General features: G+C 38.0%; 17 protein-coding genes and 1 long non-coding RNA gene across 21 annotated transcripts; 10 read left to right on the top strand and 8 right to left on the bottom strand.

Annotated features, from left to right (window-relative positions):
• The first annotated feature begins 4902 nt into the window (after positions 1–4902).
• LOC135647015 (uncharacterized) lies at positions 4903–8589 on the top strand. The gene is made up of 3 exons (XM_065165675.1): positions 4903–5436; positions 6248–6675; positions 7971–8589. The coding sequence occupies exons 1-3, from the start codon at positions 5272–5274 to the stop codon at positions 8407–8409; spliced, it is 1032 nt and encodes a 343-aa protein (XP_065021747.1). The 5' UTR covers positions 4903–5271; the 3' UTR covers positions 8410–8589.
• Positions 8590–9571: 982 nt separating this feature from the next.
• Positions 9572–14263, top strand: LOC135646999 (choline-phosphate cytidylyltransferase 2-like). Its single transcript, XM_065165674.1, has 9 exons — positions 9572–9938; positions 10822–10935; positions 11648–11743; positions 12323–12365; positions 12462–12617; positions 12764–12832; positions 13571–13681; positions 13866–13956; positions 14035–14263. The coding sequence occupies exons 1-8, from the start codon at positions 9709–9711 to the stop codon at positions 13953–13955; spliced, it is 909 nt and encodes a 302-aa protein (XP_065021746.1). The 5' UTR covers positions 9572–9708; the 3' UTR covers position 13956; positions 14035–14263.
• An 800-nt stretch (positions 14264–15063) lies between these two features.
• On the bottom strand, positions 15064–17660 carry LOC103981680 (uncharacterized). 2 transcript variants are annotated; one of them, XR_010512969.1, is made up of 3 exons: positions 17466–17660; positions 15432–15547; positions 15064–15370 (listed from the first exon to the last, which is right to left on the bottom strand). It is a non-coding gene; the product is annotated as an uncharacterized LOC103981680 (long non-coding RNA). The 2 variants fall into 2 exon arrangements; XR_010512968.1 differs by having other exon boundaries at positions 15064–15547.
• A 353-nt stretch (positions 17661–18013) lies between these two features.
• LOC135646983 (uncharacterized) lies at positions 18014–21691 on the top strand. The gene is made up of 3 exons (XM_065165673.1): positions 18014–18172; positions 19068–19238; positions 21147–21691. The coding sequence occupies exons 1-3, from the start codon at positions 18110–18112 to the stop codon at positions 21369–21371; spliced, it is 459 nt and encodes a 152-aa protein (XP_065021745.1). The 5' UTR covers positions 18014–18109; the 3' UTR covers positions 21372–21691.
• Positions 21692–22407: 716 nt separating this feature from the next.
• Positions 22408–27871, top strand: LOC135646967 (uncharacterized protein At1g32220, chloroplastic-like). The gene is made up of 7 exons (XM_065165672.1): positions 22408–22596; positions 23727–23820; positions 23883–23971; positions 24130–24185; positions 25689–25835; positions 27252–27377; positions 27449–27871. The coding sequence occupies exons 1-7, from the start codon at positions 22466–22468 to the stop codon at positions 27730–27732; spliced, it is 927 nt and encodes a 308-aa protein (XP_065021744.1). The 5' UTR covers positions 22408–22465; the 3' UTR covers positions 27733–27871.
• A 1009-nt stretch (positions 27872–28880) lies between these two features.
• Positions 28881–32520, top strand: LOC103981263 (uncharacterized membrane protein At4g09580). Its single transcript, XM_009397923.3, has 4 exons — positions 28881–29164; positions 30860–31130; positions 31853–32023; positions 32099–32520. The coding sequence occupies exons 1-4, from the start codon at positions 28998–29000 to the stop codon at positions 32222–32224; spliced, it is 735 nt and encodes a 244-aa protein (XP_009396198.2). The 5' UTR covers positions 28881–28997; the 3' UTR covers positions 32225–32520.
• Positions 32521–37664: 5144 nt separating this feature from the next.
• Positions 37665–38186, top strand: LOC135672066 (E3 ubiquitin-protein ligase ATL9-like). Its single transcript, XM_065180520.1, has one exon. It carries the CDS (start codon positions 37665–37667, stop codon positions 38184–38186), a length of 522 nt encoding a protein of 173 aa, XP_065036592.1.
• A 3332-nt stretch (positions 38187–41518) lies between these two features.
• LOC135672065 (RING-H2 finger protein ATL80-like) lies at positions 41519–42034 on the bottom strand. The gene has a single exon (XM_065180519.1). It carries the CDS (start codon positions 42032–42034, stop codon positions 41519–41521), a length of 516 nt encoding a protein of 171 aa, XP_065036591.1.
• A 1231-nt stretch (positions 42035–43265) lies between these two features.
• On the top strand, positions 43266–43781 carry LOC135672064 (RING-H2 finger protein ATL80-like). The gene has a single exon (XM_065180518.1). It carries the CDS (start codon positions 43266–43268, stop codon positions 43779–43781), a length of 516 nt encoding a protein of 171 aa, XP_065036590.1.
• A 9603-nt stretch (positions 43782–53384) lies between these two features.
• Positions 53385–59157, bottom strand: LOC135646951 (pentatricopeptide repeat-containing protein At4g21190-like). Its single transcript, XM_065165671.1, has 5 exons — positions 58923–59157; positions 57162–57260; positions 55858–56001; positions 55491–55703; positions 53385–54308 (listed from the first exon to the last, which is right to left on the bottom strand). Exons 1-5 carry the CDS (start codon positions 59004–59006, stop codon positions 54075–54077), a joined length of 774 nt encoding a protein of 257 aa, XP_065021743.1. The 5' UTR covers positions 59007–59157; the 3' UTR covers positions 53385–54074.
• Positions 59158–59426: 269 nt separating this feature from the next.
• Positions 59427–67461, bottom strand: LOC135646935 (serine/threonine-protein kinase BSK2-like). The gene is made up of 10 exons (XM_065165670.1): positions 67238–67461; positions 66925–67145; positions 66690–66825; positions 64710–64843; positions 64238–64343; positions 62938–63023; positions 62094–62282; positions 61849–62007; positions 60999–61112; positions 59427–60012 (listed from the first exon to the last, which is right to left on the bottom strand). Exons 1-10 carry the CDS (start codon positions 67314–67316, stop codon positions 59761–59763), a joined length of 1476 nt encoding a protein of 491 aa, XP_065021742.1. The 5' UTR covers positions 67317–67461; the 3' UTR covers positions 59427–59760.
• A 1091-nt stretch (positions 67462–68552) lies between these two features.
• Positions 68553–74253, bottom strand: LOC135646909 (UMP-CMP kinase 4-like). 2 transcript variants are annotated; one of them, XM_065165668.1, is made up of 10 exons: positions 74114–74253; positions 73293–73349; positions 72988–73042; positions 72474–72591; positions 71225–71381; positions 71057–71137; positions 70873–70980; positions 70525–70596; positions 70057–70102; positions 68553–68767 (listed from the first exon to the last, which is right to left on the bottom strand). In XM_065165668.1, the coding sequence occupies exons 2-9, from the start codon at positions 73308–73310 to the stop codon at positions 70094–70096; spliced, it is 618 nt and encodes a 205-aa protein (XP_065021740.1). In that variant the 5' UTR covers positions 73311–73349; positions 74114–74253; the 3' UTR covers positions 68553–68767; positions 70057–70093. The 2 variants fall into 2 exon arrangements, with proteins under 2 accessions (XP_065021740.1, XP_065021739.1); XM_065165667.1 differs by lacking the exons at positions 68553–68767; positions 70057–70102 and having other exon boundaries at positions 70498–70596.
• A 2246-nt stretch (positions 74254–76499) lies between these two features.
• LOC135646893 (uncharacterized) lies at positions 76500–82921 on the top strand. The gene is made up of 6 exons (XM_065165666.1): positions 76500–77075; positions 79049–80251; positions 80380–80552; positions 81549–81740; positions 81848–82001; positions 82120–82921. The coding sequence occupies exons 1-6, from the start codon at positions 76592–76594 to the stop codon at positions 82779–82781; spliced, it is 2868 nt and encodes a 955-aa protein (XP_065021738.1). The 5' UTR covers positions 76500–76591; the 3' UTR covers positions 82782–82921.
• Positions 82922–87561: 4640 nt separating this feature from the next.
• LOC103981257 (B3 domain-containing protein Os03g0120900-like) lies at positions 87562–88341 on the bottom strand. Its single transcript, XM_009397918.3, has one exon. The coding sequence runs from the start codon at positions 88339–88341 to the stop codon at positions 87562–87564; it is 780 nt and encodes a 259-aa protein (XP_009396193.2).
• A 5605-nt stretch (positions 88342–93946) lies between these two features.
• Positions 93947–104745, bottom strand: LOC135646877 (uncharacterized). The gene is made up of 11 exons (XM_065165665.1): positions 104567–104745; positions 104359–104442; positions 101812–101907; positions 101536–101611; positions 101367–101462; positions 101141–101229; positions 100927–101031; positions 98587–98724; positions 97206–97311; positions 94951–95153; positions 93947–94273 (listed from the first exon to the last, which is right to left on the bottom strand). Exons 1-11 carry the CDS (start codon positions 104633–104635, stop codon positions 94205–94207), a joined length of 1131 nt encoding a protein of 376 aa, XP_065021737.1. The 5' UTR covers positions 104636–104745; the 3' UTR covers positions 93947–94204.
• Positions 104746–113850: 9105 nt separating this feature from the next.
• On the top strand, positions 113851–117141 carry LOC103981255 (homeobox protein BEL1 homolog). Its single transcript, XM_009397914.3, has 4 exons — positions 113851–114728; positions 115245–115624; positions 116094–116154; positions 116314–117141. The coding sequence occupies exons 1-4, from the start codon at positions 114105–114107 to the stop codon at positions 116902–116904; spliced, it is 1656 nt and encodes a 551-aa protein (XP_009396189.2). The 5' UTR covers positions 113851–114104; the 3' UTR covers positions 116905–117141.
• Positions 117142–117350: 209 nt separating this feature from the next.
• LOC135646820 (mitogen-activated protein kinase 2-like) lies at positions 117351–126719 on the bottom strand. 2 transcript variants are annotated; one of them, XM_065165661.1, is made up of 6 exons: positions 126296–126719; positions 123171–123336; positions 120627–120764; positions 118735–119067; positions 117974–118157; positions 117351–117884 (listed from the first exon to the last, which is right to left on the bottom strand). In XM_065165661.1, exons 1-6 carry the CDS (start codon positions 126463–126465, stop codon positions 117712–117714), a joined length of 1164 nt encoding a protein of 387 aa, XP_065021733.1. In that variant the 5' UTR covers positions 126466–126719; the 3' UTR covers positions 117351–117711. The 2 variants fall into 2 exon arrangements, with proteins under 2 accessions (XP_065021733.1, XP_065021735.1); XM_065165663.1 differs by having other exon boundaries at positions 123171–123300; positions 126296–126717.
• A 977-nt stretch (positions 126720–127696) lies between these two features.
• LOC135646846 (zinc finger protein ZAT1-like) lies at positions 127697–129423 on the top strand. Its single transcript, XM_065165664.1, has one exon. It carries the CDS (start codon positions 127881–127883, stop codon positions 128856–128858), a length of 978 nt encoding a protein of 325 aa, XP_065021736.1. The 5' UTR covers positions 127697–127880; the 3' UTR covers positions 128859–129423.
• Positions 129424–135588: the final 6165 nt, after the last annotated feature.

Raw genomic sequence — 135588 nt, 5'->3', positions numbered from 1 at the left:
GCATGGCTGGCGCCAGTGGGTACATTCACCTAACGATGTTCCCCATGGCAGGAGACCAATTATTTCTCCGTGGGACCCACGCTTTAGTGGACATCACGTGCGTCGGCACGGCCGGGCCCTTACGGGAGACACCGGAGACGTTCGAGGTCGCCCCGCCCGTCTACCGCCATCGCGATTGGGGGATAACGACGTGCGAGCCGTGGTGGGACCCGCGCCGGGCCAGAAGCCCACTCGGTGAGTCGACACGTACGCGACGATCCCGTGGGCGACGCGCTGTACCGCTTGCTTGATGGAACCATCGACAACCCGAAACAAAAAAAGGACGCGGTGGCTACTAACTCAGGCATAATGCGCCACATTCGACGGTTCCAGGCGCCCCACGTCGCCTTTCGCCCCCCCACCCGAAACGACCCCCCACTTTACCCACCTCGCATGCGTCGAGGCAGCACCGATGGCCCCCACGGCTCGTCCAATCGTATACAAGGTAAAGAGAAAGATGGAGACCCGCGAGTGCATGCAAAAAAAACAAAGGTGGTTCCTTTCAACACAAAAACAAAATGTGTTTTTGGATCGCCAGCCACGTTTTTCTAATTCATGAACGAGAGAGAGAGTCCGGTGACAGCGGTGGGCGTTCGGACATCACGACTTCCACTTATTTAATCAGATCAAGTATGCTTAACTATGGGGATGCAACGGTCAATTTCGGAAAGGGGCACGGGCTCCCAAAATGACGGCAATGCCCTCGATGTGGTTAATGTATTCCGAGAATGATCACGTGAGAACCGAGGACGGAATCGAAGTGTTGGCAGAGGCGATTAAATATCGGGATCGGACGAGAAATCCACGATAACGAGACGGAATTCGGCGCGGCGAACCGGTCTTCGGTCAAAATAGCGGGATAAGCCGACACGATACGATATCGTCGCGAGGAGCGACAACGCCGTGCTGTACGTGAGGTTTTGTTCGATCCGGAAGCGCGTACCCGACTCCGCTACCTGCTCTTCCGATGGACGAGGGCGTGGGGCCCGCGAGCGATGGGGCGGTAGGGGAGTGGGTGCCGCCCGGCCGCGGTGGTCGTGGAGGGTGCGGAATCAGGGAATTTTGGGCGGCGAGAAACCCATGATGGGGACAGCGCGGGGCCCGCCCGCGGCGCACGTCGATGTCATGGCGTCCACTGCATGCCTCCCATAAATAATATAATATATATATATTATCTTGTTGTTGGTGGATAAATAATTTAAGGATCGGAGGCTGCCAAAAGTCACCATATAATAAACAGTAAAACACATTTGATTCAACGAACAATGTGGATTGTCATCCACTTTATTGATTACACTTTAGATTTTTCTTTTTAATATTTTAAAAAATCTTCCGAAGAAATAATCTTAGCGATGCGTTGAATTGTTCTCCGTATTTATTAGGTTAAGTACAAAAGTCACTAATATTTCTGCCCTAAATACTCATGATTTATATAAAATATGGGTATGAGATAGAAACGTAATGCGTTAATAAACCTATTATTATTAATGGATCTTATTTACGTGGATAGAAACTCTTCGATGGATAATCCATGGTGGATGCCACAAACAAAAAAAAAGAAAGGTTGGAGAGAAGCTTGGCCTCTATGACGTTGATATCCAAGTGAGTCATTATTGTCGAGGTGTGGAGAGAAGCCAGAAACAGTGTGGATCACTTCCTTTCGATGGCCCTTTCAGGCCACACATGGAAAACCTAGTGACAACATATTGCATTGTGATCACACAACAACAACTATGGCATGAGCCACGAGATTCACTTGGAGCTATCACACATGAATCATGTTTGTTCTTTTTATCTCATGCAAAAGCTTCCTAAATTAAAATGTGTTTTTCTTTTTTACTTCCCAAAATAGGTTTCTTTGCATTGCATTGTTTATCATTAAGAGAGGCGAATGATCGGACTTCATTTATGAATTTGACTAAAAATAAAAATAATTTTATGATTTCGATTGATCCGATTCGATTGTAACACTAGAAAATACAGATGGAATTGAAATTTTGCTATGATCGATTTTTTTATAAACCAAATAATTGTGGAGTGTAGTCAAATTGGACCGAAAATATCAAAATTATTTGCTTGTCATAATCTTCCTCTATGATTTGTAACTCACTGAGACTTGATTGAGACTTGATAGAGACATGAGCATGGAAAGCATGCAAGAGAACAAGAACAATTATCTTATCATTCCTTTCTCGAGGAGAAGAGTTGCATGGTATGTTGGCGTTGAATATAATTCGCTCGCATTCTTATCGCTTCATGTCACGCACCAAATAGAAGCAAAACTCAAACGCATAATGTCATTGACTATATCTCTTAGACCAAATAGAGACCATAAGACGATGCGAGTAATTGACTACTTCCTTACATACATTCCAAAGTCTAAAGGGGCTGTGATGTGATTCCAAGAATTGTAGACATTTTATGATGTCGGCAAACGATGACTATTAAAATTTGATATGTATAGTATCCAAGAAAAACTCAGTCAACTCTAGCTATATTTGAGATTACATACACGAAGAATATACAATCTAAGACCAATCCCTTTGGATGAGTAGATAATTACATCTCTAGAGATAGAACTATATTTTCCAATAATGATGTTGGTCAAACTTTTTGATCCAACGACATGAATGTGTATAGTCTAAAATATCTTTATACTTGATCCAATTTACTTATATATAATCACTATATATAATTATGTATATCACCAGAGATTGAATCTGATAATTTCAAATCAGATGAAAGGTATCTAACCTTCGATTGGAATCATTATAAATTAGTATAGTATAGTCATCAAGTTTAAGATAGATGGATTAGTATAATTTTCTTGGGCTAATTACATATTACCCTCTACATAGACTATCATGATCATTGTATTTAAAAAATTTATATCGAAATCCTTATAGTTTTCAAAATAAAATAAATAATTTTATTTTTCTTAACGTCGTTAATTATATTGACGAAAAAGACAACACATGATATAATGTGTTGGATTGACGTGAAGATGATGAACAAAAAGAAGATTTTAACATCACATTTATTTCTAACACGTGAGATATTAAAATTATATTTTTATCGATAAAATCATTAAAAAAATATTAAAATTAATTTGTGTCTTTTACTCTCGTATCGATCCAATACATTGTGTTTTTCGTCAATACAATTGACGATGTTATGATAAATAAGATTATTTATTTTATTTTTAAAATTATAAAAATTTTAATGTAAAAATTTTAAATATAAAAATTATGATACTAATATGATCCAAGTATCAAAGATAATTTATAAGTAGCTCAGTTCCTTTACACTTACAACACCAAAATATCAAAGTTACATTCAACACTCTTTTGCCTACTTGCGTAAGGTAATAATTAATAATTATATTATTGGAAGATCAAAGTAGGAGAAAGATCTTTAGAAAGTATATGTCAATATCAACATTAAGTTTGTACGACTATTGCATCACATGAAGGTTGTGTCACATCGAAATGCCAACCCCCACTTATGAGTCAAAATCAAAACTTTAATGTCTCGCTAATTCTTATGACTGCAATGAATTTTTATTTATCATGCTTTTATAACATAAATAAGTCGCTATAGGTCGTCACAAAATCCGAATGATGCTCGGCCACCATCGTTTACTTGTTGCTCGCTCTTCATGACCAATCATGGAGGCAAAGGATGCATCTTTCTACCATTTGCATGCCACTTTGGCTGCTATTAGTCCTTTGATGCAACAGTGATTTATTCGCCAATGATTGTCTTTATACTTTGCTCATCTATAGACCATTAAAATGGTCCATCAAACACAGTTTATGTTTTCTATATATCTATACCTTCTTTACTGTTTATATTTCTATACATCTATACTTTCCTCTAGGATTTCTTTGTATCTATACCTTCTTTAAATTTTAATATTACGTATATATTTGAAAGTTGAAGGGTGCAATTCAAAGATGAAAGACTGTTTCGATACGATGAAAAACATAATATCTCAAATAAATAGAAGTATAAGCAATATTTTAGGAAAGAGTGTTTCGATACGGAGAAAAATATAATATCTCAAATAAATATAAATATAGACATCAAGAAAACTATGCAAGGAAAATATAATATCCAAACTTATGAACGTAAAATCCACTATTATTTTCTTTTATGCACTTGCCTATCAACTATTTGATCGTTAACTTAACTTATCGATCTAACTCATTTGTCTTAGTACTATAACTTAACGTATCTCTTGTTTTAAAAAAATAACTCAATTGCAACTCGATTATAAGTAAACTCAAAATGACCTTAATTTATTTTGACTATTTATTTGTAATTTGAATTATGTGGCCAAAGAAAAAAAATCATCAAGAGATGCAATTTTCAATAACATAATCATCAAGAGATGTAATGTTTCTTTTGGATGAGCGTCTTCATCACAGGGAGATGGGAGTGCAAGTCGATTAGATTCTACTCAACGCAAACTCTTCACATAATATATACAATGCATGTCGTCGGACACGACCGAATTGTTGGGTTCAAACGTCACCCAATCATACCAAAGTAAGATAACCCTGATTCAAGTAGGCCCCACTTCGCACGTGGGTGTCATCGTGGGTATCGTGTCCTCAGTCGACGCATCTTTACAACAACTGTTAGTTTCCGGCAAGAGCGATTCCGTTTCTACCCGCACGTTATTTACCCTTAATCCTACCATGCCTCGCGTGATGAGGATTACTACTGGATCTGGCGTCCGGGCCCACAGATTCTGACTGGGCTAAGCCGGGGTACCGGGAGGATGCGTAGAAAATAATATTTCAATTTTATATTTCTTTTAGTACATCGATCTCCAAAGGAAAACGGGCAATTTCGTGGCTGCGCCGACCGCTGCAAGCGACGCCAGCTGTCCCCCTCCCTCTTCTTTTGGCCCCTACATCTTCTTCCGTGTTCCGAAGTCAATCGCAAGATTTCGTGTTCCGGTCTAGGATCTGGCGAAAAATCTTTCGCTGAATCTGTCGGGGCGTTTGAAGAGATCTGCAAAGTTGGAGCTTTTTACACGGAGCCGACCGGATCGAGCCCGAAAGGAAGGATCTTGGAGTGACTCAAGCCGGAATCGGAGAGATTGGAGCCACGGTTTTGTTTCGGTACCGGTAACTCGAACACAGAAAGATTGGAGCCGGCGCGTCGTTTGTTTTTGGTCGCTGGTAACGCCTGTCTGCGAGTACGTTTGATGCTTGAATCGGAATGGGAGTGGACTACTACAACATATTGAAGGTGAATCGGAACGCCACCGATGAGGATCTCAAGAAGTCGTACCGGCGCCTGGCGATGCGGTGGCACCCGGACAAGAACCCCAGTAACAAGAAGGAGGCGGAGGCCAAGTTCAAGCAGATCTCCGAGGCCTACGAGGCGAGTCGCGTCTCGTCCTTTTCTTTCCCTTTTATTTTCTTCTGTTCTTTCTGTGACATAATTAAGATACATCTTAGTATTGGATACATGATTATTCTGGTAAGGAAGAATTCGATTGGTCTGTCGAATTCTTGAACTCATAATTAGGTATGGAGACCATCATGTATGATGAAGGTGTCATAGGGTTCACAATCAATTCCAAGTCTTTCTTATGTTTACTTTTGTGTTGTCCTACAATTCAACCACATAATGATTAGATCAGTATTAGCCACACCGGAGTTTACTGTTAACTTCAAAGCTGCAGACCAAAGAGTTTTCTGTCTTTCCATGGTATACATAGTAGCTATTTACCATGATAATATCTATAAATAATATGATTGATTATTTTTTCTTAATAAATGATTCTTTTGACACAATTATATATTATTGCTTAAGTTGCATTTGGATGTTTTTTCTTCAAGGGTTCTGACTTCATTGAATTTAGAGGAAAGAATTGAATATTTAATTAGGAAGCATAATGAGCACACTGAAATTAAGTGAAGCACAATTTGTAGTTAATTCTTCTCTTTGGTTCTTTCCACCTTGTTTCGGAACATGATTTTCTAATCTTGATTCTGCATTCTTTCTAGTGACGTGCATCTTTACGTAATATTTGGGTACTTGAGGTATCTGGGTCTATTACTTTCTGTTGGCTTGACGGAGTGAATCTTATACATTAATAAGCGATTAGATTGACAGATGTGTTTAACTTTGTCATATTATGACTAACTGTCATATTGGACTTGTTTGTATTTTAACCATGTTGCTCCAGGTACTAAGCGATGCACAAAAACGGGTGATATATGATCAGCTTGGAGAAGAGGGTTTGAAGGGCATGCCCCCTCCTGGTTCACAAAGTGCGACATCTAGTGCCTCAAGTGGACCTAGTAACTTCCGATTTAATCCTCGAGATGCTAAGGACATCTTTGCTGAAATTTTTGGGAACAGCAGCCCTTTCGGTTTTGAGTCCATGAATCGCACAAAGTCCACAAGATATCAAACAAATGGAAGTGGGACTTTTGGTGGGTTCGGTACGACAGAGAGCACCTCTAGGTCATATGCTGAGGGAGCTGGTCCTAGTGGCACCCAACCACGGAAAGCGCCAGCTGTGGAGAACTTCCTAGCATGCAGACTTGAAGAGCTCTACAGTGGATCAAAAAGGAAGTTGAAGATCTCTAGGAGTGTCTTGCAATCTAATGGGTAAACACTTTGTCCCATATCATTCAGTTGGATGATTTTTTGTCCCACTGGCCTGACAAAATACTGATTTCTTAAGCAAAACATAGCCGCTTTAAGTTTTGGTTTCTTCAATGCATGTAGAGATTATATTTCTTCGGAGATTTATGATTGAATTGAATACTTCATGATTTAAATTGAAGTTCTTATGTTTATTGAATCAATTACATTTTTCTTCCTTTTTTTTTTCCTTATTTGAGAATTGTACAGGCTACTAACCATTGGCTTCCAACTTGTCCTTGTTTTTTGCTTTGCTCTGTCAATGAAACTTCTGATTTTCCATTATGCTTTTTGAACTGGATTATCTAGATTTACTTTGTAGAACTCCCATTTGTTCACATCTGTGAATTATCCACATATGCTAAGAGTAAAATGAACTTTTTTTTTATTAAGCAGGTATCTTTGACAAATAGCTTGAGTTTTCATGTCCTTGACCTTTCAAAGCTGATCTTGTGTAACAATCCTTATACCATATAATTGTTTTTTTTTCATTTGAATCTGTTTATTTGATATCAAAAGTGGTGGTTGTAGATCCATAAAGAACATACAAGTCCAGCGGCATCTTATGTAAAGCCCCCTGCAGTTAAAATGAAGCACATGTCATTTTAAACACATTTTTTAATCCAATAAAACATTTTGCTCATGCAACCTTTTATGTCTGTATTATAGATCTTTAAATATTCTTGTCGTGTTTAAGATATCTAGTTGTGGTTTCATGTAATTTGTAATACTGTTGTGGACATCTCAGTTACCCTGAATTTTTTATTTGTAATTGTGGATATTTAGGATCAGTTATTGAATTGGTCATTTTGAGTGGACTTGTTGATGTTTTTCGATGTACGGTGTAGATCTGTTTGAGTTTTAGAATCCTGGATGCCGATGGATAATTTATTATGTGTGTTTTCTCGGTGTATATCAGTTCATGTTTAGTTGCCTTTCACTCGGGAATATCAAACCCTTGTTTGACCTCCGTTGTTGTATTCTAGTTCATTTTATTTTGCCGTCTAATATGTTTACTACGTATTTTGTATAGTAGATTGTAGCTTATAAACTCGAATATAAGCTACATCTGCGCGTAGTACCGATTCTTCATAGTTATTGTCATTGTGATAGATTCTAATGTTATCTCAAAACATCATTTTGTATGTCAGAGCACCAAATTTAATAAAAGCAGTTTATCGATGCAACAATCTTAGAGTTTATTGAAATAGAAAAAATGGCTAACTTTTCATCACTTTTCTTTGTTATGTGCATCCTAGACAATTGGTACCCGAAACAGAGATCTTAACAATTGATATCAAGCCTGGATGGAAAAAAGGTACCAAGATAACTTTTCCGGGCAAAGGTAATGAGCAAGTGAACCAACTCCCAGCCGACCTAGTCTTCATCATTGATGAAAAGCCACATGATGTGTACAAGAGGGAAGGCAATGATCTCATCGTCCACCAAAACATCTCACTTGTCGATGCACTCGCTGGGACTACAATAAATCTTAAGACCCTTGATGGACGTGATTTGTCAATCAATGTGAACGAAGTTGTGATCCCTGGCTATGAACTTGTCGTTGCTAAGGAAGGGATGCCACTAGCCAAGGAGCCAGGCAAGAAGGGCAACTTAATTGTCAAGTTTAATGTGAAATTCCCATCGAGGTTGACACCGGACCAACGAGCAGACATCAGACGCATCCTGGGAGGTTGACTGCAGAAAATGTGTTCTTCACTACAAGAGCAAAACCATCCTGCTAAATTCTTTGTTTAGGAAAGCTTGAACTTACATCCATGTGTCATAATTTTTTTTTGTGTATGTCTGTCTAACCCATTGGCAAAGACCGCAGCAAACTACAATGTTTATGCTAACCTTGGTTTTGGCTTGTTGACATTTCTTTTCCGCATAGGAACTGTATGGTTCTTTTCTTCCTGCATGATTGCATAATGAATCAAGGGGAACGTATTGTACAAATTATGGAAATTACAGGAATACTGTTTGATTGTAAATTTTCCATATTGCTTGGATCATGTTGTATGTATTGTATGCATGAACTACATGTCAAATTCTTTGAATCTCTGAAATGTTTCAGACTCGGAAGTTGATGTTTCTGCATCCAGCTGTGGATCCAAATATACATTTGTGACAGCATATAAAGAGAGATCATAGCAAGGCCAAGAACAGCACTTGCTCAAAATTACTGTCCCAGTAACTCTTGTTTTCTAAAACCTCATGTTCATACAGTACTTTTCTTTCGAGTTCCAAAGCAAAATGTTGCTCATGTAAATTTTCTAATTGAGGATTCAAATTTCCAAGTTGTGTCACATATTAGGCAAATCTAATAAATCCAGTAAGCTTCAGAACGGTCAGAAATTTAATATAGCATTTTCCATTTCTGCAAGAAGGATTGCAAAGCCACTTGGAAGTGGAGAGCAAATTATCCTGCACTCTTATTACTCATGTTTTGCAACTATTTTTTGATGCACTGCATAATTCTGATAAATTTAGAATTAGAACGAAGCAGCCGATTTGATTAGCAAAACCATGAATTATTAGATTGAAGACAGATCCGATTATATTAGAGAACGAGAAAATTAGAAGAGAAAGAAATATAATAATAATAATAGGAGAAATATTATGTAGGGTATGTATTAATAATTTTTAAGGTATCGATGATCATATAATCGATCCCAAATAGTTATGATATTGACTAAATAGTTATGTATTAAATCTATAAATTTAACCTTATAATTCTTCAAAATTAGTTTTAAGTTTTGTGTTTTTTTAAATTAATAAAATAATTGGTCTCTCTCTCTCTCTCTCTCGCTCGCTCGCTCACGTTTTAAACCGACCTTTTTTAGCTCTCCCTCTACGCATCATTAAAACGCAAAAAAAGAGGGCTTTTTTATTTGGTCCTCTTTCGTCCCTTCCCCTCTTCGCTTCCCTCCAAAGTCGCCGCACCGTCCGACAGCAGGCCGCACGTGAACCCAGGCGCCACCGGCGAGTCATCCCATGGCTCGGTTGCCCGGAGGGGATGTCGTCGCGCCGCCGGTGGCGGAGTCGGACCCGGAGCCCCCCGCCACGCCGACGACGTGGTACGAGAGCCTGTCCTGCTCCGCTCATCCGGCGTCCGGAAAGGAGTGCCTCTTCCTGCAGGAACGCCCCGTCCGCGTCTACGCGGATGGGATCTACGACTTGTTTCACTTCGGCCACGCTCGAGCGCTCGAGCAGGCGAAGAAGCTGTGAGATCCGATTGGGTTCTCCATATGTTATCGTTTGGTTCTGTTTCTTCTTTAGTTCTTGCTGCTAGTTGAATTTGATCTGTGAATTGCATGTTTCGTTTGGTCGGAGGTCATTCATCACAATGTTGCAATCTAGAATCTCATCAAGTTCCCCTTTTTGTTATCCTGAATTCGTGATCAGGGGATTACATGTGCTCGTGAACTCCATGAATTGGAAGAAGGGCATTACTTTAGATTTGTTTATGTCTTTTGGTAAAATCTTCTTTTTCTTGTTAAAGAACAAATGATGGATTACATTTGATCAAGGAGGTTTGCGTTTCAAGTAGTTGAGACCTCACGGCATGTTAATTTTGTGGTCGAGGGTTTCACTACCATGGACATAATGTGTTGTTCTAGTGGTATTTTATGTAACAATGGAAGCCTCAGACATGTCTTTATCATGTGTAATTCGGTATGCCAAAATTTGATGAGAATTTGGTACTTACAAAAATTATAGCACCCTAAATGGCCCCCTTCGGATGTATCAAAAAACAGATCCACCCTAATACCTTTGCCTACATTAGCAAATGTCAACATGAACCCACATGTGGATCATTGTTGTAGGTTGTTTTTTGTGGCTGACACTTCCACATTTCATTTAATGGATTACATCAGTAAATATGTAATGGATACTTCAAAATACTTTCTTATTGGCATCCTCTTATCAAAGATCTTTTGTTCTTTGATTTTGAAAATTTTGAGATGATGGTTTTCATAATTGTCATCTGCTCTCCTCTGGCTTCTTGTTCTGTTCTTTTTTCTTTCAGTTATGATTTCCTTCATCTTTCTTATGTAGTTTGATGGATGTTTGTATACTAAGTAACACAATGTGCTTTTTCCTCAGATTTCCAAACACCTACTTATTAGTTGGGTGCTGCAGTGACGAAATTACTCACAAATATAAGGGAAAAACTGTGATGACTGAAGCTGAGCGTTATGAATCTCTACGCCACTGCAAGTATGTAGTTTAATATATTTTATTTATTTTATAGTAACATGTTGAAGCTTTATATTTTACACTTTTATACTATCGTAGTGTGTTTTGCTTGGTTAACCTGTTTACATTATATTGCAGAGGTTAACTTTTTTTTTTTTTTTCTGTCTAGTGAACAAACTTGCTTTGTGACAGCTGATGCGATCTAATTAAGGCTTAAGATTGACATAGAGCTCAGTGTATTAGTTTTCATGTTTCTTTTTTTTTCTGGAGAATTTAACAATGTAGAGATAATGAAATTTGTTACTTCACAATTAGTTTTGAACAGAAAGAGGTAAATTCATCTAGAACACTTACTGTTTTGCTCATTTGGAAAATATGTCCATAACATGTGACAAGAAAGGATTTGAGCAGCATAAATTGCTGAAGCTGGATGTTGTTTGGTAGGATTATTGGAAGTAACATGCAACAGAACACAAGAATAACTTCTACAGATCACAAAATATAATTGCCATTTTGACAGACACGATTATGGTGTCAAATAAAATATTTTAAATTGCTACTTTTTTTGCATAGCATGGTACTTCCTGACCAACTTGTATGTCTATCTTACTAAATCTCCATGAAATTTAATATCGGAATATATTAAAACTTATATCCTATTTTTTGTTAATTCTGAGAAACTGCTACTTTCCTATTATTTCTTACAGCTAAGTTGTTTCACTTCATATTATAGGTGGGTTGATGAAGTCATACCAGATGCTCCATGGGTCCTCAACCAAGAGTTCATTGACAAGCACAACATAGACTTTGTGGCTCATGACTCACTTCCGTAAGTTTGATTAAACTACATATGTTAAAATGAACCCCCCTCTATTTTTCCATTCTTTAGAGCTTGTTCAGCTTTGAGCTCTTATATATTCATTTTTGTGTTTCGTAGGTAAGATAAATTTATCATTGTCAAGTAAGAAAAACCAGTTTCCAATTAACTGGGCATTAGCACATATCTGGCTTTTGCCAATTTACATATATCATCCATCTACTTTTTATGCATTAAACTTTTGGATGGTTAAGAGTTCATGGGTGATTCACAAAGTAAGATATATGAACCAGATACTTGGATCATGTCATGTCCGAAAAACATGCCACTATTCTGGTCATTATCTCGTAACAATCAATTGTAACCAAGTTGAGAAGCCACCACATTAACTAATAACAAAGGCATTGAACTATTGATTTGCTTTGGTTTAGCTGACCAACATAGAATGACAAAATTTAGAAAAGTTGTGAGTTAATTTACATGCACTGTTATGTACCGGTCTCCCTAGGTCATGCATTATGGTACAGTTGAATTTGCTTCTGTGATACTTCCTCAGTTACTCAAGCCATTTCTTTACATCTTTATTTCCAGATATGCAGATGCAAGTGGAGCTGGCAATGATGTCTATGAATTTGTTAGTTTCCTTTCCTTCATCGAGAATAGAATTAATTTTTCATTTGGTTCGGTATTGCAATCCTGCCACCAATTGACAAGACATGTTCAAGTGTAGGTCAAAGCTATTGGAAAATTTAAGGAAACAATTCGTACAGATGGCATTTCTACTTCAGATATTATAATGAGGATTCTGAAAGACTACAATGAGTATGTGAAGCGTAATTTAGCCCGTGGATATACAAGAAAGGACCTTGGAGTGAGCTATGTGAAGGTAAGGCTTTGGGTTTACATGTCACTAATATAAACAGGAGCTTAAAATTTAGCATGTTGATGGTAGCAAGTATCTTATTCTTTTTAAGATATTTGTCTTAAACAATGTCATGGAGGCATGAAGGATCTCATACCTGATTTCTTCAGGAGAAGCAACTGAGAGTGAACATGGGAATAACTAAATTGCGGGAAAAAGTGAAGGAGCATCAAGAAAAGGTGACCAAAAATGTTTTCTGCACAGCACTTTTTGTTATGGTCTCTTGTTGCAATGTCCAATAGCAACTTCACAATTGAATTTCAGTATATTGTGAAATCTTGCCCCTTTTCATGCCAAGGAGACTTGAAATATGTCCGGTCTTTGTAGACACGATCGAGAAACTGATTGCAATTATCAAATGCTATTCTATCATATTGTTCATATACCACTGATCATTAACCTTTCGGGTTTGGCTTACAATTTCTTGGCATTAAAGTCAAAAGTTGCTTTTATGTGGATAAGGGTCTTTGCCTTTTGAGATCTGGGCGTTTCTCTGAGCAGATCAAACATGAAAATGATTCACTGATCTTGACATTGGACCCCTTAAAACTGGCTAGTAGTCAACTGTTCTGTTTCCCTGCATTATAGTGTTGAATATTTGAATGAAATTTTGATCCGGACATGGTATTAGGCAGGTTATTCCTTGAACTTCCCCTGATGGGTCAATCTTGAATTCTGGGTTTTCTTCAAAGTCTTTATCAATGATTTATTGATCGTAAAGCCACATGGCAACATAGTGTGTTCAACTTTCTATGAGCACCACCCAAGAATTATTTGATCAATTATTTTCTGTCAGATTCACAAAAGTTTTCTTTTTCTTGTTTTTCCCTTCTTTTTTTCTTTTTAATTGGATATTAACTAGATGATTACTGAGTTCTTTACGGTGTTGAGTGAATAGTTTCTTACTCCTCGTGCAGTTGCACACAGTAGCAAAGTCGGCTGGAGTGAATCACAACGAATGGGTGGAAAATGCAGATCGCTGGATCGCAGGCTTCCTTGAGAAATTTGAGGAGGGCTGCCACATCATGGTAAGTTTGTGGTAGTGGCATACTTATCATTGATAGAACATGGAAAGGTTAAAATTAAATACGGAGGGCCGGTGTAGTCATCAAAGTTCAGAATTACTGTTGCATTGGTGCTTTCAGTTCTGATCATGTAAGTTTGCCCACTCTCTAAATATCATCAACACCTCTTCAAATGTTTGCTTTACAGGAAATTGCCATCAAAGATCGAATTCAGGAGGGTCTGAAGAGGCAGCAGAGCAAATCAAAGACTAACCTCGAAGAAACAGTTCCCTCATAAGGTTCACCTTGAATATTTCAACCTTTCTCCTCCCTTTTTCTTTCTTACCATGTGGATTAACCATTGTAACATTATCTAGTGTCCGCAAACCCTGAAGCAGTCGCTGCTGTCATCTCGTCCTTTCGGTTTAATTTTCTACTACTGCTTGTTATTCGGTGTCCTCATCAAATCCTGAAGCAGCTGCTACTGTATTTGAGTCTGCTACCAATGCAAAGCAGTGGGTTAGTTGCATACATATATGTCTTATTGAAATGTTTCTCCTTGAAAGAAATAATGTACTATTATTATAATTCAATTCCTTTTTTCCATGGCTTGCTACCATTGGTGTTATTTACTTTTTCTTCGTAGGAATTTAGTTTTTGTTACGAGATCAGTTCCTTGTTGAATGCGAGTTTTATAACTTTTTTAAGGATTGTAAGACCAATAAGAGCATAGTTATCAGAGTCGAATCGGGAAGTGATCCAATCAAGCCTTGGGTTTTTAGTTGGACCATATGTTTAATTTTAAAACTTTAATATATATATATATATATATATTAAATAATTTAAAATTATATATAATAAAAAATATTAAAAATAATTAAAAATAAAAATTATATAAAAAATAATAATACAAATCAATATTATAAACACAAATATTGATAGTAATTACACTAAATTACTATCAATACATCCAAGTGAATCAGACCACCGCCACTCGGTTCGGTCTAACTATGATCGAGAGAATTAAGCTACTGTTGTTCTTCAGGATTTCTCAATAATAGCAGGTAAAATAATGGGGATTTCAAACATATTACAGCAACTTAATACCAGGGCATACAATTTCCTTGTGACATCACAGGTCAAAAACATATATAACTTCTTGACAGACCTCATCATTGATCCCTCCAGATCATTATATTACGATCATTGACCATTATATTACAATTTGAATGATGACTATCCAAGTCAGAAAAAAATAATAATTTGAGAAGATAATTTAGCTGGTAAAAACTTCAACGATTTATCGCAAGATCCTAGTTTGAATATTGTCTTCGTCACTTATCCTTTACAAAAAAAATAAAAAAAGATAAAACTGAGTACATCAACTCTTCCGTTGCCAGATATCAGAAAGAAAATTCCCTTGACAAGAATCTATTATGGTGGAATATATTCATAATTATTATGCCTCCAGTGACAACAAAATACTTCAACAATACAAAGTCCAAATAAGCTAGTTACGCTTTGAAAAGCTGAGAACACGCATAAATTTTCTTATGATGCATCAAGCAAATCATCAGTTAAGATTCAGCCGCATTCTGTCATCTTAGTGATGATGATCTTGAACATAACGAAAGCCACAGTGTTTGCAGACCGCTGGTGCTTCCAGGTCAAGGCAAATAAACTCTATTGGATGGCCAAGGGCCGGATTACTATCTGCATTTGAAGCAGAGATTTAGTTAGCAACATGAAATGAGCAAACCATGAGGTGAATTACCTCCACAGTTGGAATTAGGTTGGGCAACTATCTCCTTCACAAGCAACAATCCGACCTTCAAATTTGACTGGAGGCACTTCGTTGATCAATTGCATCAGTGATTTCTTGCTGGTATCCTGCGCCGCTCATTTACACGTAGCATATGAAATTTTAATAAATATTTAGGAAATAAGTCAGACTTCAATTTATACACACAAGTTTTGTTTTAAGTGCATATGTTATCATTCATCATAGCTCCAGAGCTGCAGAAGTAAAGGGAATCCAAGCTCAAATTTGGATCTAAGCTGTGGATGAGAGAAAGCACTAATTGTCGTACTAGGATGGCCAAAAATTAGTTGATTGTTTATTGCCATTTTGTGATAACAGTTTCACAAGAAAAAAAAAAGGAAAAAAATTAAAACAAAAGTAGAAATGGGGGAGAGAACATCAAACAACATTTGGCATGAGATTCAGAATGGTAGACTATATTTCATGTCAGGATTTCTAGAACATAGGACATGATGTATCCGTCTCTGGAAGATACTTTGACGTCCTCTAAAACACTAATTTTCCATGAACTGAAAGTTCATGTCTGACATTGTGGGTTTGGCATTATAAATAACAACACTCTAACAGTGGCACAGCCAGATAAAAAAAATTACAGTCTATCTATTGATGCTGCAACTATTCAGGCATGGTTTTGATATTTATTTTGCAGAATATGTGACACTAGTAATAAAAACAATAATTATGATACTTGATACGATTCATGGTTATGGTTCTAGAGCATTTGGAGTTTATCAAATCATGCTTTATGGAGTGCATATGTATTGTAATTTTCACAAATATAATGCCACGGCATTATACGGTGGCTGTGATCACAAACATTGACATGATACAGATACAGCCGCATCAAACAGGCATTTTAGAACTTCACTTACCAAGTCAAATATTTTTAGCTTCTGCCAAACTCAGAAATTAGGCAGATAAGTGAGGACAGCAGACGGAGAGATTTGAAACAGAAATGGAGTAAGGGTCTGTTTCATGCAAGTCTTAGAAGCTTGGATTAGGAGCAAAAGGTAGCATCTTTTGTCTGGATACAAGCGAGCTGCATTAGACTTCCTCTAAGGTTATCAAGCTCAGTTTAAGACATGTACCGAGAAATCTAAATTGCTTAGAGAACTGGACAACAATGTTAGTCAAACAAGATTTGACAGGCCAGAAAGTTTCCTCTATAATGTAAAGGTAACATAAAAAATCAATGAGTTTCAATGAATTCCTAACTTAACAGCGAATAATGGAGAGGCATGGTCATTCTATCTTTCTTTGACTGAAATTATTTAAAGGCCCAGGTGCCAAGATGATGGTCAATGACCTGCTTCGGATATGAAGAAAAGGCTTTAAATGGAGAACAAGCACAAGAATGTTGGCATGATGAAAAACTACCATTCAACATAGTGTCAGGTGGATCCAAGTCTCGGTTGGGTCATTCATGAAATGAAATGGCCTTCAAGAATCAGCTTTGTAGGAAAGATCTCATGTGCTCAGTTGGTTAGAATCATTTACATGAATTTAAAAGTTGATATAGAGCATCATCATCTATGAAGAGAAGAACTGGGTTCCTATTCTAGTTGACTGTCTAAATAAGTTATTTTGTTTCCTTGTTCTCGTACTTGGTCCAAAACCATGAATTGGTCTCCGTCCACCAACATATTCCATTTCACAAAGATCAGCTCATATCACAGTAAAGCACCATACAAATTTGCTCAAAAAAGCATTTTTCCTCCGTGAGAAATAGAATTTTCAAGTAAAAGATCCTCACCGTTCCCCAATCTATACCGTTTTCTCGTTCATGATTCACAGCAGACCGTAAAAACTCCATCAATCGACAAAGAAGAAACTCATATGACAAAAGAAAAGCCTTTTCTAAAAGAAATTCGTGTAAAAGCATCGAAACCTTATCGCGCCGTCTTCGAACAGACCTCCCAACCGGACATCAACATCGAGTTCTCCGAAAGAATAGGGAAATTTCCAGGATCTGATTGAATCGATTACCTGCAGCCATTTGGCAGTGTGCTCGCTGACAAGAAAATCGAACGCCCTCGCCATCGGAGGGCCCCGGGGGGATTTTGGGTTTTCAGGAAGCGGGGAAGTCTTCGCGTCGCCGACGCCGACATCGCCATTGCCGAGAGAGCCGACGATTGACGGCAGAGGAGAGTTACACTGATCTCATCTAATAAACAAATAAAAATAAAAATAAAAATATGCTTTTACAAATCTGTTCTAACTCAGTCCTTTATATATATATATATATATACATATATACATATACATATACATATATATATATACACATATAAATATACATATATATACATATACATATACATATACATATACATATACATATACATATACATATACATATACATATACATATATGTAAAGAATTGCATCCACTCGTGAGAACTAAACTATGGAAAGAGGCAACGGTGGGGAATAATGCATACTCGTTGCTACATGGCGACGCCACCGGGGAGGGTAAGCTCATCCACTGGGCGGTAACCTGATCTTTTTTCAGGGTTTGAATCGGCTCCTGGTCTCGGATCGCGTCACCGCCATGTTCTATATCAAAACATCTTGCCCCTTCTATCGCACGCCAGCCGCTCCCGTCGGGCTCTCGAGGTGCTTTCGAGGCGATGGTGGGGATTTTCTCCCGGATTTCCGTCGGATGGGGGCATCGTCGAGCTCAAAGCGCGATCGTGAGCATACCAGACCTCTTAAAATCGAATCTTTTGTTGGATTTTTTTTTGGGGTGAAGAGATCAGTCTGTGTTGGATTGGATGGCTGGTCGTCCTTTTGCTCATTTTTCTGTTGCTTCTTGCGTTTTCTTGACGGTATTTCTTGATCTCCTTTGAGTTCTGATGTTTTGTTTTCTCTTCTCGAGGATTCCACGGTTTCTCGTAATCCTGTATGATTCATTTTTGAGCTTTCTTACCTTTAATCTTTTGGAGATCGAACAGTTCCCATGTTGATCTGTCGGATTGATTGACATTTTTTTTTTCTCTCTGTTTTTCTTGTCAGATTTAAGAACTTGCTATTTCTTAAATCATTTATTGTCATATTTTAGGAAGGCTGTATTATTACTGTAAACCATCATATTTTCTTCTCCAATTCAAGTCATATTGTGCAATTGTGTTTTCCCTTTTGGTTTTCTAATGTGGATATTTACTTAGTCCAATATATTCTGCCTATATAGGTTCAATAAGATAATTTTACTGGTTTATATTTCGAGTATGCCAATTCATTTTCCTGGGCATGTTTATGTAAAAAGAGCTGATAGTTTATTTAAGCTCTCCAAATCTCTATCAAGTTCTTTTTTTCTTCCTTTTATGTGCTTTGCCCAATTTGATGTTCTCTTGAATATAATTGTTGTTTTGCTTTGTTAAAATCCTCATATATAAAAAAATTAGAGAACATTGATTATTAAAAGCAGGCACTTGATTTATCTAAATCCATGTTGGATGGAAGTGTGTTAACTTAAAGAAAATGGCTGTTACTTGGAAGTCATTACACTGTCTACCTTCTCTTATATTAAGTTATCGACGAAATTGTCTTCCATTATCTTCCAATTTTAAGTGAATTCTTATGGACTAGGATGTGGCGACCCCATTGCCACCAAACATGGAGGAAAGTAGTTGTGTTCCTACTGCTGGAAGCCATGGATTTGAAGATGCAATTGAGTTTAAGCCAGTTGAGCACCCATCTGAGCCCCTAGTTCGTGATCAGCCAGTTACATGTCCACAACCAGAACGCTCAATACTAAATGTAGGTTTGCATCCTTTCGCTCCTGTAGTTTGTTTTATCTGTCAGTTGCTCATGTGGTAATTATAATTGCCTTTTGTCATGTCAACATTATGCCGTCTTCACAATCCATCCTCCTGCAGACTCTGGATACTTGCTACTGGTTTGTCCAACAAAACATGTTGAATTTGTAATGTAGATCTGTTTTTGGGTGCTATATTATAATAAGTCAAGCCTACGAAATTTTTGTGTCAACGTCTATATTTGCTTGGTATTCAATTATAAGGTCTAAGACACCAAGTCTTGAATATCATCCTAGGTTACATGATTATCGTATTGAAGATGTGATCAAATAGATAATATGATGGGTCGAACAAACATAAGAACATGGGAAAGATATGAATCTCCTAAGACTAGCAATAGAAAGTAGGAACACGTGGCATAGGCAAGAATCTAGAATTGCTGAATCAGATGTAAAATGATAATTGCGGCTGATATATATGCTACCATTAGAATAAATGCCCAAAAGTTCCTTGTTTTGGCTAACAACCTGAGATGTAATTTGTTGGAGTCAAGGAGACATGACAAAGTCTTTCCTTTGTGCAAATTACTAATTTACTCGACCATAAAATGGATGAACGGAAGCTTTTGGATCCACGTCTCCTGATGCTATATCTGTCATAAACAACAAAGCTCTTCAGGTCAAATTCAAATTCATGACCCTGAGATAAATGGGGCCCATGCCAAACAAGATATAAAAGGAAGGCAAAGGAAAAGAACATGGGTAAAAGCGGTAAGCATAGATGGTAACAACCAGAGAAAATTTTTGAAACTGATACAATATTGGTTTTGACAACCTATTAAAATGGTACATTAGCGAGATATCAAGTGGTATACCAACGTATATCTTCCTGGACTTGAGAGATCCTCATAGGTCCTATTGTATAGACTAGAGGCCGCTTGATCCTGTAACAGCCATCATGACATCAGGCTAAGCTGGATCATTTTATTGTGTCCTCAGAGATCCTTCGGAGAAAATGTAAAATATCTCTGCCGAGAATTGGGGCTACTGTCATGGAATAAGCCTTGATATTTCTTTGTGGCCTTGCATGTCCTATATGGCACCGAAAACCTGACTCCTTAGCCGGCCTGGGAGATATTCTCAAAAACTGCCTCAGTTCTGAAGTCCTATCCATTGCCCAAGAGCGATAGCTGCAAGTTCAATCCAAGTCTCGATTCACTTGGGATGATATGCTCATCCAGGTGGTCATATTCTTTCTAGATTCTATCAAAATCATTGTTACGAGCACATCCTTTCTATCAGAGTTGGCCAAGGGGCTGCCTTTATTATTGGACAGTCATCCTTTGTTCCTTTTAGTCTCTGCCTCAGCTGCATTAGGCATCTCATCTACTTGATCCATCTGATATGAGCATTGGAGGAGACCCTGATGATGCCATTTTGATGGTATTCATCTTATAGGGCCCCCTGCCTTGGAGATGCCACTTCCTTCCATCTAGGTTCCATATGGCACTTCAACTCATCAGCCTCTTCCTCCTGTCTCGCTTCAGCGATGAGGATTGTAGAAACTATTACATGATATGACAATCTAGGGAGTTTGCTCGTAACGCATGTGTGCCTCCTGAGTTGAAGTTCAATGTTTGGTGTTCCTGGAATGACCAACTTTGAAATGTCGTGATAATAGGAATGTCAGTGGACAAGTTTCTTTGAGACAGTTGGATATGTTCCTATAGTGCTACAATATTTTTCATTCATACTTAGTTTTACTAATGAATTGGCCTATGGATTTAGAGAGTCCGCTCAGCACGCAACGAAAGAACTATTGGCTGGCCACTTAGGATGGAAAGCTCAATCAGACATCAGAAAACATGCATTGTCCAATAGTAACTGCTATTTTCCTTTTGTTATTTCAGGATGGAAGAATATGGAAAGAAAGAATTACTTCGGCTACTACACGTGCAATGGCTGATTTGCCAGTTCTTGAGAATGGATCATGCCTTCAGTCCCAAGATGGTGGAGAAGAGTCTCTGCTGAATCCAGCCAAATGTCCCATATCATCGTCTCTTGGTGCGCCCAAACATAATATCGATGGTCTTCTAGGAGAATGCATTGCACCTGAAGATCAGGCTCTTAACTAGGTATATCTTATCATCCCCTCATGGCTTGTTTGGATTTCAAATAGAGGGCAACTTGATCTCTAGTTTCGTTGTGCATCGAGTAATCCATCGTCGAGCTATGAACTTATTTGTTAAGAGTAGTTGGTCAGCTGTACTTCCAAGTGTTAGATATTGAAGTTGACCCTCTTTCAAACTGTGAAGCACGCACAGAAGACACATTCAGCTGCTTGCTTACTGTGATTCTGTAACAGTAGCTGTTCAGCTAGACTGAGTGAGAAGGGTAATCTATATCCAGTGTAAAAACATTGTTCTTAGTCTGCTGAAATCTGCAAGTTATGACATATCTGAGTAGTATTCAAATAAGCTCAGCTATCTATTTGGCATTGCTGACAGTGGCTCTTTCAAAAATTTTGTAAAAAGGAATGAAGCATTTACTATTCATAAGAGCTCTCTGAGAGAACTATTTGATGATTGTACTCAGCTCGGATTCGAGCTCCAAAAAGTTCAGATAGATCTCAGAAATGAGACAGTAGTTGCTTGTTACCTGACACATTCTGCTATGAGTATATCCTCCAATTCAAAAATGATTTCTACTATGAGTAGAGCCTCGTATGAAACGAGATCTCTAATTCTTTCAATCTTCTTCCTTCAATCATTTCCATTTTCTTAATACTTAACTCTCGTATACACTAAAAATTAAAATTCCGAACCACCACTCAAGTCGGATTTGGTTTGGTGGATTATAAACTTAATCCGACAGGAATTTAAAGAACAGATCCGGTGGGATGGATCAAATTCACGATAAAATTTGTCCAAAAATAAATTATAAAGAAAATTGATGATTGCTTCACCGACGACAACAAACCCATACGAAAAGCAAGCAAAATATGTTTCCAGAATCAGGCCCCAGAAAACATTAACAGATGGAAACACCGCATCGCTCGTAGCAGTCCACAAAAATGTTGCGCTCCGTATCTTTTGCCACTTGGCAGCCCATCAAGCGTACATCTTAAATAAATCTAAAGGAATATTAAGAAAGGAGAAAAATATATAGCAAAAAGGAAAAGAACGGCGAAGAATCGCGAAGCGAGGAAGACGCTTCGTCTCCGGCGCTAATGGTGGCGATGTCGCTGTGGTCCTTCGCCTCTGCCCCTTCGCTCCCGTCGGGAAGGCCTCCCTCTCTCTCGAACCGCTCGATCCCTTCCCCTCGGTCCCTGTCTCGCTCTCCCTCGCGGCCCCCATCCAGGTCAGGGCACGTCTTCCGTCGTCGACTTGTAGTTTTGATGCACGCTCATGTCTTCTGATAGCCTCGCAGACTTGGTTCTTTGGGCTTTCGGTTTCAACCGTTCGTTGAATTCTTTTGGAATTTGTGCGATTCTTCTGTGGAAAGATCGGCCGACTTAGACACTTACTTGACCTGCTCTCTGTGTGAGTCATCAAGCGTCTTACGGATTGCGGGACGGCTTGATGGTAAGAACACATTGTGTACGGTTCTCGTCGAGTAAAAAATTGACTTCTTGGTGTGTTGCGTTATATTTGGGAAAAATAAGAGAAAAACAAGGACAGAGGAACAAGCGAATTAGATACGAAAAGGAGTTCTTGGTTGAATTTAAGAGGAGATACGGAGGGTCTGAATGTTTGAGGAATCAGTTGTTTGAGCCGCCCTCGAACAGTTGCACGAACATATCTAAGCTTGGTTTGGGTGGTTCAAGTTCAGGTTTGACTCTTAAGGTTCAAGAAAACTTGATTTCCTGGGTAACCGCAAACCCACGATCAACCCATTTAATTATCTTTAAGATGTCACCTGGGTAATCAAACTCAAGCAGGCCATTGTTGGCTCTGCTTGTTTCTTTTTTCTTGTAAAATCTTATGGCATTCGCGTAAGAGTAGTGTGTGTGGGGGTACAGTTTGTGTCTTTTACATAAGAACCATGTCTAGGATTGGAATTAGGTTCATGACTATGCACGTGGAACATTATCAAATTAAGAGAGGACTTGCATTTGGTGATCTGTTCTAATTCTAATGCATGCAGTAGGAGCATTTAGGAGCTTACAACCACCACAGAGGAACCAATGAGTAAATGCTAGCATCTATTCTAATTCTAACACATTAGCTGTTATTCCTTGCTTTCCGGAGATAAGTATGGAATTTTTAAATGGAATCTTGATGACACTGTAAATCAGTTATTGAATTTGCAAGTTTCAACCACCACATAGGACCCAATGGGTTAATGCTAGCATGTTATTTATATCTTTCCTGTAGCTAAAATTAATCAGAAATGCAAAATAATTTTAAAGGAAAGTTTCCTTAATTATATCAGTGCCGTATTACCGTGATATTCATGCCTTAACATGACTTCCTTGTTACTCCATATAGGGTCAATGTTAGATGCAGTTATGCCACATCAGATCTGGTAGAAGATTCCTCTTCCCTTCCGATTGATGTTGTCGCAGATGTGAAAACTGAAAAGGTAAATACCCTAGCAATGCTTGCTTTTGCGTGTAGTTTTTACACTTACCTGTTGTTTAACAGATTGTTGTCTTGGGGGGCAACGGGTTTGTTGGTTCTGCTATTTGCAAAGCTGCAGTGTTGAAGGGCATTGAAGTGGTCAGCGTAAGCAGGTGCATGCAGTCCTTCAATGTTTATCATATTACTGGAGGTGTTTTACTTTGTTTGTTAAGCTTTTCGTGTAATTCATATTAATTAACGTTAGCAGTATGAATCTAATTTTCTTCTTACTAGATACTACCACAACCTAAGATTTGGATTTCTTTTTTAGGTCTGGAAGGCCTTCTTACACAGACTCATGGGTTGACCAAGTTAGCTGGATGGCAGGCATACCTCTACTCCATGTTTTAGCTTGTTTTACATTGTCTGATTCTTCCAAAAGATGCCTGTTAAAAATTTGTTCATTTGTTGCTTATAGAGAATCTTCTAGAGTTGTTTCTGGGAGAATCAAGAGTGGACATATTATGGGCTCTAAAACTTCAAATGATTTTCATCTGTATGAATGCATTAATATATATATATATATATATATATGGTACCGGTGTATCGAGCGGTACATCCTGATGTACCGAATAATTTTATACATTTTCATACTGTAGCAGTGCTACAGTATAGTACTGTAACATTGTAGCGGTACCGGGCGGTCTACGTACCGGTAACCTATCGGACCGGTACGTACCGCCCGGTATGGGCGGTATGTTTCGGTATGCAAGACCTTATATATATATATATATATATATATATATATATATTGGAATACCTGTATATACAAGTTAAGAAGTCAGCCAAAAGTTTCTGAAGAGGCTTAGGTTGAGTGGTTAAAACAGACTGTACACTAAAGGATAGTAAAGAGTGAATGGATGAAATATAGTGGTATTAGACAGCATATTACTACCACGAGCATGTTGTTTCTTTGTAAAAGACTAGAGTGCTGAGAAATGAAGGTCAAGTTTATAGTTTGAGGTTTGAAACCGTCGGTTGGGCAAAGCAGGATCCTTGTGCCATTTTGTGTTACTTTTGCAGCACAAATCATCAAAATAGATGATCAGGGGTCGAATCTTGACCTAAAACCCATCATGTCAACCCAACCTGACCCTTTTAAGATGACCCGTTGGGTTCACTAGAGATCAAAAGATCTCGACCCTCGGTGAGCCATTTTGGGTCAGGTTGAATCATACAATTAAATGGGGAAATACGCTTGACCTAACCCACCGACCAACCAAATTTTTTAATGTAAAAGAACATTTTAAAGCACACCATGACTTTTTGACTTGAGTGGACCAGACCCGCAAGTTATATGGCTTGTTTCCTGGTCACAGCAAGTTAAACCACTGATGATTTGCCCTTACTATATCCCATTTAACCTGAAAACCTTACCTGACCTATTCTCATCCCTATAGGTAACCTAGAACACACCAAATTTGGGATTTAATTTAATAATGTCCTTTAATTTTGTAGATTTGGCCTATTTCGGGTAAGATAATGTCCATATTACACATTCTTCTTCAGAAAGCTTGAAAAGTTCATGACAGAATACCATACCTGCTCCTAATCTTCTTTATATACATGGGAATGGTGGGGTTCTACTTTTTTGCACAAGATCAGGATGAAAAGGCAGATTTTCCCACTAACTAACTAACCTTTTAGATCTTAACTAATTACTCTAGTGTGTAAATTTTCAATAAGTCATTTTCAGGTTGCTAAGCCTTCTCCATGTTGAGTTGTGTTTTGAATCCAAGCCCATGTTGATGGAAAAAGGCTCAAATGATGATAAGCTTTTAGTATATATTTAAGAAATTTCAGTAAAATGAATATCTCTGTTTAATGCAGGTGATGTTTTTTATTTAATGTGGGAGGAGGTGTTGGTTGGGGCAACAGCTGTTGTATCAACCCTTGGAGGGTTTGGAAATGAGGAACAGATGAAGAGGATAAATGGTGAAGCTAATATCTTAGCAGTAGGTGCTGCAAAGGATTTTGGTAAGCGTTGTTATTTAAAGCTGATAAATCATTGACTATGCTCTGCCGTTGAGCCTTTGAACTTATCGTTGCTTTATCATTGAGGTTTCTAGACGGATGCTTATTAAGTCTTTTCTCAGGTCAGATATTTATGCCAAATATGAAAATTATTTAATTATGCAAATCAGAATCATGGTACTAATTACCAAACAATGCCAACTCTCTCCTAATGGTGGAATGTATTATCATCTCTTAACAAGTTAGACAGAGATAATTACCATGTGGTGATTAGTAATGAATATTTGGCTTCCATCCTTGCATGTTTCATATAGTTAAAGCGAGTTTGCCTTTGTGAATCTGAGGTCTGTTATTTCATCATACTAGCCATTTTTCATTTAATAGAATACCTCGTAGAGTGGCTACTTTGGCCTTAAGACTGTCTCCAGTTGGCTGTTCTGCTTATTATGCACAGGATAACCACAGTAATATCTAGCTATTATGAACCTTAAATAGTAAGTAAGCCTTTTTGGTGTATCGTTCGTAGGATCTATATCTTATGACTATTGTTATTGAGGATATTTTACGATTTGTTCAGTAAGAGTTGGTTGTTGTAACACTAGTCACATTATGTTCTAGATTGCATCTTACAGATCGGATAAATCTTAGAATTTGTGTCAAAAATGTGTATGAGGTAATAAATCACTCAAGTTGATTACTTGTGATGTGTTTCTGTGATTATATTGGCAATTAATAAAAGACCATCTGAACATGCAAAAGCATAAGTATGGCCTTCTTACTTGCATTGTGCAATAGTACTATTTAAATTGAAATCCTTTTCGATGTTATTGACCATACACTTGCTATGTGGAATATTAAACACAAACTTCTCAAGAGGGAACAAGAGCAAAGTGGGAGTAAGTTTCTGAGCATACTTTTGTTTCTACTGAGCACCTTTTTGAATTGGCTGCTTGATACCTTCACTATGAAGGCACACCAGGCAGCTGTTTTGTATCAAGATTATAGAAGAAAAGAGGAGAGCTTAAGTAAAAATGTGAAGAGGAGGGTTAGATAGGAAACTAAACGAAGTACAAACTAATGAACAGGAGTATGGTAGACTTAATGAAGAATATCAAAAGTGAAAATAACTGACAACAGAAATTAAAGATTTAGTAATTTTGTCCATGAGTGAAATGTGAAAACCTATAGCATATTACCTATTATAGTAAAAATGCCTTGTGCATAAGAGCAAATAGTTGTTCCCTTTAAATGAAGTATCTTCGTTAGCTCATGTCATGAGTTCCCATGTGCGAATTGGATTATGTTGGCAAGTCTAAAATCATTCTTTATATAGTTCATTCAAATTTTTATTCATAACATGAAATTATGTTATATGCTGTGTTCGTCTCCCTGATAAGTTTCCTGTCCTATCAAATGTAGGTGTCCCTAAGTTCATCCTGATATCTGTCCATGACTACAATCTCCCCTCTTTCCTTCTTTCTTCGGGGTATTTCGTCGGGAAGAGAAAAGCAGAATCTGAGGTCCTCTCCAAGTACCCAAGATCAGGTTAATATTTTACCTCAGCATGTACTCGTACCATCCAATTTATCCTAATAAGTCAGCACATGCTTCAACAGGTGTTGTGTTGAGACCTGGATTCATCTATGGTAAGAGAAAGGTCGATGGTTATGAGATCCCACTTGATCTAATAGGTGAACCACTGGAAAGGCTACTGCTTGCCGCTGAGAATTTTACAAGGCCTTTGAAATCACTCCCGGCGTCCGATCTCCTTTTGGCACCCCCCGTGAGTGTCGACGATGTTGCATATGCAGTGATCAATGCACTTATGGATGATGATTTCTTCGGCGTTTTCACAATCGAGCAAATCAAGGAAGCTGCTGCTAAAGTGAGGTCACGATGAACCGATCCTCATACCTGTTTGAATGTTTCAAGCTCACCGATCCAATCTCCCTTATATGCCAGAATTAAGCTCCACCTTAGCCGAGGAACTCCAAATTCCCCACATTGCATTACCAAACCTTGCTTCATGTGGACATGGCTGCATGGTGTGTGATACCGTACTACAGAACCTTTGATCAAGTGTTAACATCATGATATTTACTGTAAATTTTGACAGCTAAAATGTAGAAATGTCTACTTAAGATGATACATACGAGTTTATCAACTTGTTTGTCTCTATTGAAGTATCTGCAGTTGGAATGTGGATTCTGTTCTCCTTGACTGTCTATTTGCTGTTGCAGAGAATAAGCATGCAAGCACTAATCAAGTAAATCTTGATTATTATTATTTTTTATTTTAAAGTCTTTAAAATAAGTATTTTTATTTACTTCAGCCTTTAAAAGCTTGAAATTATGTTATTTTTTAAAACTTATCCAATTTGAGGTGACTTCAGGTCAAAAATCACTTGAATATTATTAGAAATTTTTTTTTGTTGTTACGAGGAGTTCACTATTTTTGGTAACTATTATAATTCATCACTAACTTTTATAGATAAATTTTAAAATAAAAAATCACAAATGACTTAAGAATGTTTGAATGACCACTTTTATATTTTTTTATTTTTAAAATAATAATAATATTTTTATTTATCTCGATCCTTAAAAGCTAAATTTTATATTTTTTTATAACCTTAAGGTAAATTTACAATCATTTTGAGCCAAAAATCACTTGGAAATTATAAAAGAAGATTTGGTAAAGTTTTAAGGAAAAAAAATAATAGCCGGATTTTACAAAACAGTGTAATTTACCTTTCTTTTTTTTGAGAATTTCTAAATTTTCTTTTCTGCTTTTCCCAGAACACCAAACAGGGGAAATTCGATAGGTACCCCCAGCACCCGAACGAGACGGTTCCCTGATTGGTGTCTCGATCAAGACAGGTAGGCTGGAATTGGGCGTAAGCCGTAACGGTCACATGAGCAAATGATTCAGTCGTTTCTGTTTGTAGCCCGGCCACGTGATCGAGAATATTCCCCAACCGTTCCTCTGCTCCTGCAGAGCATCCTATTTATTGACCACCCACCTTCTCTCTCTCTCTCTCTCTCTCCTCTCTCTCTCTCGCGCCCTTCGAAGAACGAACGAAGGAAACGGAGAAGGAAAGAAGAAGAGTAAAAGGAGGAAGCTTCGGCCTGTAATCTGGGCCGCAGTGTTTGGGGGAAAGGCGAGGGGATGGAAGGCGGCCGGAGTTTGCCGTTGTCTCGGCGTGATCTGGCTGCGGCAACGGTGGTGTTCGCGATCTTCGGAGTGGGGCTCGCGGGGCTCTACCTCTCGATGCCGGCCTCCGACTACAGCTTCCTTAAGCTTCCTCGCACCCTCGAAGACATCCGGATCCTCAGGTTTGAACACCTATTCGCTTGTCCTCGCCGTCAAGATTCCGCCTTTGGTTTGAAGTTTGCAGCTTCTGGGATTGTGCTTTCGGAGGGTTTCTTTGGGCCGTTTTGCCGATTTAGGGTTTAGATTGATTTGGTTCTGTTTTGGAGTTATCTTTTGCTTCTGCAAATTAGATCTTGATGAAGGGAATGGAACAGTACCTATGAGATCTCGTAGATCTCATGTTTTTTCCGATTAGTTTCATAGAATATAATATTGTTGTACCATGTGCGAATCTGGAAACGGGTAATGGAATATTTGTTTTTTGTTTTATGTGCAATGGAACTTAATTGATGGTGTTTCTCAATGGGGATCTGCATCTATATGAAGAACCATTGATGTTGTTGCCATTTTGATTTCATGAATAAGCTTTCTCACGCATTATAAATTTGCCAAGAAAACAAGATAGGATGCATTGTGGAAAAAAAAATCCCTGAAAGAGCTTTGTAATATTTCTTATTCCGAGTAGTGAATTTACACAATATGGCTATTTTATTATGTGATGGAGCTTACTTCCTGGTTTATTTCATTCCTTTGATCTTTTTTACCATTGTAATCAGACACGTGCATTACCAAAAGGACCCTTTTTTACTCAAAAAAGGACCCCCTTTTTTTTTCTAAAAAAGAAGCATTAGATTATTTTCAGGAATTATTTTTTGAGGAAATGATTTTGGGTACTTCAAGAAATTGCTTGGCAATAAAACATCAATGAGATCTTAAACTTCCCTACAACTCTTAGACTGAAGAATTTTATGGTTGCACTCATTAGTTTGTCTTGGGAAACATTTGAAGATTTTATTGGTGAGCTTTAGAAAAGGGGGAGACCCAGAAGTTCATTTTCTTGTTTGCTTGGCATTTTGATTCCAAGAGCATTTCAAAGTTCTTGAAATAACTTGAATTAACACTTGTTCTATTCATGATTCTTGAGAAAATTGATGTAATATTAGTACATACGATTCACATGGCAGCCGAATGGTCACAGAGAAGTGCTAAAAGCAGATGATACTCATTTGTGGGTGTCTAAATTCCATGGTAGACCACTCATGAATCTTTGTTCTGCAAATGAATGTACATATGCCGAACTTGATGGTTCTTAAGCTTGAAATTTTCCATATATCGCCCTCAAAATATTTCCCATCTGCAGCATAAATGCTAGAAAACTGACCTCATCATTCAACAATGAATTTATCTGAAGTCAGATGCAATGGATTTTGCTTTGGTCACACCGACTTATGTCATGTTTACCATTAGTATATGCATGAGTGAGGATGGTGTGGGTGTGCCATCCATCATTTAACCATTTGATTACTTTTCTACAACATCAGCTTTCTAGTTTCTTTTACATGATGCGATTTGATCCTAACAGCTCGAAATTTGATAGTAGATCGTTGACTTTGATGTTGAAACACTTCATGTTAGCAGTCATCTGATGCTGTTTCACTTTAGTTCATTAGCTGTAGTTACCAACAGCTTAGAATCCTATAGTCATTATGCCTTTGTTAGATTATTTTCCATATTTTTTCTTTAAGTTTGATTAAATCTTAGGTTTAATACAATGAAATTATTCTTTACAGTGTAATTCATCTTACATATTTTCTGAAACAAATGTTGAAATTTTTCGTGAGCCAAGATGGACAATAAAAATTTAAAACTATGTGCAGGGATAATCTGGAAAGCTACACCAATGACTACACTGTGCAGGTCCTGATATGCTACTTCACGGTATACATTTTTATGCAGACTTTCATGATCCCAGGAACTGTGTTTATGTCAATACTAGCTGGAGCCCTCTTTGGAATTGCTGGTGGTATGGTTTTGGTGATTCTTGCTGCAACAGCTGGTGCATCTTCCTGTTATTTCCTGTCGAAAATAATAGGAAGGCCCCTGGTCTTTTCATTGTGGCCAGATAAGCTGAGTTTCTTCCAGGCTCAGGTAAAATACATTTCTCCACCAATAGTTTTATGACAACCCTGTATGTTAACTGGGATATCAAATTTAGATTTCATCAAGTTGAATGTTGCTTACGGTTACAGGATATAAATTTCGTAGTACTTAACTTCGACAAGGTTTTGCCTATTGACAATTCTGGTTAGCAGCTGTTCTATGTTGAATGTTGCTTATGGTTACAGGACATAAATTTCGTAGTACTTGTAACTTCAACAAGTGTTAACCTATTGACAATTCTGGGTAGTAGCTGTTCTACGTTGGCCAATCTGCTGCAAGGATTCAGCTAATACATTGTTGCTTGTGCCCTTCTAACAAGAGTTTGAGATACTTGGTCTATCTGCAGCAAAATAATCTAAGTGGTTCATATTGATATGTCCTCTGTTTCATCATGTGCTTACTTTAAGAAAACTGCTTTAAGAGGTTAAAAACATGACATGCCAAAAGCAAGAAAAGAGAGATACCCCAATTTGTCCTATGACAATTTCGTTAAAATTATAGCTTTGGCCTTATTAAACTATGATTTCCCATGGCAAGCACAACAAATTTGGACACATTTTTACTGTAATTTTAGATGTTGCTAAATTGAAAAATCAGGATCAAAATTTATCATCTATATGTTTTTTTCTTCCTTTTCCTGCACATTTTCCATCATTCTACTGCATCTTCTTTGCATCTTAACCCAGTTGACAAGGTATCTCTATTGACAGGTTGCTAAAAGAAGAGAGAAGTTGTTAAACTACATTCTATTTCTCAGAGTCACACCCACATTGCCAAACACATTCATCAACATGGCTTCTCCAATAGTTGATGTGCCCTACCCTATCTTCTTCTTGGCTACTCTTATCGGGCTCATCCCAGCTGCATATGTGACAGTCCGGGTAATGTTTTCTTCTGCTCTACTTCATTATGAAACTACCAAAGCAGGTATTCATCACCTTATTTGAATCCTGCAGGCAGGAACAGCTCTCGGTGAGTTGAAATCGGTGGCCGACCTGTATGATTTCCAATCAATAGCTACACTCTTCTTCATAGGAATTGTTACGGTGACACCTACACTTATCAGCAAGGGTCAGAAGTGAAGCACACAACCTTACCAATTGGAGATTTCTAATCCTCCATTTGCAAACATCAACTTCAGCAGAAGTGCATTCATTCTCTTCCTGCGCTAAATCGGCAAGACTCGATGCTCACTAGCAATGGCACCATGCGTTAGGTTGGATTCAAACTTTGTGTTGCTGTGCCATTTTTTTCACTCAGGTGACATTCTCTGATCAAGTTGATGTTCACTTCTGTTGTACCAGTAATCAGAGAAATCACTCGGCTCCTGGCGAACCTTTTTTGAACAATTAAGTATAATCTTTTCAGTGTTTGCTTATTTTTCTTATGTGTCATTTCGGGTATCGAAAAAGAAATGCATAGAATGAGAAGTCAGAGAACAGATGAGGCATGATTTCATCAACTCCACCACAGAGAGCACAGAAGGTGGGGATTTCATCTGAAAAGCCATTATTCACCATTAGCGAGCAGAAGATGTTTAACTTTTGACAGTAACTCACAAAAGGTAAACATACAAAGAAGACGAACCCAATTCACGAGACTTCAATAACAGAAGATTAGATCAATAGAAAAGTTGCATCCGTGATAAAATATTAACATCCGGCTCGAAAACAATTTGTGTATCTTTTCTCAAGTATTTTTCATGAACCATCATTCCAAATTAGGTTTGAGTTGTATCCCGAATTTGGATTCCTTTAGCCGATTCAGGATGAACAATCAATCAGGGTGGAGTTTCCAACATCTTAATTTGAACAAAGAATTAATTAGCAAGGATTAGGTCGGATTGAGGTCGGCTCTACGTGCTCGAGCTTAGGTTGGATTTGATTGCCGGACTCATGATTACGAACGTCCAAATCAGACCCAATCTTTGTTAGATTGGGCTTGGGTTGAGTTCCAGCCAACTACCCAAGTTGGACCGCCAAACATAATTTGACTGCACGAGATGCATACATGAATTTTGACTGCACGAGATTAATACATAGTAGTGTAGAGTGTCAATCAACATAATATTGTAGAGCTACGTAGTAGTGTAGAGTGTCAATCAACACAATATTATAGAGCTATCTGAGTTAAATAGGCCTTTAGGGCAATGTTTAGGGTTGATTTCCTATCTTGTTTCATAATAGTATCATGTGGACATTTGTGAGGAATCTTGATCACAGTGAATCATAAGGACTTAGCTATCTAAAACCAAGTATTAGTTATGATGAATGTAAACTCAAAGGAGTGTTAAAGTAATATAGAGGCATATTTATAAATTGCAAAGCAGGTGCGGGATAATAGATAGTTGAGCTATGGGCATGGTAGCATCATGGTACCATAGAGGCATGACTTTTATGGAGTCATCAGTCTATTACTCTTATGGAGGGAGAGCAGATGGTCATGAAAGGAAAATGATGAAGTAAAGAATGTAGAGGCAAATTTCAAGTATCGAGATAAGACCAAAGGGTAAGGGCTAAGGAACTTCGTAAGATAAGACCAAAGTGTTAACGAACTTCTCATCAAGGTAGTCAAAAGTGGGGGGACTTCAGGCCAATGCAGGAATGCTTGATTAAGGAATAGAGTAGACAATATGTGATGTTATATCATTTCTTCTTAGAGAAGTAGATAACATAAATGACGGAGAAGATGATAGAATCCTAGGGGTAATCAAATCTATTAGAGATTTGCTTAAAGTCGAGGTAAAATTTTGCTCATTTCAGGTAAAATTTCTTGTAGTTTAGAAGTTCGATAGCAATGAAGAGGTGAATTACATTAGTTAACTCAACACAAGGAATATAAAAATCATATATGCTTCAAAAGTGTGAGTAAAGAGCAAGTGAATATTAATAACCAGCTTGATGCATAAAATATAACTGTTGAGAAAACAAGCGAAGTCAAGTAACCTTTGCTTTTTCAAGAGAATGGTGAAACCGAGTATCTCAATTCTTTTATTTATTTAGTAAAGAAGCTCTATATATATTCAAAAACCCTTAGAAAAATTTAGTGGAAGACAACAGTTGTCAAATCCTTATTAATGGTGATCGATTTTATCGAGAATATATTTTTCACTTCATTTCCTAATAGAATATCAATCAAAAATAGAAGTGATGTGAACTTGCTTAGAAGTGACAAATAAGTAGAAGAGAAATCAATGGACAAATTTTATGAAGAAAATATCTTAAAAACTTCGAAGTTTGCGAAACGATACTCATTAAAGCTCAAACATGCATTAATCTAATTCAAGCGGTGTGAGATATTTAAGAGACTAGTGCATAATAAAAAAAGTTTTTTCCTTCATACGAGGGATCTACAAGAATCAATAAATATTAGTACAACTCAACCAACCCCATATTAAAGTTAGAATCACTAGCAAGTTAAAGTAGCTTTTGGGGATCAAAATTTGACTCCTCAATAATAATGACGGAAAGCAATCGAAAGCTGAAAGAGGTGCTTTGTAGCTAAAGCAAAAGATTGGAGATTCAACAAAAGCAAGGGGATGAAGTATTCTTAAAGGCTTCGAAGAGAACATCGAAGGAATAAATGAAAGAGAATGTCATAAACAAATTTGTACAAAGGATTTTTTATATAATGTTTATATATGTTCATGCATTTCAATTTTGTTCATGCTTTACATAGCATGTAAACAGTTTGCAGTACGCTTGACAATCCTATGTTGATTGACTTTTGTGATTGTCTTAGTTTTGTAAACACAAATTATATATATATATATACATATATGTATATATATATATACATACATATATATATACATATACATACATATATATATACATATACATACATATATATATACATATATATACATACATATATATATATACATATATATATATGTATATATATAAATACATATATACATATATATATATATATATATATATATATATGTATATACATATACATATATATATATATACATATACATATATATATATATGTATATGTATATGTATATATATATATATACATATATAGATAGATATATATATATATACATATATATATATATATGTATATATATATATATATGTATATATATATAATTAAATATATGTATATATTTAAATAAGCTTATAATATTTTAAAGAATATTATAAACATATTAAAAAATATTGTAACTAATATAAAAATCTTCAAACTTGATTGTTCTTATTTTTTTAATCAATAAGGATTCCTAAAAATCTATTTTTATATATGGGTTAGAATCTATTAGGATTTAAGTCCATTTGTTTTAGTTACAATGTTTCTCAATAGACTTATAATATTTTTTTTATGAAAATATCAAAAACATACGGTAAGCCAATCAAAAAAATTATTATAATTATCATTGTAAATCTTATTACATGTAAGATTGGATCAGTTCATAATACAATAACAATTGATTCACCCCTTAAATCGATTCATATAACGTGTAACGTAAAAATTATGATAAATAAATAACATCCTTTAAAAAAAATGAAAATGAGAGCACCTCGTGAGAAAAAGTAAAAGAAAAAAGAAAAAACCTTCTCGTTGTTCGCCCATAGAACAAAGAAAAATGTTGGTGAAATATAATTGTTGTGATCGAATCAATGCCACAACTTTCATGATCTCATAAAATAATGGAAAAAATCCATTGGAAATATTGCAAGATGCACACAAAAAATGAAGCTGTTCTGAGAACAAATCTTCCTCTTAGGAAAAAACAAGAAGCCATTCGCATCAAATAAATCAATTCACAGAGCAGAATGTATGAAGCAAACAAACACACGGTGTTGAATATGCCATCAGTAATTCCCCCTCTTTGACCATTCCGATCGAAGACCGAAAACTCAGCACCACCCAAACCCATCATATCGCGTTCTCTCGTCCCACCCTCACCTCCTTCCTCTACCTAAACCTTCCTACCCTCGTTGGCCTTCCGGTTGGGGAGATCCTCGAAGCTCCAGTCCCTCCGCATGCCTCCGCTGCGCTTCAGCTGCGGCCCCGCCGCAGCCTCTCCGGCAAGCAGATGGCTGCCACCCCCGCCTTCTGACATCCTCCGCCGCCCCTTCTTCTTGTCCGCCGGCTTCGCAGGAATGGACCTGCTCCTCAAATTCTCGTAGGGCGGCGGAGTGAGCTCCCCCGACCAATTCCTGTTTTCCCAGCAGCACCGTGCGGTCCACGGGCCACAGCCGGCTCCGCCTCCGCCTCCGCCGTAGGAGTCGTCCTGCTCGAGTTCCACATCGCTCGTCGGCTTCCCGTAGCCGCCGCACGTAAGGCAAGACAGGCTCATCGTGCCCGTCGCTCGCCCTGCGAACCAGAAGGAGGAGATAGGATGTATTTGATGGTGGAGAAGTCGGAGGGACGATGCTTTATATGGCGTCGAGGGGGAAGAAGGAGATAAAGATTCGGCAATGCAACGCTGCGTGCATGGAAGGGCACGTACGTGCGTGGGGCTCTCATGCATCCGGTCTCCTAACATTTTGCACACATGAGAGGCTTATATTACAATCGTGTCCTTCCCTCTTTTCTAGTCAGAGGGCATAGGAAATGTGACAGGTCATGTACGTAGTTTCTAGTCAGAGGGTGATGGAACAGGTAGTCATGGTTATATCTGCCATGCATGCCAACTTATCTTGCTAGATAAAATTAGACTGCCAAAAAATGATCCAGTGGAGAGGATTCCTGACTCAAGAACGAACAGCTAAGGTTGATTTAATTTGGGTGTGTAGATTAGTATCCAGACAAATGGCTCAAGATGTAGAAATTATCCAAAAAGGCTTTTTCTATTTCTTTTCCTTTTTCTGATTCAAATCGAAATCAAATGCGAGGATATCAAACAATAGATATTAATATGCTTTATCAATTTCTATACTAGTATGATTATTGTTAAGAGTATCATACGAAGGTTTTAATAGGTGAGATATCATGTATGTGATATTAAGGGTATTTTAAATATTTTAACTTTTAATTTACAATTATGATGAAGCTGCTAAGCGGGGAGGATTTCGATTTTATGTAAAAGTACATATTGGATATGTCATATTTATAGGAGCTAATATGATATCCCTAAACTTATCAACTATAGATATGTAAAACCAACGTTCTTCCACCGTCCGCTGTGATGGAGATTGGTTGCCTGCAACGGATCGTTCGTCGCCGTCAACTGACGGCATGGTGTTTGTTACACAGGTACTCGATCTCCTGCCGCAACGCTGCCCGCTCGCAGATCAGGTGAGCAGGGACGCGGGGACCCACAGTGGTACGCTCCCGTGTCCAACTAGTTGGGATGCGGGTAGGTGACAGCATATGCGAAACGGGGTTCCGGTTTCCGTTCCGGAGTGGCGGCCCCAACCAGAAAGGAGGACACGAAACCACAACCGACGCTTGCCATTTCATCCAGATGGTTAGGCCGGCGAGTCAGTTGAAGCAGCCCAGTAAGTGTACATTAGCTACGTTCGCAGGCGGCGATAGAGGACATCCTCTCACACCCCACCGATGGATTCTTCCTATTCGACCTGCTTCTCTCTTTCCAGCTCCGCCTCCCGCCGCCTTCTGCCTCCGGCAGCGGCGCCTGCACCACACAGCGTCACCCTTTCCTGCGATGAATATGCCGTCTCGAAGATCCTAGCCATGGTCCTCTGCTTCCTCGTCATCGCCACAATCTTCTACCTGGCCTTCGCCGGCCCGGACTCCGAGGAGGAGGACGAAGACGAGGAAGAGCAGCGGGAGGAGCTGCGTGGAGTGAAGAGGGCTAAGCCAAGGGGGCTCGACCCGGCGGTACTGGCGTCGCTCCCGGTGGCGCCGTACGCCGAGGTGGCCGGGGAGGGGACGGTGGGGCCGGAGTGCGCCGTGTGCCTGACGGAGTTCGGCGGCGGCGACGCCCTCAGGACGATGACGGGGTGCGGCCACGGGTTCCACGCGGACTGCATCGATCCCTGGCTCGCCGGTCACGCCACGTGCCCCGTCTGCCGGTCGGACCTGGCGGCGGCCTGCAACGTCATTGTGGTCGGCGGGTAGGGAGAACGGCGGGAAGGGCACGGCGGCGGCGGTGTGCTTTTGCCGGAAATTTTGAGCTCCTGCAAAGGGGGAATACATCAGCTTTTTTTTTTTTTAGTTTGTACATTTTGTATATGCTCAAGGCATTAAATAATGTTTATTTTGTATAATACATGCTTCTATTTATTTTTTTCCCTTGATACATATATATATATATATATATATATATATATATATATATATATATATATATATATATATATATATATATATATATATATATATATATATATATATATATGTTGATGACATCGATATTATTATTTATGAGACTTATAAATCCTATGCCACTTTCACCAACATCCTTGATTGTTACTCATCACTTAGTGATCTTCAAATCAATCAATTCAAGTATTTTTTTTCTCAAAAATTAGAATATTAAGGTAAAACATATTAGTTTATCCTTTATGATAAGGTATATTTTAGACCTCCGCCACGTCATCAGCGAACGTGGGCTCCCGAGACACGCACCGGACACCACGTCACAGCACCAAGTGTTCACTTGGCAAGTCCCATACCGGAAAGCTTAGGACGGCGTCGCATGGTACCGTTTCGCGTATACCGGACGACGATCGCACGAAAGTACGAACTCGCCAATCGAGGGAGGGGTCGACCGATATACCAAATCCACGTATGACTGATCCTTAGACAACAACATAAAAGTCCTCGGTCGGCATCTGGTTGGGGGGGGAAGAGAAAAAAGATCATTGACTCAATCTCCAAGGGGCCTAAGTAAGGAATCTCTCGACCAGGGCCTGTGTGCAGGAACGCAGATGTCCCTGAAGACATGCCCATCCCAACCCTTGATCCAGCTCGACCTTGGCATTTCTTCCAACTAACCGAGAGACCCGCCTCCGAACGTCAAGAACTTCAGACATCGACCCGTGGACCAAGCCGTACTGACTCCTCGGCCACTGCGCGTGGGTTCATTGACATTTTGGCGCTAGAAGGAGGGCCCCAATATCGCAAGAGCACCTCGCAGGAGCTCACCCCGAGGGAGAACCACCAACTGCACACCTCCCTTTCAGACTCAGAGAATAGCCCCTCCCCGTCCTCAAGGATGGGGGTATCCTGACGTTGACATCGGATCGCTACTAGCACCTATTCAATGATCTAAGACTCTCTCCCCTTGGAAATACTACAGGATCCTCGGTTGTTTCGCCTAGGGCATTCCTTGGCTTAGCCAAGCAAGTACAAACCTTGAAGGGAATAATGCAAATGATCGTCCCACTCATCCCGCAGATCGTGCAGTTAGCGGCTCCCCCGACTGACCCGACATCGCAAAGGACAAACCGAGAGCAGACCGCAACACCCAAAAACCTCCTCGAGTAGAGTGCACCTGCACCGAGCCGAGCCGCACCATCGCTCCTTGAGCCCGACACCTTGTTGTCAGATAACTCATTCAGGGTCCAACTATCTGTGGTCAACTGTCACCTAGACGAGTTCCAGCATGAATTCCTGAAGTCATGCAACGAAGTCGGAGAAAGCAGTTCAGGTGGATCCCCTTTTACCTAGGAAATCCAGGACAAGCCTGTGTCATGCAACTTCAGACTTCCGAGTTCAATTGCTTAGCCAATAGGTCCAGTCTTTGATCGAGTCGCGCAGCTCGATCCACCAACCAACGACTCGCCAGATCAATATGTGCCTGAGTTCAGTCGCTTGGCCAATAGGTCCAGTATTTGCCTGAGTCACATAGCTCAGTTCGTCGAGCAATGACTCGCAAAGTTAGTTCGGCCTGCGCATGAGTTCAATCGATCGGCCAACAAGTCTAGTCTTTTCTCGAGTCGCGCAGCTCGATCCACCGACCAACGACTCGCTAGACCAACCAGAGCCTGAGTTCAATCACTCAGCTAACAGGTCCAGTCTTTGCCCGAGTCACGTAGCTCGGACAGCCGAGCAGTGACTCGCAAAGTCAGTTCAGCTTACACCCGAGTTTAGTCTCTTGACCAACAAGTCCAGTCTTTGCCCGAGTTGCACAACTTAGTCCACCAACCAGTGACTTGCTAGATCAAACCTGCACTCGAGTTTAGTCGCTCGGACAACAAGCCCAGTCTTTGCCCGAGTCGCGCAGCTCGGTCCATCGACCAGCGACTCACCAGATCAACCTGCACTTGAGTTTAGTCGCTCAGCCAACGGGTCTAGTCTTTACCCGAGTCATGCAGCTCGGTCCATCAACTAGTAACTCGCCAGATCAACCTAGGCCTGAGTTCAGTCGCTTGGCCAACAGGTCCAGTCTTTGCCCTAGTTGCACAACTTGGTCTGCCGAGCAACGACTCACAAAGTCAGTTCGGTCTGCTCCCGAGTTTTGTCGCTTGGCCAACAAGTCTAGTCTTTGCCCGAGTCGCGTAGCTCTGTCCGTCGAGCAGGGACTCGCAAAGTCAATTTAGCCTTCGCCCGAGTTCAGTCGCTCGGCCAACAGGTCCAATCTTTGCTCGATTCGCACAGCTTGGTCCACTGACAAGCGACTCGTCAGACCAACCTGTGCCCAAGTTAAGTCGCTTGGCCAACAGGTCTAGTCTTTCCCCGAGTCACGTAGCTCGGACCACCGAGCAGCGACTCGCAAAGTCAGTTCAGCCTGCACCCGAGTTCAGTCGCTCGACCAATAGGTCCAGTCTCTCCCCGAGTCGCGCAGCTCGGTTTGCCGAGCAGCGACTCGCAAAGTCAGTTCTATCTGCGCCCGAGTTCAGTCGCTCAACTAGCATGTTCTGTATTTGCTCGAGTCGTGCAGCTCGGTCCACCGACCAATGACTCGCCAGACCAACCTACGCCCAAGTTTAGTCGCTCGGCCAACGGGTCCAGTCTTTCTCTAAGTCGCGCAGCTCGTACCGCTAAGCAGCAAGTCGCAAAGTCAGTTTAGCTTGCACCTGAGTTTAGTCGCTCGACCAAAAGGTCCAGTATTTGCCTGAGTCGCACAGCTCAGTCCACCAACCAATGACTCGCTAGATTAACTTGTGCCCGAGTTCAGTCGCTCGGCCAACAAGCCCAGTCTTTGCCAGAGTCACGTAGCTCGGTCCACCGACAACGACTTGCTAGATCAACCTGCGCCCGAGTTCAGTCGCTCGACCAACGACTCGCAAATCTATAATTATATGATTAAAAAATTATCTTCCTTAAAAATTATATAAATACATATTAACTCATCTATTTTGTAACAAATTTTTTAATCCTTCATATACCAAATGTACAAGACATAAAACTACGAAAAAGAAAAAATCTGATATATTCCTCCTTTGCAGGAGCTCAAAATTTCTGGCGAAGCACGCCGTCGCCGCCGGGCACTTCGGCCCTTCTCCTTATCCGTTGACCACAATGACGTTGCAGGGCGCCGCCAGGTCCGACCTGCACACGGGGCACGTGACGTGCCCGGCGAGCCACGGGTCGATGCAGCCCACGTGGAACCCGTGGCCGCACGTCGCCATCACCCTGACAGCGTCGCCGCCACCGAACTCCGCCAGGCACACGGCGCACTCCGACCCCACCATCCCTGACCCTGCCACCTCGGCATGCGGCGCCACCGGGAGCGACGCTAGCACGGCCGGGTCGAGTCCCTTCGGCGCAGACTTCTTCATTCCACGCGGATCCGAATCCCCCTCTTCATCATCCTCCTCCTCGTAGGCCTGGTCTCCGAAGGCCAAATAAAAGAGTGCGGCGATGACGAGGAAGCAGAGGACCATGGAGAGGAGCTTGGGGAAGGCGTATTCAGCGCAGGACGGGGTGTCGCTGTATGGTGAAGGCGGCGCCGCCGGAGACAGAAGGCGGCGGGAGGCAGAGCTGGAGAGGGAGATGCAGCTGGAATGGGAAGAATCCATTGGGCGGCTGTGAGAGGATATTCCCAGTCGCCACGTTCGAATGGATCTAAATAGTGCACCCGAGACTGGGCCCCTCCAACCGACACGTGGGCCTCAACCATCGCCCTCAAACGGGAAGCGTTGACCGTGGTTTGGTTTGCGTCCTGAGAATGGAAAACGGCAACTGTTTCGCATCAGCCGTATCCTACCGGTACCCCAACGTTTGACACATGAGCGAACCACCGTGGGTCCCTGCGTCCCTGCTCACCTGATCCTCAAGCGGGAATCGGTGGCGCAGGAGATGGAGTACTTCTGTAACCAATATTCCATGCTGGAGGCGGTCCACCCGTAACGGGTAACTAACTTCTCCATGACAAGAACATTATCCATATATTTATCCAATTCGGTACAGCCACTCGGTTAAGTTTGATTGTACGATATAATCTGACATCATAATAAAGATATTGAGTTGAATGACGCTTAGGCACAAAAGATCAATTTCTTTATATTTACGAAAAATCATGTCACCTATAAATACTTAAAAATATAATTAACTTCTGATTAGAAAAAGAAAAAGATGGTCTTGGAATTTAATTCACCATGCTAATATTTGGAAAGACATTAACGTATACCCTTTTATTACTTAATCGTGAATATTAATAACGATTTCTTTTTTTTAATTTAAATTAGTTAATTTATAAATCATGATTAACACCTGAGATTTTTTTTGGATGAATGTGAGCGGGAATAGTGTAGAGGGAGAAATTTTAATACGTAAGGAGGACATACATGTTATTATATTAAATTTATAGGGGCTATGTCGGTATTTTGAAACTGATAAGGGCAAATACGTAAAGGAAACCTTTCTTTAATTTTCTTGTGATGACCGTTGTGATGGAGATTGATTACCTGTAATGGGTTGACCGCCACCGTGGCATGCTAGTGGTCACAGAAGTAGTCCAATCTCCCGCCGCAACGTTAGCCGCTCACAGACTCGGTGAGAAGGGACGCAAGGGACCCACAGTGGTTCCGACTCGTTCGGATACGGGTAGGCGATGGCTGACGCAGAACAATTGCCGTTTTCAGTTAGGGAGACGAAAACCAAACCAGAAGAAGACCAAACCACGGTCAATGCTTCCCATTTGAGGGTGATGGTTGAGGCCCACGTGTCGGTTAGCGGGGCCCAGTCTCGGGTGCACTATTTAGATCCATTCGAACGTGGCGACGGGGGATATCCTCTCACAGCCGCCCAATGGATTCTTCCTATTCGAGCTGCATCTCCCTCTCCAGCTCTTCCTCCCGCCGCCTTCTGTCTCCCGCGGCGCCGCCTTCACCATACAGCGACACCCCGTCCTGCGTTGAATACGCCTTCCCCAAGCTCCTCTCCATGGTCTTCTGCTTCCTCGTCATCGCCGCACTCTTCTACTTGGCCTTCGGCGGCCAGGCCTTCGAGGAGGGGGATGATGAAGAGGAGGGTCCGGATCTGCATGGAACGAAGAAGTCTGCGCCGAAGGGGCTCGACCCGGCCGTGCTGGCGTCGCTCCCGGTGACGCCGTATGCCGATGTGGCCGAGTCAGCGATGGTGGGGTCGGAGTGCGCCGTGTGTCTGGCGGAGTTCGGTGGCGGCGAGGCCGTCAGATTGATGGTGGGGTGCGGCCACGGATTCCACGTGGGCTGCATCGATCCGTGGCTCGCCGGGCACGCCACATGCCCCGTGTGCAGGTCGGACCTAGCGGCGCCCAGCCACGTCATTGTGGCCGGCGTATAAGGAGAAGGGCCGAAGTGCCCGGCGGTGACGGTGTGCTTCGCCAGAAATTTTGAGCTATTCCGAAGGCGGAATATATCAGCTTTTTCTTTTTCTTAGTTTTATAGCTCGTACATTTGGTACATGAAGGATTAAAAAAATTGTTACAAAATAGATGAGTTAATATGTATTTATATAATTTTGAAGGAAGAGATTTTTTAATCATATAATTATATATTTGATTGATCATTAAATTTAGATTAATTAATGATTAAAATTTATAAGAAATATAAAATAATTATTTTATATTTATTTCTATTATAATCTTCTATTATGCTATCGTAAGATTAAGCTTCTATTAATGATGTCAAATTTGAACCGATACAACTAAAATATGTTATAAATTAGAGGCTTTGTGAAGAAATATGTTAGTTGGTTAAAAGTATGGATGTGAGAAATATATAATTAATATATGACAATTTGATCTCTAATAAAGTGAAAGTCGATAACAATATGTTTCATGCGTAGGTGGAATATTGAATTGACGCATAAGTAGGTGACACCAATATTATCATAATATATTATAAGACTGGATTAAGAGGTGATGCCAAGTTCATATAGTAGAATTGTGACCCAATTGAGTTATACAATAGTTGTGTCAATGACTTAATATTCAGTTTCAGTGGTAGATCTTACGATTGTGTTCTACTTTTTAGAAATCCAATATATCAAATATGCTTTAAGAAAGATAATATAGGCTGACATAGATATTCTATCATCAATATTATTTACTCAATTAATATCGACGAAGGCATGAAAATAAAATAATGAGTATTTACGAAGAAGAAGTCTAGAGTTCCTTTAAAATATTGTAAGACATATTTTAATATAAACTAATGCATAATGAATGACCGATGCATGAATTGTGATAATTTATTAATTACAAATGAAATGCTTAGAAGTGTGAGAGATAAATATTGTAAGAAAAGAATTACTTATCGATACTATGTGATATTCGTAATAAGTTTGTAATCATATAATTTAAGTTACTTAGTGGTGGAGAGTCGATAGACAACTTCTTTGGTATCTTACGTATTCGTCTTTGATAATAGATCTCGAATATAACTTTTTTGAGATAGAAAAAATATAAAAGATGTGAATTTGCTTTCACTCCCAGAAAATAGTTTAAGGTTTTTAGGTCTTTGATGGAGAATCGATCTGTTAAATACTTAAGAAATTTTTTGATTTCTATGAAATTATTGCCTATGATAATAATGTAATACACATACACTAGTAGATATATAGTACATCCCTTTGATTATTGTAGGAATAAAAAAGTATCGGACTTTGAGTTGACAAAGTTAGCTGATATAAAAAATGAGCCAACTTCTGTATACTAGGCTCTTGGATTTTGACAAAGTCCATAATAGCTTTTCGTAGTATACAAATATAGTTTAGATATTGAGGGTAGATGAAGTTAAGGGGTTGCTGCATAAAGACATCTTCAATTAAGGTCCTCTATAAGAAACATTGTTAACATCTTATTGGTGTGCATGCTAACCTTGAGTGATAGCCAAATTCAAGATAAGTTAAATTATAATCAATTTAACAACTAGATTGAAGATCTCTATGAAATCAATATATAGTCGTTGATTAAACCCTTTGGTCATTAGATGTGCTTTATATTTAGCAATGGATTCATTTGGATTCTATTTAATTCGAAAGATTTATTTACACTCGATGACATTTTATCTGAGATGAGATAGTATATGGGTCCATGTGGTATCGTGGAGTAGGGCATTATTTTCCTCATATATGACTTTATGTTAGTGTGAAGATTTTTAGACTTAGGTGATGGTTGTGAGTTCAATAGGCTCAAGTGGAGAGCTTATGGTAGCATGAAGATCAAGAATTTAACATGGTTTGAATATGTTATTTTTGGAGCATATTGTTATGTGATGTCTAAACTCGATGGTATTATTGGGTTATGTTAAAAATATGAGAATTAGTGAAGAGTCAGTGATACATATCTAATCAGGTTGATGCACTTCAATGTCACTTGGTCAAGGAGAAGACAAAGACATCATTTATAACACCTAAGGGCATCACTTCCTTAAGTATTGTAGAGCAAGTTGGCAAAAAAAATAGATGGAAAAGTCATAGGAGTGAGGTGCTATTGAATAGGAGTAATAAAGGAGTATAGGCCTAAAGAAAAACTATTGATTGATATGATAAAAAGTACACTTAAGGGAGTTTTAGAAGTACTCATGTGAACCCGATGGTTGTTGTTATGACTCACTTTCGAAGGAACAAGATTTTGAAAGAAATATGGACTCAACAAGAATAACATAATTTAATACAGAGATCTTTTGAGTTTGAAGATCATAGAATTAAAAAAATATTATATTTAAGGGAATATCCAATGAAGATGTAAGGTTTGGATCTCGGTATTAACTTATGTGAAGTATAGGAATGTAGCCAAGGATAATATAAACAATCAAATACTTTAAATTTTTGAAAGTTTAAGATTTTATGAAAAAGCTTTTCAATTGATAACTAGCATTATAGGATAAGATATAATTAATGAGTTAAATTACAGTTTGAAAGGTTGTTGATCAAAAGGTTAGTGGTATAGAGATTTGGTGTAGAACAATGAAACCAATTTCAACGATGTGTTAGTGCTTCGGTTTAACAAAGCCAACTAATTTAGGTGTGTGTAGTGTGATAACTTGAGATGTTATATACCACATGATGAGAGGCAAGTTATTAGAGTTTAGTATTCACCTCCTCCGTTAGAATAAATTATTTTAATGATAAACTAAAAAAAATCCTTGTTTATCTTTCTAAAATGAGTAAAGACTATGGTAATCTTAGATTTATATTTGAGAGGATATAGCCATGTATATTTAGTGAAATAATTTATGAAAATATCATAAATCTAAAATCAGAAATAATTGGGTAGAGCCCCAAACATCAACATAAACACTTTCAAGTGATTTAGAGTAAGACATAAAAGATATTCCAAACGATAGTCTATGATTTATTACTAAAGTAAGCATCACAATGAGTTATAGTTCTAACTTAATTTGGAGTTGGAAGGGAGTAATGAGAAATTATCTATTATTGAATTAAGAATGTCAGATAACCAAGGTAACGATGCTATATATAGATTGGAATAATAACTAAAGCAAGAATAATTGGTTAGATGATTTATGAACTTAACAATCACTCGTAGATATTATTTTTATTCTAATCTCGGACCGAGGATGCTCCCATGCTTAGATCTTTTACAATAAATGAGCTAGGAAAGAATTCAATAGAGATGTTATTTTTGTTGGGAAATCTTTGGGGGCGACATCACATGTGCAGCGGAAGAACAGAAAACAAAATCCCCTATTCCCAAAGAGATGTTCGTCGTCGTGCGAAGATTGGTGTGCAAAATCCGCGAAATAGAAAACTACGTATAAAACAGATTGTATTACCTAGGGAGATTGTATATCCCTGAATTCTTGCAGATCTTTAGGAGAGGGTGAAGGAGGTCAAGTGCCCTCCTCTTTAGCGGTGATCCACACGGTCGGGCTATAATGACGCTCCTCCAAATTTCAGGCCTGCTCTGAGGTGAAAAGAGGGAGGAGAATAGGAGAGGCAAGCAAAAGCTCTAGCCTATGAACCACTGAATTCCTCATATTTATAGATGTCTCATATCAACTTAACCCTGATGGATCCTCCCCTATTGGGTATTGGATCTTCATCCAACTACCCAAGTCTCTTAGATTAGTGGATCTCTATCTAATAATCTCTCATGAGCTTTTATTGGATCTCATCCATGGGATCCAATAATTCAGGGGCTTATTGGATATCCAATAAGATAGGGGCTCCGACGGATATCTCATAACCGAATCTCTACTTATCGCAATGCCTACCATATGTGTGTGACCCTTTAGACCCAATATCAAGCTGGTCGTAAGTCATACATGTCAGAACTCCTTCTGGCTCAATGAATTATTATCTCTATAATAATTCACTCGACTCATCGATTACGGATGTACTATGCCACTACGCTGCAGTCCCCAAATGATACAGGGGAATCCAATCCATTAGACCTATCTGTCCTCAGTGACCATGTACCTATAGTCCCTCATCTATCTAATATCCCAAAGACCATATACCGGGCATGGTGTTGTCAAACCCATACTGTTTCTTCTCGAGTCTTGCTCTAATAGGATTCTCCCAGAGAACTCTTTCTCTCTCAATCTGAATGACCCTGGCTAGGGATTTGTTTGAGTAAGAACATATAAGATATTCTTCTAATGACACCGAGAGTGGATGATCCTCTATCGACACTTAATAGCCCTCGTAAGGTTGACTACCACTCCCGATAGCCAATTGTACTAGATTTGGGACACCTAAACCTATAAGTCCAGTATCAAAGAATGGAGCACTCATACAGGACATCCTTGGTATCTCAAGTCTAAGTACCAGATATACCACTTGGACTACGGAATCACTGTTTGACAATAAGGTATCGTCAACCATCCACCATTCCATAAGCGGATCAATCAGTGAACTCATTCTCTAATGAGTACTTGTACTGTATCCCTAATGTCCCACACGAGCAGCTATGAGACTAGCTGCATCCATCATATGGATGGGTATATAGCACACTAATCTATCTGGTTATCTCGATGTCCCTCTCGAGTAACCTATGATCGAGATTATTTAGGATTTATGTTTAAAGGTGAATCAGTCTCATTATCATGATCTCATCACGATCTGATTCCCATTACACAGATCCAAGGACATTATAATATATACATGCATATATGCAATAGTCAATATCAAGTGATAAATGTAAAAATATAATAAGTAAAAAGACTGTGTGTTAAGTCACACGTGTCATTACTCATGATTGGCTTACCGGACACATATGACTAGCAATTTTTGTTAGGAACGAGTCGACACTAAGAGGGGGTGGTGGGGGGGAGTGAATTAGTGTAGCGGTAAAAACGACGGTTTCAAAAAATCTCTTTCGTACGATTAAAATCGATCTCCGAAGATGTTAACTTGAAAGTGTAGGTGTAGTAAAAGCACAGTAAGAAGGAGAGGCAGTTTGCTATAAAAGTAAATGCAAACCGATTTTATAGTGGTTCGGTCATCATGACTTACATCCACTCTCGATTCCTCCTCCGTCGAGACTACCAGCATCCATTATCGGTCTTCCTTCAATAGGCGAAGACCAACCACCTTTTTCAGCTCTTTCTCCTTTTACCAGATTTATGAGATAACTCTTACACTCTCACTTACTCCTCTCTCAAACTATTCTAACACTTAGAAGAAGGAGAGGAGTTCACACAAGATTGTGGTAGTATTTCTTTCTTTTTTCACTCTCAATACTTGTGTTGTTTAACCAAGGATGAGAGGGATATTTATAGGCCTCAAGTTGATTCAAACTTGGAGCCTAAAAATGTCTCATCCTCGGTTTTCGGAGTCCTAGTGGTACCACCGCCTGTGCTGGGCGGTACCACCGCCTGACAGAGCTTAGAGACCGAGCTCTAGTGGTACCACCATTGACAGCATTAACTGCCAGTGGTACCACCACCCAGACTACCTAGGAGACTGGGTCTCCCAGGTGGTGCCACCGCTGGCCATATTTTTAGGGGTTGAATGAGCTGTTCAATCTAGCCCAATTCAGCCTTGTTAAGGATCCAGTTGGCCCCTAATTAAGTTAGTGGGATTACCTCCCAATTCTAACTTAATCTACTATTTAACTACAATAACTAAGACATAATCAAAGTACTATTGTTCCGGTACGTCAATTACTCTTCTGGCAAGCTTACGATGATCTTCCGGTGATCTTCCGACGAACTCTCAGTAATGTTTCGACGGACTCCCCGCAAGCTCTCAGAATTTACGACGATCTTCTTGGTGAGTTCTGATGGGCATCTTTGGCAAGCTCATGGACTTCTCGGTTAATTATGGTAGAACTTTCGACGAACGTTCGGACTTCCGACGAACTCTCGAACTCCCAATGAAATCGTGTTCTTGACTCCAGGACTTCATTTTGCTTTATGCCTTACTATCGTAGTTAATTCTGCACACATAAAACCTACTTTGATCTAGACAATTATTACAAAGAAAATCAAGTGTTGTCCGGCATGTCAATGGTTTCTCGGTGCTTCGTCCGAATCTTCGGTGCATCGTCCTCTCTTGCGGCCTATTGCCCAATTGGCCAGTTGACATCTGCAACTAAGATTTCCTTGGTGCAATATCCGCTCTTCTTGGCCTGATGCCCGAACTCATGGCCCAAGTCTTCTGTCAATATGTTGACCGATTCTTCGGCTCGACGTCCAATCTTCTGATATATTTTTCTCCGGCCCAACATGATTCTTCCTGCTTTAATTGTCTCTCCCTGATCGAAGCATGCTACGTCACTCAAAATGCAGATTAAATCATAAACACTATCAATTGGTTTCATCATCAAAATCCGAGATTCAACAATTTTCTTTTTAGAAAAAAAAGTTTTGATTTAAAAATTTTTAATCAAAAAATACGTATCGAAAATATGTTTAACTTTTAGAATGTAAGGATAGTGAGCAACTAAATCAGTTAGTAATAGAAAGAAAAAGTATAAAGAGAAATGTAAACTAGATTTACAGTGGTTCGGTTATCCCGACCTACGTCCACTCTCGATTTCTCTTCCCTCGAGGCCATTGGCTTTCACTACCGATCTTATTTTCAATGGGTGAAGATCAACTACTCTTGTTACAACTCTTTTTCCTTTTCACAGCTTAGGAGAGAACCTTCACATATCTCTTTTACAAGAAAACCACACACCTCCTTAGTATAACCTCTAAAGTCTAGGAGGAAGAGATTCAACACATTTTAAGAGACTTTACATACTTCAAATCATAAGTTTTCATACTTTCACCAAGCAAGCATGAGTGGGGTACTTATAGACCCCAAATGGCTTAAAAAATAGAGCCAAAAATTTAAATCCCCATGTTTTTGGGGTACTGGCGGTACTACCACTTGCGCTAAGCGATACTATCGTTGTACAGAGCATAGGAATCTAGACTTTGGTGATACCACTACTTACTTGGGTAGTACTACCGTTGCCATGGGTGATACTATCGTCGGGATTCTCGAAAAGTACAATTTGTGCTTTCTAACTCTCAAATGGTACCATCACCTGGGCTTGGCGATACCATTGCCCAACCCAATCCCAGGTCACTAAATTGGCCTTTCAACAGGCCCAATTCAACCCTAGTTTAGGCCCAATGAATTTCTAATTAATTTAACATTGTTACCACTAAAAACCAACTCAATTAGACTCCAAGCCACTTCAATCAAGACTTAAACACTCATGAAGCCTTCGGCACATTGTCTGGCATATCATCTGCTCATCCGACACTTCGTCCTAACCTTCAGCGCATCGTCCTTTCCTTTGACGTATTGCTCGATCTATCGGTATATTGACCTCCCGTAGTATCCGATCTTCTTGGTGCAATACCCGATCCTTCCGGTCGATGCCCGAACTCATGACACGAAATCCATCATTCGGCACGTTGACCAATCCTTCAACCTGACGTCCAATCTCTAACATGATGTTTTCCGATCCAACGTTTGATTCTCCTACTTCAACGATTTACCTTTCAACAGTTCAAGTCTATGATCGAAGTTTATCCTGCGTCACTTATCTCAAAAGCTTATTAGTCCATAAATTCATTAATTGATTTCATCATCAAAATTTGAAATTCAACAAGATACACATAAAATATTATCAAGTGCAAAAATATTGATATGTGAATTAGGTGTTGTGGAACCAATGTGAGTGATAGAGATTCCATTGTCATCACCTATGATAATATTTTCATTGCCTCCATGATTGGTGTGGATGCATAAATTCTATAAATTTAACTAATATAATGAGAAGCATCATAATCAATAATCCAATTACTTGAATGAGTAGCAATAGGCTTGGGTCAACATTAACAAACTTTTACTATGTGTCCATTTTTATCAAAAAGTTATTTTCTGAGTTGTTTGGATTAAAATTATTATTATGATTGAAGAGTTGATAATATAATGGAGGATAATAGCTCTGCGTGTTATGCATGTATTCATGAAGCATATTGTTCGATTATTTATTGAAGTTCTTATTACTTTGATTTTTTTATTGAGATTTTTAATTGAATTGAGTTATGATAGTTAGTCTTGTCTTCATATATTCTTATTTTAGATATATTTCATAATCAATCTAACTTGTTATATAGTTCTTTAAATAATATCGGTAAGTCATATGAAATTGAGTTATGATAGTCCCGTATATTCATCTTCTAGGTTATTGAAAATATGAACAATAACTTTTTGATTATTCATGAGATAACTTATTCAGGCCAAATCATTTATAATAACTTTTAGATTTTGTATATAATCAGTAATAGTATTTCTCTCTTGTGTTATTTTTATCAAAGTGGATAAAAGACTTAACATGCGAGTGTGAGAGAGATTAGCGATGAAGGTTTGTAACTTGGACCATGTTTTTACTGTAGTGTTACATAAAAAGATTAATAATACTATAGAGCCAATGACTAAGACTTGAATGACTTGTAGAATAATAATATATCCAACCTCAAACGATGTTATTGTGTGAGGTTGACACAACCGAAATCCCATCTCGGATCCAATCTCGAATGCCATAATTATTGGCAGAAGGTAATCAAAGCACAAATCTAGTTACGCTTGATCATACACTTAGGTATTAGGACTAATTATATATTATCCCTATGGTTAGTCACTTTTAGTATCTCGATTCCTATACTTTAAAAAATTATATTGACATCCTTATAATTACGAAAATAATCGACCAATGCCAACGTAGTCACCTCTGCCTCCTCTCCCTCTCACGCTTACCTCTTCCACTATTGTCGCTGTCATCCTCGGTCAGAGCCCTCACGGCCAACGATGATGACAGGAGGGGTGAGCACGAGGGGGAGAGGAGGCGACGACCAGAGCCCTCACGAGCCCCATCCACCTCCCTGAGGGGTGAGCGCGAGGGGAAGAGGAGATGGACAAGGAAAAGGTAGTCGTGAGGGCTCCCGGTTGTCGCCTCCTCTCCCCTCATGCTCACCCCTCCCATCGTTGTTGTTGTCGTTGTCATCGTCGGTCGTGAGGGGCTCTCGCCAACAACGACAACGAGAAGGGTGAGCGCGAGGGGAAGAGGAGGCGACATGTTGGGTGGCAACGGGGGCGAGGAGGCTGAGGGTGATAGCTATGTCGACGTTGATGCCACTATTCGCCACCACCGAAATATTAAATTTATTTTTTTATCCTTTATTTATATATATTTTTAATAAAAATAATATCATTATGATAAATAAATTTAGATGTTTTATTTTTTTAACTATATAGAAATATCAATATAATTTTTAAAAATATAAAAAATATAGTGCTACTTAATATAAAGATGTAAATATAATTTTTTAAAATATAAAGATTATGGTACATAATTAGCTTTGGGTCTCACGATCACATTTGCTGTCATAAACCTCCTTTTTGTTAAGGTGGGAATAGGTAGCATCGAACAACGCTGGCACATCATGCATCTGATATATTAGCTCAACAAAAGGACAAAAGAAGAGTAAATTACTTTTAACATTCGGATCACACACTGTCCAGGTTGCAAAGTAATTACATCCGGCAAGAAGAGAATACTTGAGAGATCTACGATAGTATTTATTCAACATTCTTAATCTCCTAATTGGTCTAATGCATTTTCATGTAAAGTACTTAACTACTATCTTTTCTGCCGCCGACAAAATAACATGTTACAGAAAATTAATAACCAACAGATGAAACTAGAAAGCAAGGTAGTCATATTCAACAGACTTCTTGCAGGTAACTTCCTCTTGCCCGACTGTTGGAATGAAGGAGATGCAACTGTTGTTGATCTTTTCCAAGCGTTGATCAGACAATGGCTTGGTTGCATAAGGCTCCTGGAGGTCTTTTGATCTGGCTAGGTGCATTCGAGTAAGGCTATTTGTTTCTATCATTAGAGGACCTTTTGGCTTTGGCATTGAACAACAGCTTGCAGGTTCTATTCTATCTAAAGAAACTCCTTAGCATAAACAGATCTCAGCGGTACTTTCATGAAATTCTTTCTCAGCTATTTAGTGTCCATCATAATGCAGTGGCGGTGCTGATTACATTGCTGACCAGTTCCCTGACATAAAAGTTCCTCCTGCAGAATGCTCCATCATCTCATTCTTGGCTCATCAAAGTGCAGAGACTGCATGTCGATGGAGGCTTATGCAACCTTTACTCCATATTTTCGGAGCTTGTGCGTGCTTCCACATTTGATCCTTGCAATTGGTTTACACGGATCCTAACACGTTTCCCTTTGATGTAACGATATTCCCATGTTGGAGGTGGATATTTGTTCTTCAGCTTATCATACTTGTCCAACATGCCTAGTTTCTGAAAAACATCACCTAGCATTCTTACAATTGAAACATCTGGCCTGACACCCAGCTCTTCCATGTCAGCGAAAACCTAAATGAAGTTGACAAACCAATGACAGCATCATTAAAGACCTGAATAATCTGCTTGGGGAGAATAAAACAACAAGAACAAGTTGTAATGTCTCAACTATTTCGAGTTGGCTAACAATGCAAACAATTAAAATCGATGCTCATGAGATCTGATTTAAGTTTCAGATTGACTATTATAGACTAACACAACTCTCCTTTTTTTCTGGATTTGGAACAGGCACTGGCAGTACTGGAAGAAAAAAGAAATTGTATCACATGTTTGTTGGAAAGGGCGAGTAGATTTATCAGTTTTAAATTATAAGTAGAGCATAAATTCAATTTGGAGAAAGCATTTGAAGTTTGCAGCATCTACGAAAGAACAATAGTTCATGTAACTTAACAAAACCTATGAGACACAGGCCTACCTTTTGAAGGTAAAGGGATGGGCTCTAGCTTATGAGACACAGGCCTCCTCGAAATATCCCACAGGGGACTATTTATCTACTTCTTGGATAACTCAACAAAACCCCAATCAAGGGAAGTGTGAGTATAGTAAGACCTAAATAGACCACTCATCATCCATGAACAAATTTTGGTATCAAAAATTTGTTGCTCCTAGAATTAAATTCATTTTGGCACATGTGCTGCATGATTTTGCTCTTGAAAAAGAAACCCAAAAGGAAAAGAGTGGCCTTTTGCTCAAGATCCACAAGCCTCCACCACCATAGTGTGACATGGGACTATTATCCTTTCCCCTGATGTCTATCATAACACAAACCTAGTCAAAGAAGGTTGTGTGAGCATAGTGAGGAACCTACAAAGGGCCACCAACAGAACATAGAATTTTAGGTTTGAGGGTTTGTTGTCCCTTTCGACTTTTGATTCATGGGCTGCACAATTTTGTCCTTGCAGAAAGTCTCTTAAAGGAAAAGAGGTGCACCTTTATTTATGAGTAACAAGCTTCCTCAACTTTACTGGATGTGGCACAGGTAGCCCGTTTCTTAGATGCATACCATGACAACAAGGATAGGGATATCTATCACTTGAAACTATCTAATTTAAAGCAAAAAGTGAAAAAGAGATGAAAACAAGTAAACTAGCTTAGCCAACAATGCATCTTAGGTGTCTATATAAACATACTTAGAGACAAAATATAAAGTATGACCAGAACAAGAGATTAGTAGATAGAGATTATTCATATTACCTCAAACATCTTTTCGTGCATGCCCTTATTGTAATATATTGAAATCATTTTAACAAAGAAAACACGAGGCAAACTTTCCAAATTTTCTGAAAATATTTTCATCCATAGTTCCTCCACCTCCTCAAGTCGGCCATCCTCAACTAAAGCATTTAACAGAGTGTAATAGCTTCCCATGGTTTTTCCTTGTCCTTTGCTGAACATCCACTTGATCACCTATAAAACAAAATTGATGAGCTAACAGATAAAAAGCACAAGCATGGTGCACAAAGCTCATGCCAATATATGGAGCTACGGAATAAAAGGAAATTAAACAATAATTACACGAGAACAAACTTCTACATGATTCCTTTGACATTTTGATGCTTACCTGAATTATTCTCTTCCATTCCTTTTCAGTCTCGAGTCTCTTCAATGCCTTTTTCACTACAATAAGAGGAAACTCTAACTCCCAAGCAATAAATGAATCAAGGGCTCCATAAACCTCCTCCTTGACATTTGATAATTCCTTTATCTGTGTGAATACTAGGAGATGAGCAACATTCTATGATTGCAAGAGATAAAAAAAGATCATTCTCTTTCATGAGACTAAATGCATAGATTAGTAAGAACAAACATAATATATAAAATAATTGAGATGGCATTCGACATATTCACAAGGTCCATAACAACTGCTCCAAATTCACTATTACTGCTTTTTGTTGTTACAAACTATCTTAAGCATGCTTCCACAGATATCTAGGCTGACCAGAATTAAGCACATAAGACATGTTATATAAGAAGTGCAAATATATCAGGAACCTAACCTTTGGGTTAAAATAATATCATCGTTCTTGCAAAAAATGTTGAACCCGAACAGACTGACTAAATTGTATAAATATTTGTTGTACCTTCTCTGCTAGATAATTGAAAATGATGTTATCTCACACTGCTAAGAGATTGATTAATCTTGAATGCTGCAAGCACTCCCCATGTGCAATGAGCTCCATTCTAAAGAAGCTACATGGATCCAAGGTAGGCAATACCGAATGATACCGCCCGGTACGGGCGGTACGTACCAGTCCGACGACATACCGGTATGCGGACCGCCTGCTACCGGGCGGAACGAAAAAATAAAATAAATAAATAAATAAATATATATATATATATATATATATATAAGAAAAAGACGACGTCACCTTTTAAATAAAAATATATATATATAAATATATATATAATCTTATATATATATATATAATTTCGTACCAAGGCGATACGACGGTATACTGCTCGGTATACAATTTCGTACTGTACCGAACGTCGAAACTCCGGTATGGTACGAAATTACAGACCTTGCATGGATCCATAAATTTTTATCTACATACGACAGTTGTAATACATGAATATGCCTTAAACCTGAAAAAAGCCCAATCCAATATACATAAAAAGAGTGGCAATCACATAGTACATGAATGTCTCTTTAAGACATCAATATTATGACATTTTTTGTTATAAAAGAGACTTCCACTAGGAGGATGACGAGAGTAGCAAAGAGCAGTTAAAAATGGAATTCGTGAAGGAATAGAAAATACACCTAAAAGTAGTTGGTTCAAGCATATAGGATTAGAGGTTACATATGAGGTTCCCATCCACCATCTTATGATGGTTGCACAAGTAAAAATGCTAGAATCTTACACATTCAACAAGCTTTTGTGACTTGGAAATTGTTCCAATTCTCTTTCTTGTTTTCCACACACGAGGAAATCTAGGTCTAGGGCCTCTCGCTCCACATACCTGGCATTTTAGGAGAATGTAATTATTCAACTAAAAATGGATGAACTTTACAAAAGAAAGAAACATTGCTAGATTAAAATTGTAGAATAATAACATAGAATAGTCATGCCTATGACACTTAAAAAAGGACAGTAGGTAACTCAATAATTTACCCAAAACAACTATCAAGAACTTTTTAAAAATAAGTAGCGCAGAAGTGACTCTGAGACCTGAAATTAGACATCTTAAAATTGAATGATGAAAACTGTATTTGTTTTCAAGCAAATTTTAGATGTCTTATCAGCGACCAAGCATTCATGATTCAACAACTAAAACTTGTAATGCTTTTTAAAAATTTATGAAATTCAGATATGATGGTTCTCTCAATTCTATAACCAAGAAATCCGATTGACCCTCTCCAAAACAACAGTTGTAAATTCTCTACTGAAAGGTGAAAGGAAGGGAGCTGCACTCCAATAGTTGAAACAAAAAAATTAGAATTGTGTGACAAAGATGACCACAGATCCCAAGTAACAGGCCCTTAATTACAGAGAAAATTATGCATAACAATTCAATTGCTGAGGGACAATGTTGTACATGGCTGCAACATATCCTTCAACAGTCAAACGTATTAAGCTAAACATAGTACAAAAACAGATGTCATGTTCCTTCTGATCTGCCAGTCTATAAAGTTCCATTATGATAAGAGAATAGCAGTGTAGTCTTTCACATGAAGCAAAAGTGACTCAGTTTCTTTGAGAGGTTAACTTGTTTTTATATTTGAAGGTACATAATGCAACCCAAGGTCATCATGGTGGCTTTAATAGATTTCATGTTTCAAAAGTGTTAACAGATACTAGGATCCAGAAGGAGTCATATGTTTCAGTATGAGGCTCTAAAACAACATTTCTTTTCAACAGTGGAAGCCTTAATATCAGATTCTATGTAAATGACTGCTTCATATAAGTGACAAAAATAAGTCCTATCGTGATCAAAGTTAAATTGTGAAGACCTGTGGATTCCTGTTACAGGACATAAATAGGATATCCCACCTTATTAAGTCCAAGCTAAGTTCAATCACCAACATTTCCATATCTGAACAAAATCTAATTCCTGCTTTCTCTCTAAGTTATTGTCAAGACATTTTCTCTTGGAAACAATTATTGCATACCAAAGCAAGATATTTTAATTATAACATGAACTGAAACTCGAATAGATGTCTCCAACAATCCTTACTCTTCAATGACAATAAGGTGCTCCGGATCAGACAAAGCACAAAAACAAGCAAAAGAGAGAATGATTAGGAAGAAACTAATTAAGAGGGAGAGACGGACTCATTTTGCACATCCCAAGCAAATGCTGTAACGATTTGAACCAAAAGACAACAGGCATCAGAGTCGAGTAATTACCGATGTCCAAAAAAGATAATTTTTTGTCCATGCAACTTTAATCAAATCTAAGATAAACTCGAAAATAGCACATCTACGGTTAAATATCGCAGGCTGAACAAAGTAGCCATAGTACAACGAGTTCTTCCCACAAGAATACACCCGAGTTCAAGAGTCTCGAATAATTCAACAAACAGATTCGCGGATAGATAACCGGGTCGAGCTAATACATCAAGATTTGCTTATAGAATCAATTTCTAGTATTAAGAACAAAAAGGAAGTAAGACAAGCTCACCACGAAACCGCTAATAGATCGAGGATGATTTGACAAGGCCGATCCGCCAGGAAGAATCGACGGGGCATATCCCAAAGCAAGCATTTTGAAGATACAACAGAATAAAAAGTAATATCAGAGAGAACGTTGGATTCTGTCGGGAAGCCCCGAGGACGAGAGGAGAGATTTAGGGCTGAGAATGGCCGTCGCCGTGCGGACACGAGACTTAAAGATAAAGGGGCGAGATTGCAGAAAGACCTCTGAAAAGGCTTCCGTATAACCTCTCTCATAGTAGTATTTTTTTATTTATTTTTTCATATATGCCATTACTGTTTGTGTTTTTTTGTCATTTATTGTAGGAAAAGAGACATTGAAACTTTAAAAGATATTTATAAATCTACCAGACTGAATATTATGATGGTAAAAACATTAAATATATTTTAAATATAATTTAGGTATTATACATATATACATTCTTTATTCCAAAAAAAAAATATTGAAGAGTCAAAAGCTAATTCGAAGGAGTGAAAATTCAAAGATCTAAGGGTCATGCTAAATATTGCGCAAAGTATCGAGACCCTCGTCAATGTAAATATCCCCACCTGTCATGTGATTACAAGAACATCGATATGCCATCATAAATGATGATCCTAATACAATGTCCATGGAAACTTCACTAACTGAATCATTCTTTTCCTGAAGATTTTGTACAAAACACTGGCTGATTCCCTTCTCAACATCCACTGTTGGGGGTCACAGCTCTGGTTTCCCAAGAAGAAGAGCCAACATTTGACAACCCAAGACGAACCACTGTTGAGTTGCTAGGAGAAGCACAACGAAGAGAGAGAACTGAGATCATCTAGCCATGCCAGCCGTTCTGCCTCTTGGCCTCGAAGGCAGCACCATCGTTGAGCATATCCTGGGCATCAGTTTCCATTCCAAGCTTGGAGAGGGCAAGAGCTTGCAAGTAGAAGGCTGTTGGCCATTCAGGCATACACACCTGGGCTTGCATGGCATCCCGTAGCGCGAGCTCCGGTTGACCACTCATCAAGTATGATAGGCCACGCCTCGCGAAAACTGTGGCCGATGGAACCGACATCATTGCCACTAACTGGTTTTGTTGCAGAGCAAAAGTAACTCTTAGTAGTTAATACATTTAATTCAAGTGATCCTAAAACAGTTCCAACTGCATGATCCAATAAGCTATACAGGACTCGAGAAGCATAAGTAAAATATATAAGTTGTCATGAACATAACAAGATAAACATCATAATGATAGTTAATCAACCATACAAACTGTCATAAAAAGTATTGAATTACAACAATTCCTGAAACTCGTCCTGATATACTTACTATACAAATCACTGAACGCTTTCACGACATATATTTTTTACTTTCCTCTTTAAATATAAGCTGTAGGCGAGTCTCAAAATACAAGATGATACGCAATGAGGCCTTAAGGTGGCTGTTAAGAGTCTTATTTATTAGTCAGCAGTTTCATCATATGTTTCTGGATATTAACTCTACATGCTGTTCTTCACTACAAGAGTATTAGCAAGTTGGTTGGAAAGGATGATGCAAGTCAAGGCAAGTAAAGTCAGTAAACTACAGTTTGCCACCTTCTTCTACCCACTTCTTCCACCTTTTCCTCTTCCCCTGCTACATCCTTCTCCCCTGCCTCCACCTCCTCCACCTCATTCTGCTCCGACCAAGCCAACCTGATCGGCATGGGGAAATACTGACACACGGTATTGTACGCCGATCATTATAAGATACCAATTGGCCCACCCATGGACCAGTATCGAAATCAGACCAAAATTTGGAACTAGGTGTTTAAAGTGAGGAGGGATATTTTTTATCCGGATTGATCATTAAGAAAAGATTTTAAACTTCCCGGACCTAATTAATTCAACAAATTTTCCATGTTCCAACACTTTGAGGAACTGATATTTGAGTAAAATGGAAAGGATTGACACGAACGAAACGATGATTTTTAAGTATAAAAAGTCTACCTTACACAAAAATTGCAAAATTAATTGTTGCAGGAATAGTTCCTAAGGAAAGAGATACGACATGATAAGATTCATAGTATCACACCTTGGAATAATACTCAATAGCACTTTTGAAATCTTTGTCCCTGAATGCAATGTCTCCAAACTTCTTTGTATTCAACATCTCTTGCACTTGTTGTGTCCATTCTTGAAAAGAAAGCTTTATTTACAGTGAAAAACAGAAATACATCAAATATAAGATTGCCAGAACCTAGTAAATGTCATTTCCAAAAAGAATCGTAAGCAGTAGAAGCAACAAATCGCTGAATCAAAGTCTCAACCTTTGGACACAAAAAAGCACATTTTGCAGCCACTAGGAAAAAAAACATAATGGATCGAGGAGAGCACACAAATATGAACTATGTTGACTTCTAGATGAACAAGAGAAAGAACATCGTTTTATCTTGAAATATATTCTTACTACATTTAAAATTATTTTGTCATGTAAAATATCTGCATTTTTATACGTATTGAATAAGAGGTATTGGACATAACTAACTTTAATTTATTCTTCTTCTGATACTGGGAATTAGTAGCACTGTTAATATTTATACAACACTAATATTGAGAAAGCTAAAGAAACAAGTGCTTCAAGATTGTCAAGAGCTTCAAAGTAAAAAATAAAATGTCCAATAAATATTCTCCAGTGCATCATGAGACTGCCAAAACTATAATGATTGATATGGTTGGAGGCAATCAATATGACCAATATGCATATCACTGGCAAGTGCTTTAATATCTAATAGAGTGCAGAACTGAATATGGATAAAGTCGATGCACAAACAGAACACGCTCATATATACACATGTTTATACATGCTAATATGCATATCCTCAAATATATATTGTCATTACATGCATAATAAAATAATGGAATAAAAAGCAGCTGCACCATACCTCATTTTCTGCACCTTCTTCATCTTTATAGCCTGTCTTAAGCAGTATATCATGCACAGCAGTTAGGTCCATCTTTGCACAAGCTTTTCCAAGTGGGGAAAGCATTGTTGGCAACACTTGTGGCGCTTTTGTTATGCCCATTAATACATGTGATGGCACCTACATCATCACAAAGTTGGAATTTACATAAATCACAATACTGTGAAGTAACAAGTAGACATGCAAGGAAATGAGTCAAAACTTACCTCCTTCTGAGTTTGCAGAGGTTCCACAGAAGATAGAAGAAACTTGGAATTCGGCCGATCTCTAGCCTCAAACTGTAGACATTTTGATGCTAGTTCAACGAGCTTGGTAGCATCTTCATTAGCATATTGCCCCTCCAGGGATGAATCCATTATAAGCAACATGTTTTTCCCTCTTATAAGATCCAGTGCCTAGCAAGAGCCACCAGAAAATGAGTGTCTACCCAGTTATGATAAAAATTAGAAGCAACTAAACATGTCCTAATGTTAAACAAAGAGATCAGACAAGGCAACTTCACACAATGTTTATGATCATTACAAGAAGAAATGAGTATGTATATTAATTTTGAACATGTGATTACCAGAAAAAAAGTGCTAACAGAACAAATATAACAAAAACTTACTACCACTGAATCAAAAGTCAAAATGCACCAACAGTTTAAAGCATTCCAGTTCCTAATTATGACAACAACACAAACAAAAAAAGAAACCAACCATCTTGCAGAAAATCAGTAAAAATTAAGGACTAACTTTAACTCATCAAGATAAAAAGAATTCAGAGACAATTCTAAGATGCTGATTTGGACCAGATTAAGTGATTAAAAAAACTTGATACAGAACTAAAAACGAGCAAGGTCAGTCTCAGCATATATCAAGAGCACTACAAGTTTTCAAGCATATCTTCCAGGATCACTAGCTAGAGAACAAAGTTTTTAGTTTGTTCCCTTGTCTATGCTCTTTGTGAAAAACAAATGATGAAGGAATAGCAATAATATCATGAACATCATGTGATTCAAATTTTCAAAGAATAAAAGAACTACCAAAGTTTTGGTGACTTGAAACATACATGACTAGGAGGAATATGTTTCCCACTCAAAAGATCCAAAAGAATTGTTCCATAACTGTAGATTACACTTTCTGGAATCACCCTGCCTGCACAAATACATGTATCCAGATAAAAATCCTATAAGAATCTAATGAACTTAGCAGTCCCACAAACTAGTATCAAGATAATTAAACAATGATCAGAAACCAAATATTTCACTTCACAGAATGAATTATTTGCAGCATATTAGGCAATCATATAGATTTTCTTTCTTAGAAAAATGCTTTAAGCCAACAAAAGCACCAATAAAATTTTTAAGAGAGAAACTATGAAAATCCTTGAAATAAATTATTTATCATCAAAAAACATATCCTGACTAAAGCCCTAGAATAAACCATGACAAATTTGCAAAGAAGGGAGGCATGAGGAATGTCAAAAGCAAAGGCCCCATGCTAGCAGCAATTAAACCAGAACCACAATGCAGCCAACTATAAAATCCAATTGACAGGGTATATGCATTCATGTTATTAAGGTCCAGATACATGAAAGGAGCTTCTTGCAGGCTTGAAAAGTTATAATATCATTTTATGGGTCAAGATAATTTTTCAAATAAAATCTTAAAACTTTTTATATCTCAAATAGTGAAAGTCAAGTATTTCATCACATCTCCAATTCTGAACTTCCTATCCATAAAGTGACTCAGACCACTGCTGGCTGAGGGAAAACTAAATATCTTACAGTGGTATGTATAGACATGAATTTGTCGAATTCAAGCAATCTCTGAAGTTTCTATGTGGGCAACTAAGTAGGATAACTTAACAAGGGAGTTATAAAATTTAAAAGTAATCTTCAACATGTAATGAATAACATTAGAATTCGATCTAATTATTTTTAAACCCCTACAGTCTAGTCCCTTGTGATTGGTGTTGGGCCGGTTCTAATGTTATTCATTACATGTTGAAGATTACTTTTAAGGACCATCTCCACCAGCTCACCCTAGAACTGGCCCAACACCAATCACCAAAGTATAATAAAATGGCTCCCTCATGCTCCTAAGCATTTGAAACCATCCCTTTTAAGGATCTTCATTTACTGCCCTCAAAAAATCAGGAAACAAAAAGTCCCACCTGATTGACCTATATATGCAACTATTAAATAGCTAAATCACGTATCATGTGTAAACCTTTTCCAATGAAATTAAAGGATCTTGCTGTATATGGGCTCATGCTGGATATTTTGAATCCAGAACTGATTGTAAGATTTCTGTGCATCACAATCAACCACAAGAAACCGAAAACTGAAACCTAAAAATTTAACATACCAGTGCGCATGAATTCTGGTGGAGTGTAAGCAAGATTAGTGCTGTAACTTTTTCCATCTCGGCTGTTCTTAATTAGACCAAAGCTAGACAAGCGAGGATCCCCATCCTGACTCAATATAGATAATTTTAAAAAATCAAGAATTAGTCCAAACTAATAAACAAACAGATTAAAAAGAAAATTCAAACACAACATTCTTTATGGAGCATGGCTAGTAAACAATAAATATGGGTGTAATTGTTTTAATCATCATTCCAGGAAAATCTAAGTCTTTCAGTTGCAACTAACAAAGAACAAAACCTAATCAAGAGAAGAACCATTACATTCCAAAGTCAATTAGAAATTTTACAAATATGCGAAAATAGCACTTAACTTGATGAAGATCCCTAATTATATAATTCTTTAGTTCAAATCAATAAATATGAAATGCAAGAAAGTAAAGCATCACTTTCAAACAACTTCAAATTTTCATACCTCATCAAATAGGACTCTATAAGCATTTAGGTCATGATAAATTCTCCGATTTTCAGTATTACAGTGGTCAAGCGCTTGGGCAATGTAGAATGCCACCCTCACTCTCATTTGCCATGGTAATGGGTGCTTATCCCCTGCCAATGTTATATATTTCTTAGATTCATAAAGCTAGCAAAGCAACATTTTGACTTTCAAAATCCATATTAGTTGTTAAATATCAATTAGCAAGATCATATCATAAAAAAGGTGCAGAATTAACAACAGCATTGAAATCGCAGGCACTGGAACGGTGGGAAAACAATCAAAATAAATATTTGTACTTGGATATGCAATGAAAATATTTGAAGTTTAAGCTGAGAACAGAAAACTATAAGTCAGATGAAGATGAAAAAGTTATTTAACATTGACATAGGAAAATTTAAGAATTCTATGTTCTAATTCTGCACCGAAATAAACAAAAGGTTGTATCGAATACTAACAAATACACAAGAAATAGAAGGATTGCCAACCATGAAAGATTAATGCAAATAAGCATGGAACTTCAAAGTTTAAATTGGAAAAGAGGATTGCGATAACTTGAACTACCACCATAGTAAATAATAATCACGATCTGTCAATAAGAATTTGAACACAAGAATATTATGATGTGACAGATGATTGAAAAAGTAAACAAGATTTAGCTAGCTATGCTTCCCATCCTTCTCATCCATGCACCGTCTCTCTACTGTATACCAGGACACCAAAAAGCTCCTCGAGGAAATTCCTTGAATCTAGATTCTTATCACGAAGATCAACAAGGAAACAAACCTAGTTACTTGATCAGACTTCAAGTACAATGAAAATAGAAAACTGAATGCTAACAAACCAGAAGAAAATCAACACTAGAGATATTTAAATTTGATCCGGAAAAACATTTGACGTAGTTGTTCAGCACCCCATACTACTTGAATAGTCTACAATGGAACTGAATGTTAAATGAGCAACATCATCTGTAATGCCCTTACAAGCATACAAAGATTCAGCAATAGTACGGTGTAATAAGATGAAGCCGAACAAAAAGAATGAACTTCATTTCCGACAATGAAATGTGCACCATCTTTCTATTCTTAAAAAGAAAAAGAAGAATGAGGATATATCTCATGATACAAACAAATGGAGCTATCCATTTTTAATGGACCAAGCTCAGATTGAAACCAAGCTTGCCAAGATCACAAACACCGGCTCAAAAAATTGTTTGGGACCGGTTAAATGATAAGCAAGATATACTTAATCATGGATCTGAGCCCAAGATAGATATGACAAGAAAATCTCATATTATATAGCACTAGCAAGAAAATATCAACCCAGAAATGTTCTAAGATCCTTTCTAAGAACTCCCTAGGAAGCCAACTATGGTCTCTTCCACTGCATAATCCCCTTAAACCATACAAGTTAACAAGTACCAAATGTAAAATGTAAGGAGTTCGAATTTCTCGAAGGTTCCACCCAAAATCCTCCAGACTCTGTTGTGAAGCATAAATTTGTTACAGCATCCACCAAAATTTCCTTTTTTTTGTACTAATTACATGAGATTGTCAGTACATGTCGACAGAGGACATTCCTCCACCATGATTTGCCAGACATTATCCTTTTTTACTGCCTCTCAGAAGCATCCATGTGCCTATAATGCTGTCCTTCCAAAATTGGACGACCACGCTTGCTGCATAATACGTAATGAGTAATGCATCTAATACCGTTACATAAACTAATACTTCCCTGAAATAGAAATAAAAAGAGTTAATGAGTAATGCATCTAATACCGTTATATAAACTAATATTTCCCTGAAGTAGAAAGAGCTAAGCTGACATAATCTATATTTAGCAAAAAGATCCCCTACGGCAAGGAAGAAAGGAAGTTTTACTCAAAAAGGAACTTCGACAACAAGTGACATAAAGAAAGGAGAATGCAACTGAAAAATTAATAGTATAGTAGTATCATACAGTGGAAGAGATGCTTGGACAATGTATCATTAGGCATGAACTCCGCCACGAGAAGTCTCTCGTCACCTTCCGCGCAGCAGCCGATCAAGTTCACCAACCTCGTGTGCCGCAACTTGCCCACGCCCGCCGCCTCCGTCTTCATTAGCAGAACCAAACATTAAACCCATTGATACCGTTCCCAAACAAATCAAGCACCAAACACCAAAATCTAAAGCGAAAGAGCAAGAGATCCAACCACAAACTGTTGAGCGTCGGGCCACGACTGCTTCGAGAACCTCTTCACGGCCACCAGCCGCCCCCCGTCGAGGTTCCCCCGGTAGACGACGTTCGGCGCCTTCTCCCCGCTCTCGGAAACGATCATCTCGGGGCTGAACCCTTTGGTGGCGGCCCTCAGCTCAGCGAGTCCGTATTCCTTGAACGCTGGCACCTGGTCCTGCTCCCCCGCGTCCCCATTCGCTTTCAAGGCCCACCCCCAAAACAAGATCACGAAAAGTATCACTAAGAGAACAAAATAAAGAAGAGGAGGAGAAGGGGAAGGCGATTGGTACGTAGATCTGGCTTGTCGGCCGGAAGGGACTCCTCGTCGGGGGACTGGACATTGGTGGTCTTGGAGTGGAAGCAGCCCATCTCCGGCAGTGGTCCGAACCCTAGAATCTCATTCGCTGCCCGGGGGCGGCGGAAGGCGGAGAAAGAGAGTAGAAGAAGGAGAAGCGAAGTGGTGATGCGTGAGTCCGAGAGAGTGAGAGTGAGAGAGAGAGTGAGAGAGAGAGAGAGCAGCAGCAGCTGAAGGGGATGCGGTGGGGCCCCGTTTAGGCCCGTTCAAAAGTTAATGAACAGAGAACAGTAAAAGCAGAGCGGGGAAGAGTGCGTGTGATAGATGGGAGTGGGGACCATGTGGTGATGCCTCATTTATTTGCTCTGGGAACGAAAGGCAATTAATGACAGAGAAACTGTTTAATTTCCTGACAAAATTATATATCCGCCCTTCTAAAGTCAGTATTTTTCATATTTGTCCCTGAAAATTTATAATACATAAATAATAAGAGAATATTGATATTTAATTTTTTTTACTAATATTAAAATATTAATAAAAAAAACAAGAATTATTGAAAAACTAATGACAGTAATGAAAATTGTAGAGAAGGTATTATTAGTATTTGGATAAATTTATAGAGCGGGATTAAATTTACGCTAAATCTTCATTGTTACATAAAAACCCGAGTCAAGTTGCAAAGTTGTCGCTCTAACTGCATATTTGCATCGGATCTCTAAAACAGGGGTTGGGAATAGTCTAAAGAAAACCACAGGCGGCTATAAAATAGTTGTATGCGGTGTGGGCGACAGGGTGAGAAAGGTCGCATGATGAGGAGGTGATGGGACACGTGAGGAGCGAGGAGAGTACAGCGTAATAAAAGCTGGGGAAGGCTCTTTGGCATTGGCGAGGGCGAGCGAGCTGCAGTGCTTTGTGAAAAGTGCCGTGTCCATTACAACTTGTGTCAGGTTGTGTCAGCCTTTGTGAAGTCTACCTCCTCTACCCGCGGCGGGTGTGCTTTTGCTATCATGTATTTGAACCCGAAATGTCGCTGTATATTATTAACATTTCAAATGATATCCAAATGAATGGGTTGAAGAATATGCATATGTAATCATTTGAGTTAAGAATCGGATTTTATAAGATTAAATCGAATTTTGACAGATCATGACCATAAAACGAGTACGGAATAGTGATACACTTTCAAGGTCCAACAGAATGAACTTACAACGTCAAGATCCCTAATTACCAATCTTATAAAATTACTAGAACAGAATGCTCAACTAATGAAAACGAGATCACACAGTGCATTCAGAAAGGCAGTTAAAATATGAAGGAATGAATTCTGTCTACAGAATTTATTTCAAGGAGTGCAGAGTGCAAATGCATACAGCTGTGAGGATGAAATACAGCTTTAACAATTGAAGATGGTATGCTTGGACAATGTTTATATTAAACAAAAAATAACACATAACTTTAATCGATACATGCCAAAATAGGCTGATGAATATTACAAATTAAAGAAGACTGTGCTACAGAACGATACCTGCAATAACAACCAATAAAATACATTTAGATTACATGGCCGCATTTAGATGAAAAGACCACACTACATGAATGACCCAAACTTACAGATGCTAAATGAGTAAACACGATACTCGGTTAACAACTTGTCTTTAGATAGATAAGGATATTATTTTAATGCGAGTTATCTAGTACCAGTATGATATTTAACTTATATCAGATTAAAAGTAACCTTTAAAGTACACCCAAGCAATTTGGATGGCCCGAGTTATCAAAATTTGAGCTGCCAGATTTGCAAACACTAAGATAATAAATCATACTTAAACAAGGATTCATCAAAATAATAATGAGAATTTTGAATAAAAAACTAAGCTTATACAAAATTTAGCAGCTTGAGGAATTAGTTTGTGTTTTGAAACTACTCAATTTATTCTAGACAATCCAATCTTCGGAAATTCTCACACAATTTAAATGTGCATACAGGTGTTGGTGAAATGATAGATCTAAAGTATTTAGAGATCTAATGTATCAGATACATAGCATTTGATGGTGATCATCAAGTGTCGAAACATAATAGTTTAGTTCCATTGAGATATTAATGTTAAAAAGTTATATCAATAATTCCACAATTGTAATTTGTTTTTCAAGGCATTTAGATATTGTACTGCATATTCAATTAGCATATCATCAACCAAAAATTAACATTATTACTTCAATATTCCATAATCCTCTTGTATTTCATATAATCTTAAATATCTAAATTAATTTATGCCATATGGACAGAACAGAATAATTGTAAAGCTTATGTTGATCCCTCGACAAGGTTGTGCCAAGTTTTTAACACTATGCTTTAATTTAAAAAAAAGTATTAAATTCTTAGCTGATCAACCTAAATGTAGAATTAAAAGGATTATATACCAGTTCATTCTTCATGGCTCATCGGCCCTACTAAACCGGAACTCCTCTCTTCTTCTCCACTTTACTATCACTTCCTCCTTAAGCAAACCCCCTCCCCCTCTCCCCTCCCCAACCAAAAAACCATTACGTGATATGTTACTGAATCAATAGGGGTCTGGTACATGAAGTTGAGGTATTTAAATGTTGAAGACCATGTGTAGGAGAGTTGGAAACAACAAAATTAATCTAAAAGTTTGAACATGACGCCAATGAATTTCAAGAAATTGAGCGGTCTTCAAGGTATTTAAATGTTGTCTACACATAAAAATGCATCCAGTATTTTGTTAAGTGGTTACCCTATCTAATTAATCAACAACATTATCCAACAACAGCAGCATCCCAGTATAATATTACCTTTTATTTAATGCAGGTTAACATCATCAAGCCAGCTCTAGTCAACCTGAAAATACATGCAAACAAGTAAAGCCAATAAGTAAAAGGAAAAAAGAACTAGTGTATCACATTAGTTTATAAAAGGTCAGTCACATGTGTTTCTTGTTTATGTGGATTTCAAAATATCCAAGGTAACAGAAGTTTTAATCATCTTAATCACATCCTGGGCAACAAATTGCCTGGAAAAATGTGCAGCATGCATGATGCAAAGGAATGAACCTGCTAACCTGATGTTCATGCAGTGAGCACTATAATATTAGTAAATAATTTTCTAGTTTAGGTGTCACGGAACTACTTTGTCCATAGATGGATCAGTGCCTCGTCAAGTTAGTCACTTAGGTTCTAGATTGATGAAGCCATTTTCTAATAAGATACTGCTGATGTACACATGCATCTTGATAAAAGCATCATGAAAAATCAGAAGCTTACTTTGGTGTGGAATGGAGCAAAAATGGCCTTTACAGTTTCAAAAACTTCATCGATAGGCTTTAGTGCATCAACCTGTAAGGAATCAATCCAGAGTGCTAGTTATATTATATACCACCTCAGTATTGCTTAGAAACACCCCAAGGAGAACTGAGAACACTCATGAGAAAAGCAACAACAAACAATCTTAGAAAAAATAAAAAGTATCTACAATGTTATTCTAATAATATCATGAAAGTTGGCACTTCAAATGGCAAATCAAGCAACCATGAACTGTCATAGTAATTTGAGAAATAAAAATAACAAAAGCTTGCTTTGACAAAATCTTCGAAAGGAACAGCTTGCAGATACCTTTCGAACTTTGCCCTTCAGTTCATAGTACTCAACTACAGGTAAACTGGATTCAACAAAAACCCTAAAACGCTTCCTTATAGTCTCAATGTTATCATCAACTCTCCCCTGAATCATACAGAAAGTTAATGATTCACAGGCATATGAGGCGTATAGAAAATTGAGAAAGCAAATGAGAGAGAACCTGGTTGCGACTTAATAGTCGTCGTTCCATCTCTTCCTCTGGACAATCAAAATATAGTATGAATTCTGGCTCAATTTTTGTCTATGACACCAAAGAAAGTTGTTACTGATTGTACATAGTAAATTAATTAGATTTTATAATTAAACAACAAGTGTACTGCCAACTTACAAGATCCTCAAAAGCAGCACGATTCTCTTCGTTTCGGGGAAATCCATCGATAAGAAATTTGTCGTTTCCACCTTCAAGCATAGCCTTTTGTAAAAGCTTAATCGTTACCTCAGCAGGAACAATTTTCCCTTCCTTTATCATGTTTGAGATCATGGTACTGGAGAAAGAATTCAGTAAAAGAAAATTGAGAATTGTTCCAGTTAAATAATGTGTCAACCAGGTTCAGCAAGCATTTCATATTTAACAAGAATATAACATTCACTTGCAGAAGCTTCAAATTCCTGAAAAAAGAACCAGAGAAGTTAAATGATGGGTGATAATTTGAATTTTGGACTAGCAAGTAACAACAAATCCATGATTTACAAGGGTTTGGCTGTGCCAACAAAGGATGAGCATTGGCGAGATGACAGACCTTTGGCTTCATATGCTGGCAAGGAATCAAAACTTGGTGTACCAGTTCGTACGGACTGGTATTTCCTTGTCTGACCAACCACCATTATTGAAGCATATAGCTCGGTAATAGTATAAGACCGTTGGTGGTATATGTCAATAAACCTCCTGGTGTTCCACTATTGTACCAGTCCAGTAAGTCATTGAAACTAATATCAAATTAAAATTAAAATCCTTCTATGATACTACTCCAGTTTTTTAATTCATGTCATAAAACCACCACTGCCTTCATCTCAACCTGCCTTTTTTCGAAAATCTTCTCTCAGTCAGTTTCTTCTTTGTTGCCTCCCTCCTCCCTCTCTAGCTTCCTCATAATATATATCTTGCCAACTAATTCTACATCCCAGAAACATAGTGGTCTCTCCTCCATAATTAATTTACACAGTGCAGCCAATGTCATGTTTTCTTCATGTGTCACGTCTCCTTTTTTTCTTCTTTTTCCTTCCCTAATCCTTCAGATCCTAATGGTGGCAAACTCATTTTAGAAGTTATACAGATAATTATTGAAAATAAGTCACTTGTTGAACCCACATATTAATTGTAGCCACCTTGGGCAACTGTAGGTTTGAATAATTTCCGGAAACCTCCTAATCAATTGGCGTCCTAAGATTATAGTCTACTACTATGGCAGAATGGTTTAAACTCAGTTTGTCAATTAATGGCCTATGCATAAAATCATATCTGCCTTTTCCAGTGTAATTCCACAAATCCCGAGCATAGAATGACACTAAGAAGCTACAGACTTGCATAGTACACATAGATAAATAACAAAACAAATAGAATAAGCATTTTTCAATACCCATTTTCGGAACCAGATTTAATTTCTGCACGTAGAAGATCACCAGCACTGAGATGGGTGAAACCAAAGTTTTCAACAATTTTTTCACACTGTGTGCCTTTTCCACTTCCAGGTCCTCCTGTTGTACAGCAGATTAAAAATGAAACACAGAGAGAACAAAGAGAAAGACTTTAATCTACAAACAAAGGCAAAGACAGGAAAGAAAACAGAGAACAAAAGGATTTGTCCATTTACATACTGCACTCTTGCATATCAAATTAAGATCCAATTGAAAAAATTGATTGCATGAAGCTTACTGGTAAAATCTCATAAGAAACCTTTCACAAAAGATGGATGACAACTTTCAGAGAAAGAAAGACAAAGAAAATTTTGATGAAAGCATCAATACATGGCAGAATTATGGGCGTTTATACAAAAAAAAAGGTCTAAGCAAAGATTTATGTTGGAAATTTTCTGGTATATCAAATTGATTAAACAATTGATATCATGCTGTTTTCGGGCAAGAAAAACTTACCTAATACAAAAACAACTATGATCTTCTTGTCACCTGAAAAGCTCCCATTAACATCCTGCAATCAAACAATTAACTATATCCTTGGTACTGACTTAAAGAAAGTAGCAAAACAAATATCTGATTCATCTATAGGGAAAGTGCAAACAGAAGGCCAAATCCAGAAGGTACATATAACGTCAGGCAAAAAACTCAATTAAGTGGCTCTAGTGGAATATATAAGTGAAGCTTCAAAGATCAGCAAGCTAATCTCTTTTTAATTAAGAAAATCTCATAAAGTTACTTAGTGAGACCAGAAAGTGAGATACCTTGCTTGAATCTACCATCGTGCCCCTCAATGCAAGTTAGGTTCCAAATGGTTTGATCTGCCAAAACGGTAGTTTCCTTTAGCATACATAAAGTGCATTTCAACCAAAATGGATGAACACACAGAAAAATATCCATAGAAAGCAAGGAATGCAACCAGATCTTTAGAAACAGGATCCATCATAAAACATCACATTTGAACTTCCAGGTTCACCAAACACTACTGATGTCACATGATGAAATCAATACAAAGATACAGCAAAATAATCATAACAAAATCATTAGCCTCCAATGCATGCACAGCATATTTATCTTGGTAGTTTATGTCACATCAAGTGGAATGCAAATCTGTTATGGGTCTAAACAATTCACATCTATTACTCCGCCTACTTGTACAAGGAAAAGGATTCCCGTTGCTGTAAATCTACAAGGTTTGCTTTTATCGAAGTTGATCCAAAAGATCTACAAAGACGAGGAAGCGTAATCATTAATCCAACACCACCACCTGGAACCTCAATGACAAGATTACGAACTAGACCCCTAGATTTCCACTATTAATCCAATTTACACCTTTTACACCTAAATATATCACAGAGCAAACTGTGAAAGATCTAAGCTTCATTGGTTCAGAATTCAGCAGATCCACATACGAAAGGAAACAAGAAACCACACCACAGCCTCAGATCTGGGAACCAATCCAATCAAGACAATCAGAAGCATCTGATCTGACATCCCGCAGCGGGATCGAAGCATTACAAAGAGGGCGACGAGTGAATCGCATCAGATCGGAAGAAGGGAGGTGGAGGAGAAAGAGATCCGGTACCTGAGAGCGAGAGCTTCGACTCGACTCCCTCTATTTTCCTCCTCTCCTCTTCGCCGACGATTGTGGAGAATCAAGATCCGGAGGAGGGAAACGGAGATCTCGGGTTCATATATAGCGGCAGAGGTGGTGTGGGGTGGGGAGGTGTGGGGGCCGGCGGCCGAAACAATCGTGAGATCAAACAAGTTGGAACGGAATTCCATGATTAAATTCGCCGATCTGCATCGGACGGCCACGGTTACGTGATGAGGACATTCGGGAGGGAGTTGACGTTTCTTGTCCAAGAGTGACGAGGATTATAGTTATTTAGAATACGAATAAGGACGCTCCGATCTCCATCGGACGGCCAAGGCTACGTGATCAGGGAGGGAGTCGATTCATTCTTTTCCAAAAATATGAGCTCGGTCAATGGTAGCCCCCGCGGTGGGGGCCAACGCCGTGCTTATGTGCTACCCGAGCGACCGTACAATGTAGCGGAACTTCGCCATTAGTCACAGGCGATGGCCCCAACGCGTGAACGGTCTGGTTTTGCCCCACGTGTGGGGATCAACGGAAGGAGATCCTCCTATGCTCCGTCGGTTGGATCCTCACCCCATATCGACTCCCCATAAGTGATTAGATTTAATTTATCAATAGGAAAAAAAATCAGTATATAAATTATAATTATACAATTTGAATAGTAATGATGAAATATAATTAATATATATATATAATAATAATAATAATATAATTAAAAATAATAAATATTTTAAACTTGGTAATAAATACATAAAGAATTATTTTATTTACTGTACGATTATTTTTTGAATTTATTATCTGACCTAATCACAATATATAGAGTTTCGATCCTAATCACATAAATCTTAGCAGACTTTTTTTATTTTTTGCTTCGTAATCGATGGAGAAGATCAATCTTATTCAATTTCTTCCTTGAATAAAGTAAAGCAAGAGGTCATCAACTTTGTGAAGACCCCAAAGCTGTGATCTTAGAGTTCAATGGCGAGAGACTTGCAAAGGAAGGAGGGCAGACATGGCTTAACATCGAAGCAATAGAAAGCTTCCACTACTATTTTTCTAAGTAATAACAGATGATTCATCACTTCAATTTTTCTTTAGACCCATGAAATGTTCTTTCTCACACGTCAATTTACTATGGAATTTTTTTTCTTATTAATGGTGTTAGATGATTAATAATAATATATCAATTTAATGGGTTAATTGACGTATCAATTTTATTTAGTTTAAATTATTGTTCAAAATATTTAAACTAAAATTAATAATAATATATTTATTTAACTTTTATAAGTCAATCTTAATTTTATAAAATAAATATCATAATATATTTATTTAACTTAATCGATTTTTAATATAAAAATATTAGAATATAAAAATATGAATACATAAAATTATTATAAAAATATAATATTATATAAAAAAAAATATATTTATAGAAGATGTCGATTAAGTTATTAATCACCCTTCGCTTTCACCACTTAGTGCTTGCAAAAAAAAAAAACAGTTTATATTTATGAAAAATGGTGCATTTTCAATAAGAAATAAGATGAGAAAAATCTATTTATAGATTTTTTCTCCGAGAGTAAATAGAAAAGATCTAACAAAATTAGTTTAACAAGTGATATTGTTTTTAACGGAGTCTAATGACAAAAAAATCCATAGAACTAATCTAAAAAAAAAGTAAATTACCGTTTCTTATCTTTAATATAATCCGAAAATCATTATATATATTATCTAAAATCTCAAATATCACATGATCCAGAAATTATATATTATATATAATAGAATTACATAACTCAGACATCATTATATACCAATATTGGGGATTCTTAAACTATATTAACTTAAACATCATTTCATCATGTTCGTAATCCTATCTATAAATAATCATATCGTTCCTCAAGAGTTTGTGAGAATTTTTAATTAAAATATTATTTTTATCCGGATTACTTTTATTATTAATTTAGATGAAAATACTCTTAGTTTTTGAAAAAAAAAATCAATTATCATAATTTTTTAAAAACAATATTAATTATTTTAGAATAATTTTAATATGATTATAAGATAATTACTACTATTATTTTCTAAAAAAATTATGACAATTCATTATCAAATTTAAAGAATTTTTTGAATAGCATGATTAAGTTATTTAGATAAAACTATAAGAGTATTTTCGTTCAAGTAAAAAAAAAAAATCTAGGGTAAAAATGAATTTGGGAGCGTCATAATCAGTAATAATCATAATCAGTAATTCCTCTAAAGAGATAAATAAATAAATAAAATCTATAAAGAAAAGGGCAAAAAAGTGGGACTCAAAAAGGCCGTTCAAAAGTCCATATTTATTAATGCCACCATAATGTCACGAAAATTACTCCTTTGCTCTGCTTCCTTCCCTTTCTTCCTCTTCCTCTTCCGCTCTCCCTTCGGTCTCTCCTCCTCTTCTCTCTTTCTCTCTCTCGCGATGCAATGATACGCGCCGGCGGTGGCTCCTACCGCAATCGCCTCCCTTCCCCGCCGCCGCCCCCTCCTCCGCCCCCGCCCTTGCCGCAGAACCCCTCCTCGTCGTCCACCCTCTCGCCTCTGGCTCGCCCTTTCACCATCGACCACATCTTCCACTCCTCCCCGCCGCCGCCCTCGTACCACCGACTTCCCGCCGTCGATCGACCCTCCGCCTCCCTATTGCCCTCCCACACCGCCATCTCCTCCGTTGGCTCTCTCCGTACCCAACCGAGCACTGGACCCGTGGCTGACCCGTTCGCCCACTACTATTCTAACTCGCAGCCGCCGGCGATTGTTGATTCGTTCAGGCCCTCTTCGGCCTTCTCTGGAGTTGGGACGGACCCGTGGAACAGGCCGTTTGACGAGGAGATGGGGCATGGGATGCGTACTGATGCGGTCTGGTCGTGGACGGAACCGTCGTTAGGCTACAAGGTGTCACCTTTTCAAGAAGGTAATCTGTTTCTTTCCCTCTGACTGGGATCGTTCGTAAAGCTCTTTTCTCAGAATAAATGATGATTTAGCTTTTGTCGGAAATTGTTTTCGTTGAACATGGAATTTTAGAGCTATTTATTGCATATTTTGGTTCTTTGATTGTAACTTCAAGTTAGTATCTGTCGCTGGATGAAGTTGATCTTATCATATCTCTGTCTTGTGATATTCATTAAAGTTGCAATCTTGGATATTCCTGTGGGCCAAAAAAGTCTGGGAAGGAAGGGAAGAGTTTGGTAAGGTCTATGGAAGATGTAACTCCTCCTTTGCTACATGCTTTTGTTTTGGATTCTTCAGTAAACGGACGAGAAAGATTTGTGATTGATCGAGGAGGTAGGAGATCGCTGGCTAGAATGACAATAAAGATAAATAATAAGGTTAAATGCATAATAATTTGTTTCTTGTGTTATCTACAGTTAATTATAAAAGCCATTGTTTTGTTGATAGTAGAAAAGCATCAAATAATTCTCTTAAACAAATATTGACATGTCAGGTTTTGCATGCTGGTCCATATACCCTCGTCGAGGGTGTTTCACATTCATTAAAGATGTTTGGAAACAAGAGTTTTTAGTGTGCTGTGATCTTTTACTTTTCTTATAGTTTGGCTCAACTATAGAATCACTAATACTGAACATTATAGGATTCTGCAGTATTGTAAACATTAAGATGTGTTTTCCGTACATGAGGTCTTCTTTCTTTAACTGGAAAATACATTACTTGAGAAGAGGGAGAGCAATAAATTTAACCAGGAGGGCAAGACAACCTCCTGGTTTATTTACAAGATTGTACAAAAGAGTGCAAAAGATTATACAAAAGAGAGACATAAATGAAATTGTTGTATATCATCTCCAGACTGTATAAACATTGCTTAGTGAGATTTATTTGAACGTGTTTAAAGCTATATACCACTAGGATGAATGGAAAACAACTCTTTCCCAAAAATCAGCACTGGAAACTTTTTATTCCCTACAAAAACTTCCCTTCTGTTGACATGCACCAAAGATAACCATAGCCCTAATTAGATATAATGAATCGATTGCAATTAATGATGTGAGGAGAGGTAGAGGAAACTAATTATTTTGTAAGAAATGATAACATTGACAGCTCTTAGTTTGACTGGTGATATTTCCAAAAAAGAGGTCAACAGTAAGAAAAGATCCATATGGCCAATTGCAAATAGTTGGGTTTACAACTTGTTCTTTTCCTTTATAGTTCTTTTTTTTGCTATAGATGTATCAAATCATCACGAATATATCATAATGCCACAGGATTTTCGTATCCTTAATTATATCCTCTAGTTGATTAGGAAAAATCCTCCAAAAATTCAAGGTATTCCTGTTCTTTGGCTACTAAACTAAATCTTATTTGCTTACAATTGAGCAATTCAGAAAATGATAATTGTCTTCGTTGCTGATCGAAACACATCCCACTTAGCAAAAGGATATGACCTAATTTAGTAAATGCAACTCAAAGAAAAATAAATTGCAATTTCGTTTGACAAAACAATTAATTCTCTTTTCTAAGTCAAAACCTTATTTATTGCATAAGCAGGGGCATAACAACACCACCATGTTAAACCAAGATCAGATGAATAACTCACTAAGCAGTTTAACATGTACATTTTATAATTTCTTTTATTTTGTCTGCTTGTCTTGTAGTTGAAAATGCAGAACGTGAACAATCTTATCCTTCTTTTTTGTTCCATTTGCTTCTCCAATAGCTTGATATTTTCTACTCATACATTACATCACCTTCTATCTCTTCAAATTGGACTGCAAATGCTGTTCTTGTTTTTTTTTTTTTCAGTAAATTATGTGATTTGAAGATGTGTGTTTGTTTTTATAGTGTGTATGATGATAATCTCATGGTGCTTTCTGAAGTTGAAAGATGATACAGAACACTTATGCATTATTTGCTTGGATTGCTGTTTTGCAGAACATGCAGGCAATGGCTGTAGCTATTATGACAGTGATTCTTATGGTGTTTGGCATGGAATACTTCCTAATTCAGTGACAGAAAAAGTACACTTCAGATCTCAAAGTCCCGAATGGTTACACAATATGCAACCGGAGAATTATGAGCAAAACATTAGAACCCCGATCTCAGCACCAACTGCTTTACTTAAAGGAATACATTGCTCTGGGACAACAGGTTCAACTCCCGGGATTGGTTCGCATGACACTTTTGTTTCAAACTCCACTTATGATAGATACATGAAACAACTTGATTCATGTTCAGTGATACCATGTTCAGTTTCAAGCCAAATATTTTCACCATCCGACTTAAGAGCTGTTTCAAATGTCAATTCTACTTTGTCATATAAGACGGTCCTTCATGAAGTGCCACGTAATACCAATGATTCATCAACTATACCTTCTAAGCTAAAGGAGCCTAACCTCAACCAAAACTTAGGGAGCAAAAGGAGTCATGATGAGCAGAGAGGACAAGATTACAGCCTAAGCAAAAGCACACCCTCAGCTGCAAATCTTGGGGAAGATTTTCCTTCCAGTACTAATAATGCTACTGACAGTCACTTGAATCTTTCTGCGGCAAAAAATCCTGGTTTGAGATTAACAAATTTGGTTATTACTGATGCTTTTCCATCCATATGCAGTTCTGTGGAACCAGATAAATCCATGAAAAGTTCTTCAGAAGCAATTGACCAGCATAGCCTTGCCGTTGATTCACCATGTTGGAAAGGAACTCCATCTTCTCGGCAGGCACCATTTCCTGTTGATGAAATGCTTGTTCAAACAGCTATTGAGGAGTCGAAAAATTATGTCGGTCTTTGTCAAGATCGAAGGCAACTTCTTGAGAGTGTTGGGAGGTCCAAGAATCCTGCAGAACAAGATGGGAACTTGATTTTTGATGAAAGGAAGAAAAATTCTACTTCAGTTATTTCACCAATCATACATCAGAGACCTGAAAATGTAAACAAAAAATTGCCCAACTATAGAAAAGATGACAGTGAAAATGAGATCCTGTTTGATGTTGTCTATAGTGAACACAAAAATAAAACAATTGAAGTTGAGAGAGTTTCTAAAGTACAAGTGGGTGATGCTGTCAAATCTTTCGAAACAGAAAGTACTGTGGTCAATAAATTCCCACAAGCAAAGGGCATTGAGGATTACAACAAAGGTCTTGTTTCTCTTTCCGGTTGTTGCTTATTTTGCTTGTTTATTTTTTTCAAATAAAGTTCTTCTGTACAAAGAACTTTGTCTACATATCATATTTGGATTATCTGTTTCTTTTTTTATTTTCACCAGGCTCATGTTCATCACCACAGAAAAACACAAAGGAGCTTGTTAAGGCAATGCATGGTTCTTCAATAAAGTTGTTGTGTACCAACTTTAGTGGTGATGATGAACTGGAACCACATGACTATCGGCTTCTCTACTCTGTGATTAACAACATTGCACTTGTTCTCAAGGACAAGAAGGTAGTTGTAATTCCATTATGGCCCAATATGGTGCAGTGACATATTTTAAGTAGAAACAAATGAGAATTGCATTTGATGCAATTTCTTCATATCTAACCAGGATTAAAATAATTCTGCAATAGCATGGAAATATATTTAAGCTGCATAGTTTACATGGATTTTGTCAGTAACCTATTTGTATTCTTTGAGAATAGTCATTCTTCCAACAGAAAGATTGTATAACTTTAAATGCTGCTGCTGCTATTATTTGTTCTTGTTTCTTATAGCATTATTGTACATGGGAAAATAATATTTATCTTGGAGAGATGTATTTTTTCTCTTTATACAGGTTGTATGCTAATTATATGCTTATAAAAGGAAACAAAATGTTGCTCAAAGCTTTGTATGTAGGATAACTGTGTGACAGCCAAATGGATTTTTTTTTTGCCTTTATTATTTGTTTGAAATCTTACTTCATTTAATATATTTTTTTTTCTGATTTACTTGGTTCCACTACATCTATGATGAAATTTGCTTGCATATAACTGCTCCGGACTCCATCATGGCGATAATTGTAGACCTTCATTATTTAGCTAGCATATAATATCAAGTTACTAAACTTGCTTTTATATTAATGCATATTCCTTTGGCTTTGAAGAATTATGTTCCATAACTTTTACTTTAGTATTTTTTAACTATCTTTATATTTTCTGCCATGGTTCTAGGCCATCAAGTGGATGGTGCTTGCAATGGCTTTGATGGTTGGCCATAATGAAGGGTCACAAGTATTCTGTGTTATCATGCTGTTATTTTGTCAGTACTTTCTTGCATTTGACAAAATTTTGGTCATTTAGTCTGGACTGTTTTCAAGTTTTTACTCTAAAATAACTGTCCATATTGACACTTACATTCCATCTGTTTGCTGTAGGTATCCGTTTTGCCAAGATGTTTTTTCTTTTTATGGTGAACTCCTTGCTTTATATGTCATGTAAGTTGATGACAGGTGGTCTTTTGCAGGGCTTTGTTGGTTGCAATCCTCATTGTTCAGGTTTGGAGGCTGCATGGTCTTTCTGTAGATGTTCAAATACTGATGATGTAGACCAGATCAACATGAAGGGGAAGATGCATTCTGTTGGGCACAACAATGTTAATGATGAATTGCAAAAGGACAACAACACAAATCTCAGGAAAGTCAATGACATTACTCAGGTAAAATTTGTATGTCTTGGGAGCAGTGTTCTAATGCATATCTGTTTACATATCAGGTTGTTTCTTTTATTTTATCTTTTGTCTTTGTACATTTCACAAATGTGTAGATCTATGAGAATGCTTTATCAAAATCTTTCTCTGAAAGAGAAGAAAACACACAGACACTGTTGTATAAGACTCTCTGGATAGAAGCTGAAGCTGCAGCTTGTAGATTGAAGTATGAACTTCAACTTACTCAAACAAAGACTCAATCTGAAAACTGTAAGTACTGGTCAAAGCTGGCAAAGCTTTTTGTCTTCACTGTATCTTTTCTGATCAATTGCAGTAATCTTTGTCCTTTTCAAAATTAATCATTTTTATTTTTATTTTTTATTTTTAGTGAAGGATTCACGATCAGACACATCATCAAGCCTGCCTTTTGCCCATGATCTTCAGGGGCACAAGGACAAAGGAGTTCTGGTGGGTACTATTTCTCCCACCAAAGTTAGCGAAGGGATAAGTAAATGTCAAAATCCTCATGAGGCATCAGCAACCTGTGAATCGAACAAGTCAGAGGATATTGAATCATCAGTTATGACTAGATACAAGATTCTGAAGGATCGGAGTGTCAGCTCAAGTTATAGGAGCATGGAGGAACTTGACCCAGAGGACACAGGAACATGCTCAGGCACAAGAGAAGTTGTGTATGGTTCTCCTGATGTTGCAAATACTTCTAGCATAAAAGACCTGCCAGTAAATCTTGCTGATTTGGGATTCATGGAGAGTGTGATGCAGCCATATGACGAAGACAGACCCACACCTCGGTCTTCGCATTTGACTGCTGTGCAGCCACTTGGTGCGGCAAGTGACGAAGAACTCGGGTCAGGTTTGAATACTTCAGGATATGTAGATGCGAAACGGATGTTCTCAGGCCCTTTGAATGGATCACTGATTCAGTCATACATGACATACAATCAGGGGAACTGGTCCCTCACCAGTGGATATGAAAATTCCTCATCCGAATGGGAGCATGTGCTGGGGGAGGAGTCCACACAGCATTGAAAAAACGTTACTGTTACTTGAAGAACTGGATATATTGTAAATAAACAATATAACATTTGGGGATTGTGTTTGGAACATGTGAAACTGCATATTGGATAATATGAACAGCTTTATACAATCAAATCATTCATTTGCTGTAATTGCTGCCATAGAATAGCCTCTTCGATGACCAGTGCATCTAGAATTCGTTCCTCTTATTAGAAGCACAACCAAATGACCTGTTACTGGATTGAATCGTTCCTCGTATTGATTAGTGGTCTGCATTCCAGACTATATGTTAACACATGCATGACATTGACCAAATAAGATAATGATCACAACTTTATTGTATGTGGATGTTTGTAGATAAACCTGCTATATTGTTTTTGTGGAACTTGACGACTATCAGATATATGAACTTTTTATTTTACTACATATAAACCAAGTCCAATTATTCTTTGTATGAGAAAATTTAATATTTGTTTTCTTATAATCCTTAAATTCTCACCCCTTTTTAACGTCATGGCCTCTTCAGTCGCGGTCAGTTCAGTGAGATCTATGCAAATATCTGAAATATTAAATGTGAATTATAGTTTTCCATATGTTATTCTTACATATAAATGATTGATCATAGGAGATTATATGTTGAAGTTCGATTTAACGGTACAAATAAGAAAATTATATATATATATATATATATATATATAAGGGGAAAAAGAGAAGACTTAATTAACATTACTGAAATTAAAAAGTGGATAAGACTCAATAAACATAATCAAATATTCAAGATCGACTTGGAAGATTTTACTCAGATTAGTTTTGCCTTCCAAAGTTGACTAAAGAACAGATGACTTGGTTGATTGTCCGAGAAAATATCATTTTTTTCGATTTTTTAATGATATTATCCTTTTTAAAATTCTCAAACCATACTTTCTATTTCAAAATTCTCAAAAATATCCCCCAAGAAGTGTTCATAGTGTTTTCCCGTCCAAATCCCAAAAAATTTTTTGTCAACTGTTGACAGTATTTTGTGTGTTGCTTTTTATTCACATGCGGTAACACTGTGTAGTGTTTTAAAAATACCGTATAGTGTTTTTAAAAAAATACTATATAGTATGTTGTGAATAAAAATCAACCCATAAAATAGTATAAAATGGAATTTTTTTTATTTAAGCCAAAAAAAATGATAGTTTTTTTAAGGGGCATTTTTTAAATATTAAAAATAGAGGATGGTGATTTAAGAATTTTAAAAAGGAATATCATCGAAAAAAAATGATAAAAAAGATATTTTTATGCACAATCGCCCTATATGAAAGTGCAGGTTCTGCTTCCTCCAACCTTTAATGGTTGGTGGGAGAATTGAAAGTTAGAAAATACAAATTTTAATGATTTACAAATGATAAGAGAAATCTCTTGATGAAGATCTTCAACATCAGAGCTAACAAGAAGCAGATGTGAATCTATGATTCATCCACAATCTCAAACCTAAAATTCAAGACATCAAATTTCAGGATGTTAAAAGCATTAAATTCTCATTCACATCTATATAATTTATAGTTATTCAACGTATCACTGGATAACTTCATAAAACTCAAGATTAACTTAAAAAACATTAACAATCACCTATAAACCTACAAGAGCAAGAGTTACATAATAAAAAAAATAATAATTAATATAAAACTTCAACATAAGATTCTAAACTTCTAAAACTGAGAGGTTTTTTTAACTTTTACAATACACATCAACTCAGATTTGTTTGAAATAACATTAGAAGCAAAGCGTACTTTAACAATAACATCGTGTCAAACTATTAAAGACTTAACAAAATCTTCTAACATTCTATAGTCTTAGCCCAAACCTAACATTAGGGTGAGTGATAAGTTAACCAGAAAAATTTATATAGGTAAGTTATAAAATACAATAAGTGACTAACATATTCTTGACAAAGAGATGACATATCATATGACCTAAGAATCAAGGTGCAAGGCATAGATACAAGAGTCATATATATAATTTTATTATAAGCATATTTAACAAGAGAGCAAAAAGCAATATATAAGCTACTCAATATCAAGATGCAACTAATTAACTCAAGAGTATAGTCATATTTTATATTTTCTTTGATTCACTTATAACAATAGAGTAAAAAGTATTATATGAGTATATCAAAAAACAAATACAAAATATAAGTTTAAGAGTTACATTTGACATTTCATTTATATATATCCAAAAGGTTTATCACCAAGCATAAGTTTCTTTTAATAAATGTAGTTCTTTCTGGCCCGAAACATCCCTTTTTCTTTCTCATGATATTGAGGGATGACTAGACCGAAAAAAAAAAATCAAATCATATCATATGAGGTAAATAATTTTTTTTTTCTCTGAAAGTTATCATAATTATTCATAATAAGATATTGGCTATAATTGAAGAGGTCTTATCAATCGAATTTATATTTATCCAAGATTTAAGCATAATTAATAATTTATATTCTCATTCTATTATTTTTTTCTCCCAAGGATGGGTAAATGATCTCTAATACCAAAGGAATTGTACAGTACAAAATAAACACATAAAAGAGACTAATTTAAAGTACGAAATAAACACATTTTGTTCTTATGTTTTTAAACAGAAATTATACATTTTGTTCAAATTATATGTTTTTATTTGGATTGAAAATATTAAAGAGGATTTCATTCCAATTTCATAGTGTACCAATAACACATAAGGCTTATGTACTTTGGAAAACATGCTAAAGAAACATAAGGGTGAAATTGTATCATAACATAACATAATCAATTTATTTCTAAATGATCATAAATATTAGTCTCGGATGTTTGGGAGCTTCATCCAATTCATTGGAGCAGAGCATCACAAGCTCTATGCATGACTCTTTTTTATTTCTGACAAAGGTTTATATTATCTCATAAACATTGAAATATAAAAGTATATTGTGAGCAAAAAAAGTTAGCAAACAAACATATATATATATATATATATATATATATATATATATATATATATATATATATATATATATATTTATATATGTGTGTGTGTGTGTGTGAAGCAATGTGAGGCAAATACATAACTTTTGCATAACCCATTTAGATACGATAAAAACTAATAATAAGAGATACAAGAATTTAAAGCAACCACATAAACTTATTTGAAAGAGAAATTTTTAGTTGAAATCAAGTTCATAAAGGTAGAAGCAAGAATTGATAAATTTAAAAATAAATATTATGGCAAAATATATGAGATATATTACACTAGATATTTAGATAATAAATTATACTCTAATTTACTCAAGTAAGATATTTTTTTGAAAGATATATAATTATACTTTCAGATAAAATAAGCTTTGTATAAATTGGAGTTATCTACGGATAGTTACAAGAAATTTAATATAGAGAGGTTAGAATATATTCTCTATTTAGCAGAATTCAAATACTTAAAAGGAATAAATATTTTGGTAGATATTTGCATTCTAAATCGTTCAAATAAAATACAAAAAGAAAGAGATAAGAGTCTAATTTTTTTTAAAAATTAAGTTTTGCCTAAATTAAAATTCTACATAATATATTATAGTTAAAATAAAATAGATAGACCAGAAGTCTCATAAATTTCAGATTAGCAAGTTTACAACTCAAATTAAGGTTAAAGAAATTTAAAAAAGGTAAAACTCTATAAATTACCCATAAATAAGATGAAATCAAGGATAGAAATCACTATCGAATGAGCTAAAATACTTGTCTTAGAAAGATTTAATCCGAAGGATGATGAATTTGTCCAAATCCTCAATTTTTCTTCAATTCCTTATATGGGTTGCAGTAAGATTCTCTTTTAGTAATTTTTTTTTCACTTTTTTTTTCTAATTGCTTAAGATTAGCTAACACAAAAATAATAATGTGCCAAGCGTACATAAAAAAAGTATAGATATCAAAAATATAACAAATATGATACATTCGTTATGTTAGTTAGTGACACATATCTTCTATTTTTTTATTAATTTAATATGAATCTTTCATAAATTACATTTAAATTTTAGAATTCATTCCTAATAGTAAGCTTCTAATATAAAATTATTTAATATAAAAAAGTATTAAATAAATTCTTATATTTAAATAATAAAATAAAATCATTGATATCATAAACAATTAAAAAAATCATTGATACAAGAAACTCTCATTCTTTCATTTCCATGGAAAGATCAAAGGAACCTAAATCTTATTATCTTAAACCTAACTCTTTTTGATGGAAATATGTTGGGGTGGCCATTAGGAGGATATATATATATATATATATATATATATATATATATATATATATATATATATATATATATATATATATATATATATATATATATATATATATATATATATATATATATATATATATATATATTGCTGAAGACAACTATGAATTAAGATGCATCCATTGACACAAGCAATTCAACTTTTTTTTATCTTCCATATATGTTTGAAATACACAATCAAGCCTTTTTCTCTCATTCTAACTCATAGTAATGCTTTGAATCATTTCTTATGCTCCAAAAAGAAACAGAAAACAAAAAAGAATGACAGAATCTTAAAACCTAATCATAAATCGAGAATGAGAGAAAAGGATATATGATTCTTTTTCGCAAAAGAACGAAGATTCGAGTCCAGAATCTTATTGTCAAACTCTTAGCACCTTCGGCTGTACTTCCTTTTTATCTCCTTCCATCTTCATCGAATGAAGGGTGCGCGGAGGTCCATGTTTGGCTGCGGCCTATCTCCTGCGCAGACTATGTTGGATTCAGCAGCTCCATTCCTCCATTGCAGAGTGTTTCGGCAGCAGAAGCACCTGCAGATCCCGCCGGGTGTCTCCACGTTCCTCCCTCTCGGAACACTCTAGGTCGACTCCGAACAACCTGACTCGCTTTGTCTTCGCCGTGCCACGGATCACCGCCGGTGAATCCAGAAGTAATGACGCCCCCGCCACTCCGCCGCCGGGTTGCACCCTGACTTGCGGCGGCGAATACGGCCTGCCTCCTCCGTATTGACCATGGTTCGAAGCCATATTGTACACGGGAGGCACGGCGAACGGGAAAAGCCCACCCCACTGTGGTACCGACGACCGGGCAGCAGAGAAGATCTGTGGGAGGGGAAGCGGCGGGCGGCATTGGGTTTGTTCCCGCCGGCGCCATCCAATGAAGAGGCGACCATGCCTGGCCGACGCTCCTGTACTAGCACGACCGAAGGAGACCGTGTCTCCGGATTCGAGCTGCTTGTCCTTCACGAACCGGCTCCACCCCTTGGTCATGACGTAGCTTTGGCTGCTGCCCCAGTACGAGTAGCGGAACTGCCACTGCTTTCCGGTACGATCCTCGAAGCACAGCAGGATGCCCTTGTCCGCGGCCAAGGGATCGAGGGGGAAGTACCTCTCCGCGTACTGCTTGGGGATCACAAGGCGGTTCAGCTTGCCGACATCGCTCGGCGTCACCACCTTGTCGAACATATGCTCTGGCTCCACAGGGGCGGCAGAGTCGGAAGCCACCGACGAGGTGGAAGAAGAGGAGGGGGCAGCGAACGGCATCTGTACTGTAAACACCTCCATATAGATGCAACTCGGTTGGAAATCTTTCTTTCTTCAGAGGATATAAGGCTTCACTTGTATCAATCAGAAGAAGATGAAGAAGGAGAGATAGAGATCATCATATCTGTATTGCCTTACAAAAGGATGAGTCTTGCACCTACAAACATGGATAGATAGACAGATGATTGAGAGGGAGGGAGGGAGGATATGGGTTCTATTGTTTGTTTCTCTGCCTTGCTAAGCTGATCCTGCATGTCCTACAGAGATCACTGGAGAAGGTAGGGATATATTTAGCTTCTGGCTAATAAACACACAGGAAATGGAAAGAGGAAGGAGAGTGGAGAGGGTAGGGAAAGAGTAGGAGAGGTATGACATTGAAGCTTTAGTAAGATAAGAGTATTGTGTTAGGTCTCATGTAACCTTTGGCTTCTTCATCCTATGGGTGTTTGTATATAGGCTGAGGACACTGATAACCCTGCAGAAGCCAGTTGGAGGAAGAGAAACCACACTGCTTTGAGGTTGGCTTGGCAAGGCAACTTGGGGCACTTTTCTACTCCATTTATTACTGTAGAAAAATATCAAACAATTAAGAGAGATGCATCATTGTTTGTTTACATGTCACTTGTTTGGATCACAATGTGGTGCACGCAAGGCAAATACTCCATCACTGTTCATCCCATTCAAATTTGATATGATTGTTAGGATGGGTGGAAAAGATAAAGACATTAGTACGAAGTCAATGGCAATCTTCTTGCTAAGCTTTGGCTTCAAGGGTGCCTTTGACTTTTGAGAAGAAGAAGGCTACCAGAACTCATGATCCTGGAAGAATTGCCAACAGTAATGTCATGATGCAACAGAGATATGATATAGAGATTCCAAACCCTATACTAACTGTCATCAGAATGATCATACTGCAAGTAAAATGGGAACGAAAGATGAGGAATTGGTCAACCCTAATTGTCTTACTGACCTGTCAAACTGAAGCAAAGTGCAAACTATCAATTCAGTTTTAATTGGAATACTAATAATCCCAAAAGTTCGAACTATTCAATATGTTTGTATATTGCAACACCCATCATATTATATATATATATATATACACAGAGAGAGAGAGAGAGAGAGAGAGAGAGAGAGAGAGTAGGAAGCTGTATCCATCACACTAAACCAAACCGTGGTCCTAATTGCAAGTAGAACTTGTATATGCTTGCTATTGAAGAGGCTGAAGAAGCATGCACGTTATGCCTCATGCATGCATTTGCATTAACTATCAATGTCATAATTGTCCATAGAGCAGCACAAGAAGGTAATCAACCTTCACAGCTGGGATAATGTGTACAATGGAAGTCATCTTCCCTTCTTATGAGGACAGTGAATGAATCTGCACCCCCTCCACCAACAATTTATTGAGTAGGTCGAACGAGAAGTAGGCCTCACAATTAAATAACAAGTAGAGTTGTTTAAGAACCCTAAAACCAAGTTTGCATAACGAATCAGAGATGAAGAACACAACCATTAATGGTGCTGCAACCAAGTGGGTGGAGAAAAGTATGTATTGTAATGAGATAAATGATGTCACCAGCATGAAGGAGACTGACGTTGGATTAGGGTTTCTATCAGAGACTGGGATTGTTTCATTAGTTTAAGACAAGTATTTTAAGTGGTCTTTGACTTTGAGGTGAGGCAAGTGAGCACCACCTTCATATCCAACTCCTCCACAACTTTTTGGTTGAACTATTCATCTCCTCTTGCACTTTGCTCTCATGAATCATTGTTGTTGTTTAGATAATGTTGGATTGGATCAACACAGCCTAATGACCCATTCCTGCTGTTTAGGAGACAGAATTCAGCATTAAACCATTACACAAGCTTTATGTTCTATGAATGCCATTTATATGAAATATGAGTTATATGATCCGGCATTGATAGTTCTATGGATCATTAGACAATCTTTATGTTCGATCCCCAACTTGTATGAACCATTACATGGTCAATGCAGTGGTCTTTTTGTTCAAATGCTCTGCACAAGTAGTTTCTTTTCTTCTTCTTTCTAAGGGAAGCAGTGTTCAAAGAAGTGCTGCTGCAGTTAACTGATGGCATATATCATACTAAGAACACTGATGAGAGAAATGTAGAGAGATTTCGCTTCTCATTCAGTATCTTGGCATATATCATACTACTGATTTCCAAAGACTCCTTATACTTGAAAACATAGACTAGTATCGAAAAAATGATCACCTTATAAAACCTCTATGTTGCTTGAAAGTGTAGTGGAATTCCTGAAGAAGCTAATATTCTGACCTCTGATGCATTCAGAGAGGCAAGCAAACCTCTGACTTTGTACCATAAACTAATTAATTTCATGAATTATGACAGCAAAGAAAATGTTCTCATTGTTTATTGCAGTTGGTACTCATGCTTGGATCTTGACAATTAAATCTATATTTGCCCCTCTTTCCTAGATGTTACTTGGACCACCATATTTGTTCCTTGACTGGCCTTTCTTGTGTGTCTTCAAGCCATGGAGGAGACTTGGGGACCTTTGTTGACTGTGACAATATATAAGTATATCCTGTACATGTTGTCAAAAAGCATCATGCAGAGTTCATGTCACCTAATCACTGTTTGTTCAAGATCAAGCATTAGATAACAAGAAGGAAGAGAGATGGACCACAGGAAAAACCAGTTTGGTGAGCATATGTAGTTCCTGCCTGTGAGCATTACTGCAACCCGGAAAACATGTACAGTTTTGAACTGTGAAAGCATCTCTGTTCCCCTGCTGCACCCTAGTAAGGTTGCATGAATGCGATGCTTTCATGACACTAAGTCGAAGCTAAGTTACATTCTGGGTGCAGGTTTTGTGCACCGAAATGGATGAGCAAACTAGCCACTCCGTGTGACATTGCCTTCTCACGCATCTTGAATAGCAGTCCTGGTTTTGTCTAGAGTATTAGAGTGGAACAAACAAATTAACAAATACTTGAAACATCCGAACCTAGTAGGACCACAAAAGCGATGATGAGTCCAGAGAGACTTGATTAACTAAAATAATGCATAAATCAAAATCAAAATGAAGATGAATTCAAAGAAAGTACTATTATATCATAGTAGATATCTTTTGATCACAAAGGAAAGAAAATGGACATGAGACAGAGCTGTCGGTATTAAAGAACTCTATGATACTACGAACGTGGGACTCTTAAATAATCATCAATCCTATGCTCTTTAATATGAAAGGTGCAAAAAGCGGTTGAGAGACGATGGAGAATGAAATGATAAACTCTAAATATCAAGATAAGATAGAAGGGCAGTTGCTAGAGAGCTTCACAAGGATTGTATCGACAAGAATTATGTCGAAGGGCTCATAAGATAGTCGAAAATGTGAGACTTCAAATTGATGCAATGGTGATTGACTAAAAAAGAGAGTAGGTAACATGCTATGATACCATTTTCCACTCTGAGAAGTGGACAGTAAAAAATATAAAAAAATTAATACATCCTAAAGAGATGACCGATCTATTAAAAACTTACTCTTCCAGGACAGTACTTCTAGGAAAACACTTTTAGATGACGTAAAATTTTAATCTTTTAGAACAACACTTCTAGCATCTTAGAAGTTCAATGAGAGGATGTGAATTTCAGTAACCAACTCAATACAAGTAGTACAACATTTCAAGTATTCCAGAAGTATGAGTAAAAAATAAGCTAACTAGTTTGATGTATATTGTTCAATTCTTAAGAAGCCGATGAAGTCAAATAACCATAGTCTCTTAACTTTTGAAGAATGGATGTAACTAGAACAATCCAATTCTCTAGTGGAGCTTTGGAAACTATAAAAGACTCTTAAAAGAGTAAAGATAATGCTTAGCTTATTCTCAAGAATGGTAATTGATTTTATCAAAGATAGCTTTTCTACTTCATTTTCTAAAAGCAAGATATTAGAAAGAAAAGATGATACAAACATACTGAAGATGATGAAAAGAGAAAAGAGTAAGCAATGAGCAATCTTGGAACTTCAAATTCTATGAGGAAGTCATTTTCCTCATAGACATAGGACATTTATGGGACTGATATGTAATAAGTCATTTTCCTTCATCAAAAAGATTCTATGCAAGAGAGCAAGTAACGAGCAATCTTGAAACTTCAAATTCTATGAGAAAATTATTTCTCTCATAGACATAGGATATTTATGGGATCGATACGTAATGATGAAGTCAATTTCCTTCATCAAAAGGATTCTATGCAAGAGAGCAAGCAGTAATCTTGAAACTTCAAATTCTATGAGGAAAATTATAGACATAGGACATTGAGACTGATACGTAATAAGGAAGTCATTTTCGTTCATAAAAAAGATTCTAAGCAAAAGAGCAAGTAATGAGCAATCTAGGAACTTCAAATTCTATGAGGAAGTCATTTTCCTCGTAGACATAAGATATTTATGGGACCGATATGTAATGAGAAAGTCAATTTCCTTCATCAAAAGGATTCTATATAAGAGAGCAAGCAATGAGTAATCTTGGAACTTCAAATTCTATAAAGAAGTTATTTTCCTAGTAGACAGGACATTTTAACATTTATGGGACTGATACATAATAAGTAAGTCATTTTTCTTCATCAAAAGGATTCTATGCAAGAGAGCAAGTAATAAGTAATCTTGGAACTTCAAATTCTATGAGGAAGTCATTTCCCTCGTAGACATAGAATATTTATGGGACCGATACGTAATGAGAAAGTGAATTTCCTTCGTCAAAAGGATTCTATGCAAGAGAACAAGCAATAAGTAATCTTGGAACTTCTAATTATATGAGGAAGTCATTTTCCTACATAGGATCAAATTATATGAGGAAGTCATTTTCCTCGTAGAAATAGAATATTTACGTGACTGATACGTAACGATGAAGCAAGCAATGAGCAATATTGAAATTTCAAATTTTATAAGGAAGTCATTTTCCTGCATCAAAAGGATTCATACACATCAACAAAATCAAACACAAGTCGCCCAATCCCATATCAGCGTAAGAATAATTGGTGATTTGAAGTAATATCAGAATAAGAATAAGAATAATCGGTGATTTGAAATAACTTTGGAGCATCAAAGTTTGACGGACTACCAAACGACTGAAGATGTAACAAGTCAAAAGATGAAAAAATAAATGAAGGTATAATATCACTGGGTCTTTATCGAATGTGTTCATACATTGTTCACACTTTTCAATTTAAATTATGGCTAATTGAAGGATTGACAGTCCCGTGGATGCTTGACTGTTAAATTTGATTCATTGCATACTTTCAATAATCTCGAAGTTGAAAAGAGAATGATAATAGTAGTAGCAGAATCATGAGATTGTACATGAAAGACAGCTCCAGATAATGTTGGTATCCATCGCTTGCAAAATGCAACACAATTCCAAAGTGATCGCCAAGGTTAAACAATATTTCAAGCAGAAAATAATAAATGTAAACCTTATGCAAACAATAACAAATCATATTATCCATGAGAGATGTTTTTCCATGGTACATTTATCTGACAAAATGAGAGTGACATGTACAACCAGAAATTATTATTCAGTATAGCTGCTGCCAAGAGCATGACAGGGGAAAACTTACATGATAATACGGTCCAAACATATTATTATTATTATTTGCAGTATCATCCTCCCACAAGTACTTGCTCTGCATATGACTCGTGAATGAATAAGGTGGATAGTACACTGTAAAATTAGAGTGGCATGTGGCACTTACAACCAGGAAAATATTTATTCCATATGACAATCGCTAAGGGCGTGCCCAGGAAAAACTCATCTGATAACATTGTCCAAACCTCTTAAACGGCAACTTCAAAAGAGATGCATTGATACCTTTGAGATCAATCTAGCTTGACATTGGAGTAAAGAAGGGTGTCCCTTGTAAGTGGCATATTGAGTAGCAAGTAAACCTGTACGACAAAGCCACACCATCAGAATGCAGATTTTACATAAAACAACAGACTTTGTCACTGGATGTTGGGTGAGGAGGGGTGCCATTTCTATTTGATGATGTAGGCATGAATACTGATCTAAGCACTATTGCCATAATTACCCACTTGTATGGGAGCAGTAGACACAAAACATAGAGAGAGTTGTAAGAATATAGTCTAGAGGACTCGACCTTCATTCAATAACCTCATAGTAGTAGGGAACACCCTACATCAAATATCAGTTTCACTGAACATGATTTATGATGTCTTAGATGCTCCGAAGTGAAAGACTGAAAAACAAACAGAAATTTTACATCTACCAATTTGACAAGATTTGGATTAGGTCAATTATCTTGATCATTAACTATAGTAGTTTATAACAGTTTTGTAAATGAATGTTTTTTTATGGCATTCTTTTCGTGTTAGTTCAACAAATATACAAAACATGAATTTTGATGTGACAGATATGTATTAATATCAAGTACTTATCATGTAAAGATGCATGCTTATATAAATATGGTTGCTAGAAAAGGATAGCTCCCTAATACTTGCAGAAAACCTATTTGTTTTTCGTAATGTGTATTTATGTATGCATGAACCACATAATGCAGTGAGAACTACGAATTTCATAAATGTATATAACTGATTCTCCTCACCCCAATGAGAGTTGATATAAGAAGGATAACTCCAGTTATCCAAGCCAAACTCCGCCTAACCAGCAGCACCTCCGAGTCAGATGAAGTAGATGAGCTCTCTTCTTCTAACAATCTTGAAATTTGTGCTGTATATGTCACATCTACCAACATTCCTGACTCTGAAGAAGGCTCATTGGTTAATATGACAACTCCAACAATCTTCCCTGTAAGATTAAAACAAAAACATCAAGAACACTCACAAAAATTAATCAAGAATGAAGTAAAACAATTCAACAATTAGACCAATTAGATTTAGTTATTAGTTTTCTTATATTGTTGCTAGGTAACTAAATATTTAGCCTTGCAATGAAAATTTTAAACTATAATAAGAGGAGTAAGAAAAAACCATAAGAAAACTTGCACAAATTAAATACTAGTTTCAGTCACTAATATATATCCTAGAAATGAAAACCCAAAACCATTTTTAATGCTGCAGATATGAAAAACCAATATCATTGTGAACATTCATATCATCTTTTCTCGTCTTCATATTTTCATATATAAAAACCTTTCCATTAAAAACTGCTTAATCTTAAACTATTGTAAAGCTTTATTTGGAGCTACTTCTTTTCTATTTCCATTCAGTATTTAGTAACACAATGAAAGAGAAGTAAGCTTCACACAATAGTAAAATTTGGAACATGGCATTTTCTCTGCATTTTTGGAAATCAAATATAGAATTAGGCCATCATAACAAACACTGCCGTGCAACTGGCATGAGACGACAAAAAGCAAAATGCATGAGCCCATAAGGTTTGGTTCCATACCTGCACCGCTTACATGTGCCCTAGGTTTAAAGTTTTGGTATGAAATCCATACCAATCCTTGGGAAGACCAGGATGGTACTAGTGGTTGGCATACCAACACAATGTATGCTCTCGTGCCGACTGATATGGGTTTGACTAGGGGGGAGGAAGAAGAAGAGAGAGTAGAAACAGGCGGAAGAGGTTACGATGTCTACCGGGGAAAGGAAGTGATGGTGGCAAAGTGGAGGAGATGACGACGACAATGATGATTTGGCGATAGTGTCAGTTGGGAAGAGGCAGAGAAGGGAAAGAGCAAGGAAGAGAAAAGTCGGGGAGATTGAGAGACAAATTGGTGGGGGTGGGGGGAGAGGAGAGACAGAGGAAAAAGAGATTGATAACTGTCATAGATAAAACAAAAAGATACCAAAAAGAATGATAAGCCTTTGGTACCAGTCTTTTTACCACCCAACAGCATATCCCTGATTAAACTGGGCAAAATCACCCAGTTAGCATGCTGATCTCCTATCGAACCGGTAGAAACCAAATCATATTGGGTGATACAGTCAGTTTTGGAATCCCAAATAATTTGGTTGCTGTGACCTTGGATGTGCTAGAAGGGGCAGTTATGACTGACATTCATGATAAGATCAGACAAGGTAAACATAAAAATTAAATAAGTTCAAAACGAATATAATACTCAGAAAAAACAGAAGATATTTGGCAATTTAATAGCTCAGAGAAAACTAGCACAAGCAATGAGAAAAAGAAAAAATAACAAACATTTTCACATGTTCAGAACATGCATGAGAAGTTTATTTGTGTAAACCATCAAAAGGTAGAAAAACATTAAAATTAGTAACAATATATAACAAAGATAACAAACAACATGCAATAACAGGATGACAATAAAAAAGTTATAAATAATTTAGAGTGAATTAATTTATATATATAATTCTAAAATTCAATTAAAGATTCCACACTGATTGTTGAAATATTCATCTGAAAATGGACAATAATCATATGTCAAAAATTTTGAATATCTTATCACATACTTACTAGTGTCATGTAGATCAGTTAAAAATATTATACAATTGAGATGCAATATAAGGCCAATGTCATGATGATCAGATATGTTGGCCCCATATTTCATATTTAAGCAGACTCTGGCAGGAAGCTTAGGCTTATCCAGGAAGAGTCAAAAGCCATTACTAGCTCATAATTGTGCTAGCACTTGAACCAATTTTCAAAATACATTTGTAACCCCATTTAACAGAAAGGTGTCCAATAAATCCTCTAGTCACCATTACAGAGAAATTAAACCAGGTATTTTAGTCATCTTTCAGTTAAATTCATGAATTGCTACCTCCCAGAAAGTTGCAAGACATATGTTAATTCTTTATTACATTGACAAGAAGATAAAAATAAGGCACAAAAGTAATTTGATTAGGCTAGGAAACAATCACCACTAACCTCTGTAAGATACTTGTAACATATCAGACAACTTCAGAAGTATGGTCTGAAGCAGCTCTGCCCCCTGATGAGAAATGTCCCCCCAACCATATTCCGCTATAAGAGCCTGTATTATTATCATGAAGTTACTCAAGAATACATATATATAAAACAAAACAATCAGTGACTACGGTTACAAGTTTCATAGAACTCTGATATAGTTATGGCCAATGATGGAACCAAGCATTTCTTACTGAGTGGAATAAGTAAAAAGAGTAGTGATGCTGCTAGATTATATAATACACCATTATATTTTAACATTTTGTGCTAAAAATTAAAGATATCTAGGAACAACTAACCGTAGCTTAACAAAAAGCAGGAATATCATAAAATTAATTATTTTAAACCATTTTTTTTTTACAAACTCTCTTGAAACATTAAGGAAACACCTATGTTACAGTATATCTAATTACAAAAGGCTTTACATAAGTTCGAGGAAACCAACACAAACTTACCTCAGCACACTTTAAAAGATGCTTATGTAGTCATTTATTGGGAAACAAATCCTACTACTCATATGACATCATAATTCTTAAAAGTATCATTCAAAGACATGTTTTAGGATCACAGGGAAGTCCCAGAAGAAACAAAAAACTAGTTAGTTTCCCCGGACTCGCTAAGGTCATAAGAAATAATTGTCTGGAAATCTGAAATAAATACATCAATAATGGAATTCAAATTTCCGAGACAAATTCCTAATATCAAGCAAAACAGCAGAAAATGAATGCCATGCTAAACTTCTGTTAGGAAATGTTGAAGTAATTTAGGTGCAACTCCATAACCATAATTTCAACGAACAGTGCATATCACCATATGCCCGGATCTTTGCGTTGGACTGATACATGGAGGATTCTCAAATGAATGTCATGGCTTCTCGACTATCTTTCCAAAAAGTGTAGTCTTCTATGCCAAGCAATAGGTCAAATAGTTACAGTACATTTGCCTCCCTTATTAAATGCACAAGTACATGATGTGAGCACATTGTGTATGTAAATATAGCTCACAGCCAAACAGAATTGCATTAACTGAAGAAAATACTTGGAAAATATTTCTAAAGAGTGTAATATTTTATGTCAAGCAATAAGTCAAATAGTTACAGTACATTTGCCTCTATTATATAATTGCACAAGCATAAGACATGAGAGCATCATGTATGTAAATATAGCTCAGCTAAACATAATCTCATTAGCTGAAGAAAATACTTTGTTATCATGTAAATTTGCAGGCAATGAGCTTCTTTTGTAATAACTCACCAACAAGAAACAATCAGAACACTTGAAACAGTCACCAAGATGAGTATTGCTCAGGATAAGAAATTATAGAGAGACAATAAAAAAATCACCTCAATGCCTGTGAAACGGCCTGTCATAATTTCTGAAAGTTTAATGTTACTTTCTGACAAGTCTTCATGAAACTCCACTGTCTTTTTAACATTTCTAATCAAAGAAACAATACCAGATGCAAATTGAAGGTCCGCTTTCTGCAAAGCATGTGCACAACAATTGTCAAGTATCAAGAAGGAACATACTTATATGTGAAAGAAAAACAGATGCCAACATAAGTGCATGTGCCATTAAATAGATGGAACAGATAATGCTTGAAACTACCTATCATTTAAAGCCATTCTCTCACTAAAAAACTTCACTCACAGGGATGGCATATTTATGAGTTAGCAACGGATACTTGAGTGGATTATTACATACCAAGCATCTTGTAACTTTCAGTTCTCTGTGGCCCTAACACAAACCAAGCTTCTTGATAACAGGTTTCTTTCTGAATACTATTAGGTCTGAGGACTTTTACTAACTTGTACAAGGCATGTGACCAACAACTGCTGCAGAAAAGCAAGCCAGGATTTAAGGAAAAGGCAAGCATAAAACTTCCAACTCTACCTTTGCTAATGCATGATATTATGTTGACAAGTTGTAAGGTACAGAGCTTTAAATTTATTTATGAAACATTCCCATTGTTCCAAACCAAGTCTATTTGTTTTCATGTCTCCATTGAAAAAACTGGTTATTTGATATGTTTGATTCCATTCTAAACCCATTCTTAAGTTGCTACTCAGACAGATACCAGTTACGTAACCATCTAGAATGTGAGGTTAGAAATATAGCCAATAACTAACCGTTCAGCTAACTTCAGAAAGAAAGAAAATTTTCCAAAATGATTCTTTTGTATTGATGTTTTGTCAGAATGATTATCACTTTTGTCAGAATGCTTTCTTTAATTGAGAAGTAAGAGATAAATTTTAACTTCTTATATTCCCCAAAGTCCTGCCCATGCGAGAAATTCGCTCTGCCCTGCTTACAACAACAACAACGACAACCAAGCCATAAAGTAGAATTTACATTCGGCTCTCCCCTGCATAAAATGCACTAATCCAGAGTTTGACTAATCTTGCTTTCAGTAGTAATAAGTTGATTCATTCAGACAAATTTAGATAGTGACTAAGCCAAATAATATGATATGAATTATCCAATACGTCTGTAACTGAAAAAGTTAAACTCTAACCAATGCAAAAAATATTTCAGCAAAAAATATTAAATTTTGGATTATATGAAAATTTCCCTAGGGGATGATAGGCATGCAATCCTTACAACCATGCATAAACAAACATATGTCTGCACCAATAGATATATGGACTAATATTGAACAGGGCAAGTAGGGCTGTTAATGATCCTTAGCCAGATCAGACCCATTAAGTCAGCCTGTAAGAAAGCTGGACCCCGGGTGACTTCTAATGAGTAAAGGGAATTAAGATGATGACTAGGTCACACTTCTCAGTAAGGGACGTGTCGAAGAGGACAAGGAGTTGATTGAATTAAGGACCAGCAAACAAATGCTGTCAAGCTAGGTGACAGAAAGGTACAACCAACTCTCCTAGAGGCATAGTCAGTCAAGTCAGGCCATGCAAAGGCTAAATCATGTGCTTCAATAAGGCCACCTTCACCCTCCACCCTTCCAACCTCTTGGCTTTTGCAAACAAGCTTTCATGAGAAAGTGGCTCTAAATGGTGCCTCTTCTGCCTCCATCATCAAACTTGTACAGGGGAAGGGCAGGAAAAATATCAGCATAATCACTGGAGTCAAACCAAAAAAAAAACAGAGAGATCCAACAGAGTGATGAAGGTGAGGAAGAGGAGTTGAGAAAGAAGATGAAAAAGAAGAGAGATGAGGTAATGACTTCTATCAATGTGTGATAGCAGCTTTGAGGGCCTGCTGTAGTAGGAGATGGGGCTAATGGGAGTGCAATGGACCTAACCCACAACAGCCTATGGAGGGGGTGATAAAAGCCACCGCACAGTACTTATTGATGAACTTATTTGTACAAACATAGGACCTGAGCCAAGCAGGGTCATGCTTGAGTCAAGTTGAACAAAGCTAAGCTGGATGCTTGAGGATTGGCTTAGGTCAGGTTCAACCCATTATTAGCCCTATGCGCACTTGGCTAGCATTCAAATATGTGAAATATGTGGTACTGGAAAATATTTTGGAATCCTATCATGGTAGATGACTTCTACATGATACCACTAAACAAAAATCTCGAGTTTTTTTGAAAAGAAGTGCATAACCAAAACATTCAATTATAAATTAACACTACTTTTTGGTTTCCAAAGCAATATATATCCTGCTAAAACGAACAGCATGGTAACGCTGGAGGATGCTGGTGAGAGCTGAACCTTTACAACATGCAGATTCAAAGTGCTACCAGTGGCTAATGGAACAGTCAGTTTCCCATCTTGTGATTTTATGGTGCCAACATATGATCCTCCCATCCAATTTGCCTGCATAAAAGTGATCTTTCACAGTATGCTAATAAAAGATACTAATATATTCACAGGTGCTAGTAACCTTCAACAGCTAATAAACTGCCAAGCAAAGAACTAAACTTACAAGATCTTTTAGCTCCTTATCAAGACAAGCAGCATCACAATCAAGATCCAAAGGGTCATCCAAGGGAACAACAGAAACTTGATCTTCACCTAAAGAAACTTGTAAATTTAATGTACTGGAACTCATCACTTTTGAAAAGATGTGACACATGAAAGATAAGTCATAAAAGGTGATCATGGTTGTGCATATCTTTAAAGGAGAACTACATCAGACAAAATTCAAACACCTGGAAGTTCTAGTTTTGCCTTGCTTGAACCAGAAATCCTACTGCTGAAAACATTACTGGTTTGGCTTTTTAGATTCTCAGCAGAGAGCAGTGGTTCTGCAAGAAACAGAACTGTATAAGCCTCATCACAAACATTGCTTTGAAGATTCACAAAGACAAATATACTGACGCTCAATTCCACTAATTTCCAGCATGAAAAGAGCATGTGGTCTGTCAAAGGGATTGGGAAGTAGAACCTTATTTAGCTGCCAATGAAACATCACCCAGTGTCAGCCTTGATTAGTGATAGACTGACAGTATATATGATGGGAAAACAGCATAGGAGTAGGAGTTCATCCCTACGCATTGAACTAATTAGGATTTGTCCGCTACCAGTACAACTTATTACTACACTTCCCTAAAAGGGGATAGATCTAAGAGAGAAAATGGTTCCTATGAAGTGTACCTTACATGAAGAATCAGCTGGAAGCGAGGAAGGTGGTGCAAAACCAAGTAAGACTGACATGGTTGCAGCAACTTCAAACGAAGACATTGAGTTCAGCTGTGACAATAAAAAAAGTTCCACAATCATGTCATTTAAGGTATTAGAAGAAATTACAAACAAAGCACAAACTACCCATAATTTTTGAAGTGCTGAAGTATCATATAATGACGAGAGGAAGATCCATCTAGATTTACAAACACGACTAAACATAGTCAAAATAAACTTCACCGTAAACAAATGATCAAGATTCATTACCACGCCAGAAGGTCACATGATAAAAGAAAAGATATTGACATGTTTCATCTAGGTGAAACATATCATAAATACTACTATGAACATTTGCAAGCACAGAACAATTTTTTTTCTTCCTCATTGAATTAAAAATGGAGATAATTATAGAAAATACTAGCACTTAACTAAATGAAACTGCAAGCATTCTGTAAAACAGTTATATTTTAGTCTACTTTGGTTCCTTTAGATCTCAGTTTGGCTTACGGATGTTCAAGTCCTTCATCATCCTAATGTCTTCAAGCACAAAATAAACCACATGATTAAGCTCTATTTTCTCTGAACTAGGATTAGTCAAGTAAACGGATGATATTCTTGATAATAATGCAATTAGAGAAGATAGGTAAACTTTAGCAACAAGAGAGAAATTTTTGTCTATGTTCCTTATACAGAAAAGATAAGGGGATAGAGGGAGGAGGGAAAAATGAACCCACTTTCATATCTTTTTGGTAGATACCTACCTGATGTTCTCATGGCAGCAACAAGGAATAGTTACAGTTTCTTCACATTCAAACATTCTCTGCTGTTAATTTAGGGTATATTTACCTTCAAGAAAGTAGGCCTTGGCAGTGAGAAAGTATAGGAAGTGTAGCACATCCTTGTGTTTAATGAATTGCCAGAGGTACTAAGGAACTCAAGTTGCAACTTTATTTTGACTTCAGCAAGAGGGCTACCAAAGTTGAATTCGTAGCACTCAAAAGTGAGAACAAGAAAAGGTAGTTCATTCATTTGTTTTTTTTTAGCCACTTCCATAGGGAAATGGCTTAAACGTTAAAGTCACCTTCCTGTCTAAGACACTCAATTCTTTTGCAGGTACAATCCTTACCCTCCTCTACCCTCCCGTTCTAATCTCTTTCGGATGCTCCCTTACTAGGTTCCACCAGGCAAGCTCTCCTATGGTCTCATAGATCTTGTCAACAAGCTGACAAACCCAATGACAGAAATGAATATCATGCTGTCCACTACTGTTTGCGGTTGGCCCTCCATGGCCTCTTCTGTGGAAGGTAAAGAAGTAGATATTGATTTCTTCTTCTATTTTTTTCTTCCTTTTGCCCAATTTCCAGATATCTTGTCACCTTGTACTAGAATTCTTAAAAGCTTTTAGTCTGTAGTTAACATTAATTAATGTAAATTTCTTTTATCAAGACATCGGATTAGGTTATTAGTGATGTCATCACTTCTTCGGTAGATAAATGTTTGTGTCAGCTGACTCAAGTTTTTTATCTGAAACCTAAGCAATTTCTATTTTTTCTGCATATTCATTATCTGTATGAATGTAACACTTCATTTTTTTGTTCTCTAGAACAACATTTGTTTGTTGCGAGAACCAATTTTACATGATCTACATGATGCAATTTTGTCTACTACAAGTATTAGGATTCTAAAGCAAGTTCTCAATAAATTCTACCAACTAAACAATGGATGTCTAATTTCACTTCCTGCAATTCTCAAGACTTGGCTTCTACCACTTATAGCTAAACATGCCTTAAAACTAACGTTACAAATCAATAATTACCAACAAGTATTATCATAGACATCTCAATCTAGTAACTAAGTCCATGAAACCGAAAAACTCCAGACTCATACATAGAAGCCATGGTATCATAGATTGCTTGTTCCAATTGCTCCTTGAACAATATAAGCCCATATTTTTTAGTAGGGATACAGAAAATCTTGTAACTAGGAAATTATGTGGGTGAGCAATCGTAACTGCAAGCTTTAAAACTTTGGTTCATTAACACAAGGCAGGAGAAAAAATAATTAATTACATCTGTGATAACTGACCAGTTATGTCTAACATTGTGCAAAAGGGCCCAGTTTAGCTTCATGATATTTTGTTGTGGATATAGGGTATATAGTCTCGAGAGTATATGCTGCTAAAGTAAAGACTTAAGGAGTGGGTGAAGATTCACCAGTTAATTCAAGATAACCGCAGCTAAGGAACAACAAATTCCTCAACTGATGCCATCTGATTTCAAACGAGATCAGCTACCAATTCATTTCCAGACGAGGGACTTCTAACAGGTTGTTATTTGCACAATGGCTGGTCACCAACACAAATGTCTTGAACCCAGAAGGCTACGAATCAAGATCTGACGAATAAGTCTCGATGTTTAGCAATAGGACCAGAAAAATCCAAACCACGAGCTCAAAAGTTCAAAAAATTACAACGATCTAGAGAAGATGAAGCCATAACCAGCAACACAAGATCAAGATTACCTTCCCTGCTGCATCTTGTGGATGTTTCCTGATATATCTCTGGGACGATCCATCGAGGAAGACGACCAATCCGCTACTCTCTCCCTGCGTAACCAAACACACAGACCATTTCGCGATGCTACCACAATGTCAACAATTACTCGAGCAAGTACGACCAAACCCATGGAAAAAGATCGGAGATTTGAAAGAGGAGGAGGGAAACGCATACCCTAGCTTGCAGGCAGAGGGATGCCGCTACGATCAAGAGGCTCAGATTGACAACAAGGCGAGCATCCATGGCCAAGACACGGGAAAGGGGAGAGAAATTAGGGTTTAGATTCGTGGGCTATAGAAGAAGAAGACAGATCCCCAAGCCGAAGGAAGAAATAAGGGGTGGGAAGCGGCCGGGGAGAGACTCCCGACAAATAATAATAATAATACATCATTATTATTATTATTATTATTGCATTTTTAAGTATATATATTTTAGATGGCCTATTTCCATAGCACATGTATTCCTCTAAATATTAAAATCCTCCATTACACCTGATAATTTGAATTAATTGGTCTCAGTCATTATTGATATTAATTTATTTGAATTAAAATATATTTTGAATATTTTTAAATAATTTTAAATTCTTCAATGGTCCTAATAAAACTTAAAGTCTCCATAAGCTTGTATTAGTGTAAATATATATAATTAATTGCCATTATTATCATCATCATCGACCTCTATGGGATTGAGTTAGAAGCCCTGCACTGCATCCAAATTAGAACCTTTTCAAATTTATAATTTGATTTGATTATTTGTTTCTGATCATCAACTTGTTTGCAACATGATGATTGATAATTTTTTAGATTGGTTGTGCTTTCTAAAAATTGAATTTTGATCTTGATATTTTGGTGACAAACATCATCAGTGCATATCAGGGATCATTGAAATTAATCCAGTTTAGGTCAACTTATAACAATTGATGAATTTTAAATTTAATTATGCTTTCTACAAAATAAATTTTGATCTGATAATTTGATGGCAAACATATTTTAGTTAGCAAAGACATAAGGATCGATCATGATGTGAACATAATAATGCTCACAACATCTCAACCATGAATAGAACAAGTTGATCAACACAGGATGTATTCTCAAAGACATGGAGGAATCTCACATGAAAAGCATGATGTGATCTGAGAGGTATATAATATTTGATGACTCATTGAGTTATCGGTTTGAACTTTGTGAGTTGGACGGTGTTTATTGTGTGTGTGTATATGAGTCATCTTATAACTCATATTATTTGCAAGGAATATATATTATTTTTATGAGTGATCTAAAGCATATAGTAGAAACTTTCAACTATTCACGAATGACTTAAAAGGGCTTAATCATTATGTTACATAGATAATATTGTTATTGTTTATTTAGATCTTAAAATTATAATTATTTATAATCTGAGATTTGACATATAAGTTTCAATCAATCTATCAGAAAACGCGCTGAGGTATCAGTTAGATGTGGCACATCAACATAACTTATAAAGATCATAACCTATTATGATTGACAAGGGTGATAAGATGAATATATTTCTAGTCTACAATATTTTTTATTTTAAATTCTTAAAAGTTATTTAAAATTTTATAATTTATTAGATTTTTTAACGTTAGATCGTGGAGAAACTTTATTAGGTATGCGACGTAAGTTTTACATAAATTATCTAAATGAAAATTAAACCATCAAACTTTTGTTAAAAATAAGATAATTTTATTGTTAACCAAGTCTTTGTAGTGTTATGAACTTAGATAAAATCAACTAAATTCATAACATATGATATCAGAGTAAATTAAATATATTTAAAATTATTGAGCATACAAATGTAAAGGATTTAGTGGAGCTACATTGAGGACAGTCAATACACGTGACCATAGAGAGAAACAAGTATTAGGAAGTAGGAAAAGAAGTTGCTCAGACAAACAAGTATTTGAGATTAATATTCAAAGAAATAACAAACTCATTACACGAGAGGCATCACGAGGACAAGCGCGTTGGGAAGAATGTATAATGCACAAAAATTGAGATGGCTGAGTTCAAAATACTACTCGATGTTGACAATCAAATTTGACGGTGCTCAAGGCAAGTGGGGGCACTTGGTGAAGGATGAGAGTGTGCAAAGAAGGATCGATTGTTTAATTATTGAAAGAGTTATGCGATGCTCGTAAAAGTAAGGGGAATTGCTAACTCAAATAATTCGATATCGATTTGTATATGGACGTTGGATTGTTTATAGCCATTCCAATGCGATCAAAACTCAGTGCTATGGAGCATAAAAACTTTCTCCTTAGCATAAGAAAGATGTCATAGGAGGTTGATATATATAACAAGTTTAGCATGTTGCTATGTCTTGAGGAGTAGACTAAGGGTTGTATTGGTGAAGAATCATAATTTAACATGTGTGTTCAGAGTGGTGGAATAGTGTATAATTTATTTAGTAAGGTGAAGTAGTCCAAGGGGATTGTGGTCTCTAAAACTTTTAAAAGGAATGATACAAAGAGAAAAGTTGTTCCAAAAAAATATATATCTAAGAGGAATAAGTCTTGATCTCTAGAGGGAGAATCATATGTAATTGGCCATATATCTCGAGAGGGTATCACAAGATGATAGATCCATAAAACTCAATAGACTAAGTGAGCAAAGATGAGTCATCACATGATCTCGCATAAGATAATGCATTGGTGGATGCAATGCGAGATTAAGTTGGGAGGCGACCCTAGGCAACACTAAATGAAGATATATTTAGAATTGATATAGAGATCAGATTTAAAGGAGGGCTGACCTATGATATGGTAAGTACAAGAACCACCATCAACTTAATGCAAACTAATGAGCAAAATAACTTAGGCAAAACTTAGTAAAGTACCCAAGTTGCATGAAGGGAGTCGACATAGAAGATAAAACATAGAGCAGAAACATGAAGTTTTCTTTGGACAGAGGTCGAGGACATGAATTCATTTTATGAGTTCTTCATTTTAATGGAGTGGACTCATCTTGCATGGTATAAAAGTCAAAGGGAGTTTTGAGGCACTTGTATTTTATCTCAATGAAGCAATTGATAGAGAGATTAAAGTAACTCAACTTGTAGTGATGAAGTTAGGGTTAGAAGGTCTTGGTACGAGGCAAGTCGGTACGGAGGCATGTACTCTTAAAGAATATACATAGTGCTGTCAATCGAGTGTCGTAAAAGAAGTTGTGTAGTGGAGATTATGCTAGGGGCATAGGCTTAAGATCTAGACAATGGCTCACTAATTTTAGCAAAGTTAGTGGACTAAGAGTTGTTGGGTGATAGATTATCCTAGAGCTATGCTTCATCCATGTGTGATCCGAGAGCGGGTGGATGAAGGCTGATTACTAAAGGAACGAATACAATTAGAGGTGGCGAAGGCCTTGTGATGTGTTGATAGATATCACGCATTGAGATATCGTAGTTCAAGTTCATCCCAGAAAGATGAGAATGTAATGAAGATATTACCAAGAGGCGATATGGTATAGCAAATCATGATGAAACAGTTCAAGGCAATGGATTCAAAGAGTGACTTGATTATACAAAGGTATGATCGAAAGCTATTATGAGCTCTACTTCAGTGAGCAACACGATGATAAGAAGGGCTATGAATTCAAAGAGTGAATATTATGGTACCACAAAAGTAAGTTTTCCATACATGTATTGAATTTTGTATCAAATGATAACTTTAATCAGCAACATATGAGGCTATGTACCACCAAGAGAGATTTCGAGTACAAGTACCAATGAGTCCCACTAGGGGGGGGCTATTTGATCATATAGAGGTATAATCAGAGCGGTTGGAGATTTAAACTACTTTAGAGCTTATATTCGCTTGATAGAGCTCGATAAATTGGAGGACAAGGTCGAATGAGCGAATGTTGCTACCAAGAATGCAAAGGAAAATAAAATCGGTGTAAGCCCTATAAAATAATGGTGAAGAATGGTATGAGAGTTGCACTTTATCTTTTTATTGACCAAAGAGAACTACTTGGAGGTGTTGAAGCAAGTGATCGAAAGGGGTGACCACATAAGTGTCTTTCCATCGACCAGTCCTCTTATTTATTTAGTAGAGGAGCTATGCACATATTTAAAGACCCCTAAAAGAAAAATTAGTAAAAAACAATAATTGTCAAATCCTCATCGATGGTGATCGATTCTATTAAGAATAGATTGCTTGTTTTATTTTTTTAATAAAATATCAATCGAAAACTGAAATAATACGAACCTATTTAGAGATAACAACTAAGTAGAAGATGAATCGATGAGCAAATTTTGTGTAGGAAAGACCTCAAAAACTTTAAAGTCTATAAGGTAGTGCTCATTAAAGCTCCAACAAACATCCATTAATTCAAGAATACGAGATGTTTGAGAGACTAATGTATAACAAGGAAGGTCTTTTTCTTCTTCTAAGAGATCCGTAGGAATTAACAAAGATCAATTCAACTCGATCGACCCCACACCAAAGTCAAAGTCATTGGCGAGTTGAAGTAGTATTGGTGGATCAAAATTCAACTACTAAACAATAGTAGTAGAGAGTAGTTGGGAGCTAAGAGGTGCATTACTGAAGAAGAAGATTAAAGATTCATCAAGGGTGAGGAGATGTAGCGTTTGTTAAGGCTTCGGCGAGGATGTCGAAGGAATAAGTGAGAGAGAATGCCATAGACAAATATGTACGAAGAGTGTTTGATGTAATATTTATGTATGTTCATATCTTTTAATATATAGTAGGATTGATAGCCTTATTTTGATTGGCATTTGAGGTCATTTGAGTCCTATAAACATAGGTTATGTGTCTTCACTCTATAGAAGCAAAACTATCTAAAAATAAACTATTTAGATAGTCATTTTGGAGGTTTTCTAGCTCCACAAAGTGGTATAGAGTATCAACCAACATAATATCCTAGAGCTACCTAGGTGGCATATGGCTGGATAATTCTTTGAAGTAGTGTTTAGGGCTGATTTATTGTTTTATTTCATAGTAGTATTATGCGAGCACTTTGTGGAACTTTTGATCATGATGGATTATTTTAGATTCTTTATTGTGTGACCGTTTAAATATTGTAAAGTTGGTGTTTGTAATTTGCATTATCTATCAAGTGTTTCCTAAAATGTCTACTTGTAAGACCTCACGTTAAATAATGCTTTGTCTAACCTATTTTCTCTTTTATAGGTCCTTAAGGGACCGTAATAGATTTCGAAAAGATTGGGCCTTTATAAATAGATACAAGAGTATTGCACGAATCAATTAAGTACGTGACAATTGGATCGAATAGAGACTTCTTAAATAATAATCTTTCCTAGTAGGTGGGCTCTTATAGGATCTTACATAATATAGTTCATTTTGTAATGGGCTTCTCTATAACTCTAAACATAATATAATAATTTAAACCAATTAGGTTGGATTAGTTTTATTTGTCTTAATTTGATAACCAAAATTGATATTAGTGTTATTACTAAACGTCAAAATTGTCATGGATTCAATAAGATAAAAGAATTGTTGAAAGACTTTGCAAGAGGATGACAGTACTCCTGAAATGCATCTTTCCCTTCACAAGTTAGATTGATTGAGAGTTATACTTAGATATATCACATGTGACATCTTGAGAATACTGCTCTACTTGACTCATATATGAACAGTGGTGTTACAGCTCATGCTGGATCTGTAACCTGAGGGAGGTTGATGCCCATATAGTGAGTGACATAGGTTGATGATCTCTGCATCCATTTGCTGAAATGAGCCATCTTTGGTGGATGCCCAAACTTGCCTTCCCTTATATTCAATTCAGTCTTGTGTTGTGTGTTTGCACATTTGACTTTCTTTCAGTCATTGATGGACATTCTAATATACTGATCAGTATTTTTCAGTTCGATAGATGAAATCATTAAAATTTGATGAAAAACAGTTGCCAATGCTTTTATTCCCCTCTCTTCTTTTCTTCCTACTCGGATCAATATACTACACCACCGGCATATCATGTATCGATATCAGTTCAACTAAAGACCAGTATGGACTCGAACTAAAATTTAAAACCTTGAGTTAGCGAATATGCACACAAACTCCTACGAGAATGAAGATTTATTATGCTAAGAAAAAGAACTGTTGGCAAACTAATAGAGATTGTCCTCACTTCCAATCAGCAGTCCAACAATGGAAAATATGCAGGCTTGTTGAAAGTACAAACATATATCTAAACACACTCGTTTCCTACGATGTATATGTTGAATGGATTGTCAAAATGCAAGTCCAATTTGAGAGAAAAAGAGGACAATAATGCAATGTCTGAATTAATGGTGAACTCATCTTGCAACGAGAACGAAGATGATGCAACTGAATCAATGGTGAACAAGAAGTGCCTTCCATCACTTGTTTTGGTGTTACCAATCAACTCGAAAACTCACAAAGAAGATTGGAGTCTTAACGATTAATCAATATTTCTACCTAAGATTCGATTAGTATCATTCCTCATGCGAGCATGACCATAAAGAGATAGCTAATTAATCGGGTAAAAATAAAATAAAACTAATTAATATAATTAAAAATAGTAAAATAGGAATATTTTATTTTATATAATTATTAATGCTATTTTAGGACTCTATTATGAAGCCTAAAATTTCTTTAATTTTTTTTAAAGAGGCATAAAAATCATCAAAAATTAATTTTTTAAAAAAAGAAGAAGTTTTAAGTTTTTTCCCTCAAAAATCTCCAACATTTAGACGATAGATTAAGATCACAAGTCGCCATTATTGTGGTTAAGCTCTTACATCAACATCTAACCATATGTGAGCATCTTAGGATGGAGATGTCCTTTCAAAGACCCGATCACAGTACCGAAAAATTAGATTGATACGTGGCTTAATTACCACTCTACTTTCTATTACGATCATGTGGTGTTTAATGGCTCGCGTGGAGATCTTTTGGGGGTCGATTCTAGAATTAGTGTAAGGTATGCAATCAACGTCGTCCTTTGTTAGTTGATAGGAAACGGATGCAATTATAGTTATGGGTCAAGTCCTTGCTCATCTCTCCTTTAAAATGACATAACAATAAGAGTAGACTTGTCAATTACACTTTTCTTTAAGAGAGGCCACATATATATAAAAAAAAAGGTACTCTCATCACATTGAAAAATTTGGAGGTGAAGTACAAGGAAAAAAAAAAGTACATGCAAGGTTTGTAATATGCTTATTTCGATTCGGTATTTATCGGACCGACAACCTATCAGTACATAAACTAAGATAAATCGAATGGTAAAAATATTTTCTTTATAATTTTTTCAAAGCTTATATATAGTGTTACCAAAGATACGATGACAGTCTAATTTTTTATTAGTATACTATTGATACACAAAATTATGAATCCCCTAAGTGTATATATATATATATATATATATATATATATATATATATATATATATATATATATATATATTCAAATAGTTTTATCTATTATATCATATATATATATATGTATAATAAACATATAAAATTATTCATAAACATTTTAATTCCATTCACATCGAAGTAGGGCAGAGAAAAATAATAATGTGATGATTTTAGATAGGTTAGAAAAGATGTTATTTCTTAACGAGGGTTGAAGAAGAGAAACATCACTAGTGGTGTAAGATATCCTTGTACAATCTCATGATTGATGTTATAAGATCTGATGTCCATATATAACATAAAAGATTGACCTTAAAATCAATGTGTAAATCTAAAACCTTTAGTTCATGTGCTGAAATCCAAAAGGAAACACAGAAGTGATGCCTTAAAAGTGCAATACTATGTTACAAGAAATTACATCAACTTCGACATAGGACAGGTTGTGACTTGACTTGTAAAGCTGAGGTAGAAGCTTCACCTAATTAGTCGAGGAGGCGTTCGACAACGTTGATGGTAGGTTTTCTTCGACCTCGAATCCTGAGGTTGGATTTCGAAAGCCACACTTGTCTACACTTCATCACTTTTCAAGTTCGTCCCCAATAATTGATTGGATCAATGTTTTATGTATAGAAATTTATCGAATGAGGTTTCCAGTCCTCGATCTATGGTAAGGGAGTTCGGTTTTATCTTAAATAACTGCGATCAAAGAAATAATCATTCGAGGAATCAACACCCACATTAAGTTTCTCTGAACTTTTATAGCTTCTCGATCATCACCAAGGTGTTGTTGTTGATAGAGGGCATATAAGAATGGGACATGGCCATGCATCTCCTGCGGTGCTCAACCAAATAACTTGGGTCTTCTAGCTCAATCCTCACACTCTCTTGCAGTACGAGTGCGCAGTAGCCACGGTATCTAAGCTCAAAGGTTTGATTTTGGCGAGAGCAATTAGTAGCAGAAACCTCTCATGAATACGTTGGCATGGTGTTGCGGCAGTATCATGGTGTTGATCCTGTCATTAGCTCGTGACAGTGGATCCACACTGTCATCAGTGCTACCTCACATCAACTGATGTCTTAGGTCTTTTAGTGAAATGACGACAGATCTAAAGGTTTATAGTTTGCAGTTTCTTGACCACACCCCGTCGAATAATCAACGTAGAAGAACATGCAACCAAGGATTCGTGGTGCATATTACACAGCTATTAAGTCCCTGATTTCCAACGAAGAACACATGGCCGACTTTGAAACATAAGGCAGCTGTAACTCTTTGACAAAGTCGAAGCAATGAGATCGGTCTGCAGGAGACAAGGAAGGTGATCTCAGGCGAACAAAGGGATCATGATGACAAGGTGAAGGGAGGGGAGAAAACTGTGTGGTGCAAAGGTCCCCTTTTTTTCCCTTTCTTTTTAATTGCTTGACTGATTCAAAGTTGAGAAATTATCAGATATATACTATTTTTTTTTTTTTTTTTGACAAAAAAGGTAGGTGGAATGATCATTTTTTTAGCTATACCTTCAAAATATATAATCAATATGACAAATAATAATTCTTTTTTAACCCTATATATATAGAAAAGAGAGAGAGAGAGAGAGAGTCCATATTGTGATATTATTTGCTAGGAAGGAGAATCATCACATACGAAGAACAATATCACCTGATTCAAAAGCTCAGATCATTTAGTCCTATATGTAAATAACATCAGCATTCATTGACTGGTAAATAGCCAACAGTGGGTCCTCTTGAAAACAGAGAGAGAAGAGTTTCCAAGCAGTGTGGAATACATCCAACATGAGAGACACACAGATGGGGAAACCACTGCGTTAAATTATTGACCAAAGTGTAGGAAAAGACTTGAGATTAAAGCAGTCTAAGTGGAAGCAAGTGTGAGGAAAGCTTGCATGGTGACAAGGTTGCGGTCCCAATATGCCTTGTCTCCTTTAATTCACGTTTTAATCAGCATTATTTGTGTCCAAGGACCACATCTTTTTCTCTCTCTCTCTCTAGATTGCTACTGCTGATCCCATACACGAGTGGCACAAATAATTTGAAGCCCCTTCTCTTTCTCTATTCTTCTGATCACCAATACTACCATCCAGAAAAGAAGACTCTGAGTGGACGAGAGAGAGATCAAGAGAGAGAGAGAGAGCTTAGTCTGGTGTTGTAGCGTTCAGAAGGGAGAGAAAGAGTGAGAGAGAGTGATCATAAGTCATTCAGATATTGAGGCCTAAGCAATAGGTGAGTTGTTATGAGAAGTAGAGCTATCCAAATGCCTTGCGAAGGTTGCTAAAAGATCTACTTGTGACATCGGTCGGAGAGTTTCTTCGTTATGGCTCATGAATCCCAGTACAGCCAGTTCTTGCTGGGGATCAACCCCTTGACGCAGAGCTTGGAGCACAACCATGATCTCTTAGGGATGTTGGAGATTTCATCCAGGCAACATACCTCTCACTTCACCGGCGACTTTGTCCACCGAGATCTCCCCGAACCATCAAGTAGGAGGTTTCTGGTGCCAGCTGCCGAGATGGCAACAGCAGCGAGCTCATGGCCGGTGGCCGACGGGAAGCTTTGCTTGCCGCTGTTCAACGTGAAGCCCTCCGATGCGTTCGGAGTGCTTGAGTCCTTGCAACACAGCGTGTCCGGAGACAGGTTGCAGCTGAGAGCGGCAGAACAGCAGCAGCTGATGCAAGAAAGGGAAGGCTTGGCTGCACCACCACCACCACCCTTTTACTCACACAACTCCAAGTACGTGAAACCAGCACAGGAGCTACTGGGTGAGCTGTGCAGCGTAGGAGGGGAATGGAACTCACAGGAGAGATCCGAGAAAGCAAGCCACAAGAAGAAACGGGAACCTTCCTCCTCTTCTTCTTCTTCATGGCAACAGTCCCTGTGCGCCATGAATCATTTGGAGCTCCATAACTTAAAGATCAAGCTTCTCTCCATGCTAGAAGAGGTGATCACTTCCTTCATCCACTCTCTCTGCCTTTTACTTCTAACACAAATCCCTATATGAGTTACTATGATTTTAGTATCCATCAAGTGTTGTAAAGACAACATGAAATCCTTTAGATTCTAATGTGTGGGACTGCACAAATATTGCACTTTTGGAAATATCAATTCCTCTACTTGAGTTGCCAACCACCACCACCATCCTTCCATCCTCTACATCCAATGGATCTCACTTCTCACGATCTCTATAACCCTAGTTTCATCACAAACAAACAAAAAAGAAACCAAATAGAATAGTGTTAGAATAGTTTTCTAGTACTGAAATTTTCATGGTAGGGCTACTGATCGATTGATCTTATCGAGTTTTCTTTGGACAAGGATTTACAGCTTCTACAATTAATGTTAATATTTAATTAACTCTCTAAATAAGACATGCTCAAAGAAAAAGAGTAGCCGCAGAAGGGATTCTAGAAATGCTGTCCTCATTACGTTCTCTTTAAGTTGTGGTTTACTCGCACAGGTGGGGAGAAGGTATAGAAAGTATGGCGAGCAGATGGAAGGTGTGGTCTCGTCGTTCGAGTCGATAGCTGGGGAAGGTTCAGCTACCGTCTACCTAACATTGGCATCGACGGCCATGTCGAAACACTTCAAGCGCCTCAAGGATGGGATTGCTGGCCAGATCAACGCCGTGAGGAGGGCGATGGGAGAGAAGGACCCGAGTGCACCGGGGATGACAAGAGGTGAAACACCGAGGCTGAAGCTGCTCGACCAGTGCATGAGACAACAGAAGGCGCTTCAGCAGGGGATGGCGCAGCAGCTACCATGGCGACCCCAGAGAGGACTCCCCGAGCACTCTGTCTCGATTCTTCGAGCTTGGCTCTTTGAGCACTTCCTCCACCCGTAAATTTCCTAAACTCTTTCTTTCTTTCTTTCTCACACTCTCTGCTTATGCTGTGCTGGTTTCCATGGCTGATGGAGGGATTGGGTACTGAAGGTATCATCTTGTCTCCTTATTTATCCGTCATTCAGTTCCCAGGAAGCAACACTTATCCAACTTTTTTTCTGATATGAAATGATAATTCAAGTATATAGCTTGCAAATTATGATCATATGTATAGCCTGACAGAAAGAGATCAATTTGCAGTAATGGTTTTGCCATGGTAAGATTTTACCAGATCCAACAAGTGTAGCACTTCTAATTTGCACCTTAATTTATGTCAATGCTACATGATCAAGATGTTGTATCTCATACAACATTAAGGTATTCCTTTCTCTTAATTAAGAGAAATTAAGGCCTTGTTAGCAATTAGAACTGTAAACAAATATGATATTATGTATATTTATGTCTGATTGACTACATTGTCATCAGGTATCCCAGTGATGTTGATAAGATCATATTAGCACGGCAAACTGGATTGACTAGAAGCCAGGTTTGTCCACATCCGCTCCTTTTTCTTAATGGAAGATTCATTTAGTCTTTCTTAGTTTCCAAGCATTCTTTTAAATCTGAATGCATAAACATCATGTCATCCTAGTACATATAGTCTCAAGGATATAATGATGGTGGCATGCATGGGGTTTGGACGTAGGTCTCCAACTGGTTCATAAACGCAAGAGTGAGGATATGGAAGCCAATGGTGGAAGATATGTACGCGGAGGAAACGATGGAATTGGACGGCCACTCCAACAGTCCAACCACTGGCCATCAACACAGCAACAATCAAAACCCTAAACCTAACTCTACCCTTGAACGGAAGCCACTGCCGGTGCAGCGCCTTGACGACTCCGAATCGCTTTCATCCCTCATCAACAGCAGCCATCACGATGACCAAAACCACTCTTTCAGCAGCAAGACATTACTGCGACAATCTCAGCAGCAGCACCAACACCACCAGCAGATCACCGGAGCCGAGAACTTTAGCGTCGTCGACTTCGACTTCTCCTCTGGCAGCTACGCCAGTGATAACTTGAGGAGCAGTGTGTCACTGACTTTGGGTCTTCAGCAGCAGAGCAAAGGAGGCATGAGCTCAACGTTCTCTGCAGCCTCTCAACAGCCCCTTCTGTTTGCAAGACAGCACGCTGGCCATGGCCAATACGTCGGGTTCTCCATGGTAGATGGGGAGGAGGATCAACCCCTTCCTTACAGGAACTTGATGGGGATCCAAATGCTGCATGACTAAGAAGAAAAGTTGCATAAGTTCAGTTCCCTCCTTACAGCTTTGCATCCCGTATTGATGGTGAAACCATGGCTGAAGTTTCTGTATATCTTGTGTCGTATGACAGGGTCTAATAGTTCGATGCAGTCATTGGTTTGCACATGTAGGCCATTGAAGAGAACATACAAGGAGACATAGGAAATTTGAGTGGGCATTATACTTCATATCCATCATGATATAAACGTATTTAATTTCTTTGTCTTTTTTTTGTAGATGATTAAATCTGGACACGATGATTTCGTAACTGATTTAGACTCATCAAGTTAATATATATATATTATTTTTCCATTGGGCAGGATGGTGATAGATTTACCCTCGGATTTACTCTTGTTTTTCAACTTCTGTTTCTAACAGAAAAAGAATAGCCACATGAACTATAAAAAGAAATGAAGAATAATAAGGCAGATAAAGAGAGAAGACAAACTAGAATTTTAGTTTCCTACTAATACTTCCAGACACAAGTAGTTTCGAATAGATTACTCTTCGAGAAGGCAGTTGACAAAGAAAGGAGCACGACATACAACGGATTCCCCCATGGAAACAGCACAAGCTACACAAGTAGAACATTTCCTAAGAGACATTTAAAGCATTCTTTTGGATTCAGAACATCCCATTTAATTTATTTCCTCAAGCCTTGCCTCAACTTCAAGAAGTCACGACTCCGTGAAAGAGTCAGATGTTTAGCCTTCGCTGACCTTAGCAAGCTTCAATTCAGAAGTGGTCATACCAGTTACAAATGCCAACAGCAAGTAGAGCGCATACAAGAACACCCTAGCACACCGGATCTGGGTTGAACTTCAATGATTCTCTCCAAATAAGTTCTTTGATGTCCTCTTCGGTATATGATGGATGTTCAAAATCAAAGCTGAATGGGGCTGGGCTAAATGGTTCATCATTGATGTCATGGAGAGATGCCAAGTATGGATGTTGTAGAGCTTCATTAACTGCCAAAATAAAGTACATATATCAGTATGCTTGCAACAGAACTGCTTGAAGCATTTTTGGAACGTAACCATAAGAAATTGGCATAAACCTGTTATTCTCTTGCTCGGATCAAATACAAGCATTTTTTCTAGTAAATCAATGGCTCCAATGGACATGGTGGGAAACCTAGCACAAAATTCTTGCTTCGGGTATTGAGGAAGTTGCCTCACATATCTACGGGCATTGTCACTTCGGAGAAATCCAAGGCTTGAGTCATCCGGTGACCCTATTAGCTTACCATGATGAAAATTCATTGAGATGTCAGATCATTATGCATAAGAACTTATCTATTAGTTAAGCAAAATGCTATCCGAAAAACAAAGTTTTGGGTAAAGACAATTTCAGTAGGTTTAGCATGTTTTCATGAAGAGAACTCGAGATCTGGCATGGCATGGAAACTTGCCTACATTATCTGAATTCTGAAGTACACAAATGTGCAAACAACAGAGGTACTGTAGCACAACATATTACAGACAGGACTGCCAAGAAACAAGACAAGCAGTAGGGAACTAATTAGTTATCATTGAGGAACACAAATTAGATATTCAGCAGTCAATTATCATTTTAAGGAACAAAACACATATCCAGAGCCAAGTTACCCTTCCCCTTGAGATTGACTACTGTTGCTGCAAAGTTGAATAATAAGATCTCTAGAAATGGCTAAAATATCATAGATAGCAAAATACATCACCAACAAAAACCAAGATTTTCAATGCTATGTAAACCATTCATTGCAATAAGATATATATATATATATATATATATATATATGTTATGAACTGGGGAATGCAATGCATCTAAAAGTTGTACCTCGGTTATCAGCCTCAACTGATGGACATAATCTTTTCCAGGAAATAATGGTTCTCTGGTCACAATTTCACCGAGTATGCACCCCACCGACCAGATGTCAATAGAAGCAGTGTACTCTGAACAGTTAAGGAGTAGTTCAGGTGCTCGGTACCAACGAGTGACAACATATTCAGTCATGAAATCTGTCTCAGATGTTGTTCTTGCCAATCCAAAATCTCCAATTTTAAGGTCGCAATTTGCATTCAGGAGCAAATTGCTAGGCTTGAGATCGCGGTGCAGAACATTTGCCGAGTGCACATATTTCAGCCCTCGAAGTAATTGATAAAGAAAGAACTGCAAAGATTAACTAGTATCGTGAAAGCTATAATTGCAAGTTGATATGCCAAAATACCATGCAGCAAAACATTTAAGGAAACAAAGGTGTCTGATAATTTTTTTCAAAAGCCACTTACAAAAGCAAAAACTAAACAGAAGATAGTAAACTAAAGGATATATTGGCAATTTATGTATATAGCATAGCAATCATTGTTTGAGAAAACAATGCCCAACTTTTGGATTCCAATTGTGCAACAAGGTCTGCTACGGATGTAAATAGGAAAGAAGCATTCATCATGTATAATCAAATTTAGAATACAGGGACTATAGCAAAAAAGAAATATCCTAATCTGCAGTAAAATGTTTTTCAGAATGCAGGACAAGATCAAAAAGTCCAATCTTACCAAAGTACAATGCTCAGAAACTTCTAAATGAAATGGGGGTCAAACAAAACACTTGCATAACTGAAGGGGCAAAACAAATAAAAGAAGCAACATTAGAATAATTAGACAAAAAAAAATGTATATATAGTCCAGATATTATCATGAATCATCTCTATTCGGTAAATGGCACATGCTTTGTCATCAAGATTTTATGAAAAAACTACTTTTTTGTTGAAATGTGTATGGCACTGAATACTAACATCACAATGTTAAATTATGCAACATCAATTATGTGCACGTCTTATGGTAAATTATGCAGAATTTATTTAGTTGCATTCAATATTAATTATTTGCCATTATGATTATTATTTTTCACAAATAGTCTTTAGATCATTCAAGAACAACCGTCACATGTGTTATTACAGGTCCAAAAACCTTTTCTTTTGGTTGGCCTTATCAAACAGTTTGATAGAAGCAAGACTAAAGGTAATTGGAAAAACAAACCTGCTCTAGAGAAAAATATAACTAGGAGCAAGATGCCATTGGGTTTAGGAGGGCACAGACATTAGTAGATTTCAAAGCTTCTCAAAAGGTTACATATGGATTACGGTAAAAAAATAAGAAGGAAGAAAAACAGGGACCTATAGATGTCTTGGTCAGTTAGGACAATGGTGCGAGGAGAGGGAAAGATAAAAGAACTGTGTTTTAGGCGACGCTATTAGTTTAACCAGGGATATTGCTTTAAACAAAGCTCAAAGGTACGAAAAAACACGTGGGATTTGATTACTCAAGGGATATTGTCCTACACAAAGCTCAGTTGTTGTAGAAGTTCCACATACTTGACACCGACATCACTGCATGTTCAAGTTGTAAATCACTCAATAAGTGAGTTATCAAACAAAAAATTCAACACAATCAGAATTTGAGATGGTGGACACAAAGAACTGAAAATAGGTACAACAATGATCCAAGTGTACAAGTGAGGAAGCATAAAAAAATATTTCAAGGATCCATATTAAGATCCCCTCAAAAATATATCTTCAAGCATATATGTCAATCCTAAGATCCATATTTAATCTACAAAATTCATCATGAGAAAAAATGGATCAGCTAGAATGATATAGATATCATTCTATATCATGGATACCGATCTTAACTAGGTTTTCTCCAGAGGGCGACTGTTAAACACCAAACCTGGCAATGGTCATCTGTCAATGGTTGGTTGGAGCGTATTATCTGATGAAGATCGGTATCCATTAACTCGTAAACAATGTAGACGTCATTGAAGTTTTCTCTTCTTGGAGGGCGTATGATATCCTTAATTGCAATAACCTGCAACATGGAACACTTGTCACAATCGGCAAGTAATATAAAGGCAGTGATGAATATTAAAAATTTTCAGCAATTGAAATACATACAAGTACATATGCTCAAAAGGATGAAGAATCTCTTGGGTAAAATAGAATACTTGAAATAACTTAACTGCAACATTTTAAAAAATGAATATTGGAGACCATGAAAGATGCATTTTTATAGTGCCCAAGCCTTTCACAAAGTACATGATCCATGCCTTAAGCATGACAACATTGGACCTGCACTGTCGAGTTGGGGAAGTTACAAAACCTTATGCCTTCATGTGCCTACCTTGTGTCCAGGTGCAAATTGTAACAACAAAAGTTTCAACTCGCTCTTGCACCCAATGCTCACAGTATGTATGACTTTAGTTGCATTAATCATCATTGTCAAAGGTTTCACATCAAAATAGGGTCATATATGAGCACAAATACCACATCTACATATCAAATAATTACTTAAAAGAGGAAAATTTTGGGTAAAATCAAGCAAATAAAATACCCGTTCTACTTCCATTAAGAAAAATATAAATTATATATTAATTATTAAATTGATACATAAATCATCATGAAAGAAAACATTGTCATTCCTACCCAGTACTTTTCAAAGGATAGTGAATTCAAAAGAGCCATATAGCTGGGAACAACGGCATGCATATGCCTACCATAGCCATGATCAACCGAAATAAACAAAGAACCAGGCCCACCAAAAGTTAGCCTGCTTGATGCCTATCATTTTAGAGCATAGTTGACCTCTCCGGTTCCTTAGAAATGCATCAATCGATTTGCTTTAGTGCAATATAATCAAAGGTGCTAGACACTAGAAGGCGCCAAAGTGCCAAAATGACTGAGGCGCAAGACACTCGCCCGAGCGAGGTGCTCTCATATTTAAAAAAATTTTAAAAATATAACTTAGGAGAAGTATTAACACACTTGATGGAGCAATCAAGGGAAAGGAGGTGTAGAAGAGGAGACAATAGTAGGAGGGGAAGGAGAGAGATAGTTATCGCGAGAAGAAGAGCTTGTTGGAGATCCACTCAGCATATGGAAGCCTCTTGTGAGAGGAAGACAATGTCGCCCACCGTTGGAAAAGAAGACATCACTGGAGAGGAAGATGCCACCACTAATTAGTTTTTCTAGGGTAAGAATTAAGGTTTCATGCATGTGGGGGGAATTGGGCTCATATTGATCTGGTTCAATCAAACTAGAATCAACGAATCACACCCAATTTGGTTTGGATCAGGCTCAAGTCAATTGGATTTCGTTCAGGCGTGCACCTGAGCACACCAACTGCTTGACGTCTGGGCTCAAGCATACGCCTGGAATCAGGCATGCACTTGCGCCATGCCCAATTGAAGGCGCCTGCCCAGATGTTTTACCAGGTGCTCGGGCCTCGCCTCTCCCGAGCGCCCTAGCATCTGTTGACTTCCCTGCCTTTAAGTAATCACTTTCATTAGGAAATCAGATAATGATCTGCTATTGAGTTAGAAGACAACACTAAATCTTTCTGCAATCACTTTAAAATAATGTACACAACAAGATTTACATGTTAACTTCTCTTACATAAATAAAAGTAGAGAACACAGGTACCAAGAGCCACTACGAACATCAGTAAACAAAAAGGAACCAAGTGAAAAGCACTAGAGGAAATATGGATCACCAAGCAGTAAACCTTTCCACATTAAAAGGCATAAACACAGACCATATAGCTTATCGATCATTATTTATTACTTTCTTATTTTTTTCAGTGACACCAGGCAGTACAGGTCAGTGTACTGCCTGGTATACCAATAATGCATGCACAACTAGTATCGGTGACCAAGAATTTAAACCATTCTGATAACAGAGTGATCTAACATGGACCCAAGACAGGCCCACCTGAAGGCCGAAAAGAATATAGATCAACAACACCTAAAAGATAATCAACCAATTCAGCAGCACAAGGTTTACATCTCCTCACGATGAAATATGTTGCAATGCCCAAAAACCATAAAAATTATTACGCACAAAATGGTGAAAATCAGAGAAACAAATGAAAGGGCACTACATTTAAGCAAAATCACCCTAAGCAGTGCATCAACTAGCAGAGTGAAAATTCATTATGAATCTGAATATGTTTCAGAATAACTGGTTATTCACAAATCTTGGGCTGTTTGTAATGGTTATCTCTGAAGTGGAGAACCAAGCCATTTCAATGGCGGACAGTGATTATGAAGGACAGGTTTATTCTATGTCAAATGATCAGAAAACCTGTTCTACCAGGAGTGAATAATTCAAGAAAAATGCACCAGGAACAGAAATGCAAATCACTTGAATGATCTTATAACTAGAAACAACTTGAGAGACAAATAATGACAAAGCCATGTCCACTTCATGCTCAACTTACATTCTCATGATCCATGTGGCGAAGAAGTTTTATTTCCCGTAAGGTTCTTTTGGCATCAATTCTGTTATCAAATGCATTGCCAATCTTCTTTATTGCAACCTCTTCACGTGTCTGAGAATTCACTGCAGCACTAGAAAATAGATCGAGAAATAATTCCTTTTTAATCCTGCTAAACCAAAGATGGATTTGAAGAATTAAACTAACTCAGCTTTAGCAAAGGACGAAACAAATCAAATTACTACAGATTGTAATCCTGACTCACAAAATTTAGGAGGTAGTTATGTAAAGCATAGCAATGTAGAAGAAAATAATGAACAAATTGCAAATAAAATAAATAACGTTGGAACCAAAGTTATTTTTTTTCATAGGAAGCACCTTATAAAGGGGGGAAAACAGCCTCAAAAATGGATTCATTGATCTGAATGATATGATGATTTTTATTCCATCGAGCTACTCTAGCTTCGCCGAAGACTGTACAAAAGATGTGTCCATGTGTAATCTTCTTACTCTTTCAACAATTACAAAGACTGATCGGTTAATCTATGCATACCAAGAGAATAGTATTTCAGCCATATGTGTGTAAAATTATTAGAGTATAGATGCAAGGATTAACAGCATCACCCTTTTTTTCATTTTGGTGGCCCTTGTATCATGGTACTATGGTTATACACTCCAAGCTGATAAATGCTAAGAATCAAGCAGAGGCAATAAGATATCTTAGAACCTAGGCATGAAGTGTAAGTATAGGCATGAGATTCAGTAGGGTGAGACTTAATTTGCACAGAGGTATTTCATAATTAGTCTCAAAGACTCAAATTAATAAAATAACAGGAAAGGGGGGGGTTCACAGCATTAACAGCAAAATAGAAGAAGACAAAGAGGATAAGCAATACATATAGCTACATGAAAATGCAACACTAGTAAATCGATAAGAACAAAAGAAACAGAAAATAAGTTCAGTAAGAACAGAAGGCCATAATAAACATGATTTGGTGTTTCAAGTTTGATTAAAAAGATGTTAAAGTGGAATGTTTTCGCAATTTGGTAGCTTTGAGTTAAGAGTGGTGATTTATTTGAGTCATATTAAAAATAAAAAATCAACAAAATTGAGCAAAAGTATGAAAAATATTTTTCATGCATCATAGTATAGAAACCAAGCAGTAACAGATGCTAATTACTTATGGAAAGGATGGAGATCTTATCATGAAATGCCACAGTCCACATAAGATCAGCCCAAGTCCTCCAAACCCATCCAGGGGTTTGGAGGATGAATTCAGTGATCTATCCATACATGTATCTAATGTATGTGTAAGTACAAGGTATAAAAATATAAGGTTACAGCCAAGGATTTTAATTTAAAATAATACTGCATGTACCGGGCGATACCGTCAATTGTGGTTGTTTCCGCCCTGTTACCACCCTAAATCGATCGTCACCGCCCGCTACCGGGAGGTATTAGCTAAGGGAGAAGAAAGAAGAGGGAGAAAAAGAGGAGAACCTGGAGATCCGACGTCGCTCTCCCTCCTCGTCTGAGGCGACGAGGCCTCGGCATCGTCGGCAACTTCTCCTCATCTACGCGGGGAGAAGGATCCTCGATGACGTCGCGGGGAGAAAAAACCGAGCATCATCGAGGCGGGGTTTCTTCTCCCCACATAGGCAGAAGAAACAAGGCGACGAGGCGGCAACGTCGCCTCATCGCCCTTTATTGCGTGGGGAGAAGGAAACGGTTTCTTCTCCTTATGCGCCAAAAAGGGTGACGAGGAGTCGCCCCTTTTTTTTAACTTATATATATATATATATATATATATATCGAGCAGTATATCGAAATGTATCGTTCGGTATACAGTATCGTATCGTACCGAGCAAATCTTGAAACTCTGATACGATATGAAATTTCAATCCTTGGTTACAGCATCATCATCTATATTCTGGAAGTTTTAGAAAAGAAGCTAGAAAGAAAGAAAGAAATGTTATCTCAAATTTCATAAGAATTTCAGGGGGAAACAAGGGATGCAAAGGATAAAAAATAAATTGTAAGAAGCATGGAAGCATCGTCCTGTGTGAAAGAACAAAGTTTGCCCTTGTTTAATACATCTACTTCTGATTTTAAGCTGTTGAAATTGAATCAAAATATGTCCACTTTTGCTCTCTCCAGGCCTTGGTCTTGTATGGAATCCACCTGGAGCTTGGAATCATTGACAAAATGTAATGCAACAGAAATAATCACAGAAAAAGATGCAAAAAGTGGAATGTGAACATGATAGAGTAGAGAAACAGAAGAAAAAAGCATAACAAAGCTTAGCAGCAACAATGTACCAAAGAAATAAAAAAGGGGAACAAACCTCACTGAATTATCTAATGATTAGAAAAGTGATATTGGGAACTAAATTGGTGCATCTTCATAGTGCCTAAGCCTTTCATCAAGTGGACGGTGCATGCCTCTAGCACAACAAATAACTTGTTTTGTCTTGAGTAAGGCAAGTTATAAAACATGTGCCTTGTTGAACCTACATTGTGTTTAGCCACAGGCATGATTATAACAACAAAACTTGAGCCACGCTATGGTTAATTTTTGACCTAGGTGCATCGTTGTCACTGTCAAAGGTTATGCATCACCATGGTAAATTCCGATCACAATCACTCGATGTTCATTTCAAATGAAAGCTTACGCACAAAATGAACAAGTTATGCAAAATCTTTAGTTGTCCGATAGTACTGTGATATGGTATGAATTTCTCAAGCACATCATGGAAAGAAGAGCATTTCCAGCAACTGCCTCGTTGCCAATCATCTCAAAGTCAACTTTTTCTTACTTCCCAAATCCTTTCTTTTCGAGGAACAAAAATTCAAGATCGCCCACGAACAATGGGCGTAGTGACTATCTTTGCTGCAATTAGTGCTGCCTCGTGAGTCCCTTAGGATCTGTCTCATTACGACGCCACGTCAATTGAACTCGATACTACAGTCAAAGTTACCTATTCATCTTCCTTTTAATTCTTATAACTCGAACACAAATTAAAAAGAGGAACAATGAGAAGAAACAGAGAACCTAATCGGAAACCGATATCTCCATCGCAAGAAGGGAACTCCTCCAAACCCATAAAGATGGGAGTATTACGACTCACCAGACGATGCCGTAGGCGCCGCGGCCGATGGGGCGGAGCGGGGGGACGTACTTGGCGGTGACCTCGAAGAGGTTGCCGTACACGTTGTACTGCACGTACCGGCCGCCATGCGTCGGGAAGCCCTTGATCGGCCCCTCCCCATGGGGGGCGGCAGCGGGCGCGGAATCCATGCCGAGGACCTCTCCCTGGGATCTCCGCGCCCTCGTCCTCCTCCTCCTCCTCCTCTTCCGCAGCGATCAGATATCAGAGAAATGGTGGGAAGAGATGATATAGGGTGTCGTGGAGGAGAAGAGGGTAAAGGGAAAAGCCCGTGAGATGGGAGTTGAGCTGCGTCTGCTCTGCTTCGACGGCTGCATCTTCTTTCTTATTGGTCGCTTCCCGTCGCCATCGTCGCGTCTTCCTCGGCGAGTAAGATGTTGACCGGACTGTAGCCAAAGCTGAGACCAGCAGCATATGAAATTACATGGCAGCTTCCATCCTCCCCTGTTTTTGTTTTCATGTTGTGTGTTTCTTGTTTTATACAACAACCACCAACAATAACGCCAACAAACCATTCAGTTTCAACTGATTAACCGCAAATACATAGATATATCATATAAGACAATATTATTAATTATTTTAAATATATATAAATTCTTTTGTAATTTTAAACAAATATAAAATTTATTTTTATTCTTAAAAATTAACTTTAGCCTCAATAAAGAACAAAATGAAAAAGAATATGTACATGTGATAAAGACATTAATATTATTTGTACAATAAAAAAGAAGACAAAAAAAATTTAATAGAAATTAAAAATAAAGATCTAAATAATTTTAATTTAACTAAAGATATTATTTATTGTATAATTTCTAAAATTTTTTTAGGTCTCATCTTATATTTTTTATATCATTATAATTAATTATCTTATCTCTTCTAACTACACCATCAATACATGTATTTCTTATAGTATAATAATAAATAATTATATTATTTTTTGTTTTCTAAAGTACAATAATAATGTCATATGCTCCAAAAAAATGACTGACTTAATTACAAGGTTTTATAGGTGTATATACTTACAAGTATCTTGAGAAGACATGAAGACATAATTTTTTGAGTTGTAGTATAGAATAATTACAATTTATTTATCTAAACATTTTCAAAGATCCACAATATATATATATTTATGTGTGTGCGTGTTTCAGCTGATAGTCAAACAATAATCAAGTATTATATATAATACTTGTCAGCTGATTATTGTTTGACTATCAGTTGAAAATTTAATTGTCATGAATACCTTTTTCTTGACTTAGATTTTAATAATATTTTAGTAATAATAATTTCACGAAAATAAAAATTAATTATACATATAAATTTAGTTTATATAGAAAACGATGATAAAACGGATGAAGTCCATCTCTCTCTTCTCGTCTCTGTTGGGGGGAGGGAGAGGAAGGCTTCTTGTCACCAACTCGTCTTTTACTTGCTGTTGTCTCATACGACTCCTCTTTTCCTGAAGGAAGCCAGGGAATAGAGATGTAATGTAACAGTAGAAAGAACTGCCGTTGAAAGCTCCCAAGATCCCATCTTTAGCAGCCAAGCCATGGAGAGGCACAGATGCAAGCAGTGCTTCCGCCGCTTTGCCAATGGTCGCGCCCTCGCCGGTCACATGCGCTCCCACCACATGGTTCCGGCGAGAGCACCCCGCCCCCTCCCCTCCCCCTCGCCCTCTGCCTCCTCCTCGTCTCCCCTGGCCGCGACCGCCGCTGAGGCGGACGAGGAGGTGAAGCCGTCGGCGATGTACGCCCTCCGTGAGAACCGAAGGGAGAGCTTCTTCTCCTCCGCCGCTGCCGCCTTCCAGGACCGCGGGAGCGACACTGAGTCGTCCATCCGCCGCTGGCCCAAGCGCCGGCGCCGCCTCCCGGCAGAGCCCCCAGCCGCGGATGAGCAGGTCAGCTCCGTCTCCGACGCATCCCCCGACGAGGACGTCGCCCGCTGCCTCATGCTGCTCTCGCGCGACGCGTGGTCCAAGTGCAAGGCAGAGGGGCGCCACACCAACGGCTGGGATGAGATCGAAGGAGAGGAATACGAGGAGGAGGAGGAGGACGACGACGTCGAGGATGGGATCGGATCCAGATCGAGGCGGCCGAAGAGCAGATTCCAGTGTGGAATGTGCCGGAAGGTGTTCCGATCATACCAAGCACTCGGCGGCCACCGCGCAAGCCACAAGAGGGTGGGGGCGAATTGCGTTCCTGCCTCCGCGGGAATGCGGATCCACGGCGAGGATTCCTCCGGCACCACCGCAGCCCACCATGACGCAAAGCTCTGGGAGTGCCCCTATTGCTACCGGGTCTTCGTCTCCGGCCAGGCTCTCGGTGGCCACAAGAGGTCCCACCTTTCCTCCTCTGCTGCCGCCACCGCCTCCACCTCTCCTGCCGTTCCACTTCTTCGTCCACCCTCGCCCTTCACCTCCGCCGCCAACAACGACACCAACAGCGGCATAGATCTCAACCTCCCAGCTCCAGACGATGAGGCGGAGCTCTCGGTGGTCTCTATCGCAACAGAGTCCGCACGCAAATGACTTCATCTCGCCACTTAGATCACCTTCCATTACAGAAAAAGACGCCATCTTGAAGCAATTCGAGGCAAATTCCAACGCAAGCAACACCAAACTCCACACAAAATCTCATCTTTTGAGGTGGCCACTGGGAACGAGGATCCAATTCCATTCAGCTGACATCAAGTTCCGATTTTTATCGCATTCTTTCGTTGTTTTTGTGCTACAGTTTGGGTTTCATGAGCTATATAAATCTTTCTTCAGCAACTAGTGGATAGCAAACTAGCTGGACTATAATCAAGCAAAAATTTCCTGTAATTAAGCAAGGAGTGAAAGCCTGGTGCTCCGTAACTGAGTCAAGAGGAAGAAGATGGGAGAGTGGATTTGGAAGCACAGGCGCAGTTTCCAGCTGTTGTTGGCTCTCCTTGTGTCCATTCAACTGGGTCCCCTGTTTTTGTTGTTTCTGATCCCTAATGGATGTGCTTCAAATAATGATCAAGGACTCTCCTTGTTGAGTGACACCTACCGTTCAACTCCTCAACCTAGCTCTGTGAAGGAAAGCCACAGTTTATTACCATTCTTTACGACGATACCACCTTCTTCCCCATTTGTAAGCTTGCTTTGCTTTGGACAACCTTGCAATGAATGGCTCAAAGGAGTCTCTTCGATGGGGGATGATTCCTTGGGGAGGGAATCCTCAACTCATCATTGTTGCGGCTTCTCACTCTGACCCCGAGGAGTAGCAGCTCTTAGGAAAGTCAACTTAGGGAAGCTGAAGTCCAAACTACTGTATCTGCTCCACCTCACAAGCTCAGAGCCAAACCGTTCTTCTCTCACCTGCACCTACTACCATGCGATGAACCAAGCTCATCTCATCAATGTAGTAGGATTCGAATGAAAGATATGATTACAGTGTATGGTTGTCTCCAACTCCAGATCAGGTGTAATCCGAAGAGTGCCTAAAAATGCGGCCTTTGGGTTGGGAATCGTTGAGTGACGGGCTTCGAGATGTCGGCCACTTGTGGTGGAGTCAGCTTTGCGACATCAACTGCTCCTCCCCCCAAACCACAAGTTGAAAGCTCGCAATGGATGGATAGCCTGTGCGCATCAGATCTCGGATCAATTGCCGAGATAAATGGAAGCAAAGCATGGGATGGAGCAATGACAATCTAAGATATGATGACGAAAACTTTCCACCATTATTAATGATAATAATAAGAGAAATAAGCCACATAATGCTGCTCAATCCATATGGAAAGGCCAATAAAATTTGGGCCATTTTGCTCAAAATAGGTAAACTCTAACATTGAATGGGAAAGTTGAGTTATGGGTCTCCATTTCTATCCATCCTTATTGTATTGTCCTTTGGGTTTGGGGGATTTGCCCTCCATTACTTGCATTGCAAAGAAAACCTTCTGATGTTTCAGATATTATCCTATTTCCAAAAGCCAAATTTTATGCAATTCCCAATAATTAAACAAAATGGGGACCAGCTTGTAAATAATATAAGCATAATAGATGGGTAACAAATTTTGCATTTATATTTGTAAAGTTAAGATTTTTTTTTTGGTACAATACTAAAATGATTTAATTAATTGGATTATAATAGGAGTTGTTTTTGATATGAGGGCATTTTGATCATTTGAAAAAGATAGAACTCCTTATAAACATTATGGAAACAATAGAAAATAATGGAGCTTTTCCAAAAAATTGTTATAAAGTTTGAAAAATAGTAATGTCCCTCTAAATATTAAGATTCTCTACATATAGCTTGTTGTTAAGATCAATCCAAAGTAGATTACTTGTATCCATAATTACCAATAATTAGTTTAAACATTAAAATTAGTTTTTTTTTTAAGAAAACAACATGCCTTTACTGTTCTTACCATGACAACAGTCTGTAGAAGGAGAGATCAGTATCCTAACAATTAAACAACAAGGATAAATAATATATATTCATATGGTAAAGTCAACTTTACAGCAATAAAGATGGAAATTGCGAACTTTGGAGGGCTACATATGTAATCATATCCAAACCATTCATATAAAGAAATAGGTAGGTTAGCTATGAAAGATTTTGATTATTAATTGGGTTCCAATCCAAAGAATAAGAACAAAGAAGTGATTGTTGATCACAAGATCCTGAATCGAATGCCTGCTCGACCAACTTATTTCTATTTCTTAAGTGGTGAAATTTCTAGATAATACACTAAGTAAAATAGTCATGTACTGTACGCCACAAGAACAATGTTCAGGTGGCAACATGATGCAGAACTATGACGAGCAGAGAGGAATAGTTGCCATCAAAGATGCAGCGTTAGGTCGATCTCCTCGTCACTTGCGTTCTTGGCATCCGTAGCCCCACCGAGATCTTCCTTGGATGCGAAGCTTGGGTTTGTGGAAGTCGATGGGGTTTCCATCCTGGTGGATGTTGATGGTATTTCCGTTCTTGCTTGTGCCATCTCAGGCCTCGTCGTGCTCGGAACACCAGCAAATCTAGAGTGGTAGGACCTCTGCAGCCCAATCCTCCATAGCGCCTCATCTCTCGACACATGATCACCGTAGGGAGAAGCGAAGAAAGGCTGCTTTGAAGTGTGCCTCGTCGTGACGTAGCCGTGGAAGTTGTAAGGTGGATGATAAGGTTGGTGCTCGTAAGACATCTGCATAGGGAGGTTCGTCTTTGGGAGCAAAGGCGGAAGATGTGATTGGTAGCCGGAAGGCCTCATCATGGGGAGGTCCAGCTTCGGGGACAAGGGCGGCACGGGGCGGGCCGGCATCGGGAGCAAGGGCGGAAGATGTGGTTGGTAGCCGAAAGGCCTCAGCACGGGGCGGTCCGGCGTCGGGAGCAAGGGCGGCGCGAACTGGGCTCGGGCTGCGTGCATGGAAGAGTAATGGGGTGGCACAAATGACGGGTAAGGGAGTATGGGGACAGGAGCATGGTTGTCGTAGAGCCCCCACAAGTTCTTCAATAGTCCGGCGGCGTGGCGCTCCCTGCGGTGGCCGTTTTGGTGGCCACCCAGGGCTTGTCCGGTTGTGAACGTCCGGTCACAGTACTCGCACTCGAAAGTCCTGTTCTCCTCCTCTTTGTTCTCTGGTTGATCTGCCAATCCAACCCTCCCTGCTTCATCTTCGTTCGACATTTTGATCTGCAACTATTCGAAACCCTACTGGTTATCCACTGTTTCATGATTCATACACTGATGAAAATGAAAGATTTAGGTCACAAAAGTACGTGCTAAATGCATGCAGCAGCAGCACGTAGGTCGGAAGTATAAGAAGAAAAATGTGGACACTAAATAGTGATAAGAGACTGAGATGAAGCAGAAGATCAAGAACAAAGAGAAAGACGTACCGCTGGTGATGATGCAAGTCCACTGGAATCGTATTTGATGGGCGAGATGTGGTTGCGATCACCTCCTTTTATACTTTGGGATCGATTATGGTAAGGTGTCTTTTGCTGCATGCCAATAAAAATCTGACAAAACATGTCTAGATTGAAAGAAGATTTTTACAGCGAAGATGGGAAATCTTTAGACTATGGATTGTAAATGTGGAAGCTGTTCATTCCTTCAACCATGCATTCATCCCCTTTCAACAACTAATGCTAGATTGTCAATTCTGCAAATGGCATATGGAGACAATTAAGATTACTTTTGGGGGAGTTCTCTAGTTGGTGCTTCTTTCAGTCATGTCTTTTAACTCTTTTGCACCATTTATTGACTTTAGAAAGATGTTTATTTAAGTAACTATGTGTTATTTCCAATTTAGAAATACTACAAATGTATATATATATATATATATATATATATATAGTCCTAAACTAGAAAAGGAATTTATAAATCCTTGAAAAGTTTGGAAATATAATATTTACTATTATAAATTTTAGCATAATGTATATCCTTAGAAATGTTAAGATCCTTCACATATATTAGTGCCACATTCAAATGTTACTATAATAAATATTAGTTTATCTGAGTTGATATACAATTAATTAACTTACTTTAGGCGTACATGCAAGTTTTTAGAATTTAAAGTGATACATGTGTTAAAATTAAATTATTAGGAGTAAACATAAAAAATATTGATTTTGGTGGGGTATATAAAATATTAAACATTAAAAAAATTAATTTTGAATGTTTATAATTAAATTAAATTTAGGAAGTTACATTCTAGCCTGATCTATTCAAGATTTAAATTTAAGAGTCTATAAAATGTTCGATAGCACTAGGGTAAATATTAAGAAATCAACTTAATATGTATGCACAACGGTGTCAAACCCAAGAGATACATGGAGTCATCGAGGTGTGTAAACTTGAATGATTCACATAAGTATCAAATACATGAGACGTATGAGAGTATCAACCAATGATGACTTGAATGACCTACACAGGTGGTTCAAGCATAGGTGATATATGAGGTCATTGGATCGTGTTAAGTTGAACCACCTTCAAAAGGGGTGTGAAATGCAAGATAATCACAATAGTACTTGATGAGGATAGTAATTACGATAAGACTCGGTTGACGTCAGTCGAGGCCTCACGCCTCGATCGGCGTGACTGCACTCAGTCAATCGAACCGGAACACCGGCCGAGGCACATTAACGCCTACTCAGGTGCGATTCTTCACGCCACGCCAACGCCCATGTCAGACGCTATCAGCCTGCCTCCTGCAGGCGGACACATTAAATAACAGTAAGCTTCCCTATAAATACCCTCTCGTTCATCAAAGAAGGGAGGGGAGACACACACAAACACTTCTTCATCTGAAACCCCCTCCACATCTTCCTCTAATTTGATCGTCGGAGGGGTCGGATCGAGCTTCCCGACCCGACCTTTGTGCAAGTGCGAAGCTGAGGGTCCCCGCCGGAAACGCGGACGAGGAGTCCCTGCCCGGTGGAGACGGCGACCCCATCCCGATCGGACCATCGCACCGGACCGACCCCGCGGGCTCGAGGGATGCCCCGGAGAGATCCCCGTCGTCCAGACCCGAACCGAGTCGCGTCGGCCCCGAGGCCACGGCTCCCAGGTTGTTTCCTGCAACATTTTGGCGCTAGAAAGAGGGCCCGGAATGTCGGGTGATCACCCGAGCGGCTCAGATGAGCCCACGGCTGAGAGGTCGCACCCGACCGGAGCCTCGGGGGAACATCCCCCGCACGGAGACCATCGTGACGAACACCCCGCCACGACCTCCGAATGATATTGGCGAATATTCAACGACCCAGGCTTGTCGCCGCCCGACGGTGCCCCAACCGACTCAACGCCCGTGTCACCCGAGGCCTTTCAGGACCTCGCCCGTCAAGTCCGAGCTCTGATGGAAATGGTGAAAACCATTATCCCGCTCGTTTCTCATCCGGCGCACCCGCCCGCGATCGAACCACGGCGACAACGCGAGGCGCCCGTTCGGGCCCACATGACACTATCGGAGCCCCCCACTTCGCCTCGGGTCTGACCGACCCCACTCGGGGATCCAGTGATGACAAACCCGAGCGGCCGCCCGGACCCCGAGGTACTCTCTTCGGACTCCCTACGGGCCCAGTTGCACTTCGGGCCCAGTTGCACTTCGTCAGCCAGCGACTCGACGAGGTGCAGGAAGAGGTTCGCAGGTCCAAGGGAGAGCTCGGGGAGGACGCACACCGAGGGTCTCCCTTCTCACCCGAGATACGGGATCTGACAGTCCCCCCGGACTTCCAGCTCCCCTCTTTGGATGCTTACGATGGGTCCACCGACCCGGCGGACCACGTAGCCGCTTGTCGCGCCCAAATGGCGCTATATGGAACCTCTGATGCCCTGATGTTCAGAGCATTTCCTACCACTCTGAGAGGACTGGCCCACGCATGGTATGGCGGCTTGAAGACCGTAACGATCGCTTCCTTCGGCCAGCTCGCCAATGACTTCGAGCTCCACTTCGTAGCCTATGCACGGCCAAAGCCCTCCGCGTTACTGCTCCTCGGACCGAAATAAAGGGAGGATGAGCCCCTCTCACATTTTGTGGATCGCTTTGCCACGCAAATCCAGGGCTTGTCAGACACTCACCCCTCTCTGTTAGTGCAGGCGTTTATGATAGGCCTACGACCTTCCAGATTCCTCTGGTCCCTCGCGGAGCAACCTCCCACTACGGTGCTAGAGATGCTCCAGCGGGCTAACCAGTTCATCGCGGTGGAGGCCTAGGCGGCCGTAAAGAGAAGGGACGACTTTCGGCAGCGGGCTCTATAGAAGGGGTCAAGCACCCGCGATGGCTACCCGATGTAGTCCTCATGAAAAGAAATCTAAGCCATGCCTTAGTCTCTTCCAAGCGAAGGTTCAGTATCTGCCTGACCCCCTCTCGGCTCACGGTTGGCCCCGGCTTAAACCCTTCTGAATCTAAACGGCTCGGTCATAGACTACCCGAGTCTACTTCAGCGTGGCTTGCCCGCCTGAGTCGTGTCCCTCGGCCCGAGCCACGTCCCTCGGCCACAGATTGCCGAGCCTACTTTAGCGCGGCCTGCCCGCTTGAGTCGTGTCCCTCAGCCACAGATTGCCGAGCCCACCTTAGGGCGGCTTGCCCGCTTGAGTCGTGTCCCTCGGCCCGAGCCATGTCCCTCGGCCACAGATTGCCGAGCCCACCTCAACGTGACCTGCCCGCCTGAGTTGAGTCCCCCGGCCTTTGCCATATCCCTCGGCCGTAGACTGCCGAGCTCCCCTCAGGGCGGCCTTCCCGTCTGAACCACATCCCTCGGCCGTAGACTACCTTAGGGTGGCCTGTTGCCCGAGACCAC

The sequence above is a fragment of the Musa acuminata genome, chromosome BXJ1-4 (assembly GCF_036884655.1).
Source record: "Musa acuminata AAA Group cultivar baxijiao chromosome BXJ1-4, Cavendish_Baxijiao_AAA, whole genome shotgun sequence".
NCBI lineage: Eukaryota > Viridiplantae > Streptophyta > Magnoliopsida > Zingiberales > Musaceae > Musa > Musa acuminata.
The sequence above is the reverse complement of the archived record's forward strand: the minus strand, read 5'-3'. Positions and strand labels throughout refer to the sequence as shown.

What these genes read in the sequence shown, in the direction of transcription:
- LOC135647015 (XM_065165675.1), top strand. Translation starts at nt 5,272, where the DNA reads ATGGGAGTGGACTACTACAACATATTGAAGGTGAATCGGAACGCCACC. An exon ending in AGATCTCCGAGGCCTACGAG is followed by an intron (nt 5,437 to 6,247) that starts GCGAGTCGCGTC and finishes ATGTTGCTCCAG; the next exon opens with GTACTAAGCGATGCACAAAA. An exon ending in AGTGTCTTGCAATCTAATGG is followed by an intron (nt 6,676 to 7,970) that starts GTAAACACTTTG and finishes TGTGCATCCTAG; the next exon opens with ACAATTGGTACCCGAAACAG.
- LOC135646999 (XM_065165674.1), top strand. Translation starts at nt 9,709, where the DNA reads ATGGCTCGGTTGCCCGGAGGGGATGTCGTCGCGCCGCCGGTGGCGGAG. An exon ending in GAATCTCTACGCCACTGCAA is followed by an intron (nt 10,936 to 11,647) that starts GTATGTAGTTTA and finishes TTCATATTATAG; the next exon opens with GTGGGTTGATGAAGTCATAC. An exon ending in TTGGAGTGAGCTATGTGAAG is followed by an intron (nt 12,618 to 12,763) that starts GTAAGGCTTTGG and finishes TGATTTCTTCAG; the next exon opens with GAGAAGCAACTGAGAGTGAA.
- LOC135646983 (XM_065165673.1), top strand. Translation starts at nt 18,110, where the DNA reads ATGGTGGGGATTTTCTCCCGGATTTCCGTCGGATGGGGGCATCGTCGA. An exon ending in GTCGAGCTCAAAGCGCGATC is followed by an intron (nt 18,173 to 19,067) that starts GTGAGCATACCA and finishes CTTATGGACTAG; the next exon opens with GATGTGGCGACCCCATTGCC. An exon ending in CAGAACGCTCAATACTAAAT is followed by an intron (nt 19,239 to 21,146) that starts GTAGGTTTGCAT and finishes TTGTTATTTCAG; the next exon opens with GATGGAAGAATATGGAAAGA.
- LOC135646967 (XM_065165672.1), top strand. Translation starts at nt 22,466, where the DNA reads ATGGTGGCGATGTCGCTGTGGTCCTTCGCCTCTGCCCCTTCGCTCCCG. An exon ending in CCAAGTTAGCTGGATGGCAG is followed by an intron (nt 24,186 to 25,688) that starts GCATACCTCTAC and finishes TGTTTAATGCAG; the next exon opens with GTGATGTTTTTTATTTAATG. An exon ending in AGGTGCTGCAAAGGATTTTG is followed by an intron (nt 25,836 to 27,251) that starts GTAAGCGTTGTT and finishes TATCAAATGTAG; the next exon opens with GTGTCCCTAAGTTCATCCTG.
- LOC103981263 (XM_009397923.3), top strand. Translation starts at nt 28,998, where the DNA reads ATGGAAGGCGGCCGGAGTTTGCCGTTGTCTCGGCGTGATCTGGCTGCG. An exon ending in GAAGACATCCGGATCCTCAG is followed by an intron (nt 29,165 to 30,859) that starts GTTTGAACACCT and finishes AACTATGTGCAG; the next exon opens with GGATAATCTGGAAAGCTACA. An exon ending in CTGCATATGTGACAGTCCGG is followed by an intron (nt 32,024 to 32,098) that starts GTAATGTTTTCT and finishes TGAATCCTGCAG; the next exon opens with GCAGGAACAGCTCTCGGTGA.
- LOC135672066 (XM_065180520.1), top strand. Translation starts at nt 37,665, where the DNA reads ATGGATTCTTCCTATTCGACCTGCTTCTCTCTTTCCAGCTCCGCCTCC.
- LOC135672065 (XM_065180519.1), bottom strand. Translation starts at nt 42,034, where the DNA reads ATGGATTCTTCCCATTCCAGCTGCATCTCCCTCTCCAGCTCTGCCTCC.
- LOC135672064 (XM_065180518.1), top strand. Translation starts at nt 43,266, where the DNA reads ATGGATTCTTCCTATTCGAGCTGCATCTCCCTCTCCAGCTCTTCCTCC.
- LOC135646951 (XM_065165671.1), bottom strand. Translation starts at nt 59,006, where the DNA reads ATGCTTGCTTTGGGATATGCCCCGTCGATTCTTCCTGGCGGATCGGCC. An exon ending in GATCTATTAGCGGTTTCGTG is followed by an intron (nt 57,261 to 58,922) that starts GTGAGCTTGTCT and finishes CTAAAATGCCAG; the next exon opens with GTATGTGGAGCGAGAGGCCC. An exon ending in TGCACGAAAAGATGTTTGAG is followed by an intron (nt 54,309 to 55,490) that starts GTAATATGAATA and finishes AACTTCATTTAG; the next exon opens with GTTTTCGCTGACATGGAAGA.
- LOC135646935 (XM_065165670.1), bottom strand. Translation starts at nt 67,316, where the DNA reads ATGGGCTGCTTCCACTCCAAGACCACCAATGTCCAGTCCCCCGACGAG. An exon ending in GTCCAAGCATCTCTTCCACT is followed by an intron (nt 64,844 to 66,689) that starts GTATGATACTAC and finishes TAACATTGGCAG; the next exon opens with GGGATAAGCACCCATTACCA. An exon ending in ATAGAGTCCTATTTGATGAG is followed by an intron (nt 64,344 to 64,709) that starts GTATGAAAATTT and finishes ATATTGAGTCAG; the next exon opens with GATGGGGATCCTCGCTTGTC.
- LOC135646909 (XM_065165667.1), bottom strand. An exon ending in CATAGTTGTTTTTGTATTAG is followed by an intron (nt 72,592 to 72,987) that starts GTAAGTTTTTCT and finishes GCTGTACAACAG; the next exon opens with GAGGACCTGGAAGTGGAAAA. An exon ending in AAATCTGGTTCCGAAAATGG is followed by an intron (nt 71,382 to 72,473) that starts GTATTGAAAAAT and finishes TTCTTTCTCCAG; the next exon opens with TACCATGATCTCAAACATGA.
- LOC135646893 (XM_065165666.1), top strand. Translation starts at nt 76,592, where the DNA reads ATGATACGCGCCGGCGGTGGCTCCTACCGCAATCGCCTCCCTTCCCCG. An exon ending in CATTGAGGATTACAACAAAG is followed by an intron (nt 80,252 to 80,379) that starts GTCTTGTTTCTC and finishes TATTTTCACCAG; the next exon opens with GCTCATGTTCATCACCACAG. An exon ending in TTGTTCTCAAGGACAAGAAG is followed by an intron (nt 80,553 to 81,548) that starts GTAGTTGTAATT and finishes GGTCTTTTGCAG; the next exon opens with GGCTTTGTTGGTTGCAATCC.
- LOC103981257 (XM_009397918.3), bottom strand. Translation starts at nt 88,341, where the DNA reads ATGCCGTTCGCTGCCCCCTCCTCTTCTTCCACCTCGTCGGTGGCTTCC.
- LOC135646877 (XM_065165665.1), bottom strand. Translation starts at nt 104,635, where the DNA reads ATGGATGCTCGCCTTGTTGTCAATCTGAGCCTCTTGATCGTAGCGGCA. An exon ending in ATAAGGAGCTAAAAGATCTT is followed by an intron (nt 101,032 to 101,140) that starts GTAAGTTTAGTT and finishes ACTTTTATGCAG; the next exon opens with GCAAATTGGATGGGAGGATC. An exon ending in TTATATCAACTCTCATTGGG is followed by an intron (nt 94,274 to 94,950) that starts GTGAGGAGAATC and finishes TTTGTCGTACAG; the next exon opens with GTTTACTTGCTACTCAATAT.
- LOC103981255 (XM_009397914.3), top strand. Translation starts at nt 114,105, where the DNA reads ATGGCTCATGAATCCCAGTACAGCCAGTTCTTGCTGGGGATCAACCCC. An exon ending in TTCTCTCCATGCTAGAAGAG is followed by an intron (nt 114,729 to 115,244) that starts GTGATCACTTCC and finishes TTACTCGCACAG; the next exon opens with GTGGGGAGAAGGTATAGAAA. An exon ending in CTGGATTGACTAGAAGCCAG is followed by an intron (nt 116,155 to 116,313) that starts GTTTGTCCACAT and finishes GTTTGGACGTAG; the next exon opens with GTCTCCAACTGGTTCATAAA.
- LOC135646820 (XM_065165661.1), bottom strand. Translation starts at nt 126,465, where the DNA reads ATGGATTCCGCGCCCGCTGCCGCCCCCCATGGGGAGGGGCCGATCAAG. An exon ending in GGCGCCTACGGCATCGTCTG is followed by an intron (nt 123,337 to 126,295) that starts GTGAGTCGTAAT and finishes TTGGTTTAGCAG; the next exon opens with GATTAAAAAGGAATTATTTC. An exon ending in TGACAGATGACCATTGCCAG is followed by an intron (nt 119,068 to 120,626) that starts GTTTGGTGTTTA and finishes TAATCTTTGCAG; the next exon opens with TTCTTTCTTTATCAATTACT.
- LOC135646846 (XM_065165664.1), top strand. Translation starts at nt 127,881, where the DNA reads ATGGAGAGGCACAGATGCAAGCAGTGCTTCCGCCGCTTTGCCAATGGT.